General features: G+C 42.7%; 3 protein-coding genes and 1 long non-coding RNA gene across 6 annotated transcripts; 3 read left to right on the top strand and 1 right to left on the bottom strand.

Moving 5' to 3' along the window:
• Positions 1 to 7,691: 7,691 nt before the first annotated feature.
• LOC149984566 (uncharacterized) lies at positions 7,692 to 40,652 on the top strand. The gene is made up of 3 exons (XR_016494663.1): positions 7,692 to 7,949; positions 11,885 to 11,959; positions 39,302 to 40,652. It is a non-coding gene; the product is annotated as an uncharacterized LOC149984566 (long non-coding RNA).
• Positions 24,718 to 43,981, bottom strand: serinc2l (serine incorporator 2, like). Its single transcript, XM_021596667.3, has 10 exons — positions 43,833 to 43,981; positions 39,355 to 39,516; positions 34,922 to 35,109; positions 34,258 to 34,337; positions 31,001 to 31,138; positions 30,446 to 30,615; positions 30,178 to 30,268; positions 29,551 to 29,701; positions 28,985 to 29,194; positions 24,718 to 28,645 (listed from the first exon to the last, which is right to left on the bottom strand). The coding sequence occupies exons 1-10, from the start codon at positions 43,869 to 43,871 to the stop codon at positions 28,507 to 28,509; spliced, it is 1,368 nt and encodes a 455-aa protein (XP_021452342.1). The 5' UTR covers positions 43,872 to 43,981; the 3' UTR covers positions 24,718 to 28,506.
• Positions 43,982 to 47,180: 3,199 nt separating this feature from the next.
• On the top strand, positions 47,181 to 57,125 carry stmn1b (stathmin 1b). Of its 3 annotated transcripts, none has more exons than XM_090229398.1 (5): positions 47,181 to 47,468; positions 53,541 to 53,584; positions 53,828 to 53,994; positions 56,325 to 56,516; positions 56,718 to 57,125. In XM_090229398.1, exons 1-5 carry the CDS (start codon positions 47,398 to 47,400, stop codon positions 56,775 to 56,777), a joined length of 534 nt encoding a protein of 177 aa, XP_090085524.1. In that variant the 5' UTR covers positions 47,181 to 47,397; the 3' UTR covers positions 56,778 to 57,125. The 3 variants fall into 3 exon arrangements, with proteins under 3 accessions (XP_090085524.1, XP_036829853.1, XP_036829854.1); XM_036973958.2 differs by lacking the exon at positions 47,181 to 47,468 and adding an exon at positions 52,135 to 52,195; XM_036973959.2 differs by lacking the exon at positions 47,181 to 47,468 and adding an exon at positions 52,372 to 52,684.
• Positions 57,126 to 60,094: 2,969 nt separating this feature from the next.
• On the top strand, positions 60,095 to 66,217 carry LOC110519653 (membrane progestin receptor alpha). Its single transcript, XM_021596651.3, has 2 exons — positions 60,095 to 60,253; positions 64,831 to 66,217. The coding sequence occupies exon 2, from the start codon at positions 64,837 to 64,839 to the stop codon at positions 65,899 to 65,901; it is 1,065 nt and encodes a 354-aa protein (XP_021452326.1). The 5' UTR covers positions 60,095 to 60,253; positions 64,831 to 64,836; the 3' UTR covers positions 65,902 to 66,217.
• Positions 66,218 to 122,896: the final 56,679 nt, after the last annotated feature.

Raw genomic sequence — 122,896 nt, 5'->3', positions numbered from 1 at the left:
AATAACCCATAATGACAATGCCAAAACAGGCTTTTAGACATTTTTGCAAATGTAAAAAAAAAAACTAAACAGAAAAACCTTGTTTACATAAGAATTCAGACCCTTTGCTATGAGACTTGAAATTGAGCTCAGGTGCATTCTGTTTCTACAACTTGATTGGGGTCCACCTGTGGTAAATTCAATTGATTGGACATGATTTGGAAAGGCACACACCTGTCTACAGTACTTAAGGTCCCGCAGTTGACAGTGCATGTCAGAGCAAAAACCAAGCCATGAGGTCAAAGTACAGCGCTGAGACAGGACTGTGTCGAGGCACAGATCTGGGGAAGGGTACCAAAAAATGTCTGCGTCACTGAAGGTCCCCAAGACCACAGTGGCCTCCATCATTCTTAAACAGAAGAAGTTTGGAACCACCAAGACTCTTCCTAAAGCTGGCCTCCCAGCAAAACTGAACAATCAGGGGAGAAGGGCCTTGGTCAGGGAGGTGACTCTGAAAGAGCTCCAGTTCCTCTGTGGAGATGAGAGAACCTTCCAGAAGAACAACCATCTCTGCAGCAATCCACCAATCAGGCCTTTATGGTAGAGAGGCCAGACGGAAGCCACTCCTCAGTAAAATCACATGAGAAGCACCAAAAGGACTCTCAGACCATGAGAGTCATCTGGTCTGATGAAACCAAGATGGAACTCTTTGTCCTGAACACCAAGCGTCACGTCTGGAGGAAACCTGGCACCATTCCTACTGTGAAGCATCATACTGTGGGGATGTTTTTCAACAGCAGGGACTGGGAGACTAGTCAGGATCAAAGGAAATATGAACGGAGCAAAGTACAGAGAGATCCTTGATGAAAACCTGCTCCAGGTTCACCTTCCAACAGGACAACAACCCTAAGCACACAGCCAAGACAACACAGGAGTGGCTTCGGGACAAGTCTCTGAGTGTCCTTGAGTTGCCCAGCCAGAGTCCGGACTTGAACCCACTCTAACATCTCTGGAGAGACCTGTGCAGTGATGCTCCCCATCCAACCTGACAAAGCTTGAGATCATCTGTGGAGAAGAATCGGAGAAACTCGTCAAATACAGGTGTGCTAAGCTTGTAGCGTTATACCCAAGAAGGCTCGAGGCTGTAATCACTGCCAAAGGTGCTTCAACAAAGTACTGAGTAAAGGGTCTGAATACTTATGTAAATGCATTTTTCCCCGTTTAATTATTTTTTTAAAAGTGTTTTTGCTTTGTCATTATGCGGTATTGTGTCATCATCTGCACAACATCATCTTCTCTCTTTGTGGGCGCCAATGTGAGGGTTTATGGTAGGAGAAATTATGAGTTCTGTACACTGAGTTCACAAAAATAGTCGTAAAGGGACCAAATATGGAATTGGAACAGCGTTATCTTCTACCAATAAAAATGTACAGCTGTTTGTAGGAGTTTAGAGTGACGAAAAGTAGCTAGCTAATGTCAGCTAACAGCTTTGTCATGTCTCGTCATTGAGCAGCCCAATCGGGGCCGTTGCTATGGTTACTCACAGGTTGAAGAGGGTGAATACATTTAGAACAATAGTGTAGTGATGATGAAGAATTGTAAACACCAAGAATAGCAGTTAGGAGGCAGCGTGTCATCTTTTTCAGCATTGTGCACCATTCTCTAAATAACTGAACTGCCTAGTTTGCCTGTCTGTAAAGAGAAGGGCGGGCTGTAGGTTAATACTGCTACTCTGATTCAATAGAGCGAAACAGTCTCCACTCACCCAAAAATCGAAATTTCTTCTATTTGTCCCAGACAATTTTTCACAGACCTTTACAGCAGTCTCCTGATGTGGTTTAAGCATTGTTATTTTTCTATTTAAAAAGTGTAATTTTCAGAGCGAACAAATGAGCGCAAACCAGATGGGATGGCGTATTGCTGCAGAATGCTGTGGTAGCCATGCTGGTTAAGTGTGCCTTGAATTCTAAATAAATCACTGACCGTGTCACCAGCAAAGCACGCCCACACCAATCACACCTCTTCCTCCATGATTCACAGTGGGAACCACACATGCAGAGATCATTCGTTCACCTACAAAGCCACGGTGGTTGGAACCAAAAATCGCACATTTGGACCCATCAGACCAAATGACAGATTTTCACCGATCTAATGTCCATTGCTTGTGTTTCTTGGCCCAAACAAGTCTCTTCTTATTGGTGTCCTTTAGTAGTGGTTTCTTTGCAGCAATTCAACCATGAAGGCCTGATTCATTCACACAGTCTCCTTTGAACTTAACTCTGTGAATAATTTATTTGGGCTGCAATTTCTGAAGTTTGTAACTCTAATGAACTTATTCTCTGCAGCAGAGGTAACTCTGGCTCTTCCTTTCCTTTGGCGGTCCTCAAGAGAGCCAGTTTCATTATAGAGCTTGATGATTTTTGCGACTGCACTTGAAGTTTTTTACATTTTCCACATTGACTGACCTTCATGTCTTCAAGTAATTATGGATTGTCGTTTCTCTTTGCTTATTTGAGCTTTTCTTGCCATAATATGGACTTGTTTTTTTACCAAATGGGGCCATCTTCGGTGTACCACCCCTACCTTGACACAATACAACTGATTGGCTCAAATGCATTAAGGAGGAAAGAAATTCCAGGCACACCTGTTATATGCATTCCAGGTGACTACCTCATGAAGCTGGTTGAGAGAATGCCAAGAGTGTGCAAAGCGTGACTACTTTGAAGAATCTCAAATATATTTTGATTTGTTTAACACTTTTCTGGTTTCTACATGATTCTATGTGTTATTATTTCATAGTGTAGCAGGTTCAAGGGTGTGGGGTTTCCATATCACCAAGATCAATAACAAAACATGCAACAGTAGCACAACTAGAATGCAAGTGGAAGTTTATTAGGAATTTTTGTAAACTGGAGAAGGGGGAATTCACCAATTGCTTCACAGTCCACGAGCCATTCTCGTTGTCCGCTCTGTTTTCCAGGGGTAATCCTAAAAGTCGAGTCCTCAAACAATCCGGTTCGGTACACAAGGGGGGGTAATCCGACAGTCCAGGTCACAACAGGTAATCTCACAGATATTGTTCTCTCTTCTCCCACTCTTCATAACACACATTTTTCCCTCCTTTCTCTGCCCCTTTGTGCAGGCCACTTCCTCTTTTATCCCCAAGCACTCATTGGCTTAATGATCCACAGCCACGCCTCGTTGGGGCAGGAAGTCCATATAAGGCTCGGGGGTAGAGCCAAGATATTTCCCTTCAATAACCACTCCCCTCACCTCTCCCTGCCATCACCCACAATAGTTTTGATGTCTTCACTATTCAAATAGTAAAAATAAAGAAAATCATTGAATGAGTATGTGTGTCCAAGCTTTTGACTGGTACTGTACATGTTAGTGAAAGTCACCTTTCCACAGTCAGACGCTACAGACAGAAGTTGGCAGATCTGTGGTACCGACTTCAGACGAGACCCACAACACTTGTGGTGGGTCGTAGGGCAAAACAACCAATATGTTCATGTTAGTGAGAGTCACGTCTTTCCACGGAGGGGTCATAATAGTTTGTTGAGCAAACCGTTCGGACGCTACAGAAGAAGTTTTGAGAAAAACTATTTTCAGGATGTCTCATCATAAGCCGCGGGAAGTAGGGTACTGCACTGCGTCATTAATAGTCCTGTATTAGCTGACTGATATAGCCGTCTGCAGCCCAGGCAAAACTCTAGCTCTGAATTTTAAGTCAAATGTTGAGTAATGTTGATGTTTAACTACGAGAGAAAGAGACCAAATCAAGACGCTGGACAGGGTGGAATCAAGTATAGCAAAAAGGCAGTTTATTAAAGTCAAAGATATCTTGTCCTTGCAGTTAAGCGTGCACGGACCTATTCATATAGCTCAGAAGGAGTTAGCTGAAAAGGCTGCTTAAACAGAGTGTGCAGCGGATTTTGTACATAGAATGACGTAGGTTGATTCTTGTAGTTCTGTCTTCTGACTGGTCGGTGAAGGTTGGAGGCGGGCCTGCTCTAGCCAGAGCAGGAGCCCCATTGGTGCACAGCAGAGTCCTCTGCTCTTGGCACCCGACCAGTAGAGGGGAGTGGAGTGTGCGTGTGCGTGCTCATGAAATGTTTGTGTGTCAAGGAAGCGTGAGATAGGGGGACTGGCAGTGTCTGCTTTAGGCTCAGGTGTTTCCTGTTTTTGCAGGAGTGCATGCAAGGGTCAATGTCAGTGAAATAGTTTGGCACTCTAAGCTCGTTAGTGTTGCAGGATGTTCTTTGTAGTTTACAGGGGAGTGTATTTGAGTGATGGCAGCTACGTGTCCTTCGGATCATGTTATTGCATGTAGGCTCTAAACTTGACTGAGGACACTGGGCCCAGAGTTATCTGAGGACATCCGGTTTAACCAGAGCATACACCACCTCGTTCAGCCAAGAGCACGTCTATTAGACGTGAACAATAGAAATAGAATATGGAGCAACCAAACAATTTGGTAGAAACCAAATTTTGAGTCCCCCTCTTCACGTCTTTTAAGACGTGAAAACTATTTAGAACCGAGAAGGAGGAGATGACGAAAACAAAAACCCCCTCTATTATGCAGCGAAACTAGGCAATAAGACAAGGACCAGAAAAGGCAACACTAGTGCTACACATGGAATGGGCAAGAGGAGAAGTCAGGAGGAAGGGGTTCCTCAAAAGGTGCAAACACTGCCTCAGGGTCATCAACCCCCAAAAGCGGGTACATATGGGCCTGGTCTGTAGGCATTGGGGTAATGGCAGTGGTAATCACTCTAGTGGCCAAAGTGCGGACGCAAGGAATACAGCAACAACCACACAGGGTTAGGATAGCCACAAAAACAGCTACGGACACTAGGACAGAGGAGATCAGGGTCTTATATTTACCGAACGCATCCATCCAGGAGTCCCACATAGAGGTGTCAACCCCAGAGTGGTATTTCATTTTACCATTAAGGGTCCGAAGTCCCTCTAGGGCAACAGTTAGACTACCATCTGTGGCTGTGTTATTGGGAATAAAAGTACAACATTGCTCACCGAACATGGCACATACACCACCTCGTTCAGCCAACAGCATATTGACTGTGATTCTGTTTTGGAAGGCCTTTAGGGATGTGACTGGAGAGAGTGATGTTAGGGACGGTGTCAGGGATAGGGGTAGGGGTAAGTGGAGTGGCAGGGTGAGATAGGTGTTCAATTAACCATGTGAAAGTGCCCAGGGACACCCCAAATATCAGTAGGAATATCACAAATAAGGGGCCAGATATCCCTAGCCTTGCCCAGGGAGAGAGAAATATCCCTCTAACTGGGCGAGGTTCCTTTTTCAGGGGAGGCGGAATTAGAGGCCGCATCTCCTGAGTCAGGAGTGTCTTTATTTGGAATCGAATTTAGACTGCTCAAATCAGCTCTGACTTCTGTCAGTGTTCTGGAAGGAGTTGGGGCTGGGGCGCAATGTGTAAGGTGGTGCCAAGGTGCGCCTGATTTACCTTTGACCTGGACTGAGTGTGAAGTAACCTCCTTCACTTCGTACGGTCCAGTCCACCTGGGTTCCAGCCACTTTCTTTTGTGGACTTTAACCCTCACCCAGTCACCAACTTTTACCTTCAGTGGTGGCGTGTCCCCCGGCAGCTCCCCCTCTTGGACCTTGCAAACCTGGGTAGAGAGTGCTGCAGAGAGAAGCGTCAATTTTTCACATAATCAGACATTACAATTTGTTGTACATCAAGAGCGGGCATATGACCTCCCTCCCTTGGTGGACCAGGCATGACTCTTCCAGTCATTTTCTCATGAGGAGAGAGATGGGTGCCTGCTCCTGGTGAGGCTCTCATAGCCATCAGTGCCAGAGGCAGGGCTTCAACCCATGTCAACTTCATACCTGCACACACTTTAGCTATCTTAGCTTTCAACTTTTGGTTTGACGTTCCACCAGATCTCGGCACCGGGAATGGTACACATAACCGAATCTGTGTGTTATGCCAAATCTTTCTTCCACCTGTCTTAGGTGTTTGTTACTGAAATGTGAGCCACTGTCAATATACCTGGGTATTAGTTTGGTTTGTAGCCACTTAATGACTGACCTAGCATTCTCTTTTGCTGTTGGTATTGCTTCTAACCATTTGGACACCTATCTACCATAACTAAGAGATAGCGTTCTATGCTACTGTCCTGAAAATATGCATTAGGTATGTTTGATATGGTTTCTTCGGGTTGTGTCTGCCACAGATGCTGCATTTGTCACAAAATAAGTCAGTCATTACGTCGCAAAATAAGTCAGTCATTACTTTAATTTGAGGGTGCCACCAGATGTGCGAGACCTTTCGAAGGGTCTTTAGTTTCACCAGTCCTTTGTTCTTTGTTCTTTGTTCTGCTTCCTCCCCCTCTTGTTTCTGGAAAAGGACGGATGAGGTGAATTCGTCTTTTACAGAAACATCCAACCGCAGATAGATCTGTTGTCAGTTGTGCAAAACCTGTTGATGATCCGGGTGCGAGAAGGTTCATTGGTATGGGGTAAAAAAAAAAATATATATATTTTTTTTCTTCAGTATGTTGGCTCCCTTCTCCTGCAGCGGGTGGGGGACATCTTCATTGCCAGGGCATAGCGTCCTGGGTGGTTGTATTCCGGCTGTTCCTGCTGCATATAGCTAGGTTCTGGTGGGCTGTAGTGTAGAGGTGGGGGTCCTCCTCTTCCTCTCCCTCTTCCTGGTGCTCCTCCACATCCTGATAGTGAAGGAGGACAAGAGTGGCATAGTTCCTTTCAGTAGGGTAAGATCTGCGCAGTTCATCCCATAAAATGGTCCTGAAACGATCTAGGGGCAGGGTGGGTGGCTGGTCTCTGAGGTCGGCTGCTGTCATGATGCCATGGTTGGTGGCTCTGGCTAGTAGTGCTTTCATGTCTCCTAGGCAGAGATCCAGACCAGAGGTCAGAGTCTGCAGCTGGAATAGCCATGCAGAGGCTCCTCCATGTAGGCTGGGCATCTGTTCCATCAGTGTTGTCAGGTCAGTCATTTTCCAGGGTTGGTACTCTACGTAGCGTGGATCAGCTGCTGGGAGTAGAGGATACATGCTGGCTCCACCCCGTTCCAGGTCCCAGTCTTCTCTGGTGGTCACTCCTTTAGATCTTAGTCCAGCCACCCTGGCAGACTTCCGGGTGGCGGTCGCCCCCTGTGTTTCGGTTACGTCAGTCACCTTTCCCTTCATCATGCCTTCGATGTGGTACTCACCCATCCCTCTGCCTTCATCGTTCATCAGGCCCTTCACTTGGGCTATTGATTCACTTAGTTCTCTTCTTAAGTGTTGTATTTCACAGTCTATTTCTGAACTGGTGGGTGTCTTTCTGTTGCTGTCCTCATCATCTTTCGTTTCCTGACTCTCGTGGCTGAGGTAGGACCCTTCCTCTACTTGGAGGCTACCCGGGGAACACTTTGGTGGTGGGGAGTGGCTCACCCTCTATCTACCCTCCTGTTATTCCGAAGCTCATAGCCCCATTCAGCTGGCCCGCCTGTACAGTTAGAACTGGGGCCTGTATTGCGGGCTGGGTCCTGGTGAGGAAAGGGTTACCATTGAACAGGTTGTGAGATGGGCCTCGTTGATTATGCCCCATTGAGTATGGCGGAGGTTGGGCCACCTCTATTGGTATTTCTGGGTATAGTGAGGGAGGAGCAGACACCATGCTGGTGTTGGCAACTTGGGGAACTGTGGGTAAACTCTCGAGTGGAGTTTTGGTCTCTGCTGAGGCCACACACATCATGTCCAGTTTTTTTTTTTTTTTGTAGCACCCTCCTACTCTCTTCTATCGCCCATGTCCCTATTTTCAACTCTGCTTCGGCTCGCTCTCTCTCTTTAGTGCCTTCCTTTTTGAACAAATGAGTCTTGTTCCCCTCTGTCTCACTTGCTCTCGTCCCCTCTACGGCTTCTTCTAGCCCTCTCTGCATAGATTGGAGTTCCTCGTCTACTGGAGGTCCCCCTCTAAGGTAACCTGCCTGTATCCATTTCAGTTTTATCCTTCCCACACTTTCTTCACTTTGATATACTGTTCTTTCCCTCCCGCTCTATCAATCATGCACTGTTCTATTCAAGTATTCTATTCAAGTATTCATTGAACTTGAGTTTGGGTGTAGTTGAGCCAGACATGTTATCACAAAATAATTACATGAACTGCTAAGGTAATTATTAACGCTGTTAGGCAGGATATAACTAAGGCAGTGATTATCTGAAAAAGGTCTTATTTGGCTCCTAATCCTTATTCTAGCTCATCTGGTAATGTCTGTAATGTGTCCTCTAGGTTTCAGTCAGTCCTCTGTGTATGTGTGTTTATTTCTATCTTTGTATACTTAGCCCGTCCTTGGTCGAGACCAGGGATGTATTCGCGGTGCCGGCACAGACTTATCTCTTGCACCCCACCCTCGCATACAAAGGTTTTATCAGTAATGTGGTGGCAGTTACGTGTGTGTTTCTCCGGTATTTTATTTGAATTTGTTCAGCGATTTATTTAGGTATTTTCTAGAAATGATTCGCAGATTTCCTAATTCAGCAATCACCTTTTGGAACAATATATTAGTACATTCAAGTGGTTCTATAACAATTGTCAGAATAATTTTAGTACTTTAGGAAATACCAATAGAAATGGAAAAACTAAAAGTCAGTGTTTAACTCGGCGGCTGTCAATCAAAAGTCAGTGCTCAGCTCGGCGGCTTATTTAAGTACTTTCTAGAAATAATTCAGTAATTTCCTTTTGGAACAATATATCAGTAAATTTAGGCGGGTGTGTAACAATTATCAGAATAATATTAGCATCCTGGGGAATACCAACAACAGAAAAAAGAAAATAGCAACCAGTCAGCATTCAGCACGGCGGCTGGTTTAAATCACAGCTCGGCGACTGGTAATAACAGTATTTGGCTCAGCGACCGTCAATATTACACCGTTTATCTATTTACAGCATGGCAATCATTCCCCAACAAATGTTTTGTCTGAATTGGGCACAACAAATTCGCGGAACGTCAAATCTGGTTATATTAATTATAGTTTGATGTGCAATGGTCACATCATTTCCGATCTCTGTCTTGTGGAACGCCAAACTTACATGTACTATATCTACTCGACTACACGTCTTACACAACCTATTAAATAGTACACAACTTATTTAATAGGGCATTTTTCATGCAGATTCAGTCGATCTAACCACACCTCCACAAGACCTATTCGATAGTACACAACGTATCAATAGGACATTTTACATGCAGATTCGATTCATCTATCAATTAACTATAACCACACCTCCACAAGACCTATTCGATAGTACACAACGTATCAATAGGACATTTTACATGCAGATTCGGTTCATCTATTAATTAACTACACCTCTTACAAGACCTATTCGATAGTACACAACATATTAATAGGACATTTTACATGCAGATTCAGTTAATTATCTGTTAACTACACCTCTTACAAGACCTATTCGATAGTACACAACATATCAATAGGACATTTTACATGCAGATTCAGTTAACCAGTCTCTATTTATGCAAGATATCTTTTAATCATGCCTTAATTTCTTAAAAGTAATTTAACAGCAATTCATACTCACACTCAGTACTACTGATCAAAAATTTGGCAATTGACTAAAGTATAATATGCAGATTTTTGATTTTACAGGCTCTTTACCTTTTATGTCGAGTACTCTGATCAGTTTCCTGAGGCAAGTTGAATGGCCGATGTCTCCTGGCGACAGGTCACTCTTCCGTCTGGATTGCACCCAATGATTTGTCTCCTCTCACATCAACTTGCCATAGATCGAATTCAGATGTTGAAACCATCCTCTGCTACCAAGTTTTGTTGATGTTTAACTACGAGAGAAAGAGACCAAATCAAGACGCTGGACAGAGTGGAATCAAGTATAGCAAAAAGGCAGTTTATTTCATCTGAGTATTTGTCATTGTTAGGAATTTAATTCCTCTATATGTTTAATACCCAATTAAATGAATACACTCAGCCCATTTCTAAGGATTTGTAAGAAACTTATTTGCATAAAATGGGCGGAGACCAGTCTCAAAATCAACCACTAGCGTTTATTCTCGAGAGTACTGAACATGATACAATTTACAACAGGTTATAAACTGAAAATGACGTCATTAGGTTTCGAACTGTCCCGTCTCTCCTCCACTCCGGTACAATGGCAGTATAGTTCTCAAGCCTTCCTACATCGACCCCCACCAGTATAGATAATATATGACCAAGCCAAGTTCTTCCTGTGTAGATAAGCATTCTAGCCAGTCTGACGATAAGTTAATTTGTTTCTACCAAGGAACAGACAGTCATTGTTCTAATTCTTGAATATAATTACACACATTATATTCAGTACTAGAATTAAAATAAAATTCATACATCTATACAGTAACATAATAGTATTCTGATTAATCAGTCCTGATTGAAATGTATACATAATTAGTCATTATTGAGAAAAAAATCCCTTAACAATTATAGTCAAAATAACCATACATTATGCTTTTTTTCTTTTCAAAAGAAATGAGCTCAGGTCAATGAGGCCTACAGGCCATAAATAGCAAATAGAATTTCAAAACTTGTTCAAACAAACTTAAGTTGATAAAAGATCAAAGACAACATTAGGTGATAATATATGTATTATTATTGATTTATAAATCAGCTATAATGGGGCGGTCATTTTGGACCGGGAACAGAATTAATTAACATGAAACGAACACAACAGGAGGGTTAAAAGGCCGCATGGTCAATCTGACGTCTGTCTATATTGTAATTGTTTTTAATAACCTGCCCAGGTGTCACACCCTGACCATAGTTTACTTTGTATGTTTCTATGTTTTGGTTGGTCGGGGTGTGATCTGAGTGGGCATTCTATGTTACATGTCTAGTTTGTCCAGTTCTATGTTCGGCCTGATATGGTTCTCAATCAGAGGCAGGTGTTCGTCATTGTCTCTGATTGGGAACCATATTTAGGTAGCCTGGGTTTCACTGTGTGTTTGTGGGTGATTGTTCCTGTCTATGTGTTTTCACCAGATAGGGCTGTTTAGGTTTTCGTTACGTTCTTTATTTTGTAGTGTTTGTATTGATTCGTGTTTTACGTTTGTTTATTAAAACATGGATCGCAATCTACACGCTGCATTTTGGTGCGACTCTCCTTCTCATACAGAAAACCGTTACACCAGGGTCTGTGGTTGAAAATTAGCTGGCTGGCTAAAACCGGCACTTTTACTGAAACGTTGATTAATGTGCACTGTCCCTGTAAAAATAAAATAAACTCTCTCAATTTCAAACCCCCCCCCCCTCCCCCAGCGAAATTAGCCTAAATGTTAGCCTATTCTTAGCCTATTGTTTTTGTGTATTTCAATAAAATTGGAGAATAATGCTTGTTCGTCATGTCATCATCAATCAACTACATTACAATTAAAAACAACTTTAACTACCACCACCGATTTATGTATGCTAGCTATACTACCAGCTTAAAAAAAAAAAAGATTTAGATTTAAATAAAGATATATATTTTTTTACATTTAACCTTTATTTAATTAGGCAAGTCAGGTAAGAACAAATTCTTATTTACAATGACGGCCAACCGGGGAACAGTGGGTTAACTGCCTTGTTCAGGGGCAGAACAACATATTTTTTTTACCTTGTCAGTTCAGGGATTAGATCCAGCAACTAGCCAGTTACTAGCCCAAAGCTCTAACCACTAGGCTACCTGCCGCCCCTGCCGAATTCAAAATGTTATGCAGCACAAACAGCCCAATTTATCCTAGATGGATTTTAGTAACCGCATTGTGGGTCTGTTACATTACATCAATCATTAAGGATTTGACAAATATCCACTTTGTTAGATCAGATTTGTTGAATGTGCGCTAATCCATTGTCCTTCTATCCCACACAGTCTGATTTCTTCAGCAGGATTAATACATGCTCTTTCGTCTCCGGAGACGTGCTTCGAACAGCTACTGTCTATCAGGTGCGCATAGGCAAGAAAAATGCATGTTTAGAACTGATAATTGATTGCATGGTGCAAGAATGAATGCAATTAATTGATTATTGTATGTTATGATGGACACAGCTTTGTAGAACCAAGGATACACAGCCTCTGCTCAACAAACTCGAGAACGAATTGTTTGGGGGCAGCAGTTCGCAAACAATATTTTGCATATAAAGCCTTGATTACATTACCAATAAACACTCTGTTACGTCATGCATTTCAAATGGCGATTTTAACAGAGTGGAAATATAACGCCCCCTTGCAGTAGAAGGCTGCGCTGCTCGATGGAAGCAGTGATGCCAATTTAGCAATTTTGTTGCTAGATTTAGCAACTTTTCAGAGTACCCTGGCAACTTTCTTTTCAAACAGCACTTAGCAACCAATTTAGCTACTTTAAAAAAAATTCCCAGCACTTTAGACAAAAACTTAGAAGGTATGAAATCTTCCTCTACTTCTCTGCTATTCAAATCTGGAAATAAGAAAATAAATATCTACTACCAATCAAGAGGTGCAGCTGTTTTAGTCACTACATCAACTAATTTAGCTAACTTCCCAATGTTGAATGAATTGCCATTATATAAAATTATAACAATGGGGGAGCAGATCCTAAGCATGAGACAATGAGTAAACATTGTGACTTTTGAAACAAATTAGCTACCTTGACCATTAACTGGAACTGTCATACACGTTGATCCAGAGCTTCCCAAACATGCTCAATTGATGACATGCCTGGTAAGTATGCAGTCCATGGAAGAACTGGGACATTTTCAGCTTCCAGGAATTGTGTACAGATCCTTGTGACATGGGGCTGTGTATCATCATGCTGAAACATGAGGTGATGGCGGCAGATGAATGGCACAACAATGGGCCTCGGGATCTCGTCACAGTATCTCTGTGCATTCAAATTGACATTGAAAAAATGCAATGGTGTTCATTGTCCATAGCTTATGCCTGCCCAAACCATTGCCCCATGGTGGTGGGGTTATCTGTGTACAACGTTGACATCAGAAAACCTCTCGCCCACACGTCATACACTTGATCTGCGGTTGTGAGGCTGTTTGAACGTACTGCCAAATTCTCTAAAACAATGTTTGAGGTGGCTTATGCTGGAAGAATGAAAATGTAATTCTCTGGCAACATTTCTCACCTGCAGTCAGAATGCTAATTGCACACTCCCTCAAAACTTGAGATATCTGTGGCATTGTGTTGTATGACAAAACTGCACATTTTATAGCCATTTCATTAAGGTGCACTTGTGTAATGATCATGCCGTTTAATCAGCTTCTTCAGGCCTTTCTAGGGAGTTTTTCCTAGCCACCGTGCTTCTACACCTGCATTGCTTGCTGTTTGGGGTTTTAGGCTGGGTTTCTGTACAGCACTTTGAGATATCAGCTGATGTACGAAGGGCTATATAAATACATTTGATTTGATTTGATTTGATTCTTGATATACCACACCTGTCAGGTGGATGGATTGTCTTGTCAAAGGAGAAATGCTCACCAACAGGGATGTAAACAAATTTGTGCACAACATTTGAGAGAAATAAGCTTTTTGTGCGTATCCTATTTCAGCTCATGAAACATGGGACCAACATTTTACATGTTGCATTTTTGTTCAGTGTATTTAGACAAAAAGTGAGGGTGAATGAAATCTTCATCTACTTTTCTAATCTGAAGTCAGAACAAAAAGGTATTCTACTGATAAAACGATACCGCTGTTTTGCTAGCTGCATCAACAACATTTCCTCTAACTTTTTATTAACAGAAATTTTGATACATTTCCTAAAAAGTGAAAGGGTGTGCAATCTTCATATACTTCTCTGCTATTCAAATCTGAACTCAGAACAAAAATATATTTTTCCAATCCAACGGTACAGCTAGTTTAGTAACTGCATGAACTGCTTTTTTCCCTAACTTTTTGAAACAATTTTCCGTTTTGACCACTCTCCCAACAAGTAAGACAAAAAAGTAGAGCATATGAAATCTTCCTCTACTTATCTGCTTTTCAAATCTGATCCGGAAGAGCTTCCACCAGTCAAGAAATAAAGCTGTTTTAGTAACCCATCAACAGCTTTCAGATGCAGAATGTAATGTCAGATGCTAGCAGATTCATTACCAAAAATAACTGCAAATTCCAATAGAACAACATCACATTTTGAAATTAACTTTCCTTGCTTTGTCTAACAATACTATCATGAATCTAGCAAAGAAGTTGAGTTTCAGAGCGGAGTATTTATTTATTTTCATAGCACAAACGTTTGCCAGCATGTTCTTACTTACCATAACTACTGACCACAACCACACAACTAGTGACCACTACTGAACAGAACGACTGACCACAACTACTAAACCACACAACTACTGACCACAACTGCTGCTCTGGTCTGCACTAGCTCTGGTCCAGCACTAGTCCTGGGCATAGCTAGGTAGCTCAGGTTTGCACTAGCTCTGGTCTAGCTCTTGTTTGCACTATACATTATTATTATTATTATTATTATTATTATTATTATTATTATTATGTTACAGCTAGTTTAGTAAGCGTATCAACTGCTTTTGTGTTGTTGAAATAACTGCTGTTTTGACCACTTCCCCAACACGTAAGACAAAAACTACTGTCCACAACTACACAACTTCTGACCACACAACTACTGAACCACACAATTAAATGACCACAACCACAAAACTACTGACCACAACTACAAAACTACTGACCACAACTACTAACCACTACTGAACACAATTATTGACCCCAGCTACTGACCACAACCACACAACTACTTACCAAAACTACTGACGAGTACTGGCCACACAACTACAAACCACAATTCTACTGAACCACACAACTAATAATCCCAACAACACAACTACTGACCACAATTACTGACCACACAACTACTGATGTGGTCTGCACTAGCTCTGGTCCAGCTCTGGTCTTAGGTGTAGCTAGCTAGCTTTGGTTTGCACTAGCTCTTGTTTGCACTAGAAATTATAACTACATAAGTGTGCATAGATTAATATATAACACCCAACAACAATAATTGTAACTCTTGAACCTTTCAAGTTTTAAACAACAAACTAACTTTCACATGTTAAGGCTATCCTATCATATCAGCCATCCAATCAATCAACCTACTTTTTCAACTATAACCATTCACCACCATTACTACTGCAGACACTATCACGACTATAAGTTATTTCAAAACCATACTTTAAAACATACTTTCCTTCAGAAAATGTACTTTTCAGTGATCACTGTTAGCCTAAAGAGCTTATTTATTAGATAGACCTACTGATAGCTGGCTGTAGCTCTACATATGAACCTACTCTACATAGTTCAATTACCACAAAAATAATTTCAAGAGCTGTCATCACTAGATGCACCATCATATTTCTCTCCCCAAATAATAGCCTAAACATTCTAATAATTATATCATCATTCAACTAAAATGAAACTTATGTAACAGTATAACTTTAGACCGTCCCCTCGCCCATACCCGGGCGGTAACCAGGGACCCTCTGCACACATCAACAACAGTCACCCACGAAGCATCGTTACCCATCGCTCCACAAAAGCCTTGCAGAGCAAGGGGAACCACTACTTCAAGGTCTCAGAGCAAGTGACGTCACCGATTGAAACGCTATTTAGCGCGCTAGCCGTTTCACATCCGTTACACTTACACAGAACGTTTTACGTTGCTTCGCGGCAAGCAGCACTGAGGCATGCATGAGAGCATCAGCTGTTCCAGACGACTGTGTGATCACGCTCTCCGTAGCCGACGTGAGTAAGACCTTTAAACAGGTCAACATTCACAAGGCCGCGGGGCCAGACAGATTACCAGGACGTGTGCTGACCAATTGGCATGTGTCTTCACCGACATTTTCAATGTCCCTGATTGAGTCTGTAATACCAACATGTTTCAAGCAGACCACCATAGTCCCTGTGCCCAAGAAGACTAAGGCAACCTGCCTAAATGACTACAGACCCGTAGCACTCACGTCCATAGCAATGAAGTGCTTTGAAAGGCTGGTAATGGCTCACATCAATACCATTATCCCAGAAACCCTAGACCCAATCCAATTTGCATTACCGCCCAAACAGATCCACAGATGATGCAATCTCTATTGCATTCCACACTGCCCTTTCCCACCTGGGAATGCAATTCATTGACTACAGCTCAGCGTTCAACACAGTCCAAAGTAATAAGGTTGTAAAAAGTAATAAGTAATAATAAGTAATAAGGTTGATATAATCTATCAAAGTAATCAGACCAGATATTTTAATATACTGAACTTTGACTATATTTCACCGCTTCGCTTATTTAAAACTTTTAAAACTTTTTCCACTACTATCAAAGCGTACAAATACTTTCAAAGAGCTGAAGCAAGTCACACAAAATGGATAAATGTGGAAACGAAAGCACCAGCCATACACCTTGATGGATGACACTTCCTGCAAATGGACCCATGATCAAGCAACAAGGAGCCCTCTCTGAAGCATAGCTGATAGATGGGTTGGTTGTTTAGTAACAAAACCGATGCGCCAAAACAGACAGGCTTGGCTTAGATTGTTAATAACATGTAAACTATATGGAAAACATAAATAAAGTTGCACAATGAGCACTTGTCTCGCAAATATATTGTTACAGTTGTTGGTTAGGTAGCCATATTAGCATAGATGTGACAGTTAAAACACCTCAATACACGACATGATATCAAGAACAAGATCAAACGAGCTGAAACGAGCCACTTAAAATTCACCACGACAGTTTCTTGTCATTGTTGCTAGCTATCTGGCCATCAGAATCATAAAAACGTATCGTTTTCTTGACATTATGTAATCAAAACAAGCACATAAAGGCTTCATAATTCATAAAGGTCATGTTAATTTACCAATATTATCTCATAGAACAAAATGTATAAGGTCTTAAGCCTTAGTAAACTTCAGACCTTATTTTCGGCATTTATCCCAAAACCCCATTCTTTCCCCATTTGTTTCCCCCATAGGAATGGCTGAACGAACCAGAGGTAACTCATTTCTGTTTTTTAGTACTACAAGCTGGCAAGCTCTATACCCACCACAAATTATATCAAGATCCAAAGCTTCAATTAGAACAGAGGATCCCCCAGTGTTCAAGAATTATGACCTCCCTCACCCCCATCACTCACATTCTAGTTACAATAGCCTACTAGTTGATTGTACCTGGGGAGTTGATGGGTTGCTGGCAGCAGCCAACTTTGATTAAAGCTAACTCTAGGCCTGTGGCCTCCTTGCAAGTTTAAATCACTTAACCGATCATCAATGGCAACATAATGCATTGCCCACAAAGGGACTATTACAGGGGTAAGCCACAGATACATATGTGTCTCGATTCAATTAACCCCTTCCCTAGAGTGAGAGTGAAGGGAGGTTCAGAGAAAAGAGCAAGGTAAAGAATGTACATTACCTGTAGACTACACAGCAAAGATACATTTTATTTTAGCAAATTCAGAGGTTAGCCCCGACCAGGACAGGAACCCTGATCCAGCGACTGCCAACCTGAACCTTAGCAGTTACGCCTACAGATTAAATTACATTTAAAAAAATAAACCCGGACGACGCTCGGCCAATTGTGCGCTGCACTATGGGACTTCCAATCACAGCCGGTTGTGATACAGCCTGGATACGAACCAGGGTGGCTGTAGCACTGAGATGCAGTGCCTTAGACCGTTGCGCCTACTAAGGTCGCTACAACGTAGAGTTAAGCTTAATGACTATTTTCACAAACCTCTGTTCCTGTGTTGCTTTTGCGCAGTTATACTCAGTTATACTCAGTGGTTGAAAACATAAGGCATATTTTTTTTCCACCATAGTAAACTGTGGGGCAGGATTAATGACACTTTATTAAAACTGTTAAATAGCAGCAAACTCGTCAGGTCAAGTAAATCATGAAACATTTTGATTTATGTTCTCTTCCAGAAAGGGGAAAGTAACTATGTAAATGATAAGGACCTCTGTGTGTCTCACAATTGCAAATGACTTTCATTTCCTGTCAGGCAGCAGCTCTTCACACAGCTTGCCTCCATATTTATTTATTTTTACCTTTATTTAACTAGGCAATTCTTTTTTTCAATGACGGCCTAGTGGGTTAACTGCCTGTTCAGGGGCAGAACGACAGATTTGTACCTTGTCAGCTCGGGGATATGAACTTGCAACCTTTCGGTTACTATGCTCTAACCACTAGGCTACCCTGCCGCCCCATATCAAGGGGACCTTAAAGTCTAACCCATGCTCCCCGTAGCAGTTGGGCACTGGGCAGTGGCCACACACCAATACTCCATACTAGGGGACTTCAGGAAGTGTGACCCATGGCACCCATTAATTGTTGTGGCTCTGATGCAGTGTTGTGGTGATGGTGTGGGATGGCAGTGCTGTGAGAAACATGGTCAGTAAAGGTACAGCCCCTCAGGGGGCCAACCAGACGTTTAAAGGTCAGTGGACATCAGAGCTCTTAGGTGGTGAGTCACGGCACGCTTGCCCCTGTCACTTCATGTCAAATGGTGTCATGGCGACGCAGACAAGCCATGGGGGTGAGGGGACGCTTGCTTGTTTTTTCTCTCACAATAGCGTGCAGTCATGATGTTTATACACAAAATACCTTTGTGCACTATACCACCCTGAGCCATGTTAAGTCTATGCATCTGCATCATCTAGCGTGTTCAGCCTTCGTTCCTTCAGTTGACTCCAGAACCTCAACAAAAAGAGATGGGAGGGAAGGACAGAGAGAGGAAGGGAAATAAAAAATAGAGGGAGGGCAACAGGGTGGAAGAGAAACAGAGTAGGAGGGAGCGATAGACAGAGCAAGAGACGGTGGGAGGAGCAGAAGCTGGTGCAGCTCTCCGTGCTGCTACAATATGACTCTGACAGGCTTACGTAACCAGGCTGGCCTTGCACTCGGCTCACAGCAGACGCCAGCTGCACTGCCTGTTATATAACTACATTAGCAGCTCCTCTGAGCTAGCCAGAGCATGCGCCCAGCACTCACTGCCTGCCAGCACAAGAGAGATCTGTACTGCAGCCAACACACACACACACAGGGTCTACAGGGGATAGGAGTATGAAGGATGGAAATACAGAACCAGTGGAAATATAGTATAACCATGAGTATGAAATTAAAATGTATGACTTGGTACAGCTCCACTTGATACCCAATCAGTATGCCTTCAGCAGAGCCCATGGTGGATGAGTTACAGTTTTGGACCAGTCCTACTGGGCCTCCCTGTCAGAGTGAATCTAGTTGAGGGGGCCTGACACAGACCCTATGTACCAGGCAGCCCCCTCCCACCCCCTAACCTAGCGCCAGGTTCCCCATCCTAGAGAGGCCTAATTGGGATCTAAATGTTTCCAGCATAGATATGCCAGCAGAGCCTAAACTGAAGATCCCCCTCTGTGCAGTGTAATTCAATGTGCCTGGATCCCACACTTAAAATGCAATTACTCATCAGACAGGCTTTCCCAGTCATTTTGTAATCAGTGGTGGTCAGCGGTCTTATCCAAATCAATATGATATGGCTGAAGACTATGAATTATCCTTAGGAGATTATTGTTAATGGACCTGTTTGTCTGTAACATTGAAATGGAGTTCACAATGTGAAAAATTCCAACTGACTATCTTGCACAATAAATGAATCCAACAGGAAAAGGGGGTTGACATTTCAAAAAGACTGCAGAGGGGAAAACTCTGATGAAGATCTGGGGTCTAATGAGGTGAAACATTATGAATGTTGAAGATAGAAATGTAATGAATAGAGAAAACAATTCCCTATGCTACCTTACAGAAAAACCTATTTGTTCTTTAAAATATACTGAGTATACAAAACATTAAGAACAACTGCTCTTTCCATGACAGACTGACCAGGTGAAAGCTATGCTCCCTTATTGATGTCACTTGTTAAATCCACTTCAATCAGTGTAGATAAAGGGGAGGAGACAGGTTAAATAATGATTTTTAAGCCTTGAGACAATTGCGTCATGGATTGTGTGTGTACAATTCAGAGGGTGAATGGGCAAGACAAAAGATTGAAGTGCCTTTGAACGGGGTATGGTAGGTGCCACGCACACCAGTTTGTGTCAAGAATTACAACACTGCTGGGGTTTTCACGCTTACCAGTTCTGTGTGTATAAATAAATGGTCCACCACCCAAAGGACATCCAGCCAACTTGACACAACTGTGGGAAGCATTGGAGTCAACATCCCTGTGGAACACTTTCGACACCTTGTAGAGTCCGTGCTAAGGTGTTCCTAAAGTTTGGTATGCTCAGTGTATTTCCTTCTGAACAGTTTGTATTGTTGCACCCTTCTGAATAGACCCCTGTGCATACTTGATCTAAATGGCAAGAAAGGGAGGAGAGCTCCGTGGGTTAAGCTTTGCTGTGAGAGTCTACAGTAGAGTCACTCTCACAAACAGAGTCACTCTCTGGGGGCGCAGTAACTAGGAATCACAGTCTGTAATGAACAATGCCATGAGGCTCAACCAAGCACGGTGGGGGACTACCATGGAATGGTTCGTTATGCTATCTATCATTCGCCTACAAATTACACCAATTATCCCACAAGGAAATTAAGGTGGGATTTATGCCGGTGAATCTAATGGATACAGAGGGAAGGGAATATGGAGAAGCTCTCAGCCCATCTAAGATGCATTGTCAATGAGAAGACGGTTTGCCTGTACACTACAGCTCTACTAGAGTTGACATTTTAGATAGCTGGAGTTTATGAGGTGATGATTAATATGTGAAGGTGTTTGTGTGCATCTGATATCTATTATTTGGTTTAGTTTAGTTTTTCTGTGAGAGAAAGCAAGCGAGCTAGAGAGCCAGGATGAGCCATCTGAAGCTGAACTGAGTGGGAGTTCTATTCTGTGCAAGCTCTGAGAAAAGTACACTGTAGATTTTTCATTAGGGAGAATGAGGGAGACAGAAAGGAGAAACATTGTGGAGGTTTGCAGGAGGCTCCAGAGCTTGAGGACAGTTATTTTTAAAAACCGAAAAGGCCATAACAGGTTTGTAGAGGAATAGGTTATAGATAGATAGACTATCCCGCTGCTATTCACATCAGAGACTGTCTGCAATGACTCTGTGTGCTCTGAGAGGGTGAAATATAGTGTATTGACAGTCAACAGGAATGTGTTTTTGTACAAGTTTGTGTATACATGTGTGTGTGACAACATAGGACCTGACAGAACCCCTGCAGCTGAGCAGAACCATGTGTCAAGGTCAGTGTGCACTTACATTGAGTGACGACACAGAACTTCAACTCTGCCAAACACTGTGTTCCAGCCGTACTGTAAGTTCAACAGAGAGCATAGGATGAGATTCTGCCTAACAGCCCTCACATAAGTAACCTTACACATACTACAGTGGATCCAATCTACAGTTCAGCTTTATCCAAGCAAAACGCTCTTTTCATACTTACGTGTGTCTATAGTCGTCTAGCCTCGATTATCTGTCCCCACTCTTTAATTGTTTGGGAACTCTTTTCCCAATGTCAGCCTGTGACACAATGCATAAACCTTGTGATCAGTTGAAATCTGAGGGAAGCCAGCCAGGGAGATGAGCAGTGACGAGAGGCAGAATGTCCTAAGGACTCATAGGCTGTGCCAACTGGAGTCTGTGATAGGAGCAGCCAAAGTCAACATGCCCCGTCTGCCAGTGAGGCCAGAAGGAAATAACACAGAGGAGGCAGGCAGCTGCATGGAGCCCTGTCTCAGTCTCCGGTTGGAACATAGAGCACCAAGACCAGCACAGACCAGACAAATCTCTATATCCATCATCTAGTGAGCCAAATGGGTTAGATCTACAGTACCCACTTAAAATCTTACAATCTAAAACATACAACACACTACTGTGTTTTATGGGAATATTAATAATGCTTTGTTGGCAATTAAAATCTTACAGTATGGGATGGATTTCATTCTCAGATGCTTTGGTGGCAATGAAAAGGCTATGAGAAGAGAATGTCAATTTAAAAGGCTCAGTGCAGTCAGGTTGGAATAATACTTTCATAATGGCATTTTAGTGTAAGAGCTGTTTGAAGAGACCGCCTGAAATTTCAGCCTGTTTTGGTGGGATGGAGTTTTGGCCTTCCTGGTGAATTAGTTAACAGACAAATAAGAAAGAGAGTTCCAAACCTCTTTGCCAATAACAGCTAGATTTCAGTTTTTACCCTCCCCAGTATAATTTTAGACCGTCCCCTCGCCCATACCCGGGCGCGAACCAGGGACCTTCTGCACACATCAACAGTCACCCTCGAAGCATCGTTACCCATCGCTCCACAAAAGCCGCGGCCCTTGCAGAGCAAGGGGAACTACTACTTCAAGGTCTCAGAGCAAGTGACGTCACTGATTGAAACGCTATTTAGCGCCCACGCTAACTAAGCTAGCCGTTTCACATCCGTTACACCCACTCAGACCACTCACTCACTCAGTCCAAGCAAAATTCTTGCTTGAGAAATTGCTAAGAAGCTATTTTTGTTTCTTTTAGACCATTTTAAAGCTGCAATATGTAACTTTTTGGGCGACTTGACCAATTTCACACAGAAATGTGTGTTATAAATCTGTCATTCTCATTGAAAGCAATTCTAAGAAGCAGTAGATCTATGTGCGGTTTTTCTAGGCTTCTTTGTAAGTTTTGTTTTTGCGTCTTTTACTTGCGGTTTTGTATACCAGCTTCAGACAATTGAAAATAATTAATATTGAGATTAAAAAAAAAAAAAATAATAAACATCTGTATTGGACCTTTATGTTCTGTATTGGACCTATGTTCTTTACATTTTCCAGTTTAGTTTGTCAATATATTTTTTTCCATAAACTTTTTTTTGTTCTCTACATTTAGAACTTTCACATAGAAATTAAATGCAACAATTGCCTGTCATAGTGCGTTTTGATGAAAACAGTTGGACGTAATGACGTCATACCTTAGAAAAAAGGTTTTCGCAAAAAAACTAGAATGTGGAATAAAAATGTGCTTGAAGTGTTTCCATGATCCTACTAGGCACTTTGCTCATTAATAAAGTGGTGACAGCATGTATGCCCTCCCACCTATCTGTTTCATGTCTCAGGTAGCCTGCAAAAACCTGCATGGATAGTATTTTCTAATATTTGCCATATTCTAATATTTCTCACGTGCCTACTTATTGCCACAGTAACATATACTCACCTAGATTTAGAAAACAATTTGATGGTGAAACTTAAAATTGCAATGTGAAGTAATTTGGCTATTCTTGAAAGTCAAGACAAACTTTTTCCAGCAAATAAACATTATTTTATAGTTGAACAAATGGATTTTGCCCCGACCCGGGCTCGAACCAGGGACCCTCTACAAAGATCAATAACTGACACCCACGAAGCATCGTTAACCATCGCTCCACAAAAGCCACGGCCCTCGCAGAGCAAGGGGAACCACTACTTCAAGGTCTCAGAGCAAGTGACGTCACCGATTGAAACGCTATGAGCGCGCACCACCGCTAACTCGCTAGCCATTTCACATTGGTTACACAACATTGCTTTTGTCGAATAAACCTGGGTCATTAGATCCCTTTCCAGTATTACAACACACTGACGTCAAGCGCTGCAGTAAAGAACGCCATCTGCACCCATTCACCATAAATCTAGGCTGTTATTACTTCTAAACAAAATAACTTTTTAGGATTCTCACATGCTTACAGTGATGTTTTGATTCTTGCTTGAACAGTCTCTAAGATTATATTTGGTTGTGATCTTTGCAAAATAACTATTTTGGATGCAGCAGTTGTTAGCTAGAATGCTAACACTCGTTGACTAGGCTGTAGCAAAAGCTAGCCAAAGAGTCATTTTACTATTTGAAGTCTTTTTTTAAGAATAATGCAGTTGATTTGCGATATTATACAGTATATTAAGCAGGACATTCATACGGGACTTAAAATCCAATTATAATCCAAAAGTAGTGTGAAATGCACTCATAAGCAACATGCAGTCTTTTTTTGCTGGCATTCTAAACGAACTCCTTGTTCTGCCACCAACTTGCGCGCGTCACCCTTGTGCGGCAATGTTTGTAAACACAGAAAGGGGTCTATGGAAACCTGCCTAGTGTCACCCCATACACCTGAAAAGCAACCACCATTTAAAACTTGAATTAGGGTTAACCAAGCACTCAAGTTATGTGCTTGGCATTCTGTCATGGACATAATCAACATTTCCACAGAGGCCATACCACTCACCGGCCAGACAATTGTCATATTTAAGGCATAGGTTTAACTGAAACTATCAATTCAAAAGGTGGTTTAATTTGAGTAATGCCAAAAGACGTCTTTACATCAAGGTTACCTACTTTTACACAACTGGTACCTAAACACTAAATATTACATCTTTGGCAGTGTAACTTAGTCCCATGGTTCATCAGAAACGTTCAGGTTCTGTTTGAAATAACATGATCAATGAATATCAAACAAGTGCAGGTTTGATTCTGTACACGATAAATAGACCCATGGATAGGCTACAGTGAAAAACAAAAAGTTGCAGTGTCCCCTTTTGTCCCCATCCATCCCGGGTGCCTCCTCACCAGTCTAATCTCTGATTGTGCTGTGATGACCGTGGGGTCCCCTTACAGTAGCAATCTGATGGAAATGCTATCATAATCCCAGAAAATAGATAAGATTTCTCCCTCTGGTGAACTTCCCAAAATAAAAGAGACCTTTGGTGTCAATAAGGATCAACAGCATACTGTACAATCAACAACATCCAGAGGACAGGGTTTATTGGTCACATCACGTTCACTCTTCGCAGTTCAAGTTTCTCAGAGCACAGGGTAAAGCTCTGAGCAACCTGTCCGTTGATTAGAAAATATCCTTATAACATTTCTGTAGTGTACTGCATGCAGTCTCCTGTGTAGTATGGGTTCTGATAACAGTATGGAAAAAAATATTTAAGGAACTTCAGTTCCACCTAGTGGGCAACATGAGCACTAATCTGACTGCAATTATGAAGAACTTATTATAGATAGTATACTATAAAGATGATATTTTTTTAATACCTTTATGGGATTATGTTGATGATTTTATTGAAAAAGAGAATTTGCAGATACTGTACCTATATAACCAAACTATGAAATTAGCTGAGACACTCCTTGTGACATGCTATTGTCTCGCCATCATTTAACACAAAATGTGGAAGCCACGTTAGTGCAGGTTTGAATTTGTATCTACCAGTAGCTCTTTTTGAAATGCATTAATATAAAAAGGCACTCAATGTTGTTCTCAAAAACACCCTTGATAATTCTTCATTCAATACTGAAGGATCATCACTTGAAATCATGCTTGGGTTAATTCATCTGTATGGGCAATGAACCATAATACATTATGCTCACATTCAACATATACTGTACAATACACTGAGTTTCCATGACAGACTGACCAGGTGAATCTAGCTGAAAGCTATGATCCCGTATTAATGTCACCTGTTAAATCCACTTGAATCCATGTAGATAAAGGGGAGGAGACAGGTTAAATAATGATTTTTAGGCCTTGGGACAATTAAGTCATGGATTGTGTGTGTGCCATTCAGAGGGTGAATGGGCAAGACAAAAGATTGAAGTGCCTTTGAACGGGGTATGGTAGTAGGTGCCAGGCGCACCGAACTGCAACACTGCTGGGTTTTTCACGCTCAACAGTTTCCCCGTGTGTATCAAGAATGGTCCACCACCCAAAGGACATCCAGCCAACTGCAATGTTGTAAGCATTGGAGTCAACATGGGTCAGTATCCCTGTGGAATGCTTTCAACACCTTGTAGATTCCATGCCCTGACAAATTGAGGCTGTTCTGAGGGCAAAAAGGTGGGCAACTCAACATTAGGAACGTGTTCTGTACACTTTAATGTTTAACAGAATTTAATTATGGTCTTCAATTTCACTTTAAAACAATCATATTCACAATACTCAAATGTTTGTACTGGGTCGGCAGGTAACCTAGTGGTTAGAGCGTTGGTCCAGTAACAAAGATTGCTAGATCGAATCCCCGAGCTGACAAGGTAAAACTCTTGTCATTCTGCCCCTGAACAAGGCAGTCATTGAAAATAAGAATGTGTTCTTAACTGACTTGCCTAGTTAAATAAAGGTTAAATATTGTATTTTTATAATTAGTATAGTTCAGTCAAGATTCTTCAATAGACCAGCAATTTAAACATTTCACATCTCTTAAGTACACCAATCTTTTCACCATGAGTGAAACATATTGATCTTATTTCAGTCACATTGGGAAACTTCATATCCATTAAGAGGTAAATAATCTGACATGAAATATGCAACAACTCATAATTATCAAATTTGAAAGCAATATCCATTGAATTATAACAAATTAAATCATCGAACACCAACATATCGTTCTTGAAATGCATTGTTATAGAGCTGTACACTAATGACTGATTAATTAACGGACTCCGTAACATCGTGGCAACATATGGCATTTTCAGAGCAGAAGTGAGGTTCAGAATCCCACTTCCTCACCTAAACCCCTGTAGACTTCAAGGGAGTTTTCCAGCCACAGATTAAGCCTAGCCCGGGAGGCTAAAAACCATGGTCAATGGAAAATCTCAATTGAAATATCTTCTTAGTCCAGGACTACGCTTTAAACACCAGCTGTCTGAGGAGCTCACAGATCACTGCACCTGTACATAGCCCATCTGTAAACTGCCCATCCATCTACCTCATCCCCATACTGTACTTATTCATTTATCTTGCTACTTTGCACCCCAGTATCTCTACTTACACATTCATCTTCTGCACATCTACCATTCCAGTGTTTAATTGCTATATTGTAATTACTTCGCCACCATGGCCTATTTATTGCCTTAACTCCCTTATCTTACCTCATTTGCACTCACTGTATATAGACTTTGTTTTCTTTTTTTTCTAATGCATTGACTATGTTTTGTTTATTCCATGTGTAACTCTGTTGTTGTATGTGTCGAATTGCTATGCTTTATCTTGGCCAGGTCGCAGATGCAAATGAGAACTTGTTCTCAACTAGCCTACCTGGTTAAATAAAGGTGAAATAAAATAATCTGCGTCCGAGAAACTGCTCCCAAGAGATTGACACTATCGGCTCAGAATACGTCACCTCACTGCAGATACAAGCATGTACTAGCACTGACCCATGACTATGGCAATAGAACACCCAGAAACAGGGCTAGAGATAGAGCAGAAACACAGATGTCTTCAGGGACAGGGCATGGTGTAGCACCAGAGTTAAATGGGCTACGGTTGGGTTTGAGAGCACTGTAGTGTTAAATTCATGTTTTAAGTATCCCCATATTTCTGTTATTACGGGGCTATCACTCAGTCAATAGTGCGCATGCGCAGGAAGTCTGGTGGTTGATGGACCTAGCCTTGAGTGTAATGGGTACCTTGTAGTGTGTTCATACGGTATAGTAAACTTTGTTAAACTGCAACCTTTTCGTTGTGTCATTTCGAGTTAACATGTAGTACCAGTATCACACTCCTGAGCCAAACCAAGTCTGAGCTGTACTGCCCTGAATATGCATCCACCATAGTTTCTGGAACCGTGCTAGAAAGGATCATGTGAAAAGAAAATATCTGAACCAGCACAGTACATTTCAGGTCGGCCCTACGTGAATCAGGCATAGTTGGGGTAGAGAGCTAAGCCTTAGGGTGGGGTAGGTAGGAGGCATTACAACTGACCTCCAGGGTTCAGAAATATGTAGTTAAGAGCAGGGGGTAGGTTGATACTTCACAGTCCAGTGAACATTAAATCAGGATGTGTACATATTACATTATTTCAGTAAGAGGGCTCAGACTCGGAGAACCCCCTCGAGGGTGTGCCCCCCTGGTTTATCTCCCTCGTCTCTCTAGGGCTCTGGAGAGGGTCACTCTTAAAGCTCCAGAACTGCGGGAGCTCAGCCAATGAGGGGGAATCCCCAACCTCGGGCACACACTTATTTTGTGAATGTAGTGTAATGTTTAAAAAAATATATGTAGAACTGCCTTAATTTCGCTGGACCCCAGGAAGAGTAGCTTTGTGGCAGCTAATGGGGATCCATAATAAAAACAAATACAATCAACTGGAACCAGGCCTACTTTAACAACATGGGAATCCCAACTAATATATTATTGTAAAAGTTAGGTAATAAGCGCCTGTTATCAAGTCTTTGCTATAGTTCACTAATGTGCATTCTGGGACAAACCGATGCTCATCTCAGAAGATTGTGTTAAGGTAGACAGAGTTAAGTGCAGTTTTGCATATAGGCAAATAAAATAATTGAATGGCTAAATCAATAAAACATTCTCAGTATGGATATTAAAAGCGTCCAATAATACCTAACAATGTAGTGATAATCATAGATAAAAGACCTAACATGTCAAATAAAATAAATCAAAACAAAACCAAGATTAAACACACCAATAGAGACCAATGCAAAAATGCTGACTCGTATTTAAAAAAATATATAATAAACTTCCACACAACATCTTACAAGCCCATGGTGACACCATGTGGGGCTGTTCAGCTGAAGTCTCGGTCGGGAAACATGAGAGGGGCGAGCAGGGTCCAGAGGTAGAGGCCCAGGCCCAGCCAACTGGAGCTGATCTTCACCCACACAGCTGGCATACTGCTCTGCATGGCCTGGGTGGTGGTGTCAGGCCTGAGGAATGTAGGGAGAAAGTGTCAGTTTAAAGAGTGGATCTTTATAGTAGATTTCTATCCTTGTCTCACCCCCTTAATTTAGACTGATCTGAAAACACGGAACAATAATCCACCAATATGGTGGATTAATGCTACCTATTAGGGATTTGCTTTCGCAAAGCTTTCACACAAAGGCTATTGAGATTCACTCAAAGAAATATCCCCCCTGATCCCATGGCTTTCAAACTGACTGGGAATACATACACAAGATACCCAATATCACACCTAGAAATATTGTAAAATGTTCTAACATTTCTATAGAGCTGTGGCTCTGATGGTCAGCTGTTGCTGTACTTACTGGTACCAGTTGGTGAGTGTCATCATGATGTAGAGGGAGGCCAGGCAGAGGTGGAAGTGGAAGAAGGAGTAGCTGTAGGTGACCCCCTCCTCCTCATTATCCACGGCCCTTCGCACACCGTCCTCCCCTACCTCGCCCTCTCCTCCATAACTCCCGCCCTCCTCGGTCTGCATCAGCTTGTTCACCTGGGTGTTGCTGGACGAACGGATACTGGAGGAGGGAGTCAAATCAAGCTTTATTTATACAGCGCATTTCAGACATGGGAATGCAACACAATGTGCTTCACAGGAAAGAAAATAAGAAAATAAAAACTGAAATATTTACTACACAAACATAAGAGGATAAAAAACAAAAGCATAACAATAAAAACGGACTAAAAAGCACCCTAAGGTAAAGCAAAGCTAAAAAGGTGTGGTCGGAAAGGAAAGAATGGAAAAATTGAACGAGACAGAAAGGGAGAAAGAAGAGAGAAGGGGAGAGAGCATGGGAGATCTATTAAGATCATAGCATAACAGACAATTCAATAAGCAGCCATGATATGGATTCAAAATGTAGTAGCTAGCTACCTGGCATAGAGAGTGCAGAAGAGGAAGATGACCAAACCCACAATGCTCTGGGCGTCCCACCACTGCACCTGTCCTGGGGCACTTGTGGGTGTGGGCTCACTGGAGCTGACATTTGACACCAGACTCAGCAGGCTGGGGTTACACTTACGGTCTGAGAGAGACAGACACAGCAAATCAGCCATAGAATGCAGGATAGTTATGGGGAAGAAAAAAAAACAAAGTGACCTGCAATCTTGAGGAAGGCAACAGCCAGGGCTCTAAACCAACTACCACAGCAGATATACCAAGTGTCTCTTAATTACAACACTTTAGTGCAGGCTCTTGCAGAGACACCCCAACACCTGTCTGAGCTTATCCACAGACCCACTACAAGCACAAGCCATAAGTAGGACCAGGAGTTTTTCCTGACCATGTGACTTAACAAGAAAACAACTCCAGGCCCTAGTAAATGTAACGAGTTGGGGAAGGTGAGTGAACTACCAAAGTCGGCCAAACTCACCAGTAGGAAACACTCAGTGCTGCAGTGGTTTGGAAAGTAAAAATAAACAAACTGGAGGGAGAAAGTCAAAATGACAACAATGGCAGAAACTCTGTTGAAACTGGAATGGGAAAGAGGCTGAGACTCACTTGGGTTGTTGGTCATGGCGGACCAGGTGACATACATGGTGTAGAGGGAGATGAGAGAGGCCTGGAGCAAACCAGACTGGGGCTGGGCTTCCTGTGACACACAAAATCATAGGCACTGGTAAACATGCATACAATTGTCAACACCCTTATCAACAAAAACAGACTAATAAAAGCATTCCCTTACCAAACATTGTATCAATTATTACTGGTATAATTGCTAAAACTGCCCTCCTTCTCAAATGAAGGAACAATGAAACCGCCACAATACCTGTACTTTGGGCAGGATGGAGACGATGGAGATGATGACGCTGATGATGAGGTTGAGGCTGATGAAGACCTTGTGCTCGGTGCAGTCGTTAGGCTGGGTGTAGTATATGTAGAACAGCACCACTGAGGTGAAGGCCAGTGCGTAGTGGAGGAAGGTGAACGACAATAAGCCTGAGGGAGAGGGGCAACATGGAGAGGGTCGGTAAAAACAGTCATGTATGACAAACACCCCCATACTCTTCAGATGCATAGAACGAGTATATGTTCTTCTAGAGCAGCAGGGTTCTTCAATCATGGTCCTGGAGAGCCACAAGGTGTGCAGGCTTTTGTTCTAGTCCATTACTACTAACACCACATTCAACATAAAGGGTTGATTGGTTAGTTAAATCAGGTATTAGTTATATGGCTGGAATAAATGTATGAACACCCTGTGGGTCTCCAGGAGCAGGGTTTGAGGAACCCTGCTGCTCTAGAAGAATAAACACAGTCATGGTAGTATAACTTATTGAGCAGCATTAAGGTACTGTGTCCTCTGGAGAAAGTACTGTAATTCTACCTGCAAACCAGCACTTTGAGTTGCCCTCTTCGGCGTTCCCCACCCATGTCTTGTTCCAAGAGTGGGCAAAGTCGATGAGAAGGATAAGCTGGATGACGATGAAGATGAAAGAGCCAACCACGCCAAAGTAAAACCATACTGCCGGAGAAGAAAAGAGGCAGATCAATAAACAAATAAATACAACTAACTTCCTGGAACCCACAGCATGTTGATTGACATCAAGTTTAACTAACACTACGGTATTGTGAGGGGATGAAATGTGAGTTTTCCATAGTTTATAAAAGTATACACCACAAGACCAAAAGTATATGGACACCTGGTCGTCGAACATCTCATTCCAAAATTATGGGCATTGATAAGGAGATGGTCCCCCTCTTCTGGGAAGGCTTTCTACTAAACTAAGCAAAAAAAAAAGAAGTCCTCTCACTGTCAACTGCGTTTATTTTCAGCAAACTTAACATGGGTAAATATTTGTATGAACATGACAAGATTCAACAACTGAGACATCAACTGAACAAGTTCCACAGACACGTGACTAACAGAAATTGAAAAATGTGTCCCTGAACAAGGGTTGGGGTGGGGGGTCAAAATCAACAGTCAGTATCTGGTGTGGCCACCAGCTGCATTAAGTACTGCACTCCTCCTCATGGACTGCACCAGATTTGCCAGTTCTTGCTGTGAGATGTTACAACACTCTTCCACCAAGGCACGTGCGAGTTCCCGGACATTTCTGGGGGCAATGGCCCTAGCCCTCACCCTCCGATCAAACAGGTCCCAGACGTGCTCAATGGGATTGAGTTCTAGGCTCTTCGGTAGCCATGGCAGAACACTGACATTCCTGTCTTACAGGAAATCACACACAGAACGAGCAGTATGGCTGGTGGCATTGTCATGGAGGGTGATGTCAGGATGAGCCTTCAGGAAGGGTACCACATGAGGGAGGTGGATGTCTTCCCTGTAACGCACAACGTTGAGATTGCCTGCAATGACAACAAGCTCAGTCCGATGATGCTGTATCACACCGCCACAGACCATGACGGACCCTCCACCTCCAAATCGATCACGCTCCAGAGTACAGGCCTCAGTGTACTGCTCACTCCGATGATAAACACGAATCTGACCATCACCCCTGGTGAGACAAAACCGCGACTCATCAGTGAAGAGCACTTTTTGCCAGTCCTGTCCAGTGACGGTGGGTTTGTGCCCATAGGCGAAGTTGTTGTCTGTGATGTCTGGTGAGGATCTGGTGTGGCCACCAGCTGCGTTACATACTGCAGTGCATCTCCTCCTCATGGACTGCACCAATATTTACAACAGGCCTACACGCCCTCAGTCCAGCCTCTCTCAGCCTATTGCGGACAGTCTGAGCACTGATGGAGGGATTGTGCATTCCTGGTGTAACTCGGGCAGTTGTTGTTGCCATCCTCTACCTGTCCCACAGGTGTGATGTTCGGATGTACCGATCCTGTGCATGCAGGTGTTGTTACACGTGACCTGCCAATGCGAGGACGATCAGCTGTCCGTCCTGTCTTCCTGTAGCGCTGTCTTAGGCGTCTCACAGTACAGACATTGCAATTTATTGCCCTGGCCACATCTGCAGTCCTCATGCCTCCTTTGCAGCATGCCTAAGGCATGTTCACACAGATGGCCAGGGACCCTGGTCATCATTTTTTGTGTTTTTCAGAGTCAGTAGAAAGGCCTCTTTAGTGTCCTAAGTTTTCAAAACTGTGACCTTAATTGCCTACCGTCTGTAAGCTGTTAGTGTCTTAACGACTGTTCCACAGGGTTCCTTAGTTGTTTATGGTTCATTGAACAAGCATGGGAAACAGTGTTTAAACCCTTTACAATGAAGATCTGTGAAGGATTTTTACAAATTATCTTTGAAAGACAGGGACATTTATTTTTTTGTTGAGTTTAGATGTTGAAACAATGTTGCAGGGACTTGCTTCCATTCAGCCACAAGAGGCAATTAGGACTGGCTCGCAGTCGGCGTTCCAATTCATCCCAAAGGTGTTTCTGTATGGACCTTGCTTTGTGCACTGGGGCATTGACATGTTACAACAGGAAAGGGCCTTCCCCAAACTGTTGCCACAAAGTTGGAGGCACAGAATCATCTAGAATGTCATTGTATGCTGTAGCGTTAAGATTTTCCTTCACTGGAACTAAGGGTCCCAGCCCGAACCACGAAAAACAGTCCCAGACCATTATTTCTCCTCCAAACTTTACAGTTGGCACTACGCACTGGGGAAGGTAGCGTTCTCCTGGCATCCTCCAAAACACAGATTTGTCCGTCGGACTGCCAGATGGCGAAGCGTGATTCACCACCCCTCTGTTCCAGAGTCCAATGGCGGCAAGCTTTACAACACTGCAGATCATTTTTTAAATCACTTCAGCACTCGGCGGTCCCTTTCTGTGAGCGTGTGTGGTGTACCACTTCGCAGCTGAGAAGTTGTTGCACCTAGACGTTTCCACTTCACAGTAACACTTACAGTTGACCGGGGCAGCTCTAAGCAGTGCAGAAATTTGACAAACTGACTTGTTGGAAAGATGGCATGTTGAAAGTCACGGATCTCTTCAGTAAGGACATTGTACCACTAATGTTTGTCTATGGAGATTGCATGGCAGAGTACTTGATTTTATACACCTTTCAGCAATGGGTGTGGCTGAAAAAGCCGAATCAACTAATTTGAAGGGGTGTCCACATACTTTTGTATATATAGCATATAACAGTGTGATTATTGTGCTTTGTCTATAGGTTCACTTCTGGCATATTCAAGGGTAAAATTACTTTCCCTCTCCTACTTCCTTTATCAAATATCGTGTGGCTATTATCGAATCCATTATAATTTTCAGCTTGGTAATAAATAGGAAAAATAAGTGAGGGATGTCCTATTTTAGTTTATATAAACACAGTGCAGTAAACCATGTGCTAGTTCAACAGCATTAAATTGGCTTCTACAATCTTTGATTACTTCCCAGGAATTGGCTATAAGATTAAAATCAGCTTTTGTGAGCCCTCAAAGGTAATGTTTTTTATTTGTCTGATTGTGTTTGTTCACAAGAGCATAAACAGCATACTTTACATATAATAACTCAATCACTATAGATTGAGGATCTTTCAGAGGGAAAATGTTTTTCACCGATGCACTGTACCTTGAACATGATAATGTTCCTGCTTTGTTAGTCATTTGCCAATGATTAAGCCAGTACTGTCAGACGTCACTTGACAGTCATTTAAAGTTTAATCATCAAAGTACCAGTATGGAAGGTTCCATCCGGGATGAAGAAGGCTCCCACAGTGATGCCGACCAGGATCAGAAACTTAAAGAACCAGAAACTGGGGATAAAACACAGGTTTCACAAAAAAAAAGCATAGTACGTCAAAAAAACGGAGTATTTTCATGAGTCTTCTCTAAGAGAAGCCAGTGAACTTGAGCCTGAAAGTTACTAAAAGGTCCTATATATATGATTTGTACACAACTTATTACAGTACCAACCCAAAATGGGTTTAAATTACATATCAACCGGATTCTGATTGTAATGAGGTCACTTCAAACCATTTTGCCTGCTGTGAAAGCAAGAGGTGAAGGGCATGGTGGTAAGGCGGCAGATAGACTAGCAGGTAAAGGCGAGCCAGCAACCGGAGGAGTGCCAGTTTGAATCCCGGGTCTGGCGGAAAAACTCTGAAGGGAAGTAAGCTGGAGGGTTGCTGGTATCAAATCCTCAAAATGCCTGCCGATGTGCCCTTAAGCAAGGCGCTTAAGCCACCACAACACCTGCTCCGCACCTAGTGTTGCAGCCCCCCGCTCCAACCTGTATATGTGTCTTTCAGAGAGGCTGAGAAAAAGCCGAAGTCAAATTTTGGTTGGACCTTGTGTACAATTGATGAATGAAGTGATCTAAATCTTAATTGGTGCTCACCCATTCTGAATGGCTGCACGCGGGTCTTTGCTGCTCTGGACACGGACCATGATGGCTGAGAAGAGGAAGAAGAAGCAGGTCATGGCGAAGCACATGCGGTACACCGACTTGTAGCCCACAATGACATCACAGTTAAACTGGTTCTCCATGCCTGGTATGGTGCTCGCACCCTGACAGAAGCCTGGGATCTAGAGGGGGAAAGGATAAAAAGGGCATTTCAATGTCATTGAGTAGCGTTTCAAAAGACATCGTCACAGAAAGTGCTAGAACAATTTCTTGTTTTACTCATAGGAAATACATTCAGGTGTTATGCTCTTACATGTTGACATTGTGTGGCGTATTTGTCGGACAAACTAGTGATGCACGGGTTGACTCCCAACCCGCAGTCCCCACGGTTATATACACGGGGCAGGCGGGTTTAGGGTCATGAAATGTTGTGTAGATGAAGGGCAGGTGGGTGGAGGTCAGGGCATAAAATATTTTTGGTCCACCAGCCACTGTGGCAGGTAGATTAAAAAAAATCTACCGGCCACTCAGATTTTTCACAAGCCCCCCTAAAAACAAATTGCACTAAAATTACATCAACAAAACACACACAAAATGAGAATGCTTTGTAATGTTTCTAAAACAAATGTATAACTAGTAAGAAGTAATGTGGTATATTGTTTAATTTAATTTCAGGGTTCGTACAGACAGTGGAAAGTCAAATTCAAGGACTTTTAAGTACTTTTTTCAAGCACTAATATTTATTTAAGGACCATCAATTTGTAATAGTTCCTATTATGCAATTGTTTCTAGTCGCCACGCCACAAGATCGCAGTATATCGTCACAACCTCATGAAAAAAACTAATTAAGCTAGCATTCATCACGCATTTATATTTCTGTTCAGTGTACATAATATTAATTTGTTTTTATATTTAAACTGCCTTAATATTTGACAAAATGTTATGTCTCACAGGCTGTCCCAACACAATGACATTAAAGTGAAATCTGACAGTGTAAAAGGCCCTTAGAATAACTCTAAAATGTTATATTCTATACCTATTTGAAGAGAAACAGTTTATTAATGTGTTTAATAAGATTAAAGATACTTTCGGGGAACCCTATTTACATTTTAAGGGACCCCACATGGGTTTCAGACACCAAGTTTTGAACCACTGTCCTACTAACCTCGCTCCCTGCTTGTTTCAATGCTTCCTCTTCCTTTGTATCTCATTTGCCTCCTTCATTGCTGCCTGACTCACCACTGTCTGTCTCCCTACTCTCTGTAAATAAAAAGGTATTATGTTATGAGAAATTGTCGTAGCCATCTTTCGATTATAGCTAGCTTAATTTCAGTCAACTTCACCTGCTGAGGTCAGTCTCCATTCTACATTAGCTTCTAACTTCCTCCTTCTGGCCAGCTAGTTATAGCTAGCTACCTGGCTAATAGCCAGAGACCTTGAGCTACCTAGAAAAATAATTTCCATTTTTTCAAATTAACCTTTATTTTACATCTGACTGAAATATCAGCGACCATTTACCAGTTGTACACTCATTCTCCAAGAGTAATGTTTTTTTTGTTTAATGGATGTCTGTTGACACGGCATGAGTCGAGGGATGTTAAAGAAATCCCACTGTCAGCGGCGTCTCTCTGCCACTTGCCACTGTAGTACTGGGCTGAGGTAGTTAGTTTTACCTCTCGGCCTACGTCGTGGGCGGAGTTTCCCGTTGGACAGAATGTTGAATGAATGCACTGCTAAACAAGGCAAATCCGGGGGTAGCAGGCGACCATAACGAGTAGACATGAATCATTCATGATTCCACTCGTTCGCAAAGGTAGGCGTGATTAGAACTCAGATCAAAAAGCCTTCTGAGCATTGATCAATGCAATAAGTGGGTAAACGGTAATTAACCAAATAAAAAAAGGTGAGTAAACCCTATTTCACAAATAAAAATATGCGTAAACAACATTTACCCTTCACTACATCCCTGATTTGGTCTGGTAAAACCTATTTATAAACATCAATATCCTGCCAGGCAGGATTACATTTAAATTTGCTCTGAATTTTAGCTATCGATGTTACATTTGGCTGTTCTGTACCAGTGTGAGTGGAATGAGCAAGCTTGCAATATATTGTATATTTTTCATATTAACATATTTGATCGTTTTCTGTTCTCCTCTCATTTTAATTCAGGTACTTTTCAAGCACAAATTTGAGACAATGTCAGATTTTCAAGGTATTCCAGTACTTGAATTTCAGGATGCCAAATTCATTAAGCACCTTGTGCGAACCCTGACATTTTTAACCAAAATATCACAGATGAGACAAAAAAATGTCAGGGTTCGCACAAGGTGCTTAATGAATTTGGCATCCCGAAATTCAAGTACTGGAATACCTTGAAAATCTGACATTTTCCTCAAATTGGTACTTGAAAAGTACTTGAATTAAAATCAGTGCCAGTTTACCGTGGTAGCCGACTCTAATCATGTTTGTGTCTGAGATTGAGTCTGACTAGTAGAAGAAGCGTTGTATTCTCTTCCCTAGCAGTTGAAACTCAAACATAGAAAAACAACCTAGCTTGTGAACAAAACAATGTATACTAAACAAAAATATAAAACACAACATATTTGTGTTTCATGAGCTGAAATAAAAGATCCCAGAAATGTTCTATACAGACAATAAGCTTATTTCTCTCTAATGTTTTGACCAAATTTCTTTACAGCCCTGTTAGTCAGCATTTCTCCTTTGCCAAGATGTCCAGGTGTGGCATATCAAGAAAATTATTAACCTCTACGGGATCGGTCCCCCTCCCCCCGCGGGACAGTTGAGCTAACGTAGGTTGTAAGTAACAAAAAAAAATCCCAGGACATAGACATATCTGATATGGGCAGAAAACTTTAATTATTGTTAATCTAACTACACTGTCCAATTTACAGTAGCTATTACAGTGAAAGAATACCAAAAAAGTGCATGTTTTTTCTTTGTATTATCTTTTACCAGATCTAATGTCTTATATTCTCCAACATTAATTTCACATTTCGACAAACTTCAAAGTGTTTCCTCTCAAATGTTATAAAGAATATTCATATTGCTGCTTTAGGACCTGACTACAGGCAGTTAGATTTGGGTATGTCAATTCAGGCGAAAATTGAAAGGGGAAAAAAAGCATAGGATCCTTAAACAGCATGATCATTACACAGGTGCACCTTATGCCGTGGACAATGAAAGGCCACTAAAATGTGCAGTTTCGTCACAGAACACCACAGATGTCTCAAGTTGAGGGAGAGTGCAATTGGCATGCTGACTGCAAGAATGTCCACCAGAGCTGTTGCCAAATAGAGAAATTAACATTAAATTACCATAAGTCGCCTCTGTCATTTTAGAGAATTTGGCAGTACTTCCAACCGGCCTCACAACTGCAGACCATGTGTAACCACGCCAGCCCAGCACCTCCATATCTGGCTTCTTCACCTGCAGGATAATCTGAGGGGGTGCTGAGGAGTATTTCTGTCTGTAATAAAGCCCTTTAGTGGGGAATAACTCATTCTGAGTGGGTGAGCCTGGCTACCAAGTGGGTGGGCCAATTCCCTCCCAGGCCCACCCATGACTGCGCCCTTGCCCAGTCATGTGAAATCCATAGATTAGGGCATAATGAATTCAGCCAGGCAGTGTTGCAGTGCAATGTGGAATAGGCTATGTAGGATTTGTGATTCTTTGACTTTGTGCGATTCATTTACAAGCTATGAAACAAAACAGTAGAAATGCTTGAAAACAGCTACTGCAGAATTAATTTTACTATAATGTGCTCATACTTACTATTTTTATTCACAAATGCGAGTGAAATGCTCGCACTGTTGAACCCCGACCACCCGCCAACATGGCTAGTGAAATAGACATCTTACCCGCCAATTTTAGATTGAAGTGTCCAGTCTATAATTGATTAAATTATTCTGGTCTAATTAGACAAGTTCACTTACAAATAGCCTACCAAAATGTTGGAAATTATAAGCAGAAACATATCTAAATTAGGAAGAAAATAAATTCTGCACCCCGTCAAAAATCGTTACGCCATCTTGGACTGTAGCCTAAGCGCATTTACGATATTTGCAGGATAGGGTCGGATGCGGGCCTCAAACTTTCACTTGATCACATATAGTCGGGTGGTTACGGATGGCTTATTAGCAATTGCGGATCGATTATCACTAAAGTCCCTGGTTAGAATCCAGGCTGAATCACATCCGATCGTGATTGGGAGTCCCATAGGGCAGCGCGCAATTGGCCCAGCGTCGTCCGGGTTTGGTCGGGGTAGGCCGTCATTGTAAACAAGAATTTGTTCTTAACTGACTTGCCTAGTTAAATAAAGGTTAAATAAAAAAATGTAATGTGTAATTGCAGGCAGGTGCAGTTGAACAAACAGCACCACTAACACACTGACAGGAGTGTCATACTTTTTGGAGCTGTGCCTCCATGCCAGGGAGGATCATGATGACAGACACCAGGGTCCCTAGGAGTAGAAAGAAGGAGAACACCAGCCGGGTGACGGTGGAGTTTCTGGAGGAGGGACAGCAGCCACATAGCAGACACGGAGCGGAGCCACACAGACAGGAGGCCTAGTGGAGAAAAAAGTGAGAAAGGAGAGCACACATTGAACAGTAACCTGGTGGAGGTTCCAGAATGAATACATCTGCACAACATTGTTAGTCACTTGTTTTATGAACAGATTGTATGCTAATGTCTTGGTGGAATCTCAGCAACAAGACAAAATTATACATGGGATCATATAGCAGGATTGAAGGAGGAAGTCACTCCAATCCAAGATGGCATAGCAGTCGGATGTGTGTTTGTCTTGTCCCGTGTTAATTAAGTCTGTAAATAGTCTGTTTTTCATATATATTTAAGATACTAAAAATTATGCCCTTAATCGCACACAAATTATCAAGGAACCTACGAGGTACAACCCTAAATCAGTAAACATGGGCACCCTCATAGATATCATCCTGACCAATTTGCTCTCCAAATACACCTGTCTTCATCCAGGTCTCAGCAATCACTGCCTGCGTCCGTAATGGATCCGTGGTCAAACAACCACCCCTCATCACTGTCAAACGCTCCCTAAATTCTAATCAACCTGGCCCGGGTATCCTGGAAGGATATTGACCTCATCTCGTCAGTAGAGGATGGCTGGTTGTTCTTTGAAAGTGCTTTCCTCACCATCTTAAATAAGCATGCCCCATTCAAAAAATGTAGAACTAAGAACAGATATAGCCCCTAGTTCACTCCTGACTTGACTGAAAAGCACAAAAACATCATGTGGCGTACTGCAATAGCATCGAATCAGGAACCAATATACACGGTATGTCAGGAAAGCAAAGGCTAGCTTTTTCAAACAGAAATTTGCATCCTGTAGCACTAATTCCAAAATGTTTTGGGACACTGTAAAGTCCATGGAGAATAAGAGCACCTCGGCACTTCAGGCGAAGAAACACTGTCACCACCGATAAATCTACAATAATCGAGAATTTCAAGAAGCATTTTTCTACAGCCGGCTATGCTTTCCACCTGGCTACCCCTACCCCAGCCAACAGCTCAGCACCCCCCGCAGCAACTTGCACAAGCCCCCCCCCCCCCACCACACTCCTTCACTCAAATCCAAATAGCTGATGTTCTGAAAGAGCTGCAAAATCTGGACCCTACAAATCAGCTGGGCTAGACAATCTGGACCCTCTCTAAATTATCTGCCGCAATCGTTGCAACCCCTATTATTAGCCTGTTCAACCTCTCTTTTGTATCGTCTGAGATCCCCAAAGATTGGAAAGCTGCCGAGGTCTATCCTGCCCTGCCTTTCTAAAGTCTTCGAAAGCCAAGTTAACAAACAGATCACAGACCATTTCGAATTCCACCGTACCTTCTCCACTATGCAATCTGGTTTCCAAGGTGGTCATGGGTGCACCTCAGCCACGCTCAAGGTCCTAAACGATAGCATAACCGCCATAGATAAAAGACAGTGCTGTGCAGCAGTCTTCATCGACCTGGCCAAAGCTTTCGACTCTGCCAATCATTGCATTCTTATCGGCAGACTCAACAGCCTTGGTTTGTCAAATCACTGCCTCGCCTGGTTCACCAACTACTTCTCAGATAGAGTTCAGCGTGTCAAATCGGAGGGCCTGTTGTATACAGTCTGCCAGAGGTCCGGACATCTGGCCCTTCTTTGGACACTGTGTTAACAAACCTCCAAACGAGCTTCAATGCCATACAACTATCCTTCCGTGACCTCGAACTGCTCTTAAATGCTAGTAAAACTAAATGCATGCTCTTCAACCAATCGCTGCCCGCACCCGCCTGACCGACTAGCATCACTACTCTGGACAGTTCTGACTTAGAATATGTGGACAACTACAAATACCTAGGTGTCTGGCTAGACTGTAAACTCTCCTTCCAGACTCACAGTAAGCATTTCCAATCCAAAATTAAATCTAGAATCGGCTTCCTATTTTCCAACAAATCCTCCTTCACTCATGCTGCCATACATACCCTCGTAAAACTGACTATCCTACCGATCCTTGACTTCGGCGATGTCATTTACAAAATAGCCTCCAACACTCTACTCAGCAAATTGGATGTAGTCTATCACAGTGCCATCCGTTTTGTCACTAAAGCCCCATATACTACCCACCACTGCAACCTGTATGCTCTCATTGCCTGGCCCTCACTACATATCCGTCCCAAACAGACTGGCTCGAGGTCATCTGTAAGTCTTTGCTAGGTAAAGGCCCGCCTTATCTCAACTCACTGGTCACCATAGCAACACCCACCCATAGCAAGCGCTCCAACAGGTATATTTCACTGGTCATCCCCAAAGCCAACACCCCCTTTCCTTCCAGTTCTCTGCTGCCAATGACTGGAACGAATTGCAAAAGTCACTGAAGCTGGAGATTTAGATCTCCCTCACTAAAAGCATCAGCTGTCAGAGCAGCTTACCGATCACTGCACCAGACACAGCCCATCTGTGTCCCCATATTGTTCTTTTTTTTGCTACAGTGCCTTGCGAAAGTATTCGGCCCCCTTGAACTTTGCGACCTTTTGCCACATTTCAGGCTTCAAACATAAAGATATAAAACTGTATTTTTTTGTGAAGAATCAACAACAAGTGGGACACAATCATGAAGTGGAACGACATTTATTGGATATTTCAAACTTTTTTAACAAATCAAAAACTGAAAAATTGGGCGTGCAAAATTATTCAGCCCCTTTACTTTCAGTGCAGCAAACTCTCTCCAGAAGTTCAGTGAGGATCTCTGAATGATCCAATGTTGACCTAAATGACTAATGATGATAAATACAATCCACCTGTGTGTAATCAAGTCTCCGTATAAATGCACCTGCACTGTGATAGTCTAAATGCATGCTCTTCAACCAATCGCTGCCCGCACCCGCCTGACCGACTAGCATCACTACTCTGGACAGTTCTGACTTTTTTCTGATACTCCTTCCAATATTAATCCTTTCAATATTATCGCTTGCACAGTGCTCCTTGGGATGTTTAAAGCTTGGGAAATCTTTTTGTATCCAAATCCGGCTTTAAACTTCTTCACAACAGTATCTCGGACCTGCCTGGTGTGTTCCTTGTTCTTCATGATGCTCTCTGCGCTTTTAACGGACCTCTGAGACTATCACAGTGCAGGTGCATTTATACGGAGACTTGATTACACACAGGATTTGTTGGAAAATAGGAAGCCGATTCTAGATTTAATTTTGGATTGGAAATGCTTACTGTGAGTCTGGAAGGAGAGTTTACAGTCTAGCCAGACACCTAGGTATTTGTAGTTGTCCACATATTCTAAGTCAGAACTGTCCAGAGTAGTGATGCTAGTCGGTCAGGCGGGTGCGGGCAGCGATTGGTTGAAGAGCATGCATTTAGACTATCACAGTGCAGGTGCATTTATACGGAGACTTGATTACACACAGGTGGATTGTATTTATCATCATTAGTCATTTAGGTCAACATTGGATCATTCAGAGATCCTCACTGAACTTCTGGAGAGAGTTTGCTGCACTGAAAGTAAAGGGGCTGAATAATTTTGCACGCCCAATTTTTCAGTTTTTGATTTGTTAAAAAAGTTTGAAATATCCAATAAATATCGTTCCACTTCATGATTGTGTCCCACTTGTTGTTGATTCTTCACAAAAAAATACATTTTTATATCTTTATGTTTGAAGCCTGAAATGTGGCAAAAGGTCGCAAAGTTCAAGGGGGCCGAATACTTTCGCAAGGCACTGTATTTCTCACCCCAGTATCTCTACTTGCACATCATCATCTGTACATCTATCACTACAGTGTTGATGCTAAATTGTAATTATTTTGCCACTATAGCCTATTTATCAGCCTTACCACACAAATCTTAGTACATTTACACACTGTATATAGATTTCGTTATTGTGCTATTGACTGTATGTTTGTCTATCCCATGTGTAACTCGCACTGTTTTGCTTGATCTTGGCCAGATCGCAGAACTTGTTTTCAACTGGTCTCCCTGGTGAAATAAAAGTTAAATAAATTGTCCAAAAAAATAAAAAAAATAAACATTATGAGACAAACTATGGAGCCTATGGATTAAACTGAAGGCGAATAATCTAAACATTACTAGGTGATGGTAACTGAAGCTAAATACTAGTTATCTTCGTATTTATGCCAGCAAGCAAACATGTCTAGCTAGCTATAGGACCAGAATATGAGTTTACAGGAGACGTTGAATATGGCGATAAAGGAGAGGCGCCATATTCAACGTCTCCTGTAAAACCAGATTCGGCTTTCGCTAGCGATAAGACGTTCTAGCTTGCTAACACCATTGACCAATTGCTTGCTAGCTAACCCCGATGTCTCAAACACAGAAACGGGAGCATGAAAGGATTTTGTTGTGCGACTTACACAGCTAGCAAGGGAGCACAAGGCCATGCAAGCCCCCATTTTCTAAGCGATGTCCTCTTCTTCTCTGGTATTATGGCGGTCCACAAACAAACGTTAAAGGTGCATGCCGCCACCTACTGTACGGGTAGTGAACGAAAGAAAATCCATTGCTGGGAAAGGGGAAAAAAACATTCATAATACAATACAAAGATGTAATACATCAGCAGGGGTTTCAGCCATTACATTCACCACATTTGGCTCCATGTAAACTACAATTCGGACGCTGTATTAACGTTTAGAAACGTCAATCATTGCTTTCTAAACATGCTAATATGCCCCCCTTAAAAAATATTGCAGTTTTGAAACTGCAGTAAAAGTCCACTGTGATATTTTAGATGCAGCAATTGCAGCATACTGCACTCTAACTACAGTTATACTACACTCTGACTGCATTTTTTTTGTGTGTAAGGGCCTTATCTTTCATGTCAGCGAGAAATAAGCTTAAATAAATAGAAAAATACACTTACTGTAGCAGTTTTGCACAGATCCATACACTGTGTGTTCTAGGTGACCCCAGTTGGCGAACTACAGCTCCTCCCCAATTAACTTACACACAGATGTTCGGAGCACACTAGATAGCTAATTAGCATAGGTGGTGGCCTGTGTCTTCCATCTGTCTTCCATAAACCAGCGCTGCAACATGGAGATAATGGCAGTGTGGGAACACTAACCTTAAACCAATTAAGGTGTGTAGTAATATACCTTTAGTTTTTTGAAAATTACTTCTCGCTGATATGAAAGATACTTAACGAAACTCCCCCAGTCAGAAGATCCTATGACAATAGGTGCTAGAGTAATTAGAGTCTTTGAATGGCATAGTCAGTACCCTGTTGGCTAGTAACATTTACCGGTGTCTCTAATCCAACTACCATGATTTCTTCAACGTTACTCCCTTCTTCCACTCTGGAAATGGATTCCAGAGGGTGTGACAAAATTGCGGCGCTTCTGGAGGCTTGCAGAGGCCAAATCAAGTTCTATACCGCAGCGCCTCCAAAATGTTGTAAAAGGCTCTACTTGGTCAATCCGACAGCATTTACTGTGATGCGGCCTTGCAGAAGTCAGATCATTCATACTTCTTGCGCTTCTGGGAGCTGTCATAATGCATCCAATTAAATTGGTCTGCACTGCACCACTCAAATTCAGGGCTATAGCCATCCAGCTAAACAGCTGGCTAAATGAAAAGACAACACCTACCTCTTCTGAGATGTTGGAGTCCGTTTCCCAGTGCTTGACATAGGAGCTCAGCCAAGATAGCATGAAGTAAAAAATCTCCATCCCGAATATCCCCATTGCCCCCCAAAACATGTGCCTACATTTAGGCTATTGTTTATATGTGTATTTCACACTATGTTGAGGTAAAAATCGGAGCATAATGCTTGTCTGGATGTAAACCCCAATACATGCACGTGCTTCTACATCTGCATTGCTTGCTGTTTGGGGTTTTAGGCTGGGTTTCTGTACAGCACTTTGTGACATCGGCTGATGTAAAAAGGGCTTTATAAATACATTTGATTGATTGATTGATGTTCATGTCATCGTCATTACAGTAAAAAAATATAATATATGTTTTAAATTAATATTAAAACATATAATCTACTTGCAGTGAAGCCACTCAACATGTACATTATTCAGTCATCTAACAGACTCCCATCCAGAACGACCCACAGAAGAAACCAGGGTCAACGCCCTGCTCAAGGGCACGTTGATAGATCACCCACAAGGTCAAAAACTGGGACACGAACCAGCAACATATCAGACCCCCCCCCCCTCCCAGAGAAAAAAATTAAGCATAATAAAATTAAATCATTAATAATAATTAAATAAACTGAAAACAACAATGCAAAAAACAAAAGACACCAAGGAAAACAAAATACATAACAGCAAGGCCATGTATGTGTGTGCAAGTATGGCTCTTATTTACATGTGTGTATGTGTGTGTGTCCGTGTATGTGCACGTGTGTGTTACAGTTAAAAACTACTTTGACTACCACCACTGATTTTTGTATGCTAGCTATGCTACCAGCTTATACGAACGGGAGTTAGCATTTAGCAGGCATTTTTTTCTAAACCTGATAAGGGAACTCTTCTACATTTTATGCAGCGAAAATAGGCAAATATACACTACCGGTCAAAAGTTTTAGAACACCTACTCATTCAAGAGATTTTCTTAATTTTTACTATTTTCTACATTGTAGAATAATATTGAAGACATAACTATGAAATAACACATATGGAATCATGTAGTAACCAAAAAAGTGTTAAAACAAATCAAAATATATTTAATATTTGAGATTCTTCAAATAGCCACTCTTTCCAATAAGCGGAGTCAACCTTGAATTACTTTTCTTGGAAATCTGTTCACTAATCACAAAAAATTTGAATTGGCATACATGATGTGCTCGAGAGTCCTTTTTTTAAAATTGTATTATGCATTACTGCCAAGAGTGTGCAAAGCTGTCACCAAGGCAAAGGGTGGCTACTTTAAAGAATCTCAAATATAAATATATTTAGATTTGTTTAACACTTTTTTGGTTACTACATATGTGTTATTTCATAGTTTTGATGTCTTCACTATTATTCTATAATGTAGAAAATACAAAAAATGTAGAAAATCCTTGAATGAGCAGGTGTGTCCAAACTTTTGACTGGTACTATATATAATATAATTTACCTCCTGTCATGACTTTACTCTCATTAATCTGATAACTGTTATTTATCGAATCAACTAACTATGTTTAATTGTTACCCGATTGTCACGCCCTGACCCTCTGAGTTCTCTATGGTGTTTTAGGTCAGGGCATGACTAGGGGGCGTTCGAGGTATTGTGTTTCTATGTTGGTGTGTGGGTATGGTTCCCAATTGGAGGCAGCTGATTATCGTTGCCTCTAATTGGGGATCATACTTAGTTTGTCCTTTTCCCCACCTGCGATGTGGGATATTGTTTTGTGTTAGTGCCACGATCGTTATATATATATATATATATATATATATATATATATATATATATTATTTATATATATTATTTATATATATATGTATATTATTTTTAAGTTTCACTATTAATAAATGTGGAACTCTACTCACGCTGCGCCTTGGTCCAATTATTTATACAACGAACATGACAGAATATCCCACCAAGGAAGGACCAAGCAGCGTGCCCAGGAGGTGAAAGAGAGTTTGTCATGGGAGGAGATATTAGGTGGATGCGAGACCCTTCCATGGCGGGAGTTGCCGAGGAGTAATGGAGGACAGTGATGATGCCAGGGTCCGCGTTCACAAACAGCCCAAGGGCAAAAACATATTAGGGAGGGGCACAGCCGAGGAGAGAGCGAGAGATGGTGGAGTTGATGGAGAAGTTTGAGGAGGGATATCGGAGAGAAATGTTGGCTAGGAGTATGCTGCAGCGCAGGAGTTTTGAAGAGCATCGTCAGTCCGGTGAAACCTGTGCCGGCTCCACGCACCAGGCCACAGTTCAGAGCTTCCAGTGACGGTCCGCAGCTTCCTGCGCCATGGCCGGAGCCTTCCGATGCCCAGTCCAGGCACGGCGTCCAGTCCTGCTCCATGGCCGGCGCCAAGGCGAAATCCATTAAAGCCAAGGTAATGGAATTCATTGCCCTTGACAATCAACCATTCTCTGTCGTGGGTGATGTTGGCTTCGCCGACTGGTCGAGAACCGGTACACACTACCAAGTGAGCTATTTTTCAGATGTTGACCTACCGGAGTTACACAGTATTGGCATCACTGCTATTAGCTTCACAACATACATACTATGGAACGCCGTTTGGGTCTTTGCGTGTCAAAAAAGATACAGTAGCACTGTCAAAGCTGTACAAAAAATTCTGCAGACAAGCAAACACGGGCCACGAGCGATGTGTTTACAATGCCACGTTGGTAATAAAGCATAATTTGATCGACCGCAACTTCTGGGATAGCTAGCTTTAGCTTTGTACCTAGCTAGCACCAAATACAACCAGCCTGAAAACAATGACCAGTAGAAACTGCAGTCATTTTTATTATTCTTAGGAATGATTTAGGAATCCTTGTCAAATCAATCAAATCAAATCAAATCAAATTTTATTTGTCACATACACATGGTTAGCAGATGTTAATGCGAGTGTAGCGAAATGCTTGTGCTTCTAGTTCCGACAATGCAGTAATAACAAGTAATCTAACTAACAATTCCAAAACTACTGTCTTGTACACAGTGTAAGGGGATAAAGAATATGTACATAAGGATATATGAATGAGTGATGGTACAGAGCAGCATAGGCAAGATACAGTAGATGGTATCGAGTACAGTATGTACAAATGAGATGAGTATGTAAACAAAGTGGCATAGTTTAAAGTGGCTAGTGATACATGTATTACATAAGGATACAGTCGATGATATAGAGTACAGTATATACGTATGCATATGAGATGAATAATGTAGGGTAAGTAACATTATATAAGGTAGCATTGTTTAAAGTGGCTAGTGATATATTTACATCATTTCCCATCAATTCCCATTATTAAAGTGGCTGGAGTTGAGTCAGTGTCAGTGTGTTGGCAGCAGCCACTCAATGTTAGTGGTGGCTGTTTAACAGTCTGATGGCCTTGAGATAGAAGCTGTTTTTCAGTCTCTCGGTCCCAGCTTTGATGCACCTGTACTGACCTCGCCTTCTGGATGATAGCGGGGTGAACAGGCAGTGGCTCGGGTGGTTGATGTCCTTGATGATCTTTATGGCCTTCCTGTGACATCGGGTGGTGTAGGTGTCCTGGAGGGCAGGTAGTTTGCCCCCGGTGATGCGTTGTGCAGACCTCACCACCCTCTGGAGAGCCTTACGGTTGAGGGCGGAGCAGTTGCCGTACCAGGCGGTGATACAGCCCGCCAGGATGCTCTCGATTGTGCATCTGTAGAAGTTTGTGAGTAAGTATTAGCTAGGTTGCCACTTGTTGTTCGCCTATTGAAATTGTAGCTAGCCAGCTACTTAACCCTGTTGCCCAAAACTAACGTGAGATTTTCAAGGACCTGCACGGGCAGGGTGTAGTGGTGTATATTGATGACATTCTGATATACTTCGCTACACACGCTGAGCATGTCTCCCTGGTGCGCAGGGTGCTTGGTCGACTGTTGGAGCATGACCTGTACGCCAAGGCTGAGAAATGCCTGTTCTTCCAAAAGTCCGTCTCCTTCCTAGGGTACCTCCGTCTCCTTCCTAGGGTACCTCATTTCGACCTCAGGGCTGCTCTCCTGCGTCTGACTTCCCTGCCACCAGTTACGCACCCCTTACAACTAGACAAGTCAGTTAAGAACAAATTCTTATTTACAATGACGGCCTACCCGGGCCAACGCTGGGCTAATTGTGCACCGACCTATGGGACTCCCAATCACGGCCGGATGTGATAGAGCTTGGATTCGAACCAGGGACTGTAGTGACGCCTCTTGCACTGAGATGCAGTGCCTTAGACTGCTGCGTCCATGTGTGTGTGTGTTAACTATTTAACTATACTAGAATGTCTAAAAAGCTGCAAAAAATGTAAATAACGGTTATCAGCATCGTTTTTTTTGGCAAGGACAATATTGGATATCGGTATAGGCCAAAAATGTAATGTCGGTGCATCACTAGTTTTCTGCTCTCTCCACCACGTGTTGATAGCTAGAGTTTGAACCACTTTACATGTGCAGCTGCAGCCTGGTGATGTTCTGGTCTAGTCTGGGAGGTAAGTTTATTTTCTTCACCATATATTGAGGTTCAAAGTTCCAAATATTTCCAAAAGTGTAGAGACCGCTCCACGCTTTCTGGTCTAATGTTAATCTCTCTACCAATCCTTTTATGCATTCTGGCCAAAGGGGACAGTTCCATCAGTCTGACACGCTCTCTGACCTCACTTGGGGCGTGGCTACTTACTATGCACAGTTTATAGGGGAGAGATTCTCCTATGGCTCCTAAAATCACATTATTATCTTAACAAAAATACTTTCATAATTGTTAATATTATATGCACAATGTATTGGATGGAAACTTGACAGATAAAGGGGATATACTTTCCAAGCTACATGTAGTATTTCCTTTATACCATTTTGAATGACATCACAAATTAAAACCCATATGAAATGATTATTCTTTAGATCACCATTGACCATTTCCCACATTCTTATGTTAGAAATATTGTTCCAGTATTCACTTTTGTGAATGTTGTTAGAGTTTCTGCAGGAAAATGCTGTTAACAAAGACATTTCGTTGGTTCATACTGGAGGGGACAAGAGAGTCCTCTTCTCCTGTGTAATTTGTAAATTTGTAAAGGGTGTGAACTGTCCAATCGGCCCAGTTCCCTCCTCCCTTCTACTGCGGGTGAGAGAAGGTCTGGTTACTGTCATCAATTGCCAAGCTGATCTGACCCATTCCAATCCTCACAGGACAGTCATGACACCCCCCTCCCCCGCGCGCCATCTTGGTCTCGAACCAGGTCTCTTAGAAGAGATTTTATCTCAATGAGACACAACCTGGATAAAAATATATACTCGAAATAATATAAAATATATCCAAAATATAATATTAAAATATACACTATTACCAAGTTACAGCTTTTTTTGCACAAATACATTTGCGCAGGAATCCTTACTTGGGTGGATGCCAACCAATGTCTAAACTTCCCAGGAAGTTCAAAGATACAAGTCTGTGACATCCTTCATTGCATGCATGTAGAGAAGTACAACAAACCCATGTTAGGATTAAATTAACTCACCCATTCAATGACGCTTTTACTTTTGGGTGTCAGAGAAAATGTATGGACCAGAAAGTACATTCATTCCTTTAGGAGTAAAAGTTGTCAAACATGTAAATAGTAAAGTACAGATACACAAAAAAAAAGACTTAAGTAGTACTTTAAAGAATTTATACTTAAGTACTTTAAGATCTTCTATGTCTATGGGGCCATGTATGGAAATTGTCTTTCTGGGCCAGGCCTCCGTTATACTGCAGTACCGAAGCAAAATTGCAGGAGCAGTCAACTGTGCTTCTTGACCGGAACCCTAGCCCCTAGTGTCTGCCTGGTCTGTCTCACAAGCGTTCCAGGAAGTCTAGCAATGTTTGCACCAGTGGGTTTAGAAGACTGAGGGATAGGATTAGAAAGCCAGCTAGAGTAACTATTTTTGTTGATGATGGTAGGCTACTGTATCCATCCTGGGAACCCTGTCTCATGCTTTTGATTTCATTCAAGCTGAGAACATCGATTCATTAGGGTTCGTTCGTAAATGCATTTCTATGGGGTCAATTCCACGCCATATGTATTGAATTCAAAATAAAATAAATTGTGAACATGAAATATAAAGTTGAGAATGTAAAGATTATATTTTCGAGGACGGGTGAAATAATGGATGTTGAAATCAAAAACCAAACAATTGAGAGCAAAATGTATAGAATTGTAAACAAAAATAAGACATCAAAAGCAAAACCCCAAAAATCATTTTAAAGCGAGAGCAAAACTCTATGACAAGTGATTAAAAATTATACTTGACAACGAATGCAAAAATCATTTTCGGTTAAACTTTCCCAGCAACCAATCCTATTGAATACACTTTGCCTGTGCTCTTGCCTGCATGTACTACCTTTTGGTTACGCTACTCGTATCTTTACTTTCGAAGTCTGTTTCTTTGCTCTGCTTTCACTGCCAGTCTTTTCAATTGCGAGTTTTGGCATTATTTTTCCGAAAAGGGCGGGGTTTAGGGGGAGGCGCAGACAATGAGTCTCCATTGGTCCGCTAGTTTTGGAGTGACGGTTCGTCTTAACCCAATCAATGAACATGATAGACAGGCTTTTTTCTATTGCCTACTTAACTAGACGGTCTGATGTCACCACTACGAGCCCCCCCCAAGCTAACTGGCTAAAGTTGCCTGGCTTGCTTGTTACTTCCAGACAAATGAGAGAACACCTCACTCTGAACATTTTACTTGCCCTAGCAGAGCTAGTTAGGCTGTTTTCATGCTATCTAGAGCGTTAGTGACTAACTGTGCTGCTAGCAACAATTGAATTCCATTTTCTGCCAACCTTTACTGACACCTGTCATATTCAACGGTGTTGCGCGTTCGTAAATTAATCAGTTACTCTTGTGCTCTGGTACACTCAAACGTGAGCGTTTTGGAAATCGGAGTAGACTGCCAAAAGTAATCTACGAATGCACGCTAAATCGACATTATTGATTGGACGATTAGGACCAATGGGAGTAGAGAACGAGATGTGACGAGTTAACTTTAGTGCTTCGGTTCTTTTTGTTGTTGCCGAACGGTGCTGAGGCAGGCAGTGAAGAAGGCGCGACCACACCACCTTTTCAGCATTTGAAGGTAGGTTTAAAAATGCTTTTAACGGTAATCATTGGAGATATATTGATGGCAATCATTACGCTTTCAGTGATGTTTGTCCTTTTTGGGGTAAGTAACTTCGTTGTCATTACAAATGTATGGCAATTGAGCATCCTATAATGTAAGCTAGCTGCCTTGAACATAGTTAATAGCTGTTCAGATGGTTAACGTTAGCCAGCTACGCAGCGCATGACTCTGGGGATGGAGACTAGGTGGGAGTGATCACACTGTGCCTCGGTCTTGCGCTTTTTCTCAATTCCTATGTCGACGATTAAACATTGACTTTCGACAACCACTATGGACAAATCGCTGTGCTTTAACTTACATGTGAAGAGGGGTTTCAGTCTGCAGTAGCTAGCTAGCTAATATATTCAGGTTGTCTGCCAGTGTCTGTGCCGAGTGTGCTGAGCTGACAGTGTAGCCGAGTCCATTGTCTCCTCAGCACCAGTTTGCTATTCGTGCAATTTTCAGGTGAGTTGAGATGGATATCAGTGTCGGTGGTATTTGTCTAGCTATGTAAAGTTGTGTGATATTGTAAAATCTTAAATAATGTAATGATTCATAATTGTGTTTTTATGAAATTGAAATCTGTCATGCTGTCATCGACATGAATAGATTACTGTTGGTCGTTTGTATTCAGTCTTTGTTAGTGTTGGTGTCTTGTTTTGAAGCTGGTCTTAGTGTAGGCCTCTGCCTTTAGCTAGGAATTGGCTTTAACTCAATAAATGCAATGATTGAATTTGAATGTTCTCCAATCTGTCAATTCAGACCACACCTAGGTTCATATTGTTCTCTGACCTGTATTTCCAATGGTGCTCCCTTTATTGTCTTCGTGCAATAATCAAATCCAATTCCGGGAAAGAAAACGTTCTCTGCTGACATGATATTACAATGACAATGGTAAGGTAGAATAAATTCTAATATTAGTAACTTAATTTATGCTCTGGTATTTGTTCCTGATAAACAAGGATGGGAAGGGCTTCATGTCCACACCCTTTTTGTCTCCATTGAAATAAACTATTTTAAACATTTGCCAGCTGTTGTTTTGAACAGGTGCAGTAAGGGTACTGTGAAATCTATTCTCAATCATTTGCTGTATCGCTAATATTCATGCTACATGTCTAACATGAATGATCCACAAGTGATCCATCTCCAACGGTCATCTTATAGACAGCAATAAACCCCCAATTGAATTCTTACTAGGCACATATCATTGCTTGTATCAATCCGTGTTTCTGTTCATTCCTGATTAGTGCATGGATGCATCTTTTGATGTATTGTCTTTCTGTCATTAAACCTATGGCTTTGTCTGTATTTTTCCTCCCAGGCAAAGCAACCCTCAGTACTCTGCTGAAATGGCGTCCTCTGGAGGTAAGTGTTAACATGATAGGACTTTATTACACTATTACAATGAGCCCAAACATATTGGGACAGTTACACCTTTTTTTTTAGTTTAGTGCCCAATATAAATTAATGGTAAATAATGTATTGTGTCATTTTGGAGTAACTTTTATGCAATTAGCTTCACTATCATATTGTTTAGGTGTTATGTCTATGCTATTATCAGTTTGATACCTACTTGTATCAACATTGATGGATTCCCTATTTTCACAGCGATCCTGGTCAAGGAGTTGGACAAGCGTGCTTCAGGTCAAGCATTTGAGGTAATCTTGGCCCCCGATGCCAAGGGTGAAATCCCCCTACCTCCCCCAAAGGAGAAGAAGGAGATGTCACTAGAGGAAATCCAGAAGAAACTGGAGGCTGCAGAGGAGAGACGCAAGGTACCTACAGTCAGATATACACAAATAAGTATCAGGAAATGGAGCCGCTGTTGCAGGAATTAAATTCCTCTGTTTTAATACCCAATTAAAATTAAACACTCTGTTTTTGTATGATTTTATGAATTTGTATGACTCTTATTTTGTATAAAATGGACAGAGCCCAGTCTTAAAGTCAACCAGCAGCATTTATTCACGAGAGTACTGCTCATGATACATTTTGCCACAGATTATAAACTGAAAATGACGTCAGCGTTTTCTAAATGTTCCGTCTCTTCTTGACACTGGTAGAAAGGCTGTATAGTTCTCAAGCCTTCCCACATCAGTCTAGAGCCAAGGCAAGCCTGTGTAGATAAGCATTCTAGCCAGTCTGGAGATATAGTTCATTCATTTCTACCAAGGAACAGACAGTCATTGTTCTAATTCTTGATTATACAGTGCCTTGCGAAAGTATTCGGCCCCCTTGAACTTTGCGACCTTTTGCCACATTTCAGGCTTCAAACATAAAGACATAAAACTGTATTTTTTGTGAAGAATCAACAAGTGGGACACAATCATGAAGTGGAACGACATTTATTGGATATTTCAAACTTTTTTAACAAATCAAAAACTGAAAAATTGGGCGTGCAAAATTATTCAGCCCCTTTACTTTCAGTGCAGCAAACTCTCTCCAGAAGTTCAGTGAGGATCTCTGAATGATCCAATGTTGACCTAAATGACTAATGATGATAAATACAAACCACCTGTGTGTAATCAAGTCTCTGTATAAATGCACCTGCACTGTGATAGTCTCAGAGGTCTGTTAAAAGCGCAGAGAGCATCATGAAGAACAAGGAACACACCAGGCAGGTCCGAGATACTGTTGTGAAGAAGGTTAAAGCCGGATTTGGATACAAAAATATTTCCCAAGCTTTAAACATCCCAAGGAGCACTGTGCAAGCGATAATATTGAAATGGAAGGAGTATCAGACCACTGCAAATCTACCAAGACCTGGCCGTCCCTCTAAACTTTCAGCTCATACAAGGAGAAGACTGATCAGAGATGCAGCCAAGAGGCCCATGATCACTCTGGATGAACTGCAGAGATCTACAGCTGAGGTGGGAGACTCTGTCCATAGGACAACAATCAGTCGTATATTGCACAAATCTGGCCTTTATGGAAGAGTGGCAAGAAGAAAGCCATTTATTAAAGATATCCATAAAAAGTGTCGTTTAAAGTTTGCCACAAGCCACCTGGGAGACACACCAAACATGTGGAAGAAGGTGCTCTGGTCAGATGAAACCAAAATTGAACTTTTTGGCAACAATGCAAAACATTATGTTTGGCGTAAAAGCAACACAGCTCATCACCCTGAACACACTGTCAAACATGGTGGTGGCAGCATCATGGTTTGGGCCTGCTTTTCTTCAGCAGGGACAGGGAAGATGGTTAAAATTTATGGGAAGATGGATGGAGCCAAATACAGGACCATTCTGGAAGAGAACCTGATGGAGTCTGCAAAAGACCTGAGACTGGGACGGAGATTTGTCTTCCAACAAGACAATGATCCAAAACATAAAGCAAAATCTACAATGGAATGGTTCAAAAATAAACATATCCAGGTGTTAGAATGGCCAAGTCAAAGTCCAGACCTGAATCCAATCGAGAATCTGTGGAAAGAACTGAAAACTGCTGTTCACAAATGCTCTCCATCCACCCTCACTGAGCTCGAGCTGTTTTGCAAGGAGGAATGGGAAAAAATGTCAGTCTCTCGATGTGCAAAACTGATAGACATACCCCAAGCGACTTACAGCTGTAATCGCAGCAAAAGGTGGCGCTACAAAGTATTAACTTAAGGGGGCTGAATAATTTTGCACGCCCAATTTTTCAGTTTTTGATTTGTTAAAAAAGTTTGAAATATCCAATAAATGTCGTTCCACTTCATGATTGTGTCCCACTTGTTGTTGATTCTTCACAAAAAAATACAGTTTTATATCTTTATGTTTGAAGCCTGAAATGTGGCAAAAGGTCGCAAAGTTCAAGGGGGCCGATTACTTTTGCAAGGCACCGTATTTACACACATTATATTCAGTACTAGGATTAAAAGAAAATTCATACATATACAGTAACATAATAGTATTCTGATTAGTACATATACAGTAACATAATAGTATTCTGATTAGTCAGTCCTGATTGAAATGTATACATTAGTCATTATTGATAAGGGAATTTTTACAGCCGCATCCACCTTACAGGTTTAGTTCATTTATATTTTATTATTTTCTATCTCAGGTTTGTTCCCACTAGCCTACCACTAACTTCCTGTGTGACTTTGATTTTCTAATTTGATCAGAGTCATGAAGCAGAGGTGCTGAAGCACTTAGCTGAGAAGAGAGAGCACGAGAAGGAAGTTCTGAAGAAAGCCATGGAAGAGAACAACAACTTCAGTAAGACAGCAGAGGAGAAGCTCAATCAGAAGATGGAAGCCAACAAAGAGAATCGCACGGCACGAATGGCAGCTCTCAATGAGAAATTCAAAGAGAAGGTTGGCCTCACTGCTCAGCCTGCCATTTTTGTCTGACATCTTGACGTAATTTTCTGCAATTCTGAACTTGAGAGAATTTCAAATTGAAAGGCCCAGGTTATGGAAATGGGATGTTGGTTGAAATGCCATGCACACTGTTCAAAGTTATACTTAACTAATCAGTTTAACTAATGTGATTTTCATGTTTTTTATTCATTTTAGGATAAGAAGCTTGAGGAGGTACGAAAGGCCAAGGAAACAAAACCAGAGGGGGAGAACTGATTTTCTTTTGTAATAATAATAAAAAAACATATCTTTTTGTTCTGTTCATTGACAGTATTATATTTTTCATTGTTATAGTTTTGTTCACCTTGTTAGGATTAGTTAGGCCGTCCATTGTTGCTTTTGTTGTGGATGTGTAAGTATTTCTTCCCCCACCTCCAGTAGATGTGTTATTTGTAGCTTATGACCTTTGAAATAAGCAGTGTTTTTACCTATAAGGAAGCATGCCACTGTTAGACATCGGTCCTTAACATTGTGAATTGCATAATGTAAGTAAATCCTTGTACCTTGTAAAACTGCGTTATCTGAGCTTAATAAAGTTGCAATTGTTCTTCAAAACCTCTAAAAGTCTTAGCTTAGTACCCTACCCACCACAACGGCTAACATATTAACTTGTTTTAAAGATGGTCATGGATGGATCATGTAGCTATTTGATTTTGAATGTATTTATTTTTTTATATAATATTTAATTTGTCCTTTACTACTATAGTCTATAGAAACGCTTTGAATAACACATTCATACATGGCAAAACAAATTAATCAAAAGGAATAAGGTTTTGAAGTGTCTGTTCCATATCTAGGATATATATGAAAGGTCAGGAAATATATATATTTTTAAACACATTTAATCCCTTATTTTTGTTGGCATAAAACGACTTCCATACTTCGTTTGTATGGGTTACATTCAGAAGAGTCCCGTGACAGACGAGTCCAGTGGGGGGCGTAGAGCAAAATGGGGAACACCATCGTGTACGTGAGAGTCTACCATTTCCATAGAGTGATCATAATAGTTTGCAGGCGCTACATACGTTTGGACGCTACATACGTTTTTGTGAGAAGACGATTTTCGGGATGTCTCATGGTCTGACGAACACAACTAGCTCCTCCACCTTCCACCGCAGATGCGGAAGGCCTAAATACAGGGGGATGCGGTGAATATTAACGCAGCCCATGCAAAAAACAACTGATCTCTATCTTAAATTTACGGATTTTGATGGGGATTTTTGTATTATGTTACTTAGATTGACCCACGGATGCGTCAATAATGGTCTTAATTTATTTGTGGCTTTTGAGTTGCAGACTCAGTTACCTACACCTTTTGTATTGGTGCACACCTAGACTACACTAGTATTTCCATTTTGGTAATTCATATTTCGTCATGCAAATTTGATAGTCATTTTCAAATGGATCCCACAACATAGTAGATGTAGCATTGTGGATGAATAGTGTAATTGTATCACCCTCAGTATTTCAATGATATCTTCATATTTTACCTAAAGATTGGGTAGAGCTAATTGCCATGTTTGTTTACTTGTTATCATAATTTATTATCTAGATGTTCCTTTTATTCAATGCATATATTTTGTGATATAAGGCCTTGATAGTGGTACTGGTAAATATAATGAATTGCTACATTAAAAAAAGGCAAGTCATTTCTTTGACTCTACTTACACCTAGTGGTAATAGCGCAAAACTATAATGTAGAGCAACAGTAGCTGGAAAATGAAATTAAGATTTCTCTTTTACTCATTTTGGCAGTGTATAGACAGTGTTCTTTGGGCATATTAGTAATATTGTTTTATCATTATAAACAATTAAATGAACATCTTGTGTTTTGTTGAATTGTTTCACTGATTAAGTGTACCTACAAATGCCATATTCTATTAGAACCGGGAGGTTTGCAGATCAGGCCTAAAATTTGGTTGAATTAGTGCTAACGGTTAAAAACCGAGTGCTGGTATGTAGCCTACTGCTGATATGGCCACAGATGGTCCCTCCACAATGCCAGCATGGTGACGAACATCTCCTCTTCAACCTCAGGAGGCTGAATACATTTTATTTAGAGAAGTCTCTGTGGTCAGCCTCCATTCTTGGACATCATGTTCTGGTCCCTTTATAGTTCACTTACCTCACCTCTATAGCACCTCTATATAAGCTATGTTTACAATCATTCATGTCATGGTAATCATTAATGTTATACTAAGAAGGTATCGGCAGATGTGATAAACAACGGATATTACGGTATAAGTCCTTCCAAGCAACAAAACACATTTTAATATTTGTCCCATTTCATCTGTGCTTCAACAAATATGAAACGACCTGCACTTTGAGCAAGTTCTAAAATAATGAGGTACTGGACCATTCATCAACAAGGGCCCCCTCCCACGGGAAATGTACATTAAACAAATGTGTGAAAATACAATAATTACACAATTGTAACACATAGATTTTTAATATGCTAAATATGCATTCTACCCTATCTTTGCTTAAACAAACACCTGAAAAGCTAGTTTGGAGTGCATTTTTTGTTCCTAAATACATTTGAAATGTATTGGAAACAGGTTACCAAGTCACATACCAGGCATGGAACATGTTCAAATTGCAAACAGAATGTGTTCATCTTGTGTGACATTTCTGATCGGGCTCTTGCCTATATTGTTTTAGAGACACCTGTTAAGTCTGAGAAAGATATCCACCGTATGATAGTAGGCTGTGCACATTTATGTGCACTTTATCTAATTGTACAATAACGTTTTTGTATTGGGGTCTCAGCAGGCGGTATTGCCAGGGGGAGATAGCTGAGACACCTCTGCGAATTGTATTGAAAGTCTTGGTTGGGTCTGACTGAGTATATACAATGCAAGCCTTTCACAGACACATCCACAGTGTTTCATACAAAGACACATTGTCAATGCTACCCCCAGCGTGGGAGGAGGGAGAATGTGAGCCTTTATACCTTTATTTAACTAGGCAAGTCAGTTAAGAACAAATTCCTACTTACAATGACAGCCTAGTAACAGTGCATTTTACCCTATCTGTCATTTGGCTGCCTTGTTCAGGGGCCAAATGACAGATTTTTACCTTATCAGCTCGAGGATTCGATCTAGCAACCTTTTGGTTACTGGTCCAACACTCTAACCTCTAGGCTACCTGCCGACCCGCAAGCAGGGCAGAGCAGGGCAGAGCAGGGCAGAGCAGGGCAGAGCAGGGCAGAGCAGGGCAGAGCAGGGCAGAGCAGGGCAGAGCAGGGCAGAGCAGGGCAGGGCAGAGCAGAGCAGGGCAGGCACCTCTCCAGTAGACTTTCAAATCAGTAAAACAAGTACATAATTTATGGGGAGTGGGTGTTTCTTCATTTTCAGAGCAGACACTGCATTTCATTCCCTGACAGTGTGCAGTCAAATAAGATCTACGCTATTGGTGAGAATCTAGTGAAAAGACAGGAACCTACACCATATCTGACCGCTGATTGGTTAGAACATCTGCTCGTCAATGGCTCGTGGCTCTTTGACGACAGATAGCGTCTTGTTAAAATAAATATATATATAAAGCCGACAGGCGCTCCACCCGCACAAGAATAATCCAACTTTAGTAATTTTATTGATGAAACAATGTTATTCATATTTTATGTATTAATGAATAATCCAAAGGAATCACTATTCAAGGTTTTGCACTAATTCTGCGTTTGCCTTTTTCAGGTAGGTTTATTTCTTATTTCTTTATTTCTTATGGTTTTCAGTACTGATGGCCACGCCGGAACATGGTCGCATAAAATGTCAATGTGCATACCGATAGACCATTTTAATCATGTGCATTTGTATAGAAGGCTCTGTTTTAGTAAATGTCGTATAACATGTAAAAGAGCAGCTGTTAGCATGGGAAATTGAAGCCTATTTCGCATGCAGTTTACCCATCCCTGATCACGTGTCGGCTTAATTCGAATGTCTTTTTCCAGAAATACCCAATTTGTGTTCATATTTGGCTATGTCGATAATTAGGATAACATATTGATCAGCCGTTTCCATGCAATTATCGATTGTTAGCTAGTAGGCTAAAATAGGCCTCACTGTTGGATGCCTTGACTAAATAATTTACATTAGAATATCGTTCCAAAGTCTCAAAGCTTCTGGATTCGTTTATACTCGAGCAATTCTTCACCTATGAATCTTTTAAAGACAGCTATGCATGCAACCAATGTAAAAATGGGTGGAGACCGGCAGGATGGGGAATATGTCACATGATTCTTTTCCCATTCAACGATCGCTCTATGATACAATTTTTGCTTAGCACTCAATCATTTACGTGGCCCCCTCTTCTTGTCCCCTTACCTTTTTCAACTCTAACATGGTCATGGGAGGAGTGCACAAGTGGAATACAATTCTCAGTAGCATAGGCATTCTTTCGCTTGCCCTGCGTTTTTAAATAAATGCAAATTAAGTAGCAATTGGGAGTTTGAGGAAGCTGTTTAATTTACTGAAGACTATTAATATGCACCCCGTGTGTAGGCCTAGGCTCCAGAATTTACATCTTTGTGCTGCTGACAATGCAAATATACATTAGTAGCCTTATATTTTTTGTAAGATTTTATTTTAGACAGTAGACAAGGACAAAAGACAATAGACAACTTAACATTTCAGACATAGATCCACTAAACTAGACATTACATTGGCTGGGACTTAATGCACAACCTTCAACATAAAGAAAAAATACAAAAAACACCAACTCAGACATACAGTACCAATCAAAAGTTTGGACAGACCTACTCATTGAAGGGTTTTTCTTTATTTAGACTATTTTTTACATTGTAGAATAATAGTGAAGACATCAAAACTATGAAATAACACATATGGAATCATGTAGTTAACAAAAAAGTGTTTTTATATTTTATATTCTTCTAAGTAGCCACCCTTTGCCTTGATGACAGTTTTACACACTCTTGGTATTCTCTCAACTAGCTTCATGATGTAGTTAGCTGGAATGCATTTCCAACAGTCTTGAATGAGTTCCAACATATGCTCAGCACTTGTTGGCTGCTTTTCCTTCACTCTGCAGTCCAACGCATCCCAAACCATCTCAAATGAGTTGGGGTCGGGTGATTGTGGAGGCCAGGTTATCTGATACAGCACTCCATCACTCTCCATATTGGTAAAATAGCCCTTACTGTTACGGTCGTTTAGAGATGGAGACCAAGGCGCAGGGTGGTAAGCGTACATCTTTCTTATATTGATGACACCAAAAAAAATAAAAAATATAAACAAACGTAAAGTTCTGGAGTGCTGGAAAGCAACAGTACAAAAACAAGATCCCACAAACTCAGGTGGAAAACAGGCTGACTATGATCCCCAATCAGAGACAACGATGGACAGCTGCCTCTGATTGGGAACCATACCCGGCCAACAAAGAAATAGAACACATAGATTTGCCCACCCAAGTCGCACCCTGACCTAACCAAATAGAGAATAAAAAAGGCTCTCTAAGGTCAGGGCGTGACACTTACATAGTCTGGAGGTGTGTTTTGGGCCATTGTCCTGTTGAAAAATAAATGATAGTCCCACTAAGTGCAAACCAGATGGGATGGCGTAACCCTGCAGAATGCTGTAGTAGCCATGCTGGTTAAGTGTGCCTTGAATTCTAAATAAATCACAGACAGTGTACCAGCAAAGCACCCCCACACCATCACACCTCCTCCTCCATGCTTCACGGTGGGAACCACACATGTGGAGGTCATCCGTTCACCTACTGTGCATCTCAAAAAGATACGGAGGTTGGAACCAGAAATCTCAAATTAGGACTCCTCCATGCTTCACGGTGGGAACCACACATGCAGAGGTCATCCGTTCACCTACTGTGCATCTCACAAAGATACGGAAGTTGGAACCAGAGGACAGATTTCCACCGGTCTAATGTCCATTGCTCGTGTTTCTTGGCCCAAGCAATTCTCTTTTTCTTATTGGTGTCATTTTAGCAGTGGTTTCTTTGCAGCAATTTGACCATGAAGGCCTGATTCACGCAGTCGCCTCTGAATAGTTGATGTTGAGATGTGTCTGTTACTTGAACTCTGTGAAGCATTTTTACAGGCTGCAATCTGAGGTGCAGGTAATTGCCGATTTCGGAGGCTGGTAACTCTAATGAACTTATCCTCTGCAGCATAGGTAACTCTGGGTCTTCCGTTCCTGTGGAGGTCCTCATGAGAGCCAATTTCATCATATCGGTTTTTGCGACTGCACTTAAAGAGAAAGTTTTTGAAATGTTCCGTATTGACTGACCATCGTTTCTTAAAGTAATGATGGACTGTCATTTCTCTTTTCTTATTTGAACTGCCATATTATGGACTTGGTCTTTTACCAAATAGTGCTATTGCTGTATTCCAAGCCTACCTTGTCACAACACAACTGATCGGCTCAAACACATTAAGAAGGAAAGAAATTCAAGAAATTAACTTAATTGAAATGCATTCTAGGCGACTACCTCAGGAAGCTTGTTGAGAGAATGCCACGAGTGTGCAAAGCTGTAAAGCTTTTGCCATTAAGGCAAAAGGTGGCTACTTTGAAGAATCTCAAATATAAAATATTGTCACACCCTGATCTGTTTCACCTGTCTTTGTGCTTGTCGCCACCCCCCTCTGGGTGTCTACAATCTTCCCCATTATCCCCAGGGTATTTATACCTGTGTTCTCTGTTTGTCTGTTGACAATTTGTTTTGTGAAACCTACCAGTGTTTTTCCCCTTTCTCCTGTCTGTTCTAGTTCCTGTTTTCTAGTTTTTCCCGGTTTTGACCATTCTGCCTGCCCTGACCCTGAGACTGCCTGCTGTTCTGTACCTTGCCCCTGCCTACTGTGACCCTGAGACTGCCTGCCGTTCTGGACCTTTTGTACCCTATTTGGATTACTGACCTCTGCCTACCTGTCGTTTTGCCTGCCCCTGTACTAGTAATAAACGTTTGTTACTTTGACACTGTCTGCATCTGGGTCTTACCTAAAACGTGAAACACATGTTTTGATTTGTTAAACAGTTTTTGTTTACTACATGATTCCATATGTGTTATTTCATAGTTTTGATGTCTTCACTATTATTCTACAATGTAGAAAATTGTAAAAATAAAGAAAAACCATTGAATGAGTAGGTGTGTCCAAACTTTTGCTTGGTACTGTACTTAGATTTCAACAAACATTAATGACATCATACTTGCTCAAACCTTCATGTTCCTATAGTTTCCATACCCATCTTTGTTTGTTCTCAACATACTTTCTTATTTGTCATCATTTTGGTATTTCTAGGGCTTGTAATACTTTATGCCATATGGCTTCAAATTGTTGTATTTTATTTCTATAATTAGGCCACATTTTTTCAACATTTTAATAATAATGCATTTGATTAATCTATTGATGGAAGATCATTTGATTTCCAGTTTTTAAGTATTTTTTCCCCCTCAAAATTATTGACGAGAAAATAATGATCCAACCCATCGGATATCTAATTTCACCCTCATATGCCATGTCTTGAAATATGTTAGATAGATGGATTAAAATTAAACTTACATTGTAAAACTTCTGATAGCCAACTTTCTAACTCCTCCCATATATTTTGTACTTCATAGCACACCCAGAAGGCATGAATTATTGAGTAATTGTTTGTTTTACATTTAAGACATGACTCTACCATTGTGCTGTAGAATTTGTGTATTTTGTATCTTGTATAGTACATTCTATGCATTAGTTTAAACTTGATTAAGCGTAGATTTTTGGAATCTGTCATTTTGTTATTTATGTTCCAACACTTCCATCTTGTGCCAATATCAATTATTTGTATGTCTTGGTTCCAATATTTTATATATTTTTTCAAAGGGATTGTCAGTTGGATAGGCTCTCTGCAAGGTTTTGAAGGCTATATCTTACCTATCATATGAGTATCCTTTTCTGACTCAAATAGGATATCCTCAACATTGCTTTGATGTCCAAAATAATTCAGATCGAAAGTTAAAAACTGTTAAATTGCATATATTTGAGAGAAAAAAAGTACACTGCTTTGTTTCCGATGTAGACATTATAAAGATATCTGTTAAATGAAATAATCTAACAAGCTAATCTACCCCCTCCACCCACCCCCATTACTAAACCAAAGCCCCAAAATCTAAGCATTGTAATATCATGCAACACACATAGACCTAATGCATATGGATTAGAGTCTAAATCCTCATCAGAAATGATAGCTCATGGCCAGATAGATGTTATTGACTGACCGTGAACTCATTCTCTGCTCTCATCTCCCGTATCTAGTTTGCCATGGCGACTGTGGTGATGGAGCAGATTGGTCGCCTGTTCATCAATGCTCAACCATTGCGTCAGATTCCTCAGCTGCTCGAGTCGGCCTTCCCTACTCTGCCCTGCACCGTGAAGGCCCATGACGTGCCCTGGGTGTTCCGTGAGCCTCACATCATTGGAGGCTACAGGCAGCCGGACCACAGCTGGCGCTACTACTTCCTCACCCTCTTCCAGAGGCACAACGAGGCACTCAACGTTTGGACCCACCTGCTGGCCGCCTTCATCATCCTGGTCAAGTGCCAGGAGCTGTCCGAGACAGTGGATTTCCTCCGTGACCCCCACGCCCAGCCCCTGTTTATCGTCCTCCTCTCAGCCTTCACCTACTTGTTGTTCAGTGCCCTGGCCCACCTGCTCAACGCCAAGTCCGAGCTCTCCCACTACACCTTCTACTTCCTGGACTATGTGGGCGTGGCCATCTACCAGTATGGCAGCGCCCTTGCCCACTTTTACTACGCCATCGAGGAGGGCTGGCACGCCCGGGTGCGAGGGATCTTCCTGCCCACCGCAGCGTTCCTGGCCTGGTTCTCGTGCTTCGGCTGCTGCTACGGCAAGTATGCCAGCCCGAGGCTGCCCAAGTTTGCCCACAAGCTGTTCCAGGTGGTTCCCTCAGGCCTGGCCTACTGCCTGGACATCAGCCCAGTGCTGCACCGCATCTACAGCTGCCACCAGCAGGAGGGGGGCTGCTCCAACCAGGCCGTGGCTTACCACCGCTACCAGGTACTCTTTTTCCTGGTGAGCGCCTACTTCTTTGCCTGTCCCCACCCAGAGTGCTGGCTGCCCGGGCGATGTGACTTCATTGGCCAGGGCCACCAGATCTTCCACGTGTTCCTGGTGCTGTGCACCCTGGTGCAGATCGAGGCGACACGCATAGACTACATTGAGCGGAGGCCCCTCTACGAGCGTCTCCACGGCAACCTGGCCCACGACACAGTGGCGCTCTTCGTCTTTACAGCATGTTGCAGCGCTCTCACTGCCTTTTACGTGCGGAAACGTGTGCAGGCGCAAATGCTTGAGAAAGTGGAGTAGGAGCTGTCAGGACAGAGGGATAAATTAGGATAAGGGAGAAAGACTTTAATCTGATTTACACCGGAAAGCTAAAAAGACAAGAGATTAAACAAATCAGACTGTTCATTTTGTAAAAAGATGACCTGCTGTTTTTTTTTTCAGGTTTTATTTTGTGGCCTGCCAAATGACATTTTAAACTGGCAACATAGACTTTGTCTTGCGATGTTGACCTTCCATGAAGACAGAGAAACCTGATAGTTTCTGTCTGTCACAGCACAAGCAGTACCTGTAACACTTCAAATAACATTGTTTCACTTCGCATAAATGGTAAAATGAAGGTTGGAATTGAGACTTTTTTATTGTGTTGATTTTCCTCTTAATTTTCCACTCTCTACTGTGAGATCACATGTCATGGCCTAGCTATCTACTCAGAATTAGTCAGAATTACTTTTTGACTATATACAGTATTTACTGACCAACTCCAAGCATGACACAAATCATCTCAATAGAGGTATGCAGGAAAGAATGAAAAGTATACCCACAATGCCCTTAAGTGTATAATAAATAAATAATTATAATAATAATTGAATAAGAAGAATTTCTCACCAGCTTTTATTTCTTAAAAATACAATGTGAGTTTCAAAGTGATTTGACTCCCAAGTCAAATGTTAGTGCTTAACAAAGACCAGTATTATTATTTTTTTATTCCTTGGTTATCCCATGATATTCCAGAGAGCTGCAGTCAACACTGCCAAATGACTCATTCTCTGTGTTTTATCTACCATTTTCTCTGCCCATTTTCTCCAAAGCTATGCTTTCTAAGTGATTGAGAGATGCCTTTACGGGCTGTCAGATATAATAGACTGGAAGTTAGACTTGGCTTGAGGCATAGAGCACACAATTTGCAAACCAAACCGAACATTTCTCCTCTAAGATACATAAATTGGCCATTTTACTAACATGCGGATTGATCATGTCAAAGAACAAAGCTGGCACTCTTAGGATAGTTGGCGTAAGAAATGGATGGAATTATGTGCCCAAGATTACAATGATGTCTCTTTGTCGTTGTGATAATATTCCTTTTGTATTCAAAGGGCTGGAACTTCAGCTTTTGCTTTTTCACACCCGATGATGTCAATGCCTTTGTGTGAATTGTTCAGTCTTTTCATGGACTTGACTTTACTCACAAAAGGGCTGTCTGAGTACTGAGTAGGGTGACTTACTGTTTGTATATTTGTATATGTATGGTTGGGTATGTATGTGCGTTTGCGTGTATATATGTTTGTGTGTGATTCAGATGTGAATGTGTTTGAAAGCCTGTCTTTGCACTGCTTTCTTATATTTGAGACCCTCCTCAAGAACATTGTAGTCCTTTAACATCCTCTCAAGTCCCTTAGGGTGACATTTTAAGTCTGTCACACAGCAGCGAAAGGTGAACAAATGACTCATAATAGAGCTTGGATTTATTTTAAAACCTATTTTTATGATGTCCATGAAACTGTGGCAATAATATATTTAAATCTAAAGTAAACAATGCATTTATTACACAGGTATTCAAATCAGGACCTGGAGACAATAATTCCAATACTCAATTTGAATGAAATGCCATTTCAAATGTTAATTTTAGATGAATAAGATAATGTTGCCCTAGTGTTCTGTTGTGAGATGCCTCCTAAAATGTATGTCATTTTATATGTGCTGATCAGATTGAGGTTTGAGGTGGCATTGAACTTTACAGACCTGAGAGCTTGGGTTCAGCCAATGTCAGTGATGTCACCTACAAAGCTTAGACTAATATCTAACAGGTGACATAAAAGGATAAATCATGACTGACTTACAGGTAACTGCCAAAAGAAAGGAAATGAGGGATGCAAAGTATATTGAAAGCAGGTGCTTCCACACAGATGTGATCCTGAGTTAATTAAGCAGTTAACATCCCATCATGCTTAGGATCATGTATGAAAATGCCCAGTTGCCCATTATTTTGGCTACCATGGTTAGAAGAAGAGAACTCAGTGACTATGAAAGAGGGGTCTCAAAGGAGCATAGGGGGTTTAAAGTGTGTGTGTGTGTCTCAGTCACCAGATCTCAACCCAATTGAACACTTATGGGAGATTCTGGAGTGGCGCCTGAAATAGCGTTTTCCACCACCATCAACAAAACACCAAATTATGGAATTTCTTATGGAAGAATGGTGTCGCATCCCTCATATAGAGTTCCGAATACTTGTAGAATTTAAGCCAAGGAGCATTGATGCTGTTCTGGTGGCTCGTGCTGGCCCAACGTCCAATTAAGAAACTTTATGTTGGCGTACCTTTATTTTGGCAGTTACCTGAATTTGAATTGTTATGGTTTCACTGATAAAGTGGTTGCAATGCTTCTACACCTTCTACACCTGCATTGCTTGCTGTTTGGGGTTTTAGGCTGGGTTTCTGTACAGCACTTTGTGACATCAGCTGATGTACATCAGCTAAATACATTTGATTGATTGATTGCAATGACTACAATACAATGATTGACACCCCTAGTGTCCAAACTACCACTGTAAGCGCCATTCCTAACACAAACCAACTCTGAGTCATATAACTGTTAACCTTGATACTACTGACTCTCACTGTCCTGCACGGAACCTAATTCTAACCACTGTATCCAGTTCTACCCGGCATCGCAGGTTACCGTTTTTTGTCAGGAATCTTGTTCTGGAGGCTGCTCTGCAGGGTGGTCACTAGCTGGCACAGCCACAAAGTAATTCAATTTGATTTTAACCTTAACCACACTGCATACCCCAGAGGTGGCACCACATGTACCAGAGTGGTGTGACAGAAAAATTATTCTGGGGCCCATAGTTTTTCCTGATCTGATAACCTAACCAGTTAAAACTCATTACTTTATACGTGATTAATCTGAATATGGGCTATGATGGGACCAGACTTGAAAACCATGTCAAACTACAGCAACCTTATAGTTGGTCATATTACTAGAAAGACTAGGGGGGTTTCCTATAAACAGTCATGGCCAAAAGTTTTGAGAATGACACAAATATTAATTTTCACAAAGTCTGCTGCCTCAGTTTGTATGATGTTAATTTGCATATACTCCAGAATGTTATCAGATGAATTGCAATTAATTGCAAAGTCCCTCTTTGCCATGCAAATGAACTGAATCCCCCCCAAAAATGTCCACTGCATTTCAGTCCTGCCACAAAAGGACCAGCTGACATCATGTCAGTGATTCCCTTATTAACACAGGTGTGAGTGTTGACGAGGACAAGGCTGGAGATCACTCTGTCATGCTGATTGAGTTTGAATAACAGACTGGAAGCTTCAAAAGAAGGGTGGTGCTTGGAAACATTGTTCTTCCTCTGTCAACCATGGTTACCTGCAAGGAAACACGTGTCGTCATCATTGCTTTGCACACAAAGGGCTTCACAGGCAAGGATATTGCTGCCAGTAAGATTGTACCTAAATCAAACATTTATCGGATCATCAAGAACTTCAAGGAGAGCGGTTCAATTGTTGTGAAGAAGGCTTCAGGGCGCCCAAGAAAGTCCAGCAAGCGCCAGGACCATCTCCTAAAGTTGATTCAGCTGCAGGATCGCGGCACCATCAGTACAGAGCTTGCTCAGGAATGGCAGCATGCAGGTGTGAGTGCATCTGCACGCACAGTGAGGCAAAGACTTTTGGAGGATGGCCTGGTGTCAAGAAGGGCAGCAAAGAAGCCACTTCTCTCCAGGAAAAACATCAGGGACAGACTGATATTCTGCAAAAGGTACAGGGATTGGACTGCTGAGGGCGGGGGTAAAGTCATTTTCTCGGATTAATCCCCTTTCCGATTGTTTGGGGCATCCGGAAAAAAGCTTATCTGGAGAAGACAAGGTGAGCGCTACCATCAGTCCTGTGTCATGCCAACAGTAAAGCATCCTGAGACCATTCATGTGTGGGATTGCTTCTCAGCCAAGGGAGTGGGCTCACTCACAATTTTGCCTAAGAACACAGCCATGAATAAAGCATGGTACCAACACATCCTCCGAGAGCAACTTCTCCTAACCATCCAGGAACAGTTTGGTGACGAACAATGCCTTTTCCAGCATGATGGAGCACCTTGCCATAAGGCAAAAGTGATGGATGTGGCCCAAAAGTTAATTGACAGCATGCCAGGGCGGATTACATAGGTCTTGAAAAAGAAGGGTCAACACTGCAAATATTGATTATTTGCATCAACTTCATGTAGTTGTCAATAAAAGCCTTCGACACTCACGAAATGCTTGTAATTATACTTCAGTATTCCATAGTAACATCTGACAAAAATATCTAAAGACACTGAAGCAGCAAACTTTGTGAAAATTTATATTTGTGTAATTCTCAAAACTTTTGGCCACGAGAAAGCAACGTTATTGGACAATACAACTCACAGGGCTGATCTTGTTTTATGCAGGTTTGCAATGTTAAGTCCTGCCCTATGCAACTGTAGGCCTAATTAATTAACATTTACTCACAGTCTATGCCAGCTATTGTGTTTATTGATTAATTAGCCCTGCATAAATACATCAAACAAATACAACGTACAAAATTACAAAACATATTAAGAAAAACAGACACATTACTCTGAACTGAGCAAGGGGACCAGAACATCTATTTTCAGAGAGCTCTGTAAATTGTTCCACATAAATCACTAGATGCTGTTTTCCATTATGCCCTTAGGTTTATTCCTGGTGATGGTTATGGAACTCACCGTTTTGTTTTTTATCAAAAACTGTTAGGCCTTTTTTTTTATGTAAGGAGAGAGCAGTATTTTCTTGTGTTTCTCTACAAAGCATTCATGCAGAAACTTACTATGTATCTATTAATTTCTACTAATTCAATTTAGACTCACAAATGATCAAACCCGGTCTCAGGCTTGGTCTCCACAGAGTCTCCACAGAGTTGGGTAAAGCTGCTTTTTTTTGTTTTTGTGCCCTTTAAGTGTAAATGCTGCTGCCTGCATATAGATAACATCCCCATAGTCTAAAATATACATACAGATATACATACAGTTGAAGTCGGAAGTTTACATACAACTTAGCCAAATACATTTAAACTCAGATTTGTACAATTTCTGACATTTAATCCTAGTACGAATTCCCTGTTTTAGGTCAGTTAGGATCACCACTTTATTTTAAGAATGTGAAATGTCAGAATAATAGTTGAGAGAATGATTTATTTCAGCTTTTAATTCTTTCATCACATTCCCAGTGGGTCAGTAGCATTGCGTTTAAATTGTTTAACTTGGGTCAAATGTTTCAGGAGCCTTCCACAAGCTTCCCACAATAAGTTGGGTGAATTTTGGCACATTCCTACTGACAGAGCTGGTGTAACTGAGTCAGGTGTGTAGGCCTCCTTGCTCGCACACGCTTTTTCAGTTTTGCCCACAAATTGTGAGGTCAGGGCTTTGTGATGGCCACTCCAAAACCTTGACTTTGTTGTCCTTAAGCCATTTTGCCACAACTTTGGAAGTATGCTTGGGGTCATTGTCCATTTGGAAGACCCGTTTGTGACCAAGCTTTTACTTCCTGACAGATGTCTTGAGATGTTGCTTCAATATATCCACATAATTTCCCCCCCCCATGATGCCATCTATTTTGTGAAGTGCACCAGTCCCTCCTGCAGCAAAGCACCCCCACAACATGATGCTGCCATCCCGTGCTTCACGGTTGGGATGGTGTTCTTAGGCTTGCAAGCCTCCCCCTTTTTCCTCCAAATGGTCATTATGGCCGAACAGTTATATTATGTTTCATCAGACCAGAGGACATATCTCCAAAAAGTATGATCTTTGTCCCCATGTGCAGTTGCAAACCGTAGTCTGGCTTTTTTATGGCAGCTTTGGAGCAGTGGCTTCTTCCTTGCTGAACGGCCTTTCAGGTTATGTCATTATAGGACTTGTTTTACTGTGGATATAGATACTTTTGTACCTGAGAGGTATGACGGCTGTGTGGTCCCATGGTGTTTATACTTGCGTACTATTGTTTGTACAGATGAAACGTGGTACCTTCATGCACGTGGAAATTGCTCCCAAGGATGAACCAGACTTGTGGAGGTCTACAATGTTTTTCTGAGGTCTTGGCTGATTTCTTTTGATTTTCCCATGATGTCAAGGAGAGAGGCACAGAGTTTGAAGGTAGGCCTTGAAATACATCCACAGGTACACCTCCAATTGACTCAAATGATGTCAATTAGCCTATCAGAAGCTTCCAAAGCCATGACATAATTTTCTGGAATTTTCCAATCTGTTTAAAAGGCACAGTCAACTTAGTGCATGTAAACTTCTGACTGACGAGAATTGTGATACAGTGAATTATAAGTCAAATAATCTGTCTGTTAACAATTGTTGGAAAAAATACTTGTGTCATGCACAAAGTAGATTCTAACCGACTTGCCAAAACTATAGTTTGCTAACAAGACATTTGTGGAATGGTTGAAAAACGTGTTTTAATGACTCCATTGTGTATGTAATTTTCCGATTTCAACTGTACAAGTGGCCTGGACAATTTCCTTCCCATTATCAAAAGTCAGACATGCTTTGTTTCTGTAAAGAAACCAACCTTGAACTTCAAATTCTTCACCAGCTCGGTAACATGTTTCATAAATGACAGTTTGTCATCAAGCCAGATACCAACATATTTGTCAGAAGGAACTCGCTCAATTTGTGTACCGTTCAAACTAGTCATTACAAATTAATTTAAATCTGGCTTATGGGACCTAGAAAAAGCATACGTTTTGTTTTGTTTGCATTTAGACAAAAATATTTCCGTTTTGAAACTGCAGTAAAAGTGCAGTAAGTGCAGTCAGCTGTGGTATTTTGAACACAGAAATTCTAGAATAACTGCAGTGTACTGCTCTTGAACTGCAGTTATACTGCACTGTAACTGCAGTTACACTGCAAAATTACGGCAGTGAAAAAAGCGGTGTTATTTTGGACTCTGCAGACTGCAGTTATACTGTGCTCTAACTGCAGCCATTGTGCAGTATACTGCAGTTATATTGCACTCTTGTTGCAATTTTTTTTCTTAAGGGACATTTTCTTTAGGGTAATTTTAGATTGTAAATTCGAGGTAGTTTGAATATTTGAATGTTAACCAAATTTGATTCCATTCACATTTTCTCAAATGGCCGATAAATAAACAACTCTACCACTTAATTTACCCTGGCCAGAGAGAGAGGTTGCATAATAGGCTAGACAGTTGTTAGTAGCCTACAGTAGATCAGACTGACGTGTCTACACTTGACAATTACATGCGACTTCTGCTATCAGATTACGAAGATCACATTGAAAAGTCTGGTTGAGTGCTTTGCTTTTGTGGTCTGATTGTGTTCAGATCTGTCTGACCACTTCAGGAGGTGGTCAAGGATGCATTGTGTGCGGATTTCTCCTCAGTCTGAATGCCATTAGGTTATGGCAAGCGCATACAGTGGGCTACGTCATCAGCACTCCTCCTGAAATTCTCCAGGAAACGTGTTTTCTGGGACCGAGAGCCACCTTTTGTCACAGTTTTCTTCCATCGAAGGAGAGGAGGACCAAAATGCAGCGTGGTTAGAGTTCATGGTTTTTAATATGAGAAACTCAACATGAACACAATTACAAAAAACAACAAAATGTGGCAAAACCAGAAAACAGACCTATCTGGTGCAGAGAACACAAAGACAGGAAACAATCACCCACAAAGTACCCACAGAATATGGCTGCCTAAATATGGTTCCCAATCAGAGACAACGATAGACAGCTGCCTCTAATTGAGAACCAATCTAGGCAACCATAGACATACAATATAGCTAGAAGGGAAACAGCCCCATAAACATACAAAACCCCCTAGACAAGATAAAAAACACATACATCACCCATGTCACACCCTGACCTAACCAAAATAACAAGGAAAACAAAGAATACTAAGGTCAGGGTGTGACAGTACTCCCCCCCAAAGGTGCGGACTCCCGGCCGCACACCTAAACCTATAGGGGAGAGTCTGGGTGGGCATCTGTCCATGGTGGCGGCTCTGGCGCTGGACGTGGACCCCACCACACCATAGTCTTTGTCCGCTTTCGTCTCCTCCTAGGAACGGCAACCCTCGCCATCAACCTAGGATTTGCAAGCCTACAAAATGGCCCCGACTGGACTGAGGGGCAGCTCTGGACCGAGGGGCAACTCCGGACCGAGGGGCAGCTCGGGACCGAGGGGAAGCTCGGGACTGAAGGGCAGCTCCGGACTGGCTGACGACTCTGGAAGATCCCGGCTGACTGGCGGCTCTGGCGGATCCCGGCTGACTGGCGGCTCTGTCGGATCCCGGCTGACTGGCGGCTCTGTCGGATCCCGGGTGACTGGCGGCTCTGTCGGATCCCGGCTGACTGGCGGCTCTGTCGGATCCCGGCTGACTGGCGGCTCTGTCGGATCCCGGCTGACTGGCGGCTCTGGCGGATCCCAGCTGACTGGCGGCTCTGGCGGATCCCGGCTGACTGGCGGCTCTGGCGGATCCCGGCTGACTGGCGGCTCTGGCGGATCCCGGCTGACTGGCGGCTCTGGCGGCTCTAGCAGCTCTGGACAGCTGGGAGACTCTAGCAGCTCTGGACAGGCGGGAGACGCTCTCGCTCTCTGGTAAGCACAGGAAGTTGGCGCAGGTCTCCTACCTGGCTTCGCCACACTTCCTGAGAAATTTTTGGGGCTGACTCTCGGGCTTCCATCCCTGCTTCCGTGCTACCTCTTCAAACCGCCGCCTCTCCGCTTTGGCTGCCTCCAGCTCTGCCTTGGGGCGGCGATATTCCCACGGCTGCGTCCATCCATCCATCCTCCATCCAGTATCTCCTCCCAAGTCCAATATTCCTGATTGAGCTGCTCCTTCTGCCGCTGCCTGTCACCACGCTGCTTGGGCCTGTTTTGGTGGGTGATTCTTTCCTGTCTTTGTGTTCTCTGCACCAGATAGGTCTGTTTCGGGTTTTGCCACGTTTGTTGTTTTTGTTGTTGTATTCATGTTGAGTTTCTCATATTAAATACCATGAACTCTAACCACGCTGCATTTTGGTCCTCCTCTCCTTCGACAGAAGAAGGCCGTTACACCTTTTCATTATAACGTTGGAGGAAATACGTTCCTAGCGCGTGAGGAACGTATTTTCTGGCCTCATAAATGCTAGCCAGCTAGCTAATATTTAGAAAAACATTGGTTTTGTTTGGCTAGCTAAAGAGGTTAGCTAGATAGTTAGCTGTTGCCATCTGTTGTTGTGTTATCATATTTTGCCACCATTTGTAGAATGCATACTGGCATTTGAATATAGCACGGGAAAAGGAAATATCACATTTACATATGTATTCAGACCCTTTACTCAGTACTTTGCTGAAGAATCTTTCGCAGCGATTACAGCCTCGCGACTTCTTGGGTATGACGCTACAAGCTTGGCAAACCTGTATTTGGGGAGTTTCTCCCATTCTTCCTCTCAAGCTCTGTCAGGTGGGATGGGGAGCGTTGCTGCACAGCTATTTTCAGATCTCTACAAAGATGTTCAATCAGGTTCAAGTCCGGGCTCTGGGGGGACTCAAGGACATTTATTATTTATTTATTTTGATTTAACTAGACAAGTCAGTTAAGAACAAATTCTTACGTACAAATGACGGCCTACCCCGGCGAAAAACCCAGATGAAGTTGAGCCAATTGTGCGCCGTCCTATAGGACTCCCAATCATGGCTGGTTGTGATACAGCCTGGAATTGAACCAGGGTCGGTAGTGATACCTCTAGTAGTGAAATGCAGTGCCTTAGACCGCTGCGCCACTCAGGAGCCCCATTCAGATAATTGTCCCGAAGCCACTCCTGTGTTATCTTGGCTGTGAGCTTAGGGATGTTGAACCTTCACCCCAGCCTGAGGTCTTGAGCACTCTGGAGCAGGTTTTCATCAAGGATCTCCCTGTGCTCCGTTCATCTTTCCCTCGATCCTTACTATTCTTTCAGTCCCTGCCGCTGAAATAAATACCAACAGCATGCTGCCTCCACCATGCTTCACCGTAGGGATGGTGCCAGGTTTCCCCAAGACCTGAAGCTTGGCATTCAGGCCAAAGAGTTCAATCAGATCAGAGAATCTTGTTTCTCATGGTCTGAGTCCTTATGGTGCCTTTTGGCAAACCCCAAGTGGGCTGTCATGGCCACTCTACCATAAAGGCCTGATTGGTGGAGTGCTGCAGAGATGGTTGTCCTTCTAGAAGCTTCTCCCATCTCCACAGAGGAACACTGGAGCTATGTCAGAGTGACCATCGGGTTCTTGGTCGCCTCCCTAACCAAGGCCCTTGTCCCCCGATTGCTCAGTTTGGCCGGACGGCCAGCTCTAGTAAGAGTCATATATTCCAAGATGGCGTAGCAGTTGGACGTGTGTCTTTGTCTTGTCCCGTCCTGTCTCATGTATATATTGTTTTCTTCGTATATCTTTTGTATATATTTTAATCTCACGTTCTATCTACGGACTGAATATACTCTCCTGAAATCCGCCTCACCCGATGTGATACGGATCTGCTATATTAATACTTTAGAACCGGAACCCCCTTCAGAAGCTAGCCAACTAACTAGCTACTAGCTAGTAGTCAGTTAGCCACTGCTAGCGGTCCTCACCGTTAACTCGGACATCAGCCAGCCTCAACTCGGTCATTTTCTGCCAGTCTGCACAGTGCAATATCAACCCAGAGCATATTGAACTGCTCTCCGGATTCTTACTGCAAGCTCTGAACCTTTACACCGGATCATCGCAGCTAGCTAGCTGCTATCCGAGTAGCTACTCCTGGCTAATGTCTCTATCCCAAAGGAAGCACCAGTTAGCCTGGAGCTAGCCTCGAGCTAGGCCCATCTCCAGGCTACAATACCTCTTTTGCCAATTGGCCTGGACCATTTACTGCCGACACTGAGCCCCGCCGATCCATCACGACTGGTTTGCCGATGTAACCATCCGAGGTGGTCTCAATGGGCTCTTCCGTTGCGACATCGCCGGATGCCCATCTGCTGTCCCCGTCCCGCTAGCTGTCTGAATCGCCGTGTCTCCAGCTCGCCTAGCGTAGCAGCGACTACGAAATTGACTCCCTGAAACATCTATTGCTACTCATTGGACCCTACGATCACTCGGCTACACATGCCGCTATGCCCTGATGTGCTTTGTCTATTGCTGTTTTGGTTAGTGATTATTGTCTTATTTCACTGTAGAGCCCCTAGCCCAGCCCAATATGCCTTAAATAGCCCTTTTGTTCCACCCCCCACACATGCGGTGACCTCACCTGGCTTTACTGGTACCTCCAGAGACAAAGCCTCTCTCATCGTGACTCAATGCCTAGGTTTACCTCCACTGTCCTCACATCCTACCAAACCCTTGTCTGTACATTATGCCTTGAATCTATTCTTCCGAGCCCAGAAACCTGGGCTCGTTTTACTCTCTGTTCCGAACGCACTAGACGACCAGTTCTTACCAGTTCTCTGTTCCCCTGGTGATGTAGAGGTTAATTAAGCATATTCCAGTTTAGGTCCGCTAACATTACGAACTCTGAAGATAGATCGGGGGCAATCAATTCACATATGGTGTCCAGGGCACAGCTGGGGGCTGAAGGGGGTCTATAACAAGCGGCAACGGTGAGAGATTTGTTTCTGGAAAGGTGGATTTTTAAAAGTAGAAGCTCAAATTGTTTGGGCACAGACCTGGATAGTAATGACAGAACTCTGCAAGCTATATCTGCAGTAGATTGCAACTCCGCCCCCTTTGGCAGTTCTATCTTGTCGGAAGATGTTATAGTTAGGGATAAACATTTCAGGATTTTTGGTGGCCTTCCTAATCCAAGATTCAGACAAGGCTAGGACATCAGGTTTGGTTGAGTGTGCTAAAGCAGTGAATAAAACAAACTTAGTGAAGAAGCTTCTAAAGTTAGGCTTTTAGGTTTACAGAAGTCAACAAATGAGACCGCCTGGGGAGTGGTGGTGGGGGCTGCAGGGCCTTCTTATGGATCAAATCCCGTTAGCGGGATCGATTTGATAACATCCTGTGAAATGGCACAGCGCCAAATTCAAATTAAATTATTAGAAATATTTAACTTTCATAAAATCACAAGTGCACCAAAATACAGCTTAACTTCTTATTAATCCAGCCACCGTGTGTCACGACTTCCACCGAAGTTGTTCCCTCTCCTTGTTCGGGCGGCGTTCGGCGGTCGACGTCACCGGCTTTCTAGCTGCCACGACCCATGTTTCATTTTTCCTTTTGTTTTGTCTGTTTACACACCTGGTTCCCATCCCATAATTATGTTCCTTATTTAACCCTCTGGTTTCCCTTTCTGTTTTGTGCTTGATTGTCTTTCGTGTGTTGGAGTTTGAGTCCTGTTCTGTCCTTGTTTTGTAATGGGATTTTTGTTACGTTCTTGGATTGAGTAAATACAGTGTTTTTTTTACTCTGACCTGTGTCCTGCGCCTGACTCCTTCGCTATCTTCTAGATAGACTCTGACACCGTGTCAGATTTCAAAAAGGCTTTATGGCGAAAGCAAACCATGCGATTATCTGAGGACAGCACCCCATCATACAAACACGACAATCATATTTCAACCAGCCAGGTGCAACACAAAACTTAATAATAACGATATAATTCATGCCTTACCTTTGAAGATCTTCTTCTGTTGGCACTCCAAAATGTCCCATAAACATCACAAATGGTCCCTTTGTTCAATAAATTCCATTGTTACATCCCCAAAATGTCAATTTATTTGGCGTGTTTGAATCAGAAAAACACTGGTTCCAACTCGCCCAACATGACTACAAATGATCAAATAAGTTACCTGTAATCTTGGTCCAAACATTTCAAACACTATTCTAATACAACTTTAGGTATTTTAAAACGTAAATATCGATAAAATTTAAGACGGAATATACTGTGTTCAATAGCGGATAAAATGAAAGTGGAGCGAGCTTCAGGTCGCTCACCCCAAACAAAACAGTCCACTAGGCTCGACACTCGGAAAGGAAAGGGCTACTACTTCATTACTCAAAAGAAAAACATCAACCAATTTCTAAAGACTGTTGACATCTAGTGGAAGCCATAGGAACTGCAACAAGGTGCCTCTGAAATCTAGATTCCAATAGAAAACAAAGTGAAAACAAAGTGAACAAAAAAAAAATAATCCTGTATCGTTTGTCCTCTGGGTTTTGCCTGCCAAATAAGTTGTTATACTCACAGACATTATGTTAACAGTTTTGAAACTTTAGAGTGTTTTCTACCCAAATCTACCAATTATATCCATATCCTAGCTTCTGGGCCTGAGTAGCAGGCAGTTTACTTAGGGCACGCTTTTCATCCGGACGTCAAAATACTGCCCCCTATCCCAATGAAGTTAATCTTGGAACTACCCATCCCGGATCCGGGAGAATTGTCATCAAGTACACTAATTAACATAGCGCAACGGTCAAAAAATATTACTAGAAAATATTCATATTCATGAATAGTCTCGAGGATTGACCACAAGTTCTCAATGGGATTAAGGTCTGAGGAGTTTCCTGGCCATGGACCCAAAATATCAATGTTTTGTTCTTATGCCTTTTGCCTTATGGAAAGGTGCTCCATCATGCTGGAAAAGACATTGTTCGTCACCAAATTGTTCCTGGATGGTTGGGAGAAGTTGCTCTCGGAGGATCTGTTGGTACCATTCTTTATTCATGGCTGTGTTCTTAGGCAAAATTGTGAGTGAGCCCACGCCTTTGACTGAGAAGCAACCCCACACATGAATGGTCTCAGGATGCTTTACTGTTGGCATGACACAGGACTGATGGTAGCGCTCACCTTGTCTTCTCCGGACAAGCTTTTTTTCCGGATGCCCCAAACAATCGGAAAGGGGATTCATCAGAGAAAATGACTTTACCCCAGTCCTCAGCAGCCCAATCCCTGTACCTTTTGCTGTCCCTGATGTTTTTCCTGGAGAGAAGTGGCTTCTTTGCTGCTCTTCTTGACATCAGGCCATCCTCCAAAAGTCTTTGCCTCACTGTGCGTGCAGATCCACTCACACCTGTCTGCTGCCATTCCTGAGCAAGCTCTGTACTGGTGGTGCCCGATCCCGCAGCTGAATCAATTTTAGGAGACAGTCCTGGCGCTTGCTGGACTTTCTTGGGCGCCCTGAAGCCTTCTTCACAACAATTGAACCACTCTCCTTGAAGTTCTTGATGATCCGATAAATGTTTGATTTAGGTGCAATCTTACTGGCAGCAATATCCTCGCCTGTGAAGCCCTTTTTGTGCAAAGCAATGATGACGGCACGTGTTTCCTTGCAGGTAACCATGATTGACAGAGGACGAACAATGATTCCAAGCACCACCCTCCTTTTGAAGCTTCCAGTCTGTTATTCGAACTCAATCAGCATGACAGAGTGATCTCCAGTCTTGTCCTTGTCAACACTCACACCTGTGTTAACGAGAGAGTAACTGACATGATGCCAGCTGGTCCTTTTGTGGCAGGGCTGAAATGCAGTGGAAATGTTTTTGGGATTCAGTTCATTTAAATGGCAAATAGGGACTTTGCAATTAATTGCAATTCATCTGATCACTCTTCCTAACATTCTGGAGTATATGCAAATTTCGGTCAATACATTTGAGGCAGCAGACTTTGTGAAAATAAAAATTTGTGTCATTGTATATATGCAGTATAGATATAGAGGAGGTGGGTGCTATGGGTGGTTCTGTCACTTTCCCTCAACAGGCAGCCAGTCTCGGAATGGGGACTTGAAGATGGTGACTGCAAAGTCCACCCACAGCTGCTCTCTTCACTCTTGGAGTGTTTGCAGTGCTAGTGTATGTACTGCATCTGTGTATCTCACTGATATGGCAAGCACAGGTTCTTAGCAGATTAGAATAAACAGCATGACAATAACAGTAGCTATAGATAATGTAATGAAAAGTGGGATCTTTGATGGTGGTTGGTCATGGAGGGCATCAGATCGATCTAGATCTAGGGAAACGATACGGTAGGCTTCTCGGAGCATGGCAGAACCCCTAGATCCTTGAGGAGCAGAGTAAAATAGAAAGGGGAGGAGGAGCAGAGTAAAATAAAAAGGGGAGGAGATAGAGGCGTAGAAGAATGCAGAAAGAAAACACACAGGTTACAGGTAGATCAGGGGCGTTCTGAGCAGGACAGCGTTTTGGAACGTTCAGATAGAAATACAGTGCCTTGCGAAAGTATTCGGCCCCCTTGAACTTTGCGACCTTTTGCCACATTTCAGGCTTCAAACATAAAGATATAAAACTGTATTTTTTTGTGAAGAATCAACAACAAGTGGGACACGATCATGAAGTGGAACGACATTTATTGGATATTTCAAACTTTTTTAACAAATCAAAAACTGAAAAATTGGGCGTGCAAAATTATTCAGCCCCCTTAAGTTAATACTTTGTAGCGCCACCTTTTGCTGCGATTACAGCTGTAAGTCGCTTGGGGTATGTCTCTATCAGTTTTGCACATCGAGAGACTGAATTTTTATCCCATTCCTCCTTGCAAAACAGCTCGAGCTCAGTGACGTTGGATGGAGAGCATTTGTGAACAGCAGTTTTCAGTTCTTTCCACAGATTCTCGATTGGATTCAGGTCTGGACTTTGACTTGGCCATTCTAACACCTGGATATGTTTATTTTTGAACCATTCCATTGTAGATTTTGCTTTATGTTTTGGATCATTGTCTTGTTGGAAGACAAATCTCCGTCCCAGTCTCAGGTCTTTTGCAGACTCCATCAGGTTTTCTTCCAGAATGGTCCTGTATTTGGCTCCATCCATCTTCCCATCAATTTTAACCATCTTCCCTGTCCCTGCTGAAGAAAAGCAGGCCCAAACCATGATGCTGCCACCACCATGTTTGACAGTGTGTTCAGGGTGATGAGCTGTGTTGCTTTTACGCCAAACATAACGTTTTGCATTGTTGCCAAAAAGTTCAATTTTGGTTTCATCTGACCAGAGCACCTTCTTCCACATGTTTGGTGTGTCTCCCAGGTGGCTTGTGGCAAACTTTAAACTACACTTTTTATGGATATCTTTAAGAAATGGCTTTCTTCTTGCCACTCTTCCATAAAGGCCAGATTTGTGCAATATACGACTGATTGTTGTCCTATGGACAGAGTCTCCCACCTCAGCTGTAGATCTCTGCAGTTCATCCAGAGTGATCATGGGCCTCTTGGCTGCATCTCTGATCAGTCTTCTCCTTGTATGAGCTGAAAGTTTAGAGGGATGGCCAGGTCTTGGTAAGGTTGCAGTGGTCTGATACTCCTTCCATTTCAATATTATCGCTTGCACAGTGCTCCTTGGGATGTTTAAAGCTTGGGAAATCTTTTTGTATCCAAATCCGGCTTTAACCTTCTTCACAACAGTATCTCGGACCTGCCTGGTGTGTTCCTTGTTCTTCATGATGCTCTCTGCGCTTTTAACGGACCTCTGAGACTATCACAGTGCAGGTGCATTTGTACGGAGACTTGATTACACACAGGTGGTTTGTATTTATCATCATTAGTCATTTAGGTCAACATTGGATCATTCAGAGATCCTCACTGAACTTCTGGAGAGAGTTTGCTGCACTGAAAGTAAAGGGGCTGAATAATTTTGCACGCCCAATTTTTCAGTTTTTGATTTGTTAAATTTTTTTTAAATATCCAATAAATGTCGTTCCACTTCATGATTGTGTCCCACTTGTTGATTCTTCACAAAAAAATACAGTTTTATATCTTTATGTTTGAAGCCTGAAATGTGGCAAAAGGTCGCAAAGTTCAAGGGGGCCGAATACTTTCGCAAGGCACTGTATGTTATGTAGAACAAATATGCCTCTCCGACATGAAGAACATCCCAATCCTTACAGGCAGTAGTACAATCACATACACTGGGCTACACACAGTAGCTCCATCTTGCCTTCTGATTGGCCAGGTAGAATTGTCATCATATTGCTTACACCTATCCAGCACGCAAAGGTCTACACAAGTGCAGAGGGTGTAAGGGATTGATTTGCGATTCAGGGATAGGCTCTTTTTCCATTTGTCTATCTTCTATTCCTCAGATCCTCTCTCTTTGCCTCCTTTTCAAAACGTTTGGAGGAAAATATCTGAGATTCCTTGCCTCAAACCTTCTCCTACTGTACAATCCATTCTTAAGAAGTGAAAGGATGTAAGGTAAAAAAAAACTGAAAAGAGCCCCAATCACATAATTACTGAATGCTGTCACACAACTATAATTCTGCAGGAAAATGATGAAAAACTTACCATCTGTATGGGTAGTATGCCAAGTGTAGCCTTTCACTTTCCCCTCATGTTGCAATATTGTTTAAAAAAATGTTTTATTTAACTAGAAAAGTCAGTTAAGAACAAATTCTTATTTTACAATGACGTCCTAACCTGGCCAAACCCTACCCTAGCCCGGACGATGCTAGGCCAATTGTGCACCGCCCTATGGGACTCCCGATCATGACCGGTTGTGATTTCTAGCCCTGAGATTCAGTGCCTGAGACCGCTTTACCACTCGGGAGCCCTATATCTGACACTAATGCTTGTGTTCACGTCATATCACTGATTCTGCATTTAAGTATATGCATTATGTACATAAACACATGCATTCACTCACCCATTTATCAGGAGATGACTGCATTATTCTTGATATTGCAGGCTAAATTAAATTGAATCAACATAAAAGCATGAGTTAATGTGTAAAAAAAAGGAAGCAATGCTGAGTTACAATAGTAGAACTTTGTAGGTAAAAGGTGCTCTGGGAAAATGGTTAAATGGTCATAAAAAAACAAAGAGGGCCGAGGTAGTCTTTATATATTTTGTTTCAAATACTTTAGTTTTGTTACGGTGCGTGAATGAGGACCCAAAAGCGAATCAACTTAAACAGAGCTTCTTTAATTACCAAACATAGGTAGGCTCAGATGGACCGGCAGATTCCGACAGGACAGGACAAGGTTACAGCAAACATGACGACAGTCTGGTTCAGGCATGAATGACACAAACAAACAAGAATCCGACAAGGACAGGAGCAGAAACAGAGAGAGATATTGGGACCTAATCAGAGGGAAAAAAGGGAACAGGTGGGGAACGGGGTGAATGGGTAGTTAGAGGAGACAAGGGACAGCTGGGGGAAAGCGGGGGAGAAAAGGTAACCTAACACGACCAGCAGAGGGAGACAGGGTGAAGGGAAAGGACAGAGACAAGACAACATGACAGTACATGACAGTACCCCCCCACTCACCGAGCGCCTCCTGGCGCACTCGAGGAGGAAACCTGGCGGCAACGGAGGAAATCATCAATCAGCGCACGGTCCAGCACGTCCCGAGAGGGAACCCAACTCCTCTCCTCAGGACCGTACCCCTCCCAGTCAACTAGGTACTGATGACCACGGCCCCGAGGACGCATGTCCAAGATTTTACGGACCCTGTAGATAGGTGCGCCCTCGACAAGGATGGGGGGGGGGGGGGGAAGACGAGCGGGGGCGCGAAGAACGGGCTTAACACAGGAGACATGGAAGACCGGGTGGACGCGACGAAGATATCGCGGAAGAAGAAGTCGCACTGCGACAGGATTAATGACCTGAGAGATACGGAATGGACCAATGAACCGCGGGGTCAACTTGCGAGAAGCCGTCTTAAGGGGAAGGTTCTGAGTGGAGAGCCAAACTCTCTGACCGCGACAATATCTAGGGCTCTTAGTTCTACGCTTATTAGCAGCTCTCACAGTCTGCGCCCTATAACGGCAAAGTGCAGACCTGACCCTCTTCCAGGTGCGCTCGCAACGTTGGACAAAAGCCTGAGCGGAGGGGACGCTGGACTCGGCGAACTGAGATGAGAACAACGGAGGCTGGTACCCGAGGCTACTCTGAAAAGGAGATAGCCCGGTCGCAGACGAAGGAAGCGAGTTGTGGGCGTATTCTGCCCAGGGGAGCTGTTCTGACCAAGACGCAGGGTTGCGAAAAGAAAGACTGCGTAAGATGCGACCAATAGTCTGATTGGCCCGTTCTGCTTGACCGTTAGACTGGGGGTGAAAGCCGGAAGAGAGACTGACGGAAGCCCCAATCAAACGGCAAAACTCCCTCCAAAATTGAGACGTGAATTGCGGACCTCTGTCCGAAACGACGTCTGACGGAAGGCCATGAATTCTGAAAACATTCTCGATGATGATTTGTGCCGTCTCTTTAGCAGAAGGAAGCTTAGCAAGGGGAATGAAATGAGCCGCCTTAGAGAACCTATCGACAACCGTAAGAATAACAGTCTTCCCCGCTGACGAAGGCAGTCCGGTGACAAAATCTAAGGCGATGTGAGACCACGGTCGAGAGGGAATAGGAAGCGGCCTGAGACGGCCGGCAGGAGGAGAGTTACCGGACTTAGTCTGCGCGCAGACCGAACAAGCAGCCACGAAACGACGCGTGTCATGCTCCCGGGTGGGCCACCAGAAACGCTGGCGAATGGAAGCAAGCGTACCCCGAACGCCAGGGTGGCCGGCTAACTTGGCAGAGTGAGCCCACTGAAGAACGGCCAGACGAGTAGGAACGGGAACGAAAAGAAGGTTCCTAGGACAAGCGCGCGGCGACGGAGTTTGAGTGAGTGCTTGCTTTACCTGCCTCTCAATTCCCCAGACAGTCAACCCGACAACACGCCCCTCAGGGAGAATCCCCTCGGGGTCAGTGGAGGCTACTGAAGAACTGAAGAGACGAGACAAAGCATCAGGCTTGGTGTTCTTAGAGCCCGGACGATAAGAAATCACGAACTCGAAACGAGCGAAAAACAGCGCCCAACGCGCCTGACGCGCATTAAGTCGTTTGGCAGAACGGATGTACTCAAGGTTCCTATGGTCAGTCCAAACGACAAAAGGAACGGTCGCCCCCTCCAACCACTGTCGCCATTCGCCTAGGGCTAACCGGATGGCGAGCAGTTCGCGGTTACCCACATCATAGTTACGTTCCGACGGCGACAGGCGATGAGAAAAATACGCGCATGGGTGGACCTTGTCGTCAGAGAGGGAGCGCTGAGAAAGGATGGCTCCCACTCCCACCTCTGACGCGTCAACCTCGACAACGAACTGTCTAGAGACGTCAGGTGTAACAAGGATAGGAGCGGATGTAAAACGATTCTTGAGGAGATCAAAAGCTCCCTGGGCGGAAACGGACCACTTAAAGCACGTCTTGACAGAAGTAAGGGCTGTGAGAGGAGCTGCCACCTGACCGAAATTACGGATGAAACGACGATAGAAGTTCGCGAAGCCGAGAAAGCGCTGCAGCTCGACGCGTGACTTAGGGACGGGCCAATCAATGACAGCTTGGACCTTAGCGGGATCCATCTTAATGCCTTCAGCGGAAATAACAGAACCGAGAAATGTGACGGAGGAGGCATGAAAAGTGCACTTCTCAGCCTTCACAAAAAGACAATTCTCTAAAAGGCGCTGGAGGACACGTCGAACGTGCTGAACATGAATCTGGAGTGACGGTGAAAAAATCAGGATATCGTCAAGGTAAACGAAAACAAAGATGTTCAGCATGTCTCTCAGGACATCATTGACTAATGCCTGAAAGACAGCTGGAGCGTTAGCGAGGCCGAAAGGAAGAACCCGGTATTCAAAGTGCCCTAACGGAGTGTTAAACGCCGTCTTCCACTCGTCCCCCTCCCTGATGCGCACGAGATGGTAAGCGTTACGAAGGTCCAACTTAGTGAAAAACCTGGCTCCCTGCAGGATCTCGAAGGCTGAAGACATAAGAGGAAGCGGATAACGATTCTTCACTGTTATGTCATTCAGCCCTCGATAATCTATGCAGGGGCGCAGAGACCCGTCCTTCTTCTTGACAAAAAAAAACCCCGCTCCGGCGGGAGAGGAGGAGGGGACTATGGTACCGGCGTCAAGAGCTACAGACAAATAATCTTCGAGAGCCTTACGTTCGGGAGCCGACAGAGAGTATAGTCTACCCCGGGGGGGGGGTGGTTCCCGGAAGGAGATCAATACTACAATCATACGACCGGTGTGGAGGAAGAGAGGTGGCCCTGGACCGACTGAACACCGTGCGCAGATCGTGATATTCCTCCGGCACCCCTGTCAAATCACCAGGCTCCTCCTGTGAAGAAGAGACAGAGGAAACAGGAGGGATAGCAGACATTAAACATTTCACATGACAAGAGACGTTCCAGGAGAGGATAGAATTACTAGACCAATTAATGGAAGGATTATGACAAACTAGCCAGGGATGGCCCAAAACAACAGGTGTAAAAGGTGAACGAAAAATTAAAAAAGAAATGGTTTCACTATGATTACCAGAAACAGTGAGGGTTAAAGGTAGCGTCTCACGCTGAATCCTGGGGAGAGGACTACCATCCAGGGCGAACAAGGCCGTGGGCTCCTTTAACTGTCTGAGAGGAATGTCATGTTCCCGAGCCCAGGTCTCGTCCATAAAACAGCCCTCCGCCCCAGAGTCTATTAAGGCACTGCAGGAAGCTGACGAACCGGTCCAGCGTAGATGGACCGACAAGGTAGTGCAGGATCTTGAAGGAGAGACAGGAGTAGTAGCGCTCACCAGTAGCCCTCCGCTTACTGACGAGCTCTGGCCTTTTACTGGACATGAAGTGACAAAATGACCAGCGGAACCGCAATAGAGACAGAGGCGGTTGGTGATTCTCCGTTCCCTCTCCTCAGTCGAGATGCGGATACCTCCCAGCTGCATGGGCTCAGCACCCGAGCCGGCAGAGGAAGATGGTAGTGATGCGGAGAGGGAGGCGACGGAGAGCGCGAGCTCCTTTCCACGAGCTCGGTGACGAAGATCAACCCGTCGCTCAATGCGAATAGCGAGTTCAATCAAGGAATCCACGCTGGAAGGAACCTCCCGGGAGAGAATCTCATCCTTTACCTCTGCGCGGAAACCCTCCAGAAGACGAGCGAGCAAGGCCGGCTCGTTCCAGCCACTGGAGACAGCAAGAGTGCGAAACTCAATAGAGTAGTCTGTTATGGATCGATTGCCTTGACATAGGGAAGACAGGGCCCTGGAAGCCTCCTCCCCAAAAACAGATCGATCAAAAACCCGTATCATCTCCTCCTTAAAGTCTTGATACTGGTTAGTACACTCAGCCCTTGCCTCCCAGATTGCCGTGCCCCACTCACGAGCCCGTCCAATAAGGAGAGATATGACGTAGGCGACACGAGCAGTGCTCCTGGAGTAAGTGTTGGGCTGGAGAGAAAACACAATATCACACTGGGTGAGGAACGAGCGGCATTCAGTGGGCTCCCCAGAGTAACACGGCGGGTTATTGATTCTGGGCTCCGGAGATTCGAAAGCCCTGGAAGTGGCCGGTGGATCGAGGCGGAGATGGTGAACCTGTTCTGTGAGGTTGGAGACTTGGGTGGCCAGGGTCTCAACGGCATGTCGAGCAGCAGACAATTCCTGCTTGTGTCTGCCTAGCATCGCTCCCTGGATCTCGACGGCTGAGTGGAGAGGATCCGAAGTCGCTGGGTCCATTCTTGGTCGGATTCTTCTGTTACGGTGCGTGAATGAGGACCCAAAAGCGAATCAACTTAAACAGAGCTTCTTTAATTACCAAACATAGGTAGGCTCAGATGGACCGGCAGATTCCGACAGGACAGGACAAGGTTACAGCAAACATGACGACAGTCTGGTTCAGGCATGAATGACACAAACAAACAAGAATCCGACAAGGACAGGAGCAGAAACAGAGAGAGATATTGGGACCTAATCAGAGGGAAAAAAGGGAACAGGTGGGGAACGGGGTGAATGGGTAGTTAGAGGAGACAAGGGACAGCTGGGGGAAAGCGGGGGAGAAAAGGTAACCTAACACGACCAGCAGAGGGAGACAGGGTGAAGGGAAAGGACAGAGACAAGACAACATGACAGTACATGACAAGTTTAAAATGCATTGGTTGTGATGTCATAACAATAAAAGTATTTGAAACAAACAACATATGAAGAGTGCCTTGGTCCTCTTTGTTTGTTTTTATGAGTACATGTGTGATGAGTTTGAAATGCTTACTTTGCTAAGGTTGGTCGCCATCGCCATCATTAAAATAATCCAAGATGGTGTAGTAGTCAGACGTCTTTTGTCCTCATCTTGTCGTGTCCCGTCTATATATGTTTTTATATCTTGTTCTTCGCATATCTTTTTTATATTTTTTCTAAAACTCAACTTCAAAACACTCTCCTGCAACCCGCCTCACCCAATTGTTTTTTTTGCTAAAGTATTAGTCACCTCGAATCCGGATCCCCCAACAGAAGCTAGCCAGCTCACTAGCTATTAGCTAGTAGTCAGCTAACCACTGCTAGCAGTCATCAGCTAACCTTTAGCTCGGAATGCTCTCGCCAGTTTGTACAACGCGACTCAAACCAGAGCATACCGGACCTATTTTCTCTCCATATCCCCGGATTCCTACCGCAAGCGCTGGACATTTTCACCTGGATCTTCGCAGCTAGCTAGCTGTTATCCGAGTACTGGCTAACGTCAGTCCCGGAGCAAGCACCAATTAGTCTGGAGCTAGTTCCGACAATGCAGTAATAACCAACGAGTAATCTAACCTAACAATTCCAAAACTACTACCTTATACACACAAGTGTAAAGGGATAAAGAATATGTACATAAAGATATATGAATGAGTGATGGTACAGAATGGCATAGGCAAGATGGAGTAGATGGTATAGAGTACAGTATATACATATGAGATGAGTAATGTAGGGTATGTAAACAAAGTGGTACAGTTTAAAGTGGCTAGTGATACATGTATTACATAAAGATTCAGTAGATGATATAGAGTACAGTATATACATATACATATGAGATGAGTAATGTAGGGTATGTAAACATTATATTAAGTAGCATTGTTTAAAGTGGCTAGTGATATATTTTTACATAGAGTCAGTGTGTTGGCAGCAGCCACTCAATGTTAGTAGTGGCTGTTTAACAGTCTGATGGCCTTGAGATAGAAGCTGTTTTTCAATCTCTCGGCCCCTGCTTTGATGCACCTGTACTGACCTCGCCTTCTGGATGATAGCGGGGTGAACAGGCAGTGGCTCCGGGGTGGTTGTTGTCCTTGATGATCTTTATGGCCTTCCTGTGACATCGGGTGGTGTAGGTGTCCTGGAGGGCAGGTAGTTTGCCCCCGGTGATGCGTTGTGCAGGCCTCACTACCCTCTGGAGAGCCTTACGTTTGTGGGCGGAGCAGTTGCCGTACCAGGCGGTGATACAGGATGCTCTCGATTGTGCATCTGTAGAAGTTTGTGAGTGCCTTTGGTGACAAGCCGAATTTCTTCAGCCTCCTGAAGTTGAAGAGGCGCTGCTGCGCCTTCTTCACAATGCTGTCTGTGTGGGTGGACCAATTAAGTTTGTCCGTGATGTGTACGCCGAGGAACTTAAAACTTACTACCCTCTCCACTACTGTCCCATCGATGTGGATAGGGGGGTGCTCCCTCTGCTGTTTCCTGAAGTCCACAATCATCTCATTTGTTTTGTTGACGTTGAGTGTGAGGTTATTTTCCTGACACCACACTCCGATGTCAATGGATGTCAATGTTTGCATGCACACACTCCGTTGTACTTTCTGTCTGCGGCATGTAAATATGTTGCACCAGTCTGCCTGGTATGGATCAAGAAAAACAAGGACAAACTACCTATCATGAATGTAGTAATTCAGCAAAGATTCCATTCATTTACACGCATACATTGGTATTCAATAGGTACTGGTATTGCTACAATAACCTCACTGCAACAGGGTCTCCTATGATCTAGCCTACTAATACAGTGCCTTGCGAAAGTATTCGGCCCCCTTGAACTTTGCAACCTTTTGCCACATTTCAGGCTTCAATCATAAAGATATAAAACTGTATTTTTTTGTGAAGAATCAACAAGTGGGACACAATCATGAAGTGGAACGACATTTATTGGATATTTCAAACTTTTTTAACAAATCAAAAACTGAAAAATTGGGCGTGCAAAATTATTCAGCCCCTTTACTTTCAGTGCAGCAAACTCTCTCCAGAAGTTCAGTGAGGATCTCTGAATGATCCAATGTTGACCTAAATGACTAATGATGATAAATACAATCCACCTGTGTGTAATCAAGTCTCCGTATAAATGCACCTGCACTGTGATAGTCTCAGAGGTCCGTTAAAAGCGCAGAGAGCATCATGAAGAACAAGGAACACACCAGACAGGTCCGAGATACTGTTGTGAAGAAGTTAAAAGCCGGATTTGGATACAAAAAGATTTCCCAAGCTTTAAACATCCCAAGGAGCACTGTGCAAGCGATAATATTGAAGTGGAAGGAATATCAGACCACTGCAAATCTACCAAGACCTGGCCGTCCCTCTAAACTTTCAGCTCATACAAGGAGAAGACTGATCAGAGATGCAGCCAAGAGGCCCATGATCACTCTGGATGAACTGCAGAGATCTACAGCTGAGGTGGGAGACTGTGTCCATAGGACAACAATCAGTCGTATATTGCACAAATCTGGCCTTTATGGAAGAGTGGCAAGAAGAAAGCTATTTCTTAAAGATATCCATTTAAAGTTTGCCACAAGCCACCTGGGAGACACACCAAACATGTGGAAGAAGGTGCTCTGGTCAGATGAAACCAAAATTGAACTTTTTGGCAACAATGCAAAACGTTATGTTTGGCGTAAAAGCAACACCCTGAACACACCATCCCCACTGTCAACCATGGTGGTGGCAGCATCATGGTTTGGGCCTGCTTTTCTTCAGCAGGGACAGGGAAGATGGTTAAAATTGATGGGAAGATGGATGGAGCCAAATACAGGACCATTCTGGAAGAAAACCTGATGGAGTCTGCAAAAGACCTGAGACTGGGACGGAGATTTGTCTTCCAACAAGACAATGATCCAAAACATAAAGCAAAATCTACAATGGAATGGTTCAAAAATAAACATATCCAGGTGTTAGAATGGCCAAGTCAAAGTCCAGACCTGAATCCAATCGAGAATCTGTGGAAAGAACTGAAAACTGCTGTTCACAAATGCTCTCCATCCAACCTCACTGAGCTCGAGCTGTTTTGCAAGGAGGAATGGGAAAAAATGTCAGTCTCTCGATGTGCAAAACTGATATAGACATACCCCAAGCGACTTACAGCTGTAATCGCAGCAAAAGGTGGCGCTACAAAGTATTAACTTAAGGGGGCTGAATAATTTTGCACGCCCAATTTTTCAGTTTTTGATTTGTTAAAAAAGTTTGAAATATCCAATAAATGTCGTTCCACTCCATGATTGTGTCCCACTTGTTGTTGATTCTTCACAAAAAAATACAGTTTTATATCTTTATGTTTGAAGCCTGAAATGTGGCAAAAGGTCGCAAAGTTCAAGGGGGCCGAATACTTTCGCAAGGCACTGTACAGGTCCTTCCTTCCCCTTATGCATTTCCCGAGTATAGGCCACACTATGTCCTATACTTCTAGATATAGTAGTCTGAAACCAGCCTCTCTAAATGGTGGACTCAGGTACAATCTGATCACTCATAGACCAGAAGATTGATTAATGGAGTTCCCCTTTACCCCATTACATTTTACAGCTGATAACATTTGTCATAGGCTACTTAGTAGAAGAGAGTGCTAATTTAAATGAACAGATCTTCTACAAACAAACAACTAATACAATACAAAACTTAGTTAACGGAATAAAGAGATTTGGAAAAGTAGTCTTACCTCAGTAGTTTTTGCATCCATCGTTTTGCATTATGCATGCTTGCTCGCAGCATGCGTGTGCTAGCTAAATCAAGGTTTGCAATCAAGTTTTGCAAGCAAGTAAACATCCATGACCTCTCATGGATCAGATCATATTTTATACTTTATCCATCAATAAATAAGTGAGATTTAAAACTAAAATAGTGTAAATAACGTAAATAACCTGTAACGTCGATCACATTTCCACCTGTCTTTTGACTGCACGCACCTCTGTCTCTAGGCTCATCTCTCTGCACGCCTCAGAACAATCAGAACATAGCAATGAACGCTATAGATTTTTTATTTCATTATGTAGCCCAGGCAGAATTTGGCATGTTCTAGCAATGGCCCTTGCAATGGATGCAAATAGCCTATCGATTCCCATTGTGACGTAGAGGGAGTCACTTTTTGTCAAGTAAACACTATTTGGGATGACAGGCCCCCAAAGTTTGTGGGCTTTCCTGCCTTACTGGGGATGCGGGAGTGTGTGTTATGCCAGTGATCACCTCATTATACAGATCTACATGTGGAAACAAGAGTTTGCATTGCAGCAAATGCCAGATGGGTTTGTCCATGTCTAGCCCAATGGGCCTGTCTCACTTGGGAATTTTGTGCAAAATTATCATTAGCTGGCTAATAATGGGGGGCTTCAAGGAAAAAACGGGCTATAACTTAAATCACCACTAGAGGATGTCCTTTTCAAGTAAATGGTTCCAGTAAAGGGGAAACTAAAACACTGCAAGCATTACATTTTTCTATACCGGGAGGACTAGTAACAGAGAATAGAAAAGCAAACAAGACATACAAGACTTACTTCAACATACAACACAAACTGGAACAGAGAGACAGGAAACACAGGGATAAATACACCAGGGAAAATAAGCAACACCTGGAGGGGGTGGAGACAATCACACGGACAGGTGAAACCGATCAGGGCATGACAAACTGAGCCACAGGGGACTCACAAGCATGTATAGTAGGCTACTGTGTTGTCAGGGCAAATTAATTTACTACCAAGCAAATATTGCATTTCCACTGTGATCAAATCATAGTCTCTCTTTCCTGTAGTTGGTCACAGGGACATTGGGATATTCGAAACATAAAACCAGTATGCACATCTCACAATCCCACCGGGGGCAGACAAGTAATACATCAATCATTTTATGCCAAATGATGTTCCCTGCCCTCATCCTCTATCTTACCTACTTCGCCATCACTAACGTTTATTCTCTTAAGGGGGCTTTGTTGGATCAGACTTTGTAAAGTACATTTGTAGGGATTTGTTCAGCATTTCTCATCATACCAGTAAGGAATATGTTAACATATTTACATCTACATTTGAACTAATTTAGCAGACGCTCTTCTCCAGAGTGTCTACAGTTAGTGCATATGTAGTTTCCTGTCACCTCAATGCTGAGAGGGGGGAAATTGGATGCTTGTCGAGTTTAGAGTTTCTGCACCAGACACTTCATGCAATTAGGTTTTCACAACTGTGTGTGGATGATTACAGTAAAGGATTTGGGCTGTCTGAGAGTAAGTGGAATGTAAGGGAAAGGAGTGATGATTGGTTCAACAGTTTAAGGGAATTGTTCACAAACATTGGCACATCCTAAAATCCGATGATAGTCTTGGTAATGTGTTTTCAGACCTTCCCTTGGTCGTATTCTCACTGGGCAGAAATCTCAGAGACCAATTGGTAAACTCTGATTTACCACCCCAAGATATTCTTGAACAACGTCTATTGGATGGAAATTACAAATGTAATGGCTGTGCTCAATGCAATGGCACTTATAAATGTAGAACCTTCAAACACCCACAAACAGGGAAATCGATCCCAATAAAAGGTATTATTACGTGCTCCACTAAGGCAGTTATTTATCTTATAACTTGTCCTTGTGGTAAAAATTATGTAGGTAAAACAAAGCGCGAATTAAAAGTACGTATCTCAGAGCATCGTAGCACCATTAGGTGTAAAAACTTATCCAGTTGCGGCCCACTTCTTGGAGGCAGGCCACTCGATTTCGTCTCTGCGTTATATTGGCATCGAACATGTCACCCTCCCTAGGAGAGGGGGTGACCTTGATAATTTATTGTTAAAACGAGAGGCTGCCTGGATCTTTAATTTAAAGACCCTTGCGCCCTTCGATCTCAACCTAGACTTTGATCTGAAGCCATTCTTGTGATTATTGTGACTTTGCCATTGTAATTGTGTGTAAACTTGTATAGTCAAATTAATCTATGATCGTATGCTATCCATTTGTTTGTATGCTTTTCTTTGTATGACATTTTAATATTTGATTATTAACCAATGATATTAGGCCACTCCTGGCCATGATTACAGACACCTGTGTCTTTTGACACTATATAAACGAGTCATCCCGCAGTGTTTGTGATTATACCCTGATGAAGACAGCTTGGCTGTCGAAACGTTGGTATTCAATTTTTGCATCTGAGCTCCAAGAGTGTGCGGCTCTCTTTTATTTTATTTTCATGGTTCAACAGGTTTACCAAAGGAGTCTTGATTCATACAATCCTCTCAAAGCATTCTATTGTATCTTAGATTACAGATGTGTAGGCCAAAAGCATAAACTTCAGAGAAAACCAGACCAGAAAATATAGAAATGGATAATTATTCCCCCCAGACAGCTGCTAAATAGAGATATATTAAGAGTAATCGTGCCTCTGATGATTCCTCCCGACGTACTGTACCATGGGGAGAACAGTGGTGACACTCCCTCCCTGTTTCTCCAGCCCCATAGCGATAGCTCTGGAAAGAACAAGTGTTTGTGTGTCTCTGTGTGAGTGTTAGGGACTGTGTGTAATGGTGCTGTGTGTATGTAGAGGGGGGGGGCAACTTCTGTCTGTAGATCCAATGTTGTATCTCAGACTCCTTGCTTCTCTCTCACACATACTTGCATGTGCACACTCACACGCACCTCTTGCATGAGCATACATACCAGGCATGATTCAAAATCCATACGGCTTTGCCAGTTAGCACATTATTGAGCTGAACTATATTTTCCACCAGAGATGGAGAAGAATCATTGAAAGTTAAAGCTTAAATTGGCTCCTGAAGTATATATCTTGGCCATGATGAACTCCCTGTGTTATATAATACGCTTAGCGGGCCCTAAATCAAACGACAGAGATGGTGATAATCACCTCACAGGCTGCTTCCTGTCCTCTAACTATCAATTCCCTTCCTTGTCTCCATTCCTTGTCTCCATGTCCACACTTGCACAACCCCCCCCCCCCCTCCCTATCCTCCTTCCTTTATCCATTGGCTGCCTTACAAAACCATCTCCACACTTTCTGTTCCCTTTGCTAAATCAGTCAACGATTTGTATCAAGGTTGCCGAGGTAATATCAACCGGCTTGTGTATCCTATCATGCAGTGTAATTAAAGTGTCATGTATTGTCATGTTGTGTCCTGTTCCTGTTCTTTCTCTTCACCCTGTCTCCCTCTGCTGGTCGTATTAGGTTACCTTTTCTTCCCCTCTTTCCCCCAGCTGTTCCTTGTCTTCTCTAACTACCTCGTTCACCCCTTTTCCCACCTGTTCCCTTTTTCCCTCTGATTAGGTCCCTATATCTCTCTCTGTTTCTGCTTCTGTCTTTGTCGGATTCTCGTTTGTGTTACTCATGCCTGAACCAGACTATCGTCGTGTTTGCTGCAACCTTGTCCTGTCCTGTCGGAATCTGCCTGTTCATCTAACCTTGTCCTGTCCTGTCGGAATCTGCCTGTCCATCTGAGCCTACGTGTGTTTCGTCATTAAAGAAACTCTGTTTTGTTAATTCGCTTTTGGGTCCTCATTCACGCACCTGACAGAAGAATCCGACCAAGAATGGACCCAGCGACTTCGGATCCTCTCCACTCAGCCGTCGAGATCCAGGGAGCGACGCTAGGCAGACACGAGCAGGAATTGTCTGCTGCTCGACATGCCGTTGAGACCCTGGCCACCCAAGTCTCCAACCTCACAGAACAGGTTCACCATTTCCGCCTCGATCCACCGGCCACTTCCAGGGCTTTCGAATCTCCGGAGCCCAGAATCAATAACCCGCCGTGTTACTCTGGGGAGCCCACTGAATGCCGCTCGTTCCTCACCCAGTGTGATATTGTGTTTTCTCTCCAGCCCAACACTTACTCCAGGAGCACTGCTCGTATCGCCTACGTCATATCCCTCCTTACTGGACGGGCTCGTGAGTGGGGCACGGCAATCTGGGAGGCAAGGGCAGAGTGTACTAACCAGTATCAGGACTTTAAGGAGGAGATGATACGGGTTTTTGATCGATCTGTTTTTGGGGAGGAGGCTTCCAGGGTCCTGTCTTCCCTATGTCAAGGTAATCGATCCATAACAGACTACTCTATTGAGTTTCGCACTCTTGCTGCCTCCAGTGGCTGGAACGAGCCGGCTTTGCTCGCTCGTTTTCTGGAGGGTCTCCGCGCAGAGGTAAAGGATGAGATTCTCTCCCGGGAGGTTCCTTCCAGCGTGGATTCCTTGATTGAACTCGCTATTCGCATTGAGCGACGGGTTGATCTTCGTCACCGAGCTCGTGGAAAGGAGCTCGCGTTCTCCGTTGCCCCCCTCTCCGCATCACTACCATCTTCCTCTGCCGGCTCGGGTGCTGAGCCTATGCAGCTGGGAGGTATCCGCATCTCGACTAAAGAGAGGGAACGGAGAATCACCAACCGCCTCTGTCTCTATTGCGGTTCCGCTGGTCATTTTGTCACTTCATGTCCAGTAAAAGCCAGAGCTCATCAGTAAGCGGAGGGCTACTGGTGAGCGCTACTACTCCTGTCTCTCCTTCAAGATCCTACACTACCTTGTCGGTCCATCTACGCTGGACCGGTTCGTCAGCTTCCTGCAGTGCCTTGATAGACTCTGGGGCGGAGGGCTGTTTTATGGACGAGACCTGGGCTCGGGAACATGACATTCCTCTCAGACAGTTAAGGGAGCCCACGGCCTTGTTTGCCTTGGATGGTAGTCCTCTCCCCAGGATTCAGCGTGAGACGCTACCTTTAACCCTCACTGTCTCTGGTAATCATAGCGAAACCATTTCTTTTTTAATTTTTCGTTCACCTTTTACACCAGTTGTTTTGGGCCATCCCTGGCTAGTTTGTCATAATCCTTCTATTAATTGGTCTAGTAATTCTATCCTCTCCTGGAACGTCTCTTGTCATGTGAAATGTTTAATGTCTGCTATCCCTCCTGTTTCCTCTGTCTCTTCTTCACAGGAGGAGCCTGGTGATTTAACAGGGGTGCCGGAGGAATATCACGATCTGCGCACAGTGTTCAGTCGGTCCAGGGCCACCTCTCTTCCTCCACACCGGTCGTATGATTGTAGTATTGATCTCCTTCCGGGAACCACTCCCCCCCGGGGTAGACTATACTCTCTGTCGGCTCCCGAACGTAAGGCTCTCGAAGATTATTTGTCTGTAGCTCTTGCCGCCGGTACCATAGTCCCCTCCTCCTCTCCCGCCGGAGCGGGGTTTTTTTTTGTTAAGAAGAAGGACGGGTCCCTGCGCCCCTGCATAGATTATCGAGGGCTGAATGACATAACAGTGAAGAATCGTTATCCGCTTCCTCTTATGTCTTCAGCCTTCGAGATCCTGCAGGGAGCCAGGTTTTTCACTAAGTTGGACCTTCATAACGCTTACCATCTCGTGCGCATCAGGGAGGGGGACGAGTGGAAGACGGCGTTTAACACTCCGTTAGGGCACTTTGAATACCGGGTTCTTCCTTTCGGCCTCGCTAACGCTCCAGCTGTCTTTCAGGCATTAGTCAATGATGTCCTGAGAGACATGCTGAACATCTTTGTTTTCGTTTACCTTGACGATATCCTGATTTTTTCACCGTCACTCCAGATTCATGTTCAGCACGTTCGACGTGTCCTCCAGCGCCTTTTAGAGAATTGTCTTTTTGTGAAGGCTGAGAAGTGCACTTTTCATGCCTCCTCCGTCACATTTCTCGGTTCTGTTATTTCCGCTGAAGGCATTAAGATGGATCCCGCTAAGGTCCAAGCTGTCATTGATTGGCCCGTCCCTAAGTCACGCGTCGAGCTGCAGCGCTTTCTCGGCTTCGCGAACTTCTATCGTCGTTTCATCCGTAATTTCGGTCAGGTGGCAGCTCCTCTCACAGCCCTTACTTCTGTCAAGACGTGCTTTAAGTGGTCCGTTTCCGCCCAGGGAGCTTTTGATCTCCTCAAGAATCGTTTTACATCCGCACCTATCCTTGTTACACCTGACGTCTCTAGACAGTTCGTTGTCGAGGTTGACGCGTCAGAGGTGGGCGTGGGAGCCATTCTTTCTCAGAGCTCCCTCTCTGACGACAAGGTCCACCCTTGCGCGTATTTTTCTCATCGCCTGTCGCCGTCGGAACGTAACTATGATGTGGGAAACCGCGAACTGCTCGCCATCCGCTTAGCCCTAGGCGAATGGCGACAGTGGTTGGAGGGGGCGACCGTTCCTTTTGTCGTTTGGACTGACCATAGGAACCTTGAGTACATCCGTTCTGCCAAACGACTTAATGCGCGTCAGGCGCGCCGGGCGCTGTTTTTTGCTCGTTTCGAGTTCGTGATTTCTTATCGTCCGGGCTCTAAGAACACCAAGCCTGATGCTTTATCTCGTCTCTTCAGTTCTTCAGTAGCCTCCACTGACCCCGAGGGGATTCTCCCTGAGGGGCGTGTTGTCGGGTTGACTGTCTGGGGAATTGAGAGGCAGGTAAAGCAAGCACTCACTCACACTCCGTCGCCGCGCGCTTGTCCTAGGAACCTTCTTTTCGTTCCCGTTCCTACTCGTCTGGCCGTTCTTCAGTGGGCTCACTCTGCCAAGTTAGCCGGCCACCCTGGCGTTCGGGGTACGCTTGCTTCCATTCGCCAGCGTTTTTGGTGGCCCACCCGGGAGCATGACACGCGTCGTTTTGTGGCTGCTTGTTCGGTCTGCGCGCAGACTAAGTCCGGTAACTCCCCTCCTGCCGGCCGTCTCAGGCCGCTTCCCATTCCCTCTCGACCGTGGTCTCACATCGCCTTAGATTTTGTCACCGGACTGCCTTCGTCAGCGGGGAAGACTGTTATTCTTACGGTTGTCGATAGGTTCTCTAAGGCGGCTCATTTTATTCCCCTTGCTAAGCTTCCTTCTGCTAAAGAGACGGCACAAATCATCATCGAGAATGTTTTCAGAATTCATGGCCTTCCGTCAGACGTCGTTTCGGACAGAGGTCCGCAATTCACGTCTCAATTTTGGAGGGAGTTTTGCCGTTTGATTGGGGCTTCCGTCAGTCTCTCTTCCGGCTTTCACCCCCAGTCTAACGGTCAAGCAGAACGGGCCAATCAGACTATTGGTCGCATCTTACGCAGTCTTTCTTTTCGCAACCCTGCGTCTTGGTCAGAACAGCTCCCCTGGGCAGAATACGCCCACAACTCGCTTCCTTCGTCTGCGACCGGGCTATCTCCTTTTCAGAGTAGCCTCGGGTACCAGCCTCCGCTGTTCTCATCTCAGTTCGCCGAGTCCAGCGTCCCCTCCGCTCAGGCTTTTGTCCAACGTTGCGAGCGCACCTGGAAGAGGGTCAGGTCTGCACTTTGCCGTTATAGGGTGCAGACTGTGAGAGCTGCTAATAAGCGTAGAACTAAGAGTCCTAGATATTGTCGCGGTCAGAGAGTTTGGCTCTCCACTCAGAACCTTCCCCTTAAGACAGCTTCTCGCAAGTTGACCCCGCGGTTCATTGGTCCGTTCCGTATTTCTCGGATCATTAATCCTGTCGCAGTGCGACTTCTTCTTCCGCGATATCTTCGTCGCGTCCACCCGGTCTTCCATGTCTCCTGTGTTAAGCCCGTTCTTCGCGCCCCCGCTCGTCTTCCCCCCCCCCCCCCCCATCCTTGTCGAGGGCGCACCTATCTACAGGGTCCGTAAGATTTTGGACATGCGTCCTCGGGGCCGTGGTCACCAGTACCTAGTGGATTGGGAGGGGTACGGTCCTGAGGAAAGGAGTTGGGTTCCCTCTCGGGACGTGCTGGACCGTTCGCTGATCGATGATTTCCTCCGTTGCCGCCAGGTTTCCTCCTCGAGTGCGCCAGGAGGCGCTCGGTGAGTGGGGGGGTACTGTCATGTATTGTCATGTTGTGTCCTGTTCCTGTTCTTTCTCTTCACCCTGTCTCCCTCTGCTGGTCGTATTAGGTTACCTTTTCTTCCCCTCTTTCCCCCAGCTGTTCCTTGTCTTCTCTAACTACCTCGTTCACCCCTTTTCCCACCTGTTCCCTTTTTCCCTCTGATTAGGTCCCTATATCTCTCTCTGTTTCTGCTTCTGTCTTTGTCGGATTCTCGTTTGTGTTACTCATGCCTGAACCAGACTATCGTCGTGTTTGCTGCAACCTTGTCCTGTCCTGTCGGAATCTGCCTGTCCATCTGAGCCTACGTGTGTTTCGTCATTAAAGAAACTCTGTTTTGTTAATTCGCTTTTGGGTCCTCATTCACGCACCTGACAAAGATTGGACTTGCTGGAGGGATGGGCTTTTTCAGAGTTATTAAATCACCACCATTTATGCAACAGCCAACTCCATAATCCCTCTTTATTTTCCTAACTTCAGCTTCCCCATTTGCTGCCAGGTATATTGCCTTTCACACCTTTGTTATGCCAGCATCTTATGTAGCCTATTTTTGTTATTTCACAAGAATTGAACAAAAACAAAATGATCAAACTGACTAAATGTGAATGTAATTGATATTACAATAAATTCTGGTCTAACATGACCATGATGCATTCATTACTTGTGATAATGGCAGTTTGAAAACCAGTAAAATTATGAACTCGATACACATTATTCTGAATTTATACAAAGGGTGGTTTGGAATTCCCATTGTTAGAGCCTCTCCTGCCCATGATATATGAGACAACATACACATGGCCACATTCATATAAAGTGCCATTGTTTACATCGTTACCTAGCAACCCACTACCACTGCTACTTTTAAAACTAATAGTCTAATAGGCAGAAATAAGTAACGCTGCTATAGACGACATAGAAAAGGAGAGAAATGAAAAAGCTACATCAAGACAAATCAACTGGGCAGTGAAGTGCTTTCTGGATTGGCTGTCAGAAAAGGGGATACACATCGATCTGGCAACTGTTTCAAAACAGGAGATGGGTAATATTCTCTGAAGTTTCTACGCCACTACAAGGACTGCTAAAGGAGACCGATTTGGAATCGGCAGCTTCGCTGGACTGCGGGCAGGCCTAAACCGTCACTTAAATGAGCCTCCACTGAGCCGGCAACACTGAGTTTCAATGAAGGAACCAAGAACCACTAAAATCCAATGGAAAGAGACAGAGAGAATCGTCGTGGCTGTATGCATGAAAACCTAGGGAACGAGCTCTGCCCGGTGGCCTCGCTAGAAAAATATCTCTCTAAATTACCTGAACATGCTCCAGACTTTTATCTACACCCCAGACGTGTGTTAGGCCATGTTTTATTACATTTGTGTCATGGCTTTGGTGGTCTACGCCACTCGGCATCGCCTCGTGACAACATCATATGACCTCTCATGTATTATCGCTTAATAATTGATACACATCAGTAAAAACAATAACTTGTTAGAAGAGGTCCATTAAGCTTTGAATGGCGCTCTGTTGAAAGAAATATCAAAGTGTTGAATGAGAATTTCAATCACAGTGACCAGGACAATAGCCAGAGGATATACTCTGTTGTCCCCTGCAGTTTGAGGATGAAATTAAACATTGACGGCATTTAAACCAGTAATGACTGGCCAAGAGCTGAGAGACGTGCTTTGTCTACCTTGAAATAAACTAATGCTAACTGATGGGTGAGCTGAGGGATGTTTTAATTTTGGACGATTTGTTCCACTTATAAAAGACCTCACGGACCATATTTCAATCAACAGGTGAAGGCAAAGAGCTGCTCATTCTCTAAATGTACATTTTGGATTAGCTACATTTTAATTTACAGTCCACTATTCACCTGGTACTCACTAAGGGACAGTTGTGGATGACACTGTTCTCTATTCAAGTGGCAGCAGTTTGACTTTTCCTTTTGAAAAAGCTCAAAAAGCTTTTAACAACATTCAACAGAATCTGTATGATTTGATTATTTTTCCGAATTCCTATAAAACAAAATGCATAGTATTTTCCAACACTAAACACTCTGAAAATCATGTAATTACTAGCTTGGAAGGCCATTCTATAGAGAAAGTCAAAACTTGCAAATATCTGGGAGTTTGGGTGGATGAGAAGTTGAGCTTCACCACCCATGTAGAGAATCTTGTCAGGAAACTGAAGCTGCATATTGAGTTTTATAACTGGCGCAAAGCTTGTCTTTCTTTGCCGCCAGAAAGAAGTTAATTCGATGTTCTTTTCTCTCTGTATTGGACTATGGTGATACTATTTATGTGCAAGCCTCAAGTTCTATACTGAAGGCTCTCGAGTGACTGTGTATCGTGAAGCCCTTAGTTTAGTCACCAATCAGAGACGTCTAACTCACCATTGTCATCTCTACAGTGCTGTCAGGTGGACATCACTAGCAACACACAGCCTTAAACACAAACATTCTTATTTATAAGGCCATTTTACGAAAACCGCCAATTTATTTATCATCTCTTATAGCTCGAATACAAACACATAGAAGCTCAGATCTCAATCTTCTTTTATGCTAAGAGTCCCGAAAATTACAGCTTGGCCTTGATGACAGCTTTACACACTCTTGACATTCTCTCAACCAGCTTCATGAGGTAGTCACCTGGAATGCATTTCAATTAACATGTGTGCCTTGTTAAAAGTTAATTTGTGGAATCTCATTCCTTCTTAATGCGTTTAGCCAATCAGTTGTGTTGTGACAAGGTAGGGGTACAGAAGATAGTCCTATTTGGTAAAAGACCAAGTCCATATTATGGCAAGAACAGCTCAAATAAGCAAAGAGAAACAATGGCCCATCATTGCTTTAAGACATGAAGGTCAGTCAATCCGGAAACAAACCGTTTTAACCGTAAGTGCAGTTCAAAAACCATCAAGCGCTATGATAAAACTGGCTCTCATGAGGACCACCACAGGAAAGGAAGACCCAGAGTTACCTCTGCTGTAGAGGATACATTCTTTAGAGTTAACTGCACCTCAGGTTGCAGCCCAAATAAATGCTTCACAGAGTTCAAGTAACAGACACATCTCAACATCAGCTGTTCAGAGGAGACTCAGGCTTTCATGGTCAAATTGCTGTAAAGAAACCACTAATAAAGGACACCAATAATAAGAAGAGACGTGCTTGGGCCAAGAAACACAAGCAATGGACATTAGACCGTTGGAAATCTGTACTTTTGTCTGATGAGGGATTTGATTCCAACTGCCGTGTCTTTGTGAGACGCAGAGCAGGTGAATGGATGATCTCCGCATGTGTGTTTCCCACCGTGAAGCATGGAGGAGAAGGTGTGATGGTGTGAGGGTGCTTTGCTGATGACACTGTTGGTGATTTATTTAGAATCTAAGGCACACTTAACGAGCATGGCTACCACAGCATTCTGCAGCGATAGACATCTCATCTGGTTTGCGCTTAGTGGGACTATAATTTGTTTTTCAACAGGAAAATTTGCCAAAACACACCTTCAGGCTGTGTCAGGGCTATTTGACCAAAGAGAGTGATGGAGTGCTGCACCAGATGACCTGGCCTTCAGAATCACCCACCCTCAACCCAATTGAGGTGGTTTGGAATGAGTCGGTCTGCAGAGTGAAGGAAAAGAAGCCAATAAGTACTCAGCACATGTGGGAACACCTTCAAGGCTGTTGGAAAAGCATTCCAGGTGAAACTGGTTGAGAGAATGCCAAAGTTTGCAAAACTGTCATCAAGACAAACGTTGGTTACTTTGAAAAATCTAAAATCTAAAATATATTTGGATTTGTTTAACACTTTTTTGGTAACTACATGATTCCATATGTGTTATTTAATAGTTTTGATGTCTTCACTATTATTATACAATGTAGAAAATAGTTACAAAAAATTGAATGAGTAGGTGCATCCAAACTTTTGACTGGAACAGTATATCCCAGCCCCCATTTCCACAGGAGGCTTTTTGCATCTTGCCATGCCAAATTAAGAATTTGTTCTTAATTGACTTGCCTGGTTAAATAAATGTTACATAAATAAACAAAAAAATATGCCACAAATTTTCCAGCAACAGATTTCGGTACCAATAAGTAATGCAGCAAACCAATTACAAACCAATTACCGACATCGAGTGCTTCATCATGGTTTGTGTTTTCAACACCACAATCAAATAGAGTGTGTCAATCTTAACAAACAGACAATCCACCTCTCCCTTGTCCCCACTCAGTATTGAAGGCTTGGCTTGACAATATCTGAATGCCATTGTTAGGTTCTAAATATCAGAGTAAGAAATTGACACTATAAAAGCACCAACCAAGTTTATTCACCCCAAAGGATCAAACAGCTGAACAGACAAAAGCATATTTTCACCAATGGAAATATATATACCCCAATTTGGGTAAAGTCTCCTCGTTCTCTCGAAACATTACATATTTTTTGCTAGACAGGAAGTTAAGTGATACGGCAATACACTTTTCCTTCTCCCTTAATGTGACCTGACCTGACCTCGACCCCCTTCCTCACTAATTCACAGCTCTCCACCATTATCAGTGCCTGCCAACATGTGATTGTCTTCCCTGCACTCAGCACATTCAAAACTTAATTGCATTCACCATATACATTCCTCCTACAGATAACCATTAACTTCTGGTGTAGACCCTAGACCATGGCACCCCTCATGTCTCTAGTATAACTTATGATTAACAATATTTAAAGTTTAGAAATCCGAACCCATCACCATTAAACGTTTGTGTTTTGTAACAGATGTCTATTTTCATTCAACGAATGGCAGGTATTTGTATTAATTAGGGGTCCCAAGGCAGCATCTACTCTTCCTGGGGTCCAAACACACCAAAGCACCCACATGACATATAAAACAAAAGATAAAACAATGAACTATGTACTGAATGAGCTAAAGATAAAACAGTACATCATATAACATCGCTACAACACAAAATGTTCAATATCACCATACAACAATATCACAATGTGTGCACATGCATGTACCTTTGTGTGTGTCTCTTCACAGTCCCCATTGTTCTATAAGGTGTATTTTTACCTGCTTTTTAAATCAGATTCTACTGCTTGCATCAATTACCTGATGTGGAATAGAGTTCCATGTTGTCATGGCTCTATGTAGTACTGTGCGCCTCTCATAGTCTGGACTAACTTATTCCTTGCTACCCATTCCGAAACTAACTGCATCTCTTTGTTAAGTGTTGCAGTCATTTCAGTCGCTGTAGTAGCTGACGTGTATAGTGTTGAGTCATCCGCATACATAGACAGTGGCATGTCGTTAGTGAATATTGAAAAAAGCAAGAGGCCTAAACAGCTACCCTGGGGAATTCCTGATTCTACATGGATTATGTTTGAGAGGCTTCCATTAAAGAACACCCTCTGTGTTCTGTTAGACAAGTAACTCTTTATCCACATTATAGCAGGGGGTGTAAAGCCATAACATATGTTTTTCCAACAGCAGACTATGATTGATAATGTCAAGATCTGCACTGAAGTCTAGCAAGACAGCCCCAACAATACTTTTGTCATCAATTTCTCTCAGCCAATCATCAGTCATTTGTGTAAGTGCTGTGCTTGTTGAGTGTCCTTCCCTATAAGTGTGCTGAAAGTCTTTTGTCAATTTGTTTACTGTGAAATGGCATTGTATCTGGTCAAACACAATTTTTTCCAGGAGTTTACTAAGGGTTGGTAACTGGCTGGTTGGTCGGCTATTTCAGCCAGTGAAAGGGGGCTTTACTATTCTTGGGTAGTGGGATGACTTATGCCCTCCAGGCCTGAGGGCACGCACTTTCTAGTAGGCGTAACTTGAAGCTTTGGCAAATAGGAGTGGCGATATCGTCACCTATTATCCGCAGTAATTTTCCATCCAGATTGTCAGACCCCGGTGGCTTGTCATTGTTGATAGACAACAATATTTTTTTTTACCTCTTCCACACTGACTTTATGGAATTCAAAATTACAATGCTTGTCTTTCATAATTTGATCATATATACTTGGATGTGTAATGTCAGCGTTTGTTGCTGGCATATCATACCTAAGTTTGCTTAACTTGCCAATAAAGAAGTCATTAAACTAGTTGGCAATATCAGTGGGTTGTGTGATGTATGAGCCATGTGATTCAATGAATGAAATAAGCAATTAAAAAAACGTGTCAAGTGCAGCTTCATTACACATCACAGATCAGCAAATACTCTTTACGTCATCAACATAAGAATCACTACAAAACTTATTGTATGACCTCTTATACACTATATTAGGCCCAGCCTTTGGAACTTTGGTTTTCATAGATATGGCTACTATATTGTGACCACTACATCCTATGGATTTGGATACTGCTTTAAAGCAAATTCTTGCAGCATTAGTAAAGATGTGATAAATACATATTGATGATTTCATTCCTGTGCTGTTTGTAAATACCCTGGTAGGTTGACTGACAACCTGAACCAGGTTGCAGGCACTGGTTACAGTTTTAAGTTTTTTCTTGAGTGGGCAGCTTAATGAGAGCCAGTCAATACTTAAATCACCCAGAGAATATACTTCTCTGTTGATATCCCTGTAACCACTGTTGTGTCGTCAGCAAACGTAATGATGGTGTTGGAGTCGTGCTTGGCCATTTAGTCATGGGTGAACAGGGAGTACAGGAGGGGACTGAGCACCACCCCTGAGGGGCCCCTGTGTTGAGGATCAGCTTGGCAGATGTGTTGTTAACGACCCTTACCGCCTGGGGTTGGCCCGTCAGGAAGTCCAAGATCCAGCTATAGAGGGAGGTGTTTAGTCCCAGGGTCCTTAGATTAATGATGAGCTTTGAGGGCACTATGGTGTTGAATGCTGACCTGTAGTCAATGAAAAGCATTCTCACGTACGTGTTCCTTTTGGCCAGGTGGGAAAGGGCAGTGTGAAGTGCAGTAGATATTGCTTCATCTGTGGATCTGTTGCGGAAGTATGCAATTTGGAGTGCGTCTAGTGTTTCTGGGATAATGGTGTGTATGTGAGCCATGACCAGCCTTTCAAAGCACTTCATGGCTACAGACGTGAGTGCTATGGGTCGGTAATCATTTAGGCAGGTTACCTTGGTGTTCTTGGGCACAGGGACAATGGTGGTCTGCTTAAAACATATTGTTATTACAGACTCGGTCAAGGACAGGTTAAAATGTCAGTGTGTCCACATCAGCTTCAGAGAGCGTGATCACACAGTCATTCAGAACAGCTGGTGCTCTCATACATGATTCAGTGTTGCTTGCCTCAAAGCACTTAAAGCTTGTCTGGTATGCTTGTGTCACTGGGCAGCTTGCAGCTGTACTTCCCTTTGTAGTCTGTAATATTTTGCAAGCCCTATCACATCCGACTAGAGTCGGAGCCGGTGTAGGAGGAGTCAATCTTAGTTCTGTATTGATGCTTTTCCTGTTTGATGGTTCGTCGGAGGGCGTTGTGGGATTTCTCATAAGCGTCCGGGTTAGAGTCCTGCTCCTTGAAAGCGGCAGATCTGCCCTTTAGCTCATTGCGGATGTTGCCTGTAATCCATGGCTTCTGGTTGGGATATGCACGTACGGTCACTGTGGTGAAGACGTCATCGATCCACTTATTGATGAAGCCAGTGACTGATGTGGTTTACTCCTCAATGCCATCGGAAGAATCCTGGAACATATTCCAGTCTGTGACAAATAGATACAGACCGCCACCCCTTGTCTTACCTGAGGCAACCGTTCTATCTTGTTGATGCACAGAAAACCAAACCAGCTGTATGTTATCCAGCCACGACTCGGTGAAACAAAATATATTACCGTTTTTAATGTTGGTAGGATAGTCTTGATCAGAGCTCATCCATTTTGTTATCCAATGATTGCACGTTGGCAATTAGGACTGATGGTAGAGGCGTATTACCCACTCACCATCGGATCCTTACAAGGCACCCGACCTACAGTTGAAGTCAGAAGTTTACATACACTCGATTAGTATTTGGTAGCATTGCCTTCAAATTGTTTAACTTGGGTTAAACATTTTGGGTAGCCTTCCACAAGCTTCCCACAATAAGTTGGATGAATTTTGGCCCATTCCTCCTGACAGAGCTGGTGTAACTGAGTCAGGTTTCTAGGCCTCCTTGCTCACACACGTTTTTTCAGTTCTGCCCACAAATGTTCTATGGGATTGAGGTCAGAGCTTTGTGATGACCACTCCAATACCTTGACTGTGTTGTCCATAAGCCATTTTCCCACAACTTTGGAAGTATGCTTGGGGTCATTGTTCATTTGGAAGACCCATTTGCGACCAAGCTTTAACTTCCTGACTGATGTCTTGAGATGTTGTTTCAATATATCCACATAATTTACCTTCTCATGATGCCATCTATTTTGTGAAGTGCACCAGACTCTCCTGCAGCAAAGCACCCCCACACCGTGATGCTGCCACCCCCTTGCTTCACGGTTGGGATGGTGTTCTTAGGCTTGCAAGTCTCCCCCTTTTTCCTCCAAACATAATGATAGTCATTATGGCCAAACAGTTCTATTTTTGTTTCATCAGACCAGGACTCGTTTTATTGTGGATAAAGATACTTTTGTACCTGTTTCCTCCAGCATCTTCACAGGGTCCTTTGCTGTTGTTCTGGGATTGATTTGCACTTTTCGTACCAAAGTACGTTCATCTCTAGGAGATAGAACGCATCTCCTTCCTGAGCGGTATGACAGCTGCGTGGTCCCATGGTGTTTAAACTTGCGTACTATTGTTTGTACAGGTGAACGTAGTACCTTCAGGCATTTGGAAATTGCTCCCAAGGATGAACCAGACTTGTGGAGGTCTACAATTGTTGTTCTGAGGTCTTGGCTGATTTCTTTTGAAACTCACTATGTAGGATTTGTACCATGGCTCATATAGCGAGGATTGTGACAGTATAATGGTTTTCGAATGACACTCACAGGGCCATGGTATGAGTCCCAGTCAGGCAGCCCCCCTAATCCACTATATTGGTGCCAGATGTTGTAGAGCTCCATTGAAAACCTGTCCGAGCCGAGTTTTAGTCACAATACATTTGTGTTAAGTTAGCTGTGTTTCTGTCAGGTTTCTATACTGCGCATGAAAGAAAACAAATGTGCACCTATTGATACAAATAAAAATTGTATCATTCTGCCAGGCGCCTACTTTGCAGTCAACATTTAATTGGGAGGCTCTATAACATGTGATGTTATAGAGCTGATAGGCTATATATATCTTACCTTTAGAAGTGTTTACTTCAGGCTGACTAATGTCATCTGTTGAGTTGCATTGTCCCATAAATATAATGTCCAAATCAACTTAAAGTATCTACAAAATTCATTTTGGAGAGACACAATTCGGAAGGAAGGCTAGAACAACAAAAATATGTTTAATTGTTTGTGATTCACAAATTATTATTCTGATTCCCATGATTGGATTCACTGCGATTTAAGTAACCAAAGCCCAACTACTACAATGGAGAAGCACATCATTCAATAAGTCAAAAATAATTGTTTAAAAGTAATTGATTCATTTGAATTAAATGCATCACTTTTATTTTTGGACTATTTTGAGAGATGTGAAGAGGGGAATCTGTTATACAGTACATTTTATTTGTAGGAACTAAAGAAGATCAATAGGAGACCTTTTTGAGTTGAGTGTCTCATTTCTTGACTGTTCTTTCATGTGCAATGACGCACCTGGCCTCTCCTCTGCCTATCAGCTATTCCTCAATGTTCTTATGGATTTATATTGAAAATTGGTGCAGATTTGAATGATATATGTATGGTATGATTGCTAGTTAACCTATTGCAGATCTGAACAAACTATCCACTTACCACTATTGTCACTATGCTGCCCTACCAAGCAAAAAGGCAGTAACTGCTCATTTGGTCGAAAATTAGTTAATGTAAATTTTGCTACATTAAATACATGCTTAATCATGTGGACAAGTATCCTGCCTCTATTGTATTGTTTTTGGAGAAAATGGCAGTCATATTAGCAGTTACTGTAAAACCAAGATAAATAAAAGCCATTTTTCTCAGTTCCACGCAGTTACTGCCCTTTTGCTTGGTAGGGCAGCATAGATACTGTTCTACATACTGTACTAAAGAAGGCAATCAAGGATATATGACTGACTCCTATGACTGAGAATTCCATACAGGCAGCTGAAGTGAACATACATAACTGGGTCATTCCATGACTACAGTAGAGTGCCTTTATGTCCTTCAAACATCCTTGTAAAGCCCTAGTTATTTTGTTGCTTAGGGAATGTAATTTTGGAAGATTTGTACTTATTTAATGTGATTAGTGATTCATTTACATTTGTCCTTCAGGTTTAAGATCAACCCTGTTAACGTGAACGTTGATCATCTAAGGCTGTGTTTACACAGGCAGCCCAATTCTGATCTTGTCTTCCACTAATTAGTGGAACTAGCTCAATGCCATACAACTCTCCTTCCGTGGCATCCAACTGCTCTTAAATGCAAGTAAAACTAAATGCATGCTCTTCAACCGATCGCTGCCCGCACCTGCCCGCCCGACTAGCATCACTACTCTGGATGGTTCTGACTTAGAATATGTGGACAACTACAAATACCTAGGTGTCTGGCTAGACTGTAAACTCTCCTTCCAGACTCACATTAAGTATCTCCAATCCAAAATGAAATCTAGAATCGGCTTTATCTGCTTTATCTTGGCCAGGTCACAGTTGCAAATGAGAACTTGTTCTCAACTAGCCTACCTGGTTAAATAAAAGTGAAATAAATCAAATGAAAAATAAATTGGTCTTTTGACCAATCAGATCAGCTCTTTTGCTAATAATTGGGTAAAATGTCCGAATTGGGCTGCCTGTACTAATGAAGCCAAATAGTCAAATCACAGTGTAAAAGGGTTTTGGCCATTTTCTGGTGTTTTGTAGTGGAAAAAATGAACGCGTTGAGTATAATAGGCTAGAAATGTTTTAACAAGTTAAACGTTTTTGATAAGCTTGCATCGAATTGCCCCTCCCACACAACAAACTTCCATTCACCCTGTCACAAGGGGAGTAATGGCTGATTTAAAATGAAATTGTCAATCCCATTACGGCCAACCCTGTCACTTTAATTGTTACTTTTATAGAAATGTTTCTTAATTTAACGTCTTGAAATGGGTAGACGTGTTTGATATGAGGTTGAACATGTGCTCTTCATGACATAACATTTACATTTGGTGAAATACATAGTTATTTTTGACAAAGATTGTACCCAAAAGGCACTATTCGTGGAATGACATCTGCAATTGTGATTGTGAAATCACAGAAATCTTATAGTCAATCAATACAGTATGCTGAACGCTCCTCGCTCCACTTAACCCCTATTTTCATTTCTTCTCCTCTTTTCTCCCTCTGCACTGCATTGAAAGGCAACAAGTTTTTCAGATGCGAAACCCCCCCCACATTTAGCAAAACACTAAGTGACATCGAATTGTCGAGCAGTTCTTCAGCATGGTACTCCTACAGAAGCACAGTTCAGCTATTCACCTCCCATTCCCTTTATTGTTAACCAAGGGAGACATGGAGCAGCACAGATAAGAGGAGGAGGATAGTGGACTAGATTTGATGGAGATACCTCTCTGTCAGTTGCTGCATGGATTTAAGTTCTATGAATGACACTTGTAAGTAAGTTTGCATAAATTGCAAGACAGTTGTACTCTCCAAATCCCCAACACAAGTCTCAGGACAGTTAACCATGATTCTGGTACTGTGAGTATTCACTCTATTTCCTACTGCATTCCTCCTCATCTTCGTGGCTACAGAGATGTAACCTGCTTTGCTAATAAGCTGCCTTGCTGGCTCATAGAACCTATTCATCATATGGCCGATGAGAAAAGTTTGGAGCCAGGCTAAGGTGACTGGGAGAGAAGTCCATGCAATCTGAAGGTCACCCTCCTGCTCAGAGATAATGAATTTTATTCATACACCCCTTTACCTCTCAGCATGTGTCACTAGGCCTCCATATATGCTATGCTAAGCCAGTGGTGTAAACTACTTAAGTAAAAATACTTTAAAGTACTTTTTAAACAAGGAAATTGTGCCATCTTGTTTGCTTAAGGAATTCTAAATGATTTATACTTTCACCTTTGATACCTACAGTCAGTATTTTATCAATTACATTTATTTTTGATATTTAAGTACATTTAAAACAAAATACTTTTAGACCAGTAGTATTTTACTGGGTGACTTTCACTAGTCATTTTCTATTAATAAATCTTTCCTTCTACTCAAGTATGACAATTGTGTACTTTTTCCACCACTTTGCTAAGCTAACAATAAAGTTATGTACCGTGCCAAAACTTTACTAAGTTGTGTGAAAAGTATGTGTTCTCAGGCAGAGTGCAGCTGCTTACGTGTCTTTTTGTCAAGCAAAATGGGACAGCAAAAGGTATATCACAGATCCCAATGGGTCTCCCAATCACAGCCAGATGTGATGCAGCCTGGATTTGAACCAGGGACTACAGGGATTCCTCTTGCACTGAGATGCAGTGCCTTAGACCGCTGCACCACTCGGCAGCCCCAATAGTCACATAATTCAAACTCAATCAAGTCACATGCACAATTCGATCGCCCACCATTCATTCATTCACTGACATCAGTGAGGAAACACACATTGGGTCAAACAACAACATAACAACTTTAATTGAATATGTCATGAAATGTGATAATCTGATTACCAGGTCATTTTGTTTAAGTGCACTAGGCGACTCATTTGTTGTCATTCTAAATGTCCTGATTAAGGGAAAGAAAAATACAGTTGGGTGTTGCACAATAGTTTACACACAATTGTGCACAGTGGATTAGGTGCCCAATCCGACAAACAGAAACAAATAAAAACTCATTAGCTTGACACTTTCTTATTAGAAGCTGTTGTCAATAAAGCAGAAAATAGTACTTTTAATCACTTGACTGTCATTGTTGAACATTTACCCAAGTAGGCCTATATGCCTCACTAAACAGCTGGACACCTAATGCACATCCGACAAGTATACTTTTTTTATTATTGAAGAACCACTCTAAATGACAGTATCGATGATGGTGTCATGAATCAAGCTAAGTTGACTCTTTCGATAGAAGATTTTCCAAACGCATACAGTGCAATCAGACAGTATTCAGACCACTTACCTTTCCCCACACTTTGTTACATTACAGCCTTATTCTAATGACAAATCGAAAACAAGTAAAAAAATTTTAGAAAATGTATAAAATATAAAAAACAGATTTACACAAGTATTCAGTCCCTTTGCTATGAGACTCGAAACTGAGATCAGATGTATCCTGTTTCCATTGATCATCCTTGAGACATTTCTAAAACTTTATTGGAGTCCACCTGTAGTACATTCAATTGATTGGATATGATTTCGAAAAGGAACACACCTGTCTATATAAGCTCCCACAGTTGACACTGCATGTCAGAGCAAGAACAAAGCCATGAGGTCAAAGGAACTGTCCGTAGAACTCCGAGACAGAATTGTGTCGAGACACAGATCTGGGAAAGGGTACCAAAATATTTCTGCAGCATTGAAGGTCCTCAAGAACACAGTGGCCTCAATCATTATTAAATGGAATAAGTTTGGAACCAGGAAGACTCCTCCTAGAGCTGGATGCCCAGCAAAACTGAGCCATTGGGGAGAAGGACCTTGGTCCAAGTACAGTGCCTTGCGAAAGTATTCGGCCCCCTTGAACTTTGCTACCTTTTGCCACATTTCAGGCTTCAAACATAAAGATATAAAACTGTATTTTTTTGTGAAGAATCAACAACAAGTGGGACACAATCATGAAGTGGAACGACATTTATTGGATATTTCAAACTTTTTTAACAAATCAAAAACTGAAAAATTGGGCGTGCAAAATTATTCAGCCCCTTTACTTTCAGTGCAGCAAACTCTCTCCAGAAGTTCAGTGAGGATCTCTGAATGATCCAATGTTGACCTAAATGACTAATGATGATAAATACAATCCACCTGTGTGTAATCAAGTCTCCGTATAAATGCACCTGCACTGTGATAGTCTGAGGTCCGTTAAAAGCTCAGAGAGCATCATGAAGAACAAGGAACACACCAGGCAGGTCCGAGATACTGTTGTGAAGAAGTTTAAAGCCGGATTTGGATACAAAAAGATTTCCCAAGTTTTAAACATCCCAAGGAGCACTGTGCAAGCGATAATATTGAAATGGAAGGAGTATCAGACCACTGCAAATCTACCAAGACCTGGCCGTCCCTCTAAACTTTCAGCTCATACAAGGAGAAGACTGATCAGAGATGCAGCCAAGAGGCCCATGATCACTCTGGATGAACTGCAGAAATCTACAGCTGAGGTGGGAGACTCTGTCCATAGGACAACAATCAGTCGTATATTGCACAAATCTGGCCTTTATGGAAGAGTGGCAAGAAGAAAGCCATTTCTTAAAGATATCCATAAAAAGTGTAGTTTAAAGTTTGACACAAGCCACCTGGGAGACACACCAAACATGTGGAAGAAGGTGCTCTGGTCAGATGAAACCAAAATTGAACTTTTTGGCAACAATGCAAAACGTTATGTTTGGCGTAAAAGCAACACAGCTCATCACACTGAACACACCATCCCCACTGTCAAACATGGTGGTGGCAGCATCATGGTTTGGGCCTGCTTTTCTTCAGCAGGGACAGGGAAGATGGTTAAAATTGATGGGAAGATGGATGGAGCCAAATACAGGACCATTCTGGAAGAAAACCTGATGGAGTCTGCAAAAGACCTGAGACTGGGACGGAGATTTGTCTTCCAACAAGACAATGATCCAAAACATAAAGCAAAATCTACAATGGAATGGTTCAGAAATAAACATATCCAGGTGTTAGAATGGCCAAGTCAAAGTCCAGAACTGAATCCAATCGAGAATCTGTGGAAAGAACTGAAAACTGCTGTTCACAAATGCTCTCCATCCAACCTCACTGAGCTCGAGCTGTTTTGCAAGGAGGAATGGGGAAAAAATTAAGTCTCTCGATGTGCAAAACTGATAGAGACATACCCCAAGCGACTTACAGCTGTAATCGCAGCAAAAGGTGGCGCTACAAAGTATTAACTTAAGGGGGCTGAATAATTTTGCACGCCCAATTTTTCAGTTTTTGATTTGTTAAAAAAGTTTGAAATATCCAATAAATGTCGTTCCACTTCATGATTGTGTCCCACTTGTTGTTGATTCTTCACAAAAAAATACAGTTTTATATCTTTATGTTTGAAGCATGAAATGTGTCAGAAGGTCGCAAAGTTCAAGGGGGCCGAATACTTTCGCAAGGCACTGTACCTGATTGGTCACTGACAGAGCTCCAGAGTGCCTCTGTGGAGATGGGAGAACCTTCCAGAAGGACAACCATCTCTGCAGAACTTCACCAATCAGTCCTTTATGCTAGAATTACTAGATGGAATCCTTTCCCCAGGAAAAGGCACATGACAGCCCGCTTGAAGTTTGCCAAAAGGCACAAAAGGGACTCTGACCATGAAAAACAAGATTCTCTGGTCTGATGAAACCAAGACTGAACTTTTTGGCCTGAATGCCAAGCATCAAATCTGAAAGAAACCTGGCACCATCCCTGCAGTGAAGCATGGTGGTGGCAGCATCATGCTGTGGGGATGTTTTTCAGCAGCAGGAACTGGGAGACTAGTCAGGATCGAGGGAAAGATGAACAAAGCAAAGTACAGAGAGATCTTTGATGAAAACCTGCTCCAGACCGCTGAGGACCTTAGACTGGGGTGAAGGTTCTGATAAAATAATGTATATGTTCAAAGAAAATTATTCCACTCTGAAACCATATAATTATATGAAATCTATTAGAATCATAACATTATAAGCTGATGATGTGTGTAGTTTTAGTCAGAATTAGAACAATGACCTTTAGTCCCTTTTTAGTAGGTAAGCAGGGTGCAAGTGTGAAACAAATGATAAGAGGAGCTATCGACAGACGAGTTATACTACTGTGTGCCTTACAGGACATTCTGTCTCCACCCGTGGAGGGGAGAAACTGTTAGGCTTGCAGAAAATTATGAAACATGTTGCAGATTAAACAATGTACCTGTATAGTTGAAAAACACTGACTGTATGAGCAAGGTGTAGCTTAAGATTTTTACCTGTATATATGTGCGTAGGATATCTGATGTTTGTGTGAAGGTATGTGCGTAAGGAACCAGTATAACATTTATGTTTTTGTACAATGGACTAGAACGTTCTCGTAAATAAACACTTCGGGTTTCGGGTAACCATCCACAAGCTTCCCACATTGGGTGAATTTTGGCCCATTCCTCCTGACAGAGCTGGTGTAACTGAGTCAGGTTTGTAGGCCTCCTTGCTCGCATACGCTTTTTCAGTTCTGCCCACAAATTGTCTATAGGGTTGAGGTCAGGGCTTTGTGATGGCCACTCCAATAATTAAGCCATTTTGCCACAACTTTGGAAGTATGCTTGGGGTCATTGTCCATTTGGAAGACCCATTTGTGACCAAGCTTTAGCTTGATGTCTTGAGATGCTGCTTCAATATATCCACATAATTTTACTTTTACTTCTTCTCATGATGCCATCTATTTTGTGAAGTGCACCAGACCCTCCAGCAGCAAAGCACCCCCACATCATGATGCTGCCACCCCCGTGCTTCACAGTTTGGATGTTGTTCTTCGGCTTGCTTTTTCCTCCAAACATAACAATGGTCATTATGGCCAAACAGTTATATTTTTGTTTCATCAGACCAGAGAACATTTCTCCAAAAAGTATGATCTTTGTCCCCATGTGCAGTTGCAAACAGTTGTCTGACTTTTTTATGACAGTTTTGGAGCAGTAGCTTCTTACTTGCTGAGCGGCCTTTCCGGTTAAGTCGATGTAGGACTCATTTTACTGTGGATACAGATACTTTAGCACCTGTTTCCTCCAGCATCTTCACAAGGTCCTTAGCTGTTGTTCTGGGATTGATTTGCACTTTTTTGTACCAAAGTACATTCATCTTTGGTAGACAGAACGTATCTTCTTCCTGAGCGGTATGACAGCTGTGTAGTCCCATGGAGTTTATACTTGTGCACTGTTGTTTGAACAGATGAATGTTGTATCTTCAGGCATTTGGAAATTGCTCCCAAGGATGAACAAGACGGAGGTCTACAATTATTGTTCTGAGGTCTTGGCTGATTTCTTTTGATTTTCCCATGATGTCAAGCAAAGAGGCACTGAGTTTGAAGGTAGGCCTTGAAATACATCCACAGATACACCTACAATTGACTCAAGTGATGTCAATTAGCCCATCAGAAGCTTCTAAAGCCATGACATCATTTTCTGGAATTTTCCAAGCTGTTTAAAGGCACAGTCATCTTAGTGTATGTAACTTCTGACCAACTGGAATTGTGATACAGTGAATTATATATGAAATAATCTGTCTGTAAACAATAGTTGGAAAAATTACTTGTGTCATGCACAAAGTAAATGGCCTAACCGACTTGCCAAAACTATAGTTTGTTAACAAGAAATTTGTGGAGTGTTTGAAAAATGAGTTTTAATGACTCCAACCTGAGTGTATGTAAACTTCCTACTTCAACCATACATGATTTAATGAAAAGCAGTAAACATACATGTTATTTCATATTCTTTAATAACAGACTCATGAACATGATCACCCAATAGTCTACTGCCCGCTCGCTTCTGCTGCAGCGTTCGCTGTAAAATATGTGTTGCAGCGGTGCTAAGAGTGCAGCTACAGTATATAACCAGCTCACAGGCTGTAAAACCATGAAACATGACACATTTATAACCTAAACGTCAGTGTTTAAAACTTAAACATTAGGCATTTAGATTTGTCAATAAGTGTCATCTAAAATACAGGTGTTTAGAATGCAAGATTAAACACGATAGTCAGATTTTTCCAGTCAGTTTCCAACAAGAACACCTTAATCTCCTAAGTGTTCAGATTTTAAACACTAGCGTTTACTTTCTCATCGTCATGTTTAGAGTGCATTTAGTCATTAGAAATTGATGTAACTTTCCATGCCTTTTATTCAGATGAGTGTTGCCTACGTTATCTACATTTCAGCAAAACTTAAGAGGACATTTGATTCAAGAAATCTTTACAATCACATTGTGTTCTTGTTACTCGACTGTGTTGAGTTCATTTACTTTAACTCTCACAGAGTGAAAAAGACATGGGAAGGGCCTCATCATATTTTCTAGCATGCTTTCTTGCAGGGAGAGTTTTAGAATAGTTTTAATATGTATGTTTCCTCATGAACATTGATTAATTAATTGATTGCATACTATACGTAATGTTAGCTAGCGAGCCAACCAGATAATGTTAGCTAGCATAACAGTACGCTTTAACTTGTAATGAATACAACTTTCTGATAAAATGTACAGTATCTGAAAATGTTCCTAGCTAGACTCTCTTACCCATATATATGGATGAACGCTTCTCCCTCTCTGTCACGGATGTCATGGTTGCCCTTAGTTTGAAGATGTAATTGAACAATTTTCTTCATATTTACAGATGGCATACCAGTTTGTTATTAAAGCACATGAAAGTTAACGGTCCAGAAGGCCTTTCTGCTCCCCAAAAAAATAATTTTTAGAAAATATAAATGTTAACGTTCAAATGCCTCTCCTGTGAAGTACTGATGCATGACCAGTTTCCTGAAACGAGTCACATATGTAATCATAAATGGTGAAGAAGGATTTAGGACTAGAAGTTATTGAATGCAACAACGTCTCTGTCACTAACAAAACACAGTCATGGGTAGGTATCTCTCACATTTAATTGAAAGGAAATACTGGGAAATATGCAAATTCGGCTTTACACCCAACTGTGTTTAGCGTTTAAAACTTAAATGCCTTGTGCTCAATTAACGTGTTCATGTCTTTAAAAAGTCTTACAGGGAATAAACATATTCTGGTGTTTACAATCTAAACACTGACGCGTTTTCATTGAAATTCTAAATGGCCTGACATGTTTAAAAAGTGTTACAGAAAAGGGTTTAGTTATGTGTTTTATTTATGTGTTCAGATCCTAAACACTTAGTTTTACAGTGCAGCCCCTCGAGGGGCTGATATAAAAAAAAATCAGTGGGTGGATTCTTTAGAGTAGCCTTTGCCACAGTTCACCCTGTGAATAAAGATGCTAAGGTCAACAAGTCATGTTGCTGTTGCTGGTTTCTTCTCACCAGCTATGATTAGAAATCCTGCATCCTTTGCCCTGTCCTCAAGGTTCGCTTTGAGATAGACTTTTCTTCTCCTCTCTGGCTCGTTGTGGAAATGACCTTTCTGCTCAACCTTTAAGATACCCAATTGAAATTGATTTCTCGCTCGAAGATTCAGGGTGTAATAACTTTACCTCTCGTGTCCTTAGGGGTGTATTTTTCTTTTCACTTTCCCAGATGACAGAAAATAAAAAATATATATGCAAAGATGCAGAAGCCCCTGATCGTCTCTTCCTCTGAGGTCTCGGTAGAATGAGACTGTTAACTAGTGCTCTTATCATGTCTCTGAGAAGAGCATTTTGTGCTCGTCTGAATATCCATCACCTAGCGGAGTGTGCCCTCTGTCATGCTATGGTATGAGTTCTCTCAAAGGACTCCAGTTGTTGGCTCAGTATATTAACGTATTTATACCCATCCTTTCCTATTTCTCAGTTTCTATTTACATACGATTCAATTATCCACCTTTGGAGAGGAGAGTTGTTTTTATCAGATAGAAGCTCTTGAAAGGTGCAATAAAATGTCCTAACTTTTCTCGCCTGTTTTTCAGATGATGAGTTGGAGAAATGAATGCCTCCGGAACTTTCATTACGCACACCTGGCCCCTATTCCGACTGATTGTATTTGCATATATGTGCCCCTTGGTTTCCATTGGGCGGTCGATTATTGTTACTATGTCCACTGGTGCGTGTGACTACGTGTGCTGTTTGTTTTGGCTTTCATGCCATTGTGGATTGCGCAGATGATTGCGGGTCTCGTCCCATGTGTTAATCATTTTGCGTCTGTGTTATTTATTAGAGGTACTCCTCGCTCTTTTGTTTGGGTTTCAACCCTGTGTGTTGTATACGTGTTTGTTTGGGCTTCGCCGTAATTTGGGTGGAATAAAAACTCCTATTACGCATTCCTGCGCCTGTCTCCCGAATCATTCATACCAGTGTGACAGAATAATCGACCATTAAGGGAGACAGCGGAAATGGCCCATCTAACGACGTTGTGACTGGTCTGTCCGGCGCCGCCGCAACTTCGGCAGCTGCAACTGGGCCGTACGACGTCGCCGCAACGGGTCTGTCCGACGACGCCACAACGGGTCCGTCCGACGATGCAACTTCAGCTGCCACAACTGCTCGTCCAACGCCGTCACAACCGGTCTAACCGATGCCACTGCTACTGGGCCGTCTGACTCCGCCGCTACTGGGCCATCCGACGCGCCGCAACTTCGGCTGTGGCAACTGGCCCAGTCCGACAACGACGCAACTTCGGCAGCTGCATCGGTCCTGATCGACCCGCACTGCGTTCCTGTGATCGTCCTTGAGGCCAGTGTCGTTGCAGCATGTCTGGGGGGTACTGTCACGAATCCCTCCGGAACTTTCATTAAGCACATCTGGCGCCTATTCCCACTGATTGTATTTGTATATACCTGCCCCTTGGTTTCCATTGAGCAGTTGATTATTGTTACTATGTCCGTTGGTGCGTGTGAGTACCTGTGCTCTGTGTTTTGGCTTTCGTGCCATTGTGGATTGTGCAGATGATTACAAGTCTCGTCCCGTGTGTTAATCATTGTGTGCGTGTGTAATTTATTTAAGGTACTCCTCGCTCTTTTGTTTGGGTTTCAACTCTGTGTTGTATATGTGTTTGTTTGGTCTTCGTCCCCGTGCCTTTACACGGCACGCCGTAATTTGAGTAAAGAAACAAAAACTCCTATTACGCATTCCTACACCTGACTCTCGAATCATTCATACCAACGTGACAAATATCTACGTAGGCGTACAGAGACCCATTATCAGCAACCATCACTCCTGTGTTCCAATGGCACGTTGTGTTAGCTAATCCAAGTTAGCTAATCGAAAAATGCTAATTGACCATTAGAAAACCCTTTTTCAATTATGTTTGCACAGCTGAAAACTATTGTTCTGATTAAAGAAGCAATACAACTGGCCTTCTTAAGACTAGTTGAGCATCAGCATTTGTGGGTTCGATTACAGGCTCAAAATCGCCAGAAATAAAGACCTTTCTTCTGAAACTGTGCATCGGTGGCCACCCACTCCTCTTTCTATTCTGTTTAGCGCCAGTTTGCGCTGTTCTGTGAAGGGAGTAGTACACAGCATTGTACGAGATCTTCAGTTTCTTGGCAATTTCTCGCATGGAAAAGCCTTAATTTCTCAGAACAAGAATAGACTGTTGAGTTTCAGAACAAAGGTCTTTGTTTCTGGCCGTTTTGATCCTGTAATCGAACTAACAAATGCTGATGCTCCAGATACTCAACTTGTCTAAAGAGGGCCAGTTTTTTTGCTTCTTTAATCAGAACAACAGCTTTCAGCTGTGCTAACATAATTGCAAAAGGGTTTTGAATTATCATTTAGCCTTTATAAACTTGGATTAGCTAACATAACGTGCCATTGCAACACAGGAGTGATGGTTGCTGATAATGGCCCTCTATACGCCTATGTAGATATTCCATTAAAATCAGCCGTTTCCAGCTACAATAGTCATTTACAACATTAACAATGTCTACACTGTATTTCTGATCAACAGCCTATGCATATCCAAAAGTTTGAATAGTTACAACCTTACTACTGTATGTAATCAGCAATGTTAATCAGGGTGGCAGAGTAGCCTAGTGGGTAGAGCGTTGGACTAGTAACCGGAAGGTTGCAAGTTCAAACCCCCGAGCTGACAAGGTCATCTGTCGTTCTGCCCCTGAACAGGCAGTTAACCCACTGTTCCTAGGCCGTCATTGAAAATAAGAATTTGTTCTTAACCGACTTGCCTTTATTTATAAAGGTAAAACAAATATATATTATATGCATTAGTGATTAGTGATACTATTATATGCATTAGTGATTCGTTGTGCGCGAATGAGTCGGCTCTACATATCAGTCAAATATTTTTATAAATTAAGATATGAATAATCAAAACTTTTAAATAATTCAAAGAACAAATAAATAAAATATTATAGGACTAAATGCTCAAGCGCACACACATTCATTTTGACTGTCTCCTCAGACTAACAGCCTCACCTG

The sequence above is a fragment of the Oncorhynchus mykiss genome, chromosome 3 (assembly GCF_057628025.1).
Source record: "Oncorhynchus mykiss isolate SJ-2025 chromosome 3, ASM5762802v1, whole genome shotgun sequence".
Classification (NCBI taxonomy): domain Eukaryota; kingdom Metazoa; phylum Chordata; class Actinopteri; order Salmoniformes; family Salmonidae; genus Oncorhynchus; species Oncorhynchus mykiss.
The sequence above is the reverse complement of the archived record's forward strand: the minus strand, read 5'-3'. Positions and strand labels throughout refer to the sequence as shown.

Excerpts from the sequence above, each read along its gene's own strand:
- serinc2l (XM_021596667.3), bottom strand. The coding sequence starts at position 43,871 with ATGGGGGCTTGCATGGCCTTGTGCTCCCTTGCTAGCTGT. Across the intron at positions 34,338-34,921 it reads CGTGCAGCCATTCAGAATGG|TTTCTGGTTCTTTAAGTTTC; the intron begins GTGAGCACCAAT and ends TTTTATCCCCAG. Across the intron at positions 30,269-30,445 it reads CCATCCTGCCCAAAGTACAG|GAAGCCCAGCCCCAGTCTGG; the intron begins GTATTGTGGCGG and ends TGTGTGTCACAG.
- stmn1b (XM_090229398.1), top strand. The coding sequence starts at position 47,398 with ATGCCCAGTCCAGGCACGGCGTCCAGTCCTGCTCCATGGCCGGCGCCA. Across the intron at positions 47,469-53,540 it reads CGAAATCCATTAAAGCCAAG|GCAAAGCAACCCTCAGTACT; the intron begins GTAATGGAATTC and ends TTTTCCTCCCAG. Across the intron at positions 56,517-56,717 it reads ATGAGAAATTCAAAGAGAAG|GATAAGAAGCTTGAGGAGGT; the intron begins GTTGGCCTCACT and ends TATTCATTTTAG.
- LOC110519653 (XM_021596651.3), top strand. The coding sequence starts at position 64,837 with ATGGCGACTGTGGTGATGGAGCAGATTGGTCGCCTGTTCATCAATGCT.